The sequence below is a fragment of the Cetorhinus maximus genome, chromosome 2 (assembly GCF_964194155.1).
Source record: "Cetorhinus maximus chromosome 2, sCetMax3.hap1.1, whole genome shotgun sequence".
Taxonomy (NCBI): Eukaryota; Metazoa; Chordata; class Chondrichthyes; order Lamniformes; family Cetorhinidae; genus Cetorhinus; species Cetorhinus maximus.
Window position 1 is genome coordinate 4,336,720 of NC_135880.1, and position 140,161 is coordinate 4,476,880.

Below are 140,161 nucleotides of genomic sequence, written 5' to 3' on the forward strand. Positions count from 1 at the left end.
GTGTGTGTGTGTTTGTGTCTGTATGTGTGTGTTTGTGCCTGTATGTGTGTGTGTGTGTGGGAATGTATGTGAATTTGTGTGTGTCTGTGTGAGTGTATGTGAGAGAGTGTATGTGAGAGAGTGTGTGTGAAAGAGTGTGTGTTAGTGTCTGTGTCTGTGTGAATGTGTGTGTCTGTGTGTGTGAAAGTAGGTGTGTTTGTGTGAGTGCGCATCTGTGTGAGTCTGTGTCTGTGTGGGTGTTGTCAGGAAGATAGAACAATTCTCATAATGTTATTAGAATTTATTGTAAAATAGTGGTGTGTGTGTGTGTGTCTGTGTGTATGGGTGTGTCTGTGTGTGTGTGTGTGTATGTGTGTGTGTGCCTGTGTGTCTGTGTGTGTATGTGTGTTTGTGTCTGTATGTGTGTGTGTCTGTATGTGTGTGTGTGTGTGTGTGTGTGTTTGTGTCTGTATGTGTGTGTGTGTTTGTGTCTGTATGTGTGTGTGTGTTTGTGTCTGTATGTGTGTGTGTTTCTGTCTGTATGTGTGTGTTTCTGTCTGTATGTATGTGTGTTTGTGTCTGTGTGTGTGTGTGTGTGTGTGTCTGTGTGTGTGTTTGTGTCTGTATGTGTGTGTGTGTGTCTGTGTGTGTGTGTTTGTGTCTGTATGTGTGTGTGTGTTTGTGTCTGTGTGTGTGTGTGTCTGTATGTGTGTGTGTGGGTCTGTGTGTCTGTATGTGTGTGTTTGTGTCTGTGTGTGTGTGTTTGTGTCTGTATGTGTGTGTGTTTGTGTCTGTATGTGTGTGTGTGTGTGTGTCTGTATGTGTGTGTTTGTGTCTGTGTGTGTGTGTGTTTGTGTCTGTATGTGTGTGTGTTTGTGTCTGTATGTGTGTGTGTGTGTGTCTGTATGTGTGTGTTTGTGTCTGTGTGTGTGTGTGTTTGTGTCTGTATGTGTGTGTGTTTCTGTCTGTATGTGTGTGTGTTTGTGTCTGTATGTGTGTGTGTGTGTGTGTGTGTGTCTGTGTGTGTGTGTGTGTGTGTGTCTGTGTGTGTGTTTGTGTCTGCATGTGTGTGTGTGTGTGTCTGTGTGTGTGTGTTTGTGTCTGTATGTGTGTGTGTGTTTGTGTCTGTGTGTGTATGTGTGTGTGTCTGTATGTGTGTGTGTGGGTCTGTGTGTCTGTATGTGTGTGTTTGTGTCTGTGTGTGTGTGTGTTTGTGTCTGTATGTGTGTGTGTTTGTGTCTGTATGTGTGTGTGTGTGTCTGTATGTGTGTGTTTGTGTCTGTATGTGTGTGTGTTTGTGTCTGTATGTGTGTGTTTCTGCCTGTATGTGTGTGTGTTTTTGTCTGTATGTGTGTGTGTGTGTCTGTGTGTGTGTGTTTGTGTCTGTATGTGTGTGTGTGTCTGTGTGTGTGTGTTTGTATCTGTATGTGTGTGTGTGTGTTTGTGTCTGTATGTCTGTGTGTGTTTGTGTCTGTGTGTGTGTGTGTGTGTATGTGTGTGTGGGTCTGTGTGTCTGTATGTGTGTGTTTGTGTCTGTATGTGTGTGTGTTTGTGTCTGTGTGTGTCTGTATGTATGTGTTTGTGTATATGTGTGTGTATGTGTGTGTGTGTGTGTGTTTGTGTCTGTGTGTCTGTATGTATGTGTGTGTGTCTGTATGTATGTGTATGTGTGTCTGCATGTATGTGTGTGTGTATGTGTGTGTCTGTATGTATGTGTGTGTGTCTGTATGTATGTGTGTGTGTCCGTATGTATGTGTGTGTGTGTCTGTATGTCTGTATATCTGTGAGTGTGTGTGTCTAAATTGGATTAAAGGCAGCTGGTCTGAAGGCTTTGTTGTAAACATGGGGGAAGTTTTAGAACATAAATAAACCAGACTCGATTGTTTTCAAAGAAGGAGTGAAATGTGTCACCCAACCCAGGTGAAGTGTGGAACAGTGGGGAGGATTTTCTCCCTGTTGGGGGCATTGAGCAGGGTTGGGGGGGGCACCGGCTGGGTGCTGCCTGTGATCGGCTGGGTGCTGCCAGTTTAGGTGGGTGTGCCCATGAAGGCCCGTCCAGTGTGTCGCAGGCCCGGAAGCGCTGAGCACACCCTGTGCGGGTGAGGAGAGGGGTTGCCTAGTGACCCGACCCCAACCCTGACCCCGGCCCGGGACTGACCCGACCCCGGCCCGGGACTGACCCGACCCCGGGCTAGGCTGACCTGATGTTACAAAAGCCTCTTTCTTGAGCATCAGTGAGTACAGACCACATAAAAATAGACTGTGGAAAGGACTTGTATTTATATAGCGCCTTTCACATCCTCAGAACAGCCAGTGAAGCACTTTTGCAGTCACTATTGTTTTCTGGCTAAACACAGCAGCCATTTTTCACACAGCAAGACTCCACAAACGGAGAGTGAGATAAAGGAGCAGTCAGTCTGTTTCTGGTGTTTTGCCTGAGGGATGGGCATTGGGAGACCCAAACTCACCCCCTGGGCTGGTGCACATCATCTGAAACTGCTCATTACACCAGCAATATCGCCAAAGGCAAAGAGAACTCCAGACTCTTATTCTCACCCTACTAATTGTCTCCTTAATTCCTCTCCCCCATCCATCTACCGTCACCTCCGACCAGCCGAGGATCCCCTGGGCTCCCGACTGAAATTAAGACACGTCAACTGAATTCCACCACTAGGCCTTTCAGCCCTGAGAAACATCAGAAATAGGAGTTGGAGTAGGCCATTCAGCCCCTCAAGCCTGTTCTGTCATTTAATACAAGCATGGATGATCTCCTACCTTAAATCCACCTTCCCACCTGATCTCCATATTCCTGGATTCCCCTAGATTCCAAGGATCTATTGATCTCAACCTTGAATGTACTTGACAGGCTGAGCGTCCACGCGAGCTAATGCTTGACCTGACCCCCTGAAACTACCTTTGTACCTCCTTTATCTCGGTGTCCGAAATGGCCTGTTCCTGGGTGGGGGATGAACTGGCATCTGTGGCTCACCAGCTGAACGCACTGTTTGAGGGGACTCTCCCCTCCCTTCTCTATTTCCCCTCCTCCATTCCCCTCCCCCACCTCCACTCTCCCTCCTCTCCTCGCTCCCTCCTCCATTCTCCCTCCCTCCTCCGCTCCACAGATCAGGTAAAGCCTAGGTTTAACCTGGGGGTGGTTAAGTTAGATGCTCTCAACTCATGTGCAGTTGTAGCCCCAGGAATTGGCCTCAGTGTCACTAGCTAAGCGAGAGGAACAATCAGCCGAGGCCCCCACATCTGCTGAATATCCATTGGCTGCTGCTGGACAGGGAGGCGTTGGGGTGAGCATTGACTGTGAAGCCTCCCATGGTCAAACAGCTGCTGACCCTATCTAGGCTCAGGCTTGTGGAAGGGACAAAGAATAGGACTGATGTTGAATCATGCTGAAAAGAGAGACATGTGACTGAAGCTTTTCATCTTACACTCATCAGGACAAATGCAAGAATGCCAAATTTCAAGCAGTCCGAATATCTATACTCAGGAGTAAAGGGTGCTGATTGGTTGGCAAGTCAGCTCTGATTGGCCGAAGCCTCGCCTTGGCTCCCCAAATCCAGGGTATTTGAAAAGAGGGGCAAGTTTGGACACATTCCCTATTGTCTGCAGTCCCTGTGTATGATTACATGTCACTTTTAGCTGGTGTCGATAATCCACGATATCAGCGTGACTGGTTGTCAGAAATAACTGACATTGCCTTTAAAAAAGCAAATAGCTGACATCCCCTTTAAAGACTCTCCTTGTTGACATATTTCTGATATCAGGGTGAATATCCCATGAAGCCCTCGCTCCTGACCTTCTCCATCTGGTTCCCATCAACAAACCCAGGCCCCAGTCCAAACACATCTTCCTGGAAGTTACAGAGAGAATGTTCCTGCTCAGCATTGGCAAAGAGGCAATAACTCAAAGCCCGTTCCAGTGTCTCTGTCCCGCTCTTCGGAGCAGAACCTTCGACTGAAATTCTTCACCCCATGTGGAGATCTGCATTTCGAAATAAATCCATTACAGGCAGATTCACATCACTCGGGGAGAGTGTCCCAGACACTGAGTTACCGTCCAACTCTCTCATTATCACTGTTTCCAAACTGAGATACCCAATCCCCTCCACTCTCCCTCTGCTCCACTCTCCCTCCATTCCACTCGCCCTCTGCTCCCCTCGCCCTCCCCCTCCACTCTCCCTCCCCCTTCACTCTCCCTCCATTCCACTCGCCCTCCGCTGCACTCGCCTTCCCCCTCCACTCTCCCTCTGCTCCCCTCCCCCTCCGCTCTCCCTCTGCTACACTCACCCTCCATTCCACTCGCCCTCCCCCTCCACTCTCCCTCCCCCTCCACTCTCCCTCCATTCCACTCGCCCTCCACTCCACTCGCCTTCCCCCTCCACTCTCCCTCTGCTCCCCTCCCCTCCACTCTCCCTCTGCTCCCCTCACCCTCCACTCTCCCTCTGCTCCCCTCACCCTCCACTCTCCCTCTGCTCCCCTCCCCCTCCATTCCACTTGCCCTCCCCCTCCACTCTCCCTCTGCTCCCCTCACCCTCCACTCTCCCTCTGCTCCCCTCACCCTCCACTCTCCCTCTGCTCCCCTCACCCTCCACTCTCCCTCTGCTCCCCTCACCCTCCACTCTCCCTCTGCTCCCCTCCCCCTCCATTCCACTCGCCCTCCCCTCCACTCACCCTCCCCCTCCACTCTCCCTCTGCTCCACTCTCCCTCCCCTACACTCTCCCTCTGCTCCATTCTCCCTCTGCTCCACTCTCCCTCCATTCCACTCGCCCTCCCCACCACTCTCCCTCCGTTCCACTCACCCTTCCCTCCACTGTCCCTCTGCTCCATTCTCCCTCTGCTCCACTCTCCCTCCATTCCACTCACCCTCCCCTCCACTCTCCCTCTGCTCCACTCTTCCTCTGATCCACTCGCCCTCCCCTCCACTCTCCCTCTGCTCCACTCTCCCTCCGTTCCACTCGCCCTCCCCCTCCACTCTCCCTCTGCTCCACTCTCCCTCCGTTCCATTTGCCCTCCCCCTCCTCTCTCCCTCTGCTCCACTCTCCCTCCTTCCACTCACCCTCCCCTCCACTCTCCCTCCCTCCACTCTCACTCCCCTCCACTCTCCCTCCTTTCCACTCTCACTACACTCTCTCTCCCTCCCTCCTCTATACTCCCCTCCCTCCTCCACTCTCCATCCCCCATTCTCCCCTCCCCTCCACCCTCCCCCTCCCCTCTCCCCTCCACTACCTTCTGCCTCCTCCACCCTCACCCCTTGACTCTACCCCTCCCTTCTCTATTCTCCCTCTTCTATTCTCCTCCCCCGCCTCCACTCTCCCTCCTCCAACCTCCCTCCCACCCCCGCTCTCTCCCCTCCGTTCCTCCCCTCCCACCTCCACTCTCCCCTCCACTCCTCCACTCTCCTTCCTCCAATCTCCCCTTCCAATTACCCACTCTCTCCTTCAACCTCTCCCTCCAGCTGTACACAGGGTTCCAGTTCATGGGGGCAATCCTGGTACATTGGCACATGATGAGTGTGTTTGGCAGTCTCCGTGGTAACTGGCAGTGATGTGCTGGGATTGGTGACCGGCCTCCGTTGCAATCGCGGTGTCGGTGATGATGATGCGCAGGCCGTGCTGTGGAGCATCGAGTGCCACGTGCAGCCTCTGATGCTGATCTGTGCCTGTGGGAAGCCCAGTTGGCCTATGGAGCCGGTCAGTTTGCTGTCCCCTTGCTCTGGATTGAAGTTTGGATCTTGGAGATGAAGTGGGGCGGGAGCAGGGGGGAGGAGAGGGGGAGAGGGGGGGATGGGGGAGGAAAGGGGGAGGGGGGAGGAGAGGGGGAGGAGGAGGGGGAAGGGGGATGGGGGGAGAGGGGGAGGGGGGGAGAGGGGGGAGAGGGGGGTGGGAGAGGGGGGAGGGGGGGAGTGGGGGAGCAGAGATGCAAGGAGGAAGATTGGATTGCCAGGAAAATAGAAGCAAACCACATCAGGATGGCTCCCCAGCACATTCCCACCATCGGGCACCTTTCCCAGATGTGGCCTGGGATGTGACCGGCACCATGGAGGTGGCAAGTTCAGAGCCTAATGCGTGACGATTTTGTGGCCTCACTACCATTTTCCTGGTTATGAGTGACTCCCCTACTCCTGCTGCCGGTGGGGACCAGCGGCTCAATGGGGGCAGGGTCCCCATGACAGGCCAGAGACCATCAGGGCAGGAGGCTCCATCCCTCAATCACAGCGCCAGGGATCCACCCAGAGGCATGTCCCTCCTCCCCGAGAAGCCAAGTGACGTCTCCCCTCTGAATTCTGTATTTGCCTGTGCACCCCAGGGGCGTCTCCGTGTCGAGGCCTCAGCTATCCAGAATCACACAGTGCAGAAGAGGCCCTTCGGCCCTTCGTGTCTGCACCGACATGTGAGAAACACCTGACCTATCTGCCTAATCCCATTTACCAGCACTTGGCCCATAGCCTTGAATGTTATGATGTGCCAAGTGCTCATCCAGGTACTTTTTAAAGGATGTGAGGCAACCCGCCTCCACCACCCTCCCAGGCAGCGCATTCCAGACCGTCACCACCCTCTGGGTAAAAAAGATTTTCCTCACATCCCCCCCTAAACCTCCTGCCCCTCACCTTGAACTTGTGCCCCCTTGTGACTGACCCTTTAACTAAGGGGAACAGCTGCTCCCTATCCACCCTGTCCATGCCCCTCATAATCTTGTACACCTCGATCAGGTCACCCCTCAGTCTTCTCCAGGTGTGGCCCGCAAATCTCCCGAGCTGCCAGCCCTCTGATTGGTCCAACAGCGTTGGGACTCCTTCAGCCACCTCTGATAGGACAGGGAGAGCTGAGGCGACCAATTAGGAAGCCACCTCCAAGAAAAGTTCTTGGCTGGCCTTGCTCCTGGCACGTGTGTGGTCAAGGAAAGCCGATTACTGTCACCAATTACTTATGAGCATATTGAACTTTTTAAGGGAGATGTGTGTGTGTTTTTAAAGAAATACAAGCAAGGACACTGAGCAAGAGACGGCTGATAATGTAAAGTGACCGCTTTCTGGAAAATTCCCATGTGGATGATACTGAGAGACCTGTTCTGAGAGAACATGGAATGTCACACCTGAGAAGGTGTCGTGGCCTTCTTCAAGCAGAGACACTTTAAAGGGAGAGAGGAAAAATGCAAAAGACTGAACTTTAATCTCCTGTGGTTGCAGAGACAAAAGGCTGATTTGCACATCTCAGAAGATATCCAAAAATCCATCTCCTGTTGATTCATATCTCAGAATGTGCGAAATGGTCGGAGATCTAAAAAAAAACCAGACTCTCGGGGGCACAAAGTGTTTTTTTTTTCCCCTGCAGGAATACACAGGGTAAAGTAGGTTAAAAGGCTAGCTGTAGAGTAGTGCTGGTGCGTTAGTGCGCTGTGAGAGTGACAGCACAGGAAGACCAACTAGTCGCTCCTGCGGCTGCAGGCCAAGTCTCTCTCCCTCTCCCTGTTGCTGGGGGCAAGGCTCAGCCAAACCGCAATCATAAAGGAAACAGGACGGCTTCTTCAGCCAACTTGCAGAACCCAGTGTCTCCAAACCGACCGATAAACCGCCAAACTCAGCTCCACCGGAATCGCCCAACTTAACGGCCGCAACGTTTCACCATCTACCCCTCACGGACAAGCCAAAGACTGATTCGTATATCTTCTTCAACTTTTATTTGGACTCAACTTCTCATTTCTGACCTGTCTGTGTGTGTGTGTGTGTTGCGTTTCTATTCTATTTTTCTCGGGTTTTTAGTAACGAATAAACTCACTCTTCTTTTCTTTGACTCAAGATAACCTGGTTAAATTGGCTCCTTATAAAACATAAATATATTTGGGCTGGGAAAAGGTATCAATGGGGGGAAGGGATCCCTTTTAAATTAGCCTTGTTGTGATCAGCCGTGGGGGTTGAATGAAGAAGGGGAGCCAGTTCATTCCTCCTCACCCAGGGAGCAAAACAAAGTTGGGGTCCCCGGTCAGGAAGTTAACAATCTGGGGGGGGCCTCACCCCGGGATCAGTTGTAACAGTGCGTTCAGAACCTCGCAGCTCACAGCCATATCCGGCCTCAGTTAGGAGCGAGATGATTGTACAGCTGTGACTCAGTGGGTAACACACTCACCTCAGAGTCAGAAGGTCGTATGTTCAAATCCCACCCCAGACACTTGCGCACGAAAATCATGACTGAAATTTGAGTGCAGTGCTGAGGGAGTGCTGCACTGGCGGAGGTATTGTCTTTCAGATAAGGCATTGAACTGAGACCCCCATCTGCCCTCCCGTGTGGATGTAAGAGCTTCGGGAACACTATTTCATAGAGAAGAGTAGGGGAGTTCTGCCTGGTGTCCTGGCCAATATTTATCCATCAACTAAAATCACTTATTTGGTCGTGAAACATGGCTGCTTGTGGGATCTTGCTGTGCACAAATTGGCTGCTTTGTTTCCTACATCACAACAGTGACTACACTTCAAAACAACAACAGTTTATATTTATATAGTGTCTTTAGCACAATAAAATGTCCCAGGGCATTTCCAAAGGAATATAATAAAACAAAGTGTGACATTGAGACGCATGAGGAGACAGTAGGAAAGATGACCAAAAGCTTGGTCAAAGATCTGGGTTTTAAGGAGTGTTTGAAAGGAGCAAAGTGAGGTACGGAGGCAGAGAGGTGTGCAGAGGGAAGTTCAGAGCTTGTGGCCCATGTAACTGAAGGTACAGCCACCAATGGTGGAGTGATTAAAATCAGTGATGCACAGATGATGCACAGTGATGACACCAGAATCAGATGAGCGCTGAGATCTCAGAGGGTTGAGATCACACAGATAGGGAGGGGCGAGGCCATGGAGGGATTTGAAAACAAAGGATGAGGATTTTAAAATTAGGGCGTTGTTTGACTGGGAGCCAATGAAGGTCAGTGAGCAGAGGGGTGAGAGGGGAAACGGGACTTTCTGTGAGTTAGGACACAGGCAGCAGAGTTTTGGATGACCTCAAGTTTATGGAGGGTAGAATGTGGGAGAGGAGCCAGGAGTGTGTTGGAATAATCGAGTCCAGAGGGAACGAAGGAGCGGACGAGGGTTTCAGCAGCTGATGAGCTGAGCCAGGGGTGAACTCAGGGGATGTACCGAGTGGAAATAGGCTGCCTTAGTCATGACACGAATATGAGGTCAGAAACTAATTTTGGGATCAAATGCGACACCGAGCTAGCGAACAGCCCAGCTTAATCTCAGAAAGTGCTGGCAAAACTCAGCCGGTCTGGCTGCGTCTGTGGAGAGAGAAACAGAGTTAACGTTTCCTGTCCGAGCGTCCAAAAGGCACCCGAGGAACGTGTCACTAAGCCTGAGGGCTGTAGTTGTCTTCCCTTTCGGGGCCGTGTTTTATTTGTAGCAGCCCTGGGCTGGAAGCGCTGAGAGGCGCGGTGAAGCGGCGAGGGACAGTGTGGCGGGCAAATCGGGGCCCCCTCGCCATCGAAATGGCGTGTATCCCGGGAACGCATAACGTACGCAGCAGGATTGGGACGATACGGCGTGAGAAGCCTCCATTGTGGACGGTGGGTAAACGCTGTTGGTCCTGCCCGCTACCGCACTTAGTGCAAATCTGGGACGATTCCGCCCCCGGTCACAGTGGTGTTGGCTCATAGTTAACAGAAGCTGCCTAGGAAGAGGTTAGAGAATCACAATGATCACAGCGTCTAGGAATCATCTTTGAACAGAGTGAATCCACATGAGTTCACACTCAACATCATGTGGTCCAAACAGTGTGGAGATGGACATGCTTGGTTGAGGGGCCAGTGGGGGCAAATGGCATTTAACAAGGAAAAGTCCAAGGTACGTAGAGTAGAGAAGGAAATGTAAATTAATTAAATTCCGGATTACAGGACAGAAGCAAGAGAGGCATCTTGGCCGTTGATGGCGAGCTGCATTTCATTTGCTCACAGGATCTGGGCTTCGCTGGCTGGGCCAGCATTTATTGCCCATCCCTAATTGCCCCTTGAGAAGGCGGTGGTGAGCTGCCTTCTTGAGCCGCTGCAGTCCATGTGGTGTAGGTACACCCACAGTGCTGATAGGGAGGGGGTTCCAGGATTTTGACCCAGCGACAGTGAAGGAACAGCCGATATATTTCCAAGTCAGGATGGTGAGTGACTTGGAGGGGAACTTCCAGGTGGTGGTGTTCCCGTCTATCTGCTGCCCTTGTCCTTCTAGATGGTTGTGGTCATGAGTTCTGAAGGTGCTGTCGAAGGAGCCTCGGTGAGCTTATTGAAAGCATTTCAGAGGATAGAACATAGATTCCAGGAGGTAACTAATTGATCTGGGTGCCGGGTACGACTGTGTTGTGTAGAGTTAAGGTGACACAGCAACAAAGCGCAGGCATTAGATAAACTGAAACCAGCTTCTACAATGTGAGTTGGGTGGGGGGGGGGTCAAAGGTCGTGGGGCAGTTTCCATTGGACCAGAATACTAGGAGATATTTAAGAATGCAAGATTTTAAGGGAATGAATGTTGATTTTATGTTTGCAATCAGCACACGCTCTGGAATCAATTACATTTCTTATTTATACTTGATTTCAAATCCCCCACGGCCTTGCCCCACCATACCTCAGTAATCTCCTCCAGCCCCACAACCCTCTGAGATCTCTGTGCCCCACTAATTCCGGCCTCTGGTGCATCCCCGATTTTAATTGCCCCACCATTGGCGGCTGTGCCCTCAGCTACCTGGACCCAGGCTCTGGAAGTCCCTCCTTACGCCTCTCCACCTCTCTACTCTTGCTTTCCTCCTTTAAGACGCTCCTTAAAGCCTACCTGTGAAAAAAGACTTATAGGGACTCGAAATGTTTAACTCTGTTCTTCTCTCTCCACGGGTGCTGCCAAACCTGCTGAGTCTTCCCAGCACGTTCTGGTTTTTTTATTCCTTAACACCACCTCTTTGACCAAGCTTTTGATCATCGGACCCAATATTCCCTCCAGTGTCTCGGTATCGCTTTGTTTTATACTGCTCCTGTGAAGGACCTCGGGACATTTCATCATGTCAGAGGCGCTGTATACATATAAGTTGTTTTTTTCAGAGTTTGGTAAGCTATTTCCAACAGAGTCTGGAGTTGGACTGATGGACCAAGGAGTGTTTGACAGTGATGCACCTTCCTCAGTTTCTACAGTGAAGATTTCAGCTCATGGTACATTCCCAAACCAACCAGGTCCCCCATGGTCACAGCAAATAGTTCACAAACTATTGTGATGCTTTAGAATCTCAACCTGTAGTTTATTTTGAAGTAAAAATCGTACTTTAAACAGATAGTAGACCGTTCAGTACAAATATGCAGTACAGTAATGATAGGAAGACATGTTTTGCTATATATTTTGCTGGTGGAACAGGCTTGAGGGTGCCCAATGGTCTCCTTGTGTTTCTATGTTCCTATAACTTTGCAAGGTCTCTCATCCTGTGATATAACTGATGCACAGTTGAAATCCTCAATGCACAGGGGTCTGGGGAGTTGTCTAAGAGGGTGTACACATTTGAAAATTAATCTTCTTGCATTTCATCGCTCCCAGCATACAAAGGCTGACTCTCATCTCCTTGGACCGGAAAACAACACAATAATCCTTCGGATCTTCCCGAGGGCATTGATTGGGGAGCAGGCATGTGCATTTCGACGCTGAGGGGAAGGGAAAGGGAAGATAAAGGGGAATGAAAGATCAGTGTTAGAACGAGACAGGAACTTTGCTGCACCTCACTCCTGCTAATGTAGAAAGTTGAAAAAAGACAGCACCAACTGTACTGGACCCCCAATTGATGTATCATCTGTGGCTCGGTGGGTGGCACTCGTATCTTTGACTCAGAAGGTTGGAGGTTCAAGACCCAGCCCAGAAACCTGGATACAAAAATCTAGGCTAACATTCCAGCGCAGTATGGAGGGAGTGCTATACTGTTGGAGGTGCTTTGTTTCACATATGAAATTAAACAGTGGCTCTGTCTGCCCTCTCAGGTGGATATAAAAGATCCCATAGCACTATTTCAAAGAAGAGCAGGGGAGTTATTCCTGTTGTCCTGGCCAATATTTATCCCTCGACCAACATCACAAAAACAGATTCTCTGATCGTTATCACCTTACTGTTTGTGGGAGCTTGCTGTGCACAAATTGACAGCCGTGCTTCCTACATCACAGCAGAGACAAATGTGACAATTGCTTGGCTGGTGAATGCTTTGGGATATCCGGAGTGTTTGGGATATGCCTCCCTGGTGCCAGGGTCCGGGATGTCACTGAACGGCTGCAGGGCATTCTGAAGGGGGAGGGGGATAAGGCAGAGGTCATGGTACATGTTGGTACCAATGACATAGGTAGAAAGAGGGATGAGGTCTTGCATCAAGAATTCAGGGAGTTAGGCAGTAGACGAAAAAGCAAGACCTCTCGGGTTGTAAGCTCTGGATTACTCCCAGTGCCACGTGCTAACGAGCTCAGAAATAGGAGAATAGCACAGATGAATATGTGGTTTAAGAGTTGGTGCAGGAGGGAGGGTTTTAGATTCCTGGATCACTGGGACTGTTTCTGGGGAAGGTGGGATCTGTACAAGTGGGATGGTCTACATCTGAACCAGAGCGGGACTAACATCCTTGCGGGCGGGTTTGCTAGTGCTGTTGGGAGGAGTTTAAACTAATTCGGCAGTGGGAGGGGACACAGAATGTTAGCAGAATAGGGACACTTCGTAATACAGTAAAACAATCAAGTCAGAGGGACTACAGCTGCAATAAGTTTCAAGGGAGTAAGGCAAGGCTGAATGGCCTCTACTTTAATGCCAGGAGTATTACAGGGAAAACGGATGAGTTAAGGGTGAGGATTGACATGTGGAATTGTGATATAATAGCCATCACTGAGACGTGGTTGAGGGAGGGGCAGGATTGGCAGCTCAACATTCCGGGATATAGAATCTTCAGGTGAGACAGGGGAGTGGGTAAAAGAGGAGGGGGCATTGCATTATTAGTTAAGGAGTCAGTCACTGTAGTGAGGAGAGATGATATCTTGGAGGGGGCAACGAATGAAGCTTTGTGGGTAGAGCTTAAGAATAAAAAAGGGGCAGCCACATTATTAGGTGTTTATTATAGACCCCCAGATAGTCAGCGGGAAATTGAGGAGCAAATATGTGCACAATTTGTGGAGTTGTGTAAAAACAATAACAATAGGGTAATTATATTAGGTGATTTCAACTTTCCCAACATTAATTGGGATAGACATAGTGTTAAGGGCTTGGATGGAGTGGATTTCTTGAAATGTGTACAGGAGAACTTTTTAGGTCAATATGTAGAGGGTCCAACAAGGGACGGCGCAGTGCTGGACCTAATTCTGGGGAATGAAGCTGGACAGGTGGCTGAGGCGGTGGTGGGTGAGCATTTTAGTGATAGTGACCACAACATGGTACAGTTTAAGTTTGTTATGGACAAAGAAATCGACAAGTTGCAAAAAAATGTTTTGAATTGGGGAGAGTTGGTTTTAGTAAAATAAGGCAGGATCTGGCCAAGGTAGACTGGGAACAGTTACTTGTGGGGAAATCTACAGAGGAACAGTGGGCAGTGTTCAAAAAGGAAACGGGGAGGGTACATTCCCTCTAGGGTGATAGGAAGAAGTAACAAGCCCAGAGAACCATGGATGACCAGAGATATTCAGGTTACGATGAGAAGGAAAAGAGAGGCTTTTAGCAGGTACAAGGGAAGCAAATCAGCAGAGGCATTAGTGGAGTACAGAAAGTGCAGGGTGGAGCTTAAGAAAACAATTAGGAGAGCAAAGAGGGGATATGAGAAAGCTCTGGCTGGTAAAAGTAGGGAAAATCCCAAGATATTCTATAAGTATATCAATGGGAAGAGGATAACCAGGGAAAGAGTAGGGCCCACAAGGGACCAAGGGGGCAATCTATGGGTAGAGCCAGAGGACATCACTAGAGTGTTGAATGAATACTTCACATCCGTCTTCACCTAAGAGAATGAGGATGAAGGTATCAAACTCGGAGAGAGAGACTGCGAGGTTCTTAAGCAAATTGATATAGGGAGTGACAAGGTATTGGAGGTGTTGGCAGGCTTAAAAGTGAACAAATCTCCAGTTCTGGATGATTTGTGCGCCAAGCTGCCGAGGGAGGCAAGGAGGAGGTCGCAGGGGCTCTGACCCAAATTTTAATTCCTCTCTGGTCACAGGGGAGGTGCCAGAGGATTGGAGAACAGCTAATGTGGTTCTGCTATTTAAGAAGGGTTGTAGAGATAAGCCAGGGAACTACAGGCCAGTGAGTCTCACGTCAGTGGTAGGGAAACTATTGGAGAAAGTTCTGAAGGAGAGAATCTTTCTCCACTTGGAGAGACAAAGTTTGATCAGGGATAGTCAGCATGGCTTTGTGAGAGGGAGGTGATGCCTAACAAATTTGATTGAATTTTTTGAGGAGGTGACCAGGTGTGTAGATGAGGGTAGTATAGTTGATGTAGTTTATATGGATTTCAGCAAAGCCTTTGACAAGGTCCCACATGGGAGACTTATAAAGAAGGCAAATGCACATGGGTTACAGGGTAATTTGATAAGGTGGATTCAAAATTGGCTTAGTTGTAGGAGACAGAGGGTGATGACAGAAGGATGCTTTAGTGACTGGAAGCCAGTGTCCAGTGGCGCACCACAGGGATCTGTGCTGGGTCCCCTATTATTTGTCATTTATATAAACAACATAGATGACTATGTGGGGGGTAGGATTAGTAAGTTTGCAGATGACACAAAGATTGGCCGGGTGGTTAACAGTGAGGTTGAGTGTCTTGGGCTACAGGAATATATAGATGGGATGGTCAAATGGGCAGATAAGTGGCAGATGGAATTTAACCCTGAAAAGTGTGAGGTGATACACTTTGGAAGGAGTAATTTGACAAGGAAGTATTCAATGAACGGCATGACACTAGGAAGTTCTGAGGAACAAAGGGACCTTGGCGTGTGTGTCCATAGATCTGTGAAGGCAGAGGGGCATGTTAGTGGGGCGGTGAAAAAGGCATATGGGACACTTGCCTTTATCAATCGAGGCATAGATTACAAAAGTAGGGAGGTCATGTTGGAGTTGTATAGAACCTTGGTGAGGCCACAGCTGGAGTACTGTGTGCAGTTCTGGTCGCCACATTATAGGAAGGATGTGATTGCACTGGAGTGGGTGCAGAGGAGATTCACCAGGATGTTGCCTGGGATGAAACATTTAAGTTATGAAGAGAGGTTGGATAGACTTGGGTTGTTTTCATTGGAGCAGATAAGACTGAGGGGCAACCTGATCGACGTGTACAAGATTATGAGGGGCATGAACAGGGTGGATAGGGAGCAGCTGTTCCCCTTAGATGACATAAGTTCAAGGTGAGGGGCAGGAGGTTTAGGGGGGATGTGAGGAAAAGCCTTTTTACCCAGAGGGTGGTGACGGTCTGGAATGCATTGCCTGGGAGGGTGGTGGAGGCGGGTTGCCTCACATCCTTTAAAAAGTACCTGGATGAGCACTTGGCACGTCATAACATTCAAGGCTATGGGCCAAGTGCTGGTAAATGAGATTAGGTAGGTAGGTCAGGCGTTTCTCACATGTCAATGGGCCAAAGTGCCTCTTCTGCACTGTGATTCTGTTGTGAATTTCAATACGAGGTATTGGAATCAAAATCCAATCATGCTGTGGCCGTGATAATGCTACGGTGGGTATAGGATGAACACTCTGAATCTGTGGCCAGCGAGTGTGGAGAATCTCCAGCATGTTACAGCAAGGAATGCTCAGGAAGAGGCTGTTAAACAGGAAGGTCACTGAGGGGAGGGAGTACATGAGGCACTGTGTTACCAATAGAGCCAAGCTGCTTGAGATACTTCTGGGGGTTGGTGCAGAATGGAGTCAACACACATCTACCCTATAGACTTCACATAGAGAGGGAGGAGGGCGGAACTGAAACATCAGCACCCAGCTTGCGCATCCCCCCCGACACCCACCAGAGGGGCCACTCTCCGGTATACAGATCATCCAGGCACAAGGGAGTAGCAATCATCACCATTACCTTTACACCTCTCCCAGTCATAACATGAGTCCAGGAATGAACAGAGCTCCCTCTTGGAGCTGGAGAGGGACAGAAGAGCTCGCTCTGCTGCCCACAGCAGGTCAGACTCCTCACATTGCCCCTCCTTCACCAGTTGCAGGTCCTGCTCTTCACATCTGTTTGCTAAATAGGCACAGATCGAGGAACTTAGAAGGGTCTGAGCAGCAACATCGTATACGCACAGCTCTGCAGAATCAGCAGCACTACAAATACAACAGCAGATAGTGAGAGTGTTAGTGAGGGACAAACACAGCCTGTACACACTGACACCGACACATACACAAACACAGCTTGTACACACTGACACCGACACATACACAAACACAGCCTGTACACACTGACACTGACACATATACAGACACAGCCTGTACACACTGACACCGACACATAAACAAACACAGCCTGTACACACTGATACAGACACATATACAGACACAGCCTGTACACACTGACACCGACACATAAACAAACACAGCCTATACACACTGATACAGACACATACACAAACACAGCCTATACACACTGACACTGACACATAAACAAACACAGCCTGTACACACTGATACAGACACATATACAAACACAGCCTGTACACACTGATACAGACACATACACAAACACAGCCTGTACACACTAACACGGACACATACACAAACACAGCCTGTACACACTGACACAGACACATATACAGACACAGCCTGTACACACTGACACAGACACATATACAGACACAGCCTGTACACACTGACACCGACACATACACAAACACAGTCTGTACACACTGACACCGAAACATACACAAACACAGCCTGTACACACTGACACCGACACATATACAGACACAGCCTATACACACTGATACAGACACATACACAAACACAGCCTGTACACACTGACACAGACACATACACAAACACAGCCTGTACACACTGACACCGACACATAAACAAACACAGCCTGTACACACTGACACTGACACATATACAGACACAGCCTGTACACACTGACACAGGCACAATCACAAACACAGCCTGTACATACTGACACCGACACATATACAGACACAGCCTGTACACACTGATACAGACACATACACAAACACAGACTTACACACTGACGCCGACACATATACAGACACAGCCTGTACACACTGATACAGACACATACACAAACACAGCCTGTATACACTGACACAGACACATACACAGACACAGCCTGTATACACTGAAACTGACACTTACACAAACACAGCCTGTACACACTGACACCGACACATACACAAACACAGCCTGTACACACTAACACGGACACATACACAAACACAGCCTGTACACACTGACACAGACACGTATACAGACACAGCCTGTACACACTGACACAGACACATATGCAGACACAGCCTGTATACACTGACACCGACACATACACAAAAATAGCCTGTACACACTGACACCGACACATATACAGACACAGCCTGTACACACTGACACAGACACATACACAAACACAGACTGTACACACTGACGCCGACACATATACAGACACAGCCTGTACACACTGATACAGACACATACACAAACACAGCCTGTACACACTGACACCGACACATATAAAAACACAGCCTGTATACACTGACACAGACACATGCACAAACACAGCCTGTACACACTGACACTGACACATATACAGACACAGCCTGTATACACTGACACAGACACATACACAGACACAGCCTGTATACACTGAAACTGACACTTACACAAACACAGCCTATACACTCTGACACAGACACATATACAGACACAGCCTGTATACACTGACACAGACACTTACACAAACACAGCCTGTACACACTGACACACACGTATACAGACACAAACACAGCCTGTACAAACTGAAACAGACACATACACAAACACAGCCTGTACACACTGACACAGACACATATACAGACACAGCCTGTACACACTGACACAGACACATATACAAACACAGCCTGTACACACTGACACAGACACATATACAGACACAGCCTGTACACACTGACACAGACACATACACAAACACAGCTTGTATACACTGACACAGACACATACACAAACACAGCCTGTACACACTGACACAGACACATACGCAAACACAGCCTGTACACACTGACACAGACACATACACAAACACAGCCTGTACACACTGACACAGACACATACACAAACACAGCCTGTACAAACTGACACAGACACATACGCAAACACAGCCTATACACACTGACACAGACACATACACAAACACAGCCTGTACACACTGACACAGACACATACACAGCCTGTACACACTGACAGACACACATATACAGACACAGCCTGTACACACTGACACAGACACATACACAAACACAGCCTGTACACACTGACACAGACACATATACAGACACAGCCTGTACACACTGACACAGACACATATACAAACACAGGCTGTACACACTAACACAGACACATACACAAGCACAGCCTGTACACACTGACACAGACACATATACAGACACAGCCTGTACACACTGACACAGACACAAACACAGCCTGTACACACTGACACAGGCACAATCACAAACACAGCCTGTACACACTGACACAGACACATATACAGACACAGCCTGTATACACTGACACAGACACAAACACAGCCTGTACACACTGACACAGACACATATACAGACACAGCCTGTACACACTGACAGACACATACACAAACACAGCTTGTATACACTGACACAGACACATATACAGACACAGCCTGTACACTCTGACACAGACATATATACAAACACAGCCTGTACACACTGACAGACACATACACAAACACAGCTTGTATACACTGACACAGACACATATACAAACACAGCCTGTACACACTGACACAGACACATATACAGACACAGCCTGTACACACTGACAGACACATACACAAACACAGCTTGTATACACTGACACAGACACATATACAGACACAGCCTGTACACTCTGACACAGACATATATACAAACACAGCCTGTACACACTGACAGACACATACACAAACACAGCTTGTATACACTGACACAGACACATATACAAACACAGCCTGTACACACTGACACAGACACATATACAAACACAGCCTGTACACACTGACAGACACATACACAAACACAGCTTGTATACACTGACACAGACACATATACAAACACAGCCTGTACACACTGACACAGACACATATACAAACACAGCCTGTACACACTGACAGACACATACACAAACACAGCTTGTATACACTGACACAGACACATATACAAACACAGCCTGTACACACTGAAACAGACACATACACAAACACAGCCTGTACACACTGACACAGACACATACGCAAGCACAGCCTGTACACACTGACACAGACACATACACAAACACAGCCTGTACACACTGACACAGACACATACACAAACACAGCCTGTACACCCTGACACAGGCACATATGCAGAAACAAACACAGCCCCATACACACTGACACAGACAAAGATACAAGCACAGCCTGTACACACTGACACAGACACATATACAGACACAGCCTGTACACACTGACACAGACACATATACAAACACAGGCTGTACACACTAACACAGACACATACACAAGCACAGCCTGTACACACTGACACAGACACATATACAGACACAGCCTGTACACACTGACACAGGCACAATCACAAACACAGCCTGTACATACTGACACAGACACATATACAGACACAGCCTGTAAACACTGACACAGACACATATACAAACACAGCCTGTACACACTTACACAGACACATATACAGACACAGCCTGTATACACTGACACAGACACATATACAAACACAGCCTGTACACACTGACACAGACACAAACACAAACACAGCTTGTATACACTGACACAGACACATACACAAACACAGCCTGTACACACTGACACAGACACATACGCAAACGCAGCCTGTACACACTGACACAGACACATACGCAAACACAGCCTGTACACACTGACACAGACACATACACAAACACAGCCTGTACACACTGGCACAGACACATACACAAACACAGCCTGTACACACTGACACAGACACATACACAAACACAGCCTGTACACACTGACACAGACACATACACAAACACAGCCTGTACGCACTGACACAGGCACATATGCAGAAACAATCACAGCCCCATACACAGTGACACAGACACAGACACAGATACAGGCACAAACATAGTCCTGTACACACTGACACAGGCACATAGACAAGCACAATACAGCCCTGTACACACTGACTCAGACACAAATACAAACACAGCATTATACACACTGACACAGAAACATAAGAACATAAGAAATAGGAGCAGGAGTAGGCCATTCAGCCCCTCAGGCCTACCCCACCATTCAATAAGATTATGGCTGATCTGCCCCAGGCCTCAACTCCTCTTTTGTGCCAGCTCCTCATAGCCCTCTACTCCCCAATATTTCAAAAATCTACCTACCTCCTCTTTAAATACTTTCAGTGATCTAACCTCCACAACTCTCTGGGGTAGAGAATTCCAGACACTCACTACCCTCTGAGAGAAGAAATTCCTTCGCATCTCAGTTTTAAATGAGTTTCCCCCTTATTCTGTAACTATGTCCCCTAGTTCGAGATTCCCCCACTAATGGAAACATCTTCTCAACATCTACCCTGTCAAGCCCCCTCAGAATCTTGTACGTTTCAATAAGATCACCCCTCATTCTTCTAAACTCTAATGAATAAAGGTCTAACTTGTTTAGCCATTCTTGATAAGTCAACCCCTTCATCCCAGGGTTCAGCCTAGTGAATCTCTTTTGAACTGCCTCCAATGCCAGTATATCCTTTCTTAAATATGGGGACCAAAACTGTACACAGTGCTCCAGGTGCGGCCTCAATAACACCCTGTACAGTTGTAACAAGACTTCCCTATTTTTAAACTCCAACCCCCTAGCAATTCAGGCCAAATTCCATTTACCTTCTTAATTACTTGCTGCACCTACATGGGAACTTTGTGTGTTTCATGCACAGGAACACCCAGATCCCTCTGTGCTGCACATTTTTGGAGTGTCTCCCCATTTAAATAATAGTCTGCCTTTTGATTCTTTCTACCAAAGTGCATGACCACACACTTTCCTACATTAAACTCCATCTGCCAGGTTTTTGCCCACTCACTCAACCTGTCTATATCCCCTTGCAGATTCCTTATGTCCTCATCACATCATGCCCTCCCACCTATTTTTGTATCATCAGCAAATTTGGATACATTACACTCTGCCCCCTCCTCCAAGTCATTAATATAGATAGTAAATAATTGAGGCCCATGGACTGATCCTTGTGGCACTCCCACTAGTTACGTCTTTCCAACCTGAAAAAGACCTATTAATCCCGACTCTCTGTCTTCTGTGTGTTAACCAATCCTGCGTGCTAATACATTACCCCCAATACCACGAGCTCCTATCTTGTGCAATAATCTTTTATGTGGCACCTTATCGAATGCTTTTTGGAAATCCAAATACACGACATCTACCGGTTCCCCTTTATCAACTCTGCTTGTTATATCTTCAAAGAATTCTAGCAAATTTGTCAAACATGATTTCCCTTTCACAAACCATGTTGACTCTGTTTGATTGTGTTAAGCTTTTCTAAATGTCCTGCTATTTCTTCCTTAATAACGGACTCTAGCATTTTCCCAATGACAGATGTTAGGCTGACTGGCCGATAGTTTCCTACTTTTTGTCTCCCTCCCCTCTTGAACAGGGGCGTCACATTAGCAGTTTTCCAATCTGCTGGTACCCTCCTGGAATCCAGTGAGTTCTCCAATATTTCGACCAATGCCTCCACTATCTCTGCAGCCAATTCCTTTAAAACCCTTGGATGCAGGTCCTGGTGACTTGTCTGCCTTTAGTCCCATTAGTTTGTCAAATACTTTGTCCCTTGTCAGAGAGACTGTTACAAGATCTTTCCTCCTATTCCTCCTTGCTTATCTGATATCATTGGGATGTTTATAGTGTCCACCACCATGAAGACCAATGCTAAATATAGATTTAAATTACCTGCCATTTCCATGTTCCTCATTATAAATTCTCCAGTCGCATCCTCCAAGGGTCCCACACTCACTTTAGCTACTCTCTCTCTTTTTACATACCTATAGAAGCTCTTGCTGTTTGTTTTTATATTTCTTGCCAATTTACTTTCATAATCAATTTTGTCCCTCTTCATTAGCTTTTTAGTCTCCGCTGCTGGTTCCTAAAAAATTCCCAATCCTCCAGTCTACCACTAGTTTTCGCCGCTTTGTATGCCTTAGTTTTTGATTGGATTCTCTCCTTGACCATCTTTGTTAACCACAGGCAGTTCATCCTTCTCATTGAGTCCTTCTTTTTGACTGGGATAAATTTTTGCTGAGCGTTATGAAATATCTGCTTAAATGTCAGCCACAGCTCATCCACTGACCTTCCCCTTAGTCTATTTTCCCAGCCCGCTTTACACAACTCTTTCTTTGTACATCTGTAATTGCTCCTATTTAAGTTAAGGACACTGGTGTGAGACCTGAGTTGTACCCCCTCAAACTGAATTTGAAATTCTACCATGTTGTGATCACTACCCCCCAGAGGATCCTTAACTATGATATCTCTTATTAATCCCACCTCATCACACATTACGAGATCTAAAATAGTCTGTTCCCAGGTAGGTTCTGCAACGTATTGCTCTAAGAAACAATCCCTGATGAACTCTACAAATTCATCTCCCATGTTGCCCCTGCCAATCTGACTTGTCCAGTCAATATGCAGATTAAAATCACCCATGACAATTGTAGTGCCCTTCTTACACGCCCCCATTATTTCCCGATTTATACTTTGTCCTGCAGTGAGGCAACTCTTCGGGGGCCTATAGATGATTCCCACCCATGATTCCTTCCCCTTGCTATTCCTTATTTCCACCCAAACTGATTCTACATCATGATCTATTGCACCTATATCACTATTCACCACTGCACTGATACCTTCCTTTATTAACAAAGCTACCCCGCCTCCTTTTCCTTTTTGCCGATTTTTCTAGAACATCAAATGCCCTTGAATATTGAGTTCCCAGTCTTGGTCACCCTGCAACCACGTCTCTGTAATAGTTATCAAGTCATATTCATTTATTTCTATTTGTGCCGATAACTCATCTATCTTGTTACAAATGCTGCCTGCATTCAGATAAAGAGCCTTAAGCTTTGACTTTTTACCATTGTCACTCATTCTGATTCTAATTTGTGCTGTGCTCCACTCCTTATATTTTCTGCCCCTTCCTGTCACACTTTGATCATCGGTCCCCTCTTCACTATCCTGCACAGACACAATCACAGCCCTATACACACTGACACAGACACATATACAGACGTAAACACAGCCCTCTACACACGGACACACAACATGTACAGACACAAACAGAGCCACGTACACACTGATACAGACACATTTACAGATGCAAACACAGCCATATACACACTGACACAGACACATACACAAACACAAACACTCACACAAATGCATACACACACACACATACACACTCACATCCACAGACACACACACTCACACACATACTCACATCCACAGACACACACACACACACTCACACACATACTCACATCCACAGACACACACACTCACACACATACTCACATCCACAGACACACACACACACACACACACTCACATACAGGCACCCATACACACAAACATACACACACACATACAGACATACACACACACACTCACACACATACACACACACATACATACACACGTGTGCACACACTCACACACATATACACACACATCTACACACATACATACACACACACAGATACACATACACACAGATACTCACACACCTACACATATACTGACACTCACACACATATACACACACACATGCACACACACATACACACACACATATACACACATATGTACACACACATATACACACACTCACACACACATACACACACATTCACAGACACTCACACATACACACACACATTCACAGACACTCACACACATACACACACACACACACATACACACATATGCACACAGAGATACACACACTCACACACACACTCACACTCACTCACACACACACACACATACTCACATCCACAGACACACACACACACTCACATACCCATACACACACATATACACACGCACACAGAGACATACACACACACTCACACACATACAAATGCACACACACACAAACCCACACATATTCACACATACAAACACACACACACACGCGCACACACATATACACACACACATACACACACACAGATACATGCAAGCACAGATACTCACACACCTACACACATACTGACACTCACAGACACTCATATACACACACTCACATACACACACTCACACCGACACACACACGTACACGCACACACACAGATACACACACATATACATATGCACACAGTCACACACATACACACTCAAACACACACACACTCATGTACACATAAACACAGTCACAGACAGACACGTGTACACACATTCAGACAGCCAGCTGCACACAGAAACACACAGACACATAGGCCTGAATTTTACACTTGGCGGAGGGCGACACGATCGGCCGGCCCGAGAGCAGTTAGGAAACGGATTGCTGACCATGATTGACTGCGATTTCATGCTGACTGGCCAATTGATGGCAAGCGTAAGGCTCGTACTGAGATGCTCAGCGCTGCCAAGGTGGGGTGGGTAAGAGGGAGAGAGATGATGTCACCTTAAGGGCAGGTGAAGGCTGTGAGAGAGAGCTCCCTGCGGGTAGACAGAGAGAGAGCTCCCTGCGGGTAGACAGAGAGAGAGCTCCCTGCGGGTAGACAGAGAGAGCGCTCCCTGCGGGTAGACAGAGAGAGAGCTCCCTGCGGGTAGACAGAGAGAGAGCTCCCTGCGGGCAGACAGAGACAGAGCTCCCTGCGGGCAGACAGAGAGCGCTCCCTGCGGGTAGACAGAGAGAGCGCGCTCCCTGCGGCCAGACAGAGAGAGAGAGCTCCCTGCGGCCAGACAGAGAGAGAGAGCTCCCTGCGGCCAGACAGAGAGAGAGCGCTCCCTGTGGGAAGACAGAGAGAGAGAGCTCCCTGCGGGTAGACAGAGAGAGAGCTCCCTGCGGCCAGACAGAGAGAGAGCGCTCCCTGTGGGAAGACAGAAAGAGAGCTCCCTGCGGCCAGACAGAGAGAGAGCGCTCCCTGCGGGCAAACAGAGAGAGCGCTCCCTGCGGGCAGACAGAGAGAGAGCTCCCTGTGGGAAGACAGAAAGAGAGCTCCCTGTGGCTAGACAGAGAGAGAGAGCTCCCTGCGGGTAGACAGAGAGAGAGAGAGCTCCCTGCGGGCAGACAGAGAGAGAGAGCTCCCTGCGGGCAGACAGAGAGAGAGAGATCCCTGCGGGCAGACAGAGAGAGAGCTCCCCCTGCAGATAGACAGAGAGAGAGAGCTCCCTGTGGGCAGACAGAGAGAGAGTGCTCCCTGCGGGTAGACAGAGAGAGAGAGAGCTCCCTGTGGGCAGACAGAGAGAGAGCGCTCCCTGCGGGTAGACAGAGAGAGAGTGAGCTCCCTGTGGGCAGACAGAGAGAGAGAGCTCCCTGCGGCCAGACAGAGAGAGAGCGCTCCCTGTGGGAAGACAGAGAGAGAGAGCTCCCTGCGGGTAGACAGAGAGAGAGCTCCCTGCGGCCAGACAGAGAGAGAGCGCTCCCTGTGGGAAGACAGAAAGAGAGCTCCCTGCGGCCAGACAGAGAGAGAGCGCTCCCTGCGGGCAGACAGAGAGAGCGCTCCCTGCGGGCAGACAGAGAGAGAGCTCCCTGTGGGAAGACAGAAAGAGAGCTCCCTGTGGCTAGACAGAGAGAGAGAGCTCCCTGCGGGCAGACAGAGAGAGAGAGAGCTCCCTGCGGGCAGACAGAGAGAGAGAGCTCCCTGCGGGCAGACAGAGAGAGAGAGATCCCTGCGGGCAGACAGAGAGAGAGCTCCCCCTGCAGATAGACAGAGAGAGAGAGCTCCCTGTGGGCAGACAGAGAGAGAGTGCTCCCTGCGGGTAGACAGAGAGAGAGAGAGCTCCCTGTGGGCAGACAGAGAGAGAGCGCTCCCTGCGGGTAGACAGAGAGAGAGTGAGCTCCCTGTGGGCAGACAGAGAGAGAGAGAGATCCCTGCGGGCAGAGAGAGAGAGAGCTCCCCCTGCAGATAGACAGAGAGAGAGAGCTCCCTGTGGGCAGACAGAGAGAGAGCGCTCCCTGCGGGTAGACAGAGAGAGATCCCTGCGGGCAGACAGAGAGAGAGCTCCCCCTGCAGATAGACAGAGAGAGAGCGCTCCCTGCGGGCAGACAGAGAGAGAGCGCTCCCTGCGGGCAGACAGAGAGAGAGCACTCCCTGCAGGCAGACAGACAGAGAGACCTCCTTGCAGCAGACAGAGAGAGAGAGCGCTCCCTGCGGGCAGACAGATAGACAGCGAGAGAGCTCCCTGCGGGCAGACAGAGAGAGAGAGAGCTCATTGTGGGTAGACAGAGAGAGAGAGAGAGTTCCCTGCGGGCAGACAGACAGAGAGAGCGCTCCCTGCGGGCAGACAGAGAGAGAGAGAGCTCCCTGCGGGCAGACAGAGAGAGAGAGCTCCCTGCGGGCAGACAGAGAGAGTGCTCCCTGCAGGTAGACAGACAGAGAGAGAGCTCCCTGCGGGTAAACAGAGAGAGAGCTCCCTGCGGGTAGACAGAGAGAGCGCTCTCTGCGGGTAGACAGAGAGAGCGCTCCCTGCGGGTAGACAGAGAGAGAGAGCTCCCTGCGGGCAGACAGTGAGAGAGAGAGCTCTCTGTGGGCAGACAGAGAGAGCGCTCTCTGCGGGTAGACAGAGAGAGAGAGAGCTCCCAGTGGGCAGACAGAGAGAGCGCTCCCTGCGGGTAGACAGAGAGAGCGCTCCCTGTGGGCAGACAGACAGAGAGCTCCCTGTGGGCAGACAGACAGAGAGAGAGAGAGCTCCCTGCGGGTAGACAGAGAGAACGCTCCCTGCGGGTAGACAGAGAGAGCGCCCCCTGCGGGTAGACAGAGAGAGAGAGAGCGTGCCCTGCGGGTAGACAGAGAGAGAGAGAGCTCCCTGCGGGTAGACAGAGAGAGCGCTCCCTGCGGGTAGACAGAGAGAGCGCTCCCTGTGGGCAGACAGACAGAGAGCTCCCTGTGGGCAGACAGACAGAGAGAGAGAGAGCTCCCTGCGGGTAGACAGAGAGAGCGCTCCCTGCGGGTAGACAGAGAGAGCGCCCCCTGCGGGTAGACAGAGAGAGAGAGAGCGTGCCCTGCGGGTAGACAGAGAGAGAGAGAGCTCCCTGCGGGTAGACAGAGAGAGCCCTCCCTGCGGGTAGACAGAGAGAGCGCTCCCGGCGGGTAGACAGAGAGAGCGCTCCCGGCGGGTAGACAGAGAGAGAGAGCGCTCCCTGTGGGTAGACAGACAGAGAGAGCTCCCTGCGGGCAGAGAGAGAGAGAGAGAGCGCTCCCTGCAGGTAGACAGAGAGAGAGCGCTCCCTGCGGGTAGACAGAGAGAGAGCGCTCCCTGCGGGCAGACAGTGAGAGAGAGAGAGCTCCCTGCGGGTAGACAGAGAGAGAGAGCGTTCCCTGCGGGTAGACAGAGAGAGAGAGCGCTCCCTGCGGGTAGACAGAGAGAGAGCGCTCCCTGTGGGCAGACAGACAGAGAGCGCTCCCTGCGGGCAGACAGAGAGAGAGAGCGCTCCCTGCGGGCAGACAGAGAGAGAGAGCTCCCTGCGGGCAGACAGAGAGAGTCAGCTCCCTGTGGGCAGACAGAGAGAGAGCGCTCCCTGCGGGTAGACAGAGAGAGATAGAGCTCCCTGTGGGCAGACAGAGAGAGAGAGAGCGCTCCCTGCGGGTAGACAGAGAGAGAGAGAGCTCCCTGTGGGCAGACAGAGAGAGAGAGCGCTCCCTGCGGGCAGACAGACAGAGAGAGAGCTCCCTGCGGGCAGAAAGAGAGAGAGCTCCCTGTGGGCAGACAGAAAGAGCGCTCCCTGCGGGCAGACAGAGAGAGCGCTCCCTGTGGGCAGACTGAGAGAGAGCTCCCTGCGGGTAGACAGAGAGAGCGCTCCCTGCGGGCAGACAGAGAGAGCGCTCCCTGCGGGTAGACAGAGAGAGCGCCCCCTGCGGGTAGACAGAGAGAGAGAGCACGCCCTGCGGGTAGACAGACATAGAGCGCTCCCTGCGGGTAGACAGAGAGAGAGAGAGCTTCCTGCGGGTAGACAGAGAGAGCGCTCCCTGCGGGTAGACAGAGAGAGCGCTCCCTGCGGGTAGACAGAGAGAGCGCTCCCGGCGGGTAGACAGAGAGAGAGAGAGCTCCCTGCGGGTAGACAGAGAGAGAGAGCGCTCCCTGCGGGTAGACAGACAGAGAGAGCTCCCTGCGGGCAGAGAGAGAGAGAGAGAGCGCTCCCTGCAGGTAGACAGAGAGAGAGCGCTCCCTGCGGGTAGACAGAGAGAGAGAGCGCTCCCGGTGGGCAGACAGAGAGAGAGAGAGCTCCCTGCGGGTTGACAGAGAGAGAGAGCGCCCCCTGCGGGTAGACAGAGAGAGAGAGAGCTCCCTGCGGGCAGACAGACAGAGAGAGAGCTCCCTGTGGGCAGACAGAGAGAGAGAGAGCTCCCTGTGGGCAGACAGAGAGAGCGCTCCCTGTGGGCAGACAGAGAGAGCGCTCCCTGCGGGTAGACAGACAGAGAGAGAGCTCCCTGTGGGCAGACAGAGAGAGCGCTGCCTGTGGGCAGACAGAGAGAGCGCTCCCTGCGGGTAGACAGAGAGAGAGAGAGCTCCCTGCGGGCAGACAGAGAGAGAGAGAGCTCCCTGTGGGCAGACAGAGAGAGAGAGAGCTCCCTGCGGGCAGACAGAGAGAGAGAGAGCTCCCTGCGGGCAGACAGAGAGAGAGAGAGCTCCCTGCGGGCAGACAGACAGACAGAGAGAGAGCTCCCTGTGGGCAGACAGAGAGAGCGCTCCCTGTGGGCAGACAGAGAGAGAGCTCCCTGCGGGCAGACAGAGAGAGAGAGAGCTCCCTGTGGGCAGACAGAGAGAGAGAGCGCTCCCGGTGGGCAGACAGAGAGAGACAGCGCTCCCTGTGGGCAGACAGAGAGAGCGCTCCCTGTGCGTAGACAGAGAGAGCGCTCCCGGCGGGTAGACAGAGAGAGAGAGAGCTCCCTGCGGGTAGACAGAGAGAGAGAGAGCTCCCTGCGGGTAGACAGAGAGAGAGAGCGCTCCCTGTGGGTAGACAGACAGAGAGAGTGCTCCCGGCGGGTAGACAGAGAGAGAGAGAGCTCCCTGCGGGTAGACAGAGAGAGAGAGCGCTCCCTGTGGGTAGACAGACAGAGAGAGCTCTCCCTGCGGGTAGACAGAGAGAGAGAGCGCTCCCTGCGGGTAGACAGAGAGAGAGAGCGCTCCCTGCGGGTAGACAGAGAGAGAGAGCGCTCCCTGTGGGTAGACAGAGAGAGAAACCGCTCCCTGCGGGCAGACAGAGAGAGAGCTCCCTGCGGGTAGACAGAGAGAGAGAGCGCTCCCTGCGGGCAGACAGAGAGAGAGCTCCCTGCGGGCAGACAGAGAGAGCGCTCCCTGCGGGCAGACAGAGAGAGCGCTCCCTGTGGGCAGACAGAGAGAGAGAGCTCCCTGTGGGCAGACAGATAGAGAGAGAGCTCCCTGCGTGCAGACAGACAGAGAGAGAGCTCCCTGCGGGCAGACAGAGAGAGAGAGCTCCCTGTGGGCAGACAGATAGAGAGAGAGCTCCCTGCGTGCAGACAGAGAGAGAGAGAGCTCCCTGCGGGCAGACAGAGAGAGAGAGCTCCCTGTGGGTAGACAGAGAGAGAGAGAGTTCCCGGTGGGTAGACAGAGAGAGAGAGAGCTCCCTGCAGGTAGACAGAGAGAGAGCGCTCCCTGCGGGTAGACAGAGAGAGAGCGCTCCCTGCGGGCAGACAGTGAGAGAGAGCGTTCCCTGCGGGTAGACAGAGAGAGAGAGAGCTCCCTGTGGGCAGACAGAGAGAGAGAGCGCTCCCTGCGGGTAGACAGAGAGAGAGCGCTCCCTGCGGGCAGACAGAGAGAGAGAGAGCTCCCTGCGGGCAGACAGAGAGAGTCAGCTCCCTGTGGGCAGACAGAGAGAGAGCGCTCCCTGCGGGTAGACAGAGAGAGATAGAGCTCCCTGTGGGCAGACAGAGAAAGAGAGCGCTCCCTGCGGGTAGACAGAGAGAGAGAGAGCTCCCTGTGGGCAGACAGAGAGAGAGAGCGCTCCCTGCGGGCAGACAGACAGAGAGAGAGCTCCCTGCGGGCAGACAGAGAGAGAGAGCGCTCCCTGCGGGCAGACTGAGAGAGAGCTCCCTGCGGGCAGACTGAGAGAGAGCTCCCTGCGTGTAGACAGAGGGAGAGAGCGCTCCCTGCGGGCAGACAGAGAGAGCGCCCCCTGCGGGCAGACAGAGAGATAGCGCTCCCTGTGGGTAGACAGAGAGAGCGCTCCCTGCGGGCAGACAGAGAGAGAGAGCTCCCTGTGGGCAGACAGAGAGAGAGAGCTCCCTGTGGGCAGACAGATAGAGAGAGAGCTCCCTGCGTGCAGACAGACAGAGAGAGAGCTCCCTGCGGGCAGACAGAGAGAGAGAGCTCCCTGTGGGCAGACAGATAGAGAGAGAGCTCCCTGCGTGCAGACAGACAGAGAGAGCACTCCCTGTGGGTAGACAGAGAGAGAGAGAGTTCCCGGTGGGTAGACAGAGAGAGAGAGAGCGCTCCCTGCAGGTAGACAGAGAGAGAGCGCTCCCTGCGGGTAGACAGAGAGAGAGCGCTCCCTGCGGGCAGACAGTGAGAGAGAGAGAGCTCCCTGCGGGTAGACAGAGAGAGAGAGCGTTCCCTGCGGGTAGACAGAGAGAGAGAGAGCTCCCTGTGGGCAGACAGAGAGAGAGAGCGCTCCCTGCGGGTAGACAGAGAGAGAGCGCTCCCTGTGGGCAGACAGACAGAGAGCGCTCCCTGCGGGCAGACAGAGAGAGAGAGCGCTCCCTGCGGGCAGACAGAGAGAGAGAGCTCCCTGCGGGCAGACAGAGAGAGTCAGCTCCCTGTGGGCAGACAGAGAGAGAGCGCTCCCTGCGGGTAGACAGAGAGAGATAGAGCTCCCTGTGGGCAGACAGAGAGAGAGAGCGCTCCCTGCGGGTAGACAGAGAGAGAGAGAGCTCCCTGTGGGCAGACAGAGAGAGAGAGCGCTCCCTGCGGGCAGACAGACAGAGAGAGAGCTCCCTGCGGGCAGACAGAGAGAGAGCTCCCTGTGGGCAGACAGAAAGAGCGCTCCCTGCGGGCAGACTGAGAGAGAGCTCCCTGCGGGCAGACTGAGAGAGAGCTCCCTGTGGGCAGACAGAGAGAGCGCTCCCTGTGGGCAGACTGAGAGAGAGCTCCCTGCGGGTAGACAGAGAGAGCGCTCCCTGCGGGCAGACAGAGAGAGCGCTCCCTGCGGGTAGACAGGGAGAGCGCCCTCTGCGGGTAGACAGAGAGAGAGAGCACGCCCTGCGGGTAGACAGACATAGAGCGCTCCCTGCGGGTAGACAGAGAGAGAGAGAGCTTCCTGCGGGTAGACAGAGAGAGCGCTCCCTGCGGGTAGACAGAGAGAGCGCTCCCTGCGGGTAGACAGAGAGAGCGCTCCCGGCGGGTAGACAGACAGAGAGAGCGCTCCCTGCGGGTAGACAGAGAGAGAGTGCTCCCTGCGGGTAGACAGAAAGAGAGCACTCCCTGTGGGCAGACAGAGAGAGCGCTCCCTGCGGGTAGACAGAGAGAGCGCTCCCTGCGGGTAGACAGAGAGAGCGCTCCCGGCGGGTAGACAGACAGAGGAGAGCTCCCTGCAGGTAGACAGAGAGAGAGAGAGAGCTCCCTGCGGGTAGACAGAGAGAGAGCGCTCCCTGCGGGTAGACAGAGAGAGAGAGCACTCCCTGCGGGTAGACAGAGAGAGAGAGAGCTCCCTGTGGGCAGACAGAGAGAGAGAGCGCTCCCTGCGGGAAGACAGAGAGAGAGAGCGCTCCCTGCGGGTAGACAGAGAGAGAGAGCTCCCTGCGGGCAGACAGAGAGAGAGAGAGCTCCCTGCGGGCAGACAGAGAGAGAGAGCGCTCCCTGCGGGCAGACAGAGAGAGCGCTCCCTGCGGGCAGACAGAGAGAGAGCGCTCCCTGTGGGCAGACAGAGAGAGAGAGCTCCCTGCGGGCAGACAGAGAGAGAGAGCGCTCCCTGCAGGTAGACAGAGAGAGAGAGAGCTCCCTGTGGGCAGACAGAGAGAGCGCTCCCTGCGGGCAGACAGACAGAGAGAGAGCTCCCTGTGGGCAGACAGAGAGATAGCTCCCTGTGGGCAGACAGAGAGAGCGCTCCCTGCGGGCAGACTGAGTGAGAGCTCCTTGCGGGCAGACAGACTGAGAGAGAAAGAGCTCCCTGTGGGCAGACAGAGAGAGCGCTCCCTGCGGGTAGACAGAGAGAGCGCCCCCTGCGGGTAGACAGAGAGAGAGAGCACGCCCTGCGGGTAGACAGACAGAGAGCGCTCCCTGCGGGTAGACAGAGAGAGAGAGAGCTCCCTGCGGGTAGACAGAGAGAGCGCTCCCTGCGGGTAGACAGAGAGAGCGCTCCCTGCGGGTAGACAGAGAGAGCGCTCCCGGCGGGTAGACAGAGAGAGAGAGAGCTCCCTGCGGGTAGACAGAGAGAGAGAGAGCGCTCCCTGCGGGTAGACAGACAGAGAGAGCTCCCTGCGGGCAGAGAGAGAGAGAGAGAGAGCGCTCCCTGCAGGTAGACAGAGAGAGAGAGATAGCTCCCTGCGGGTAGACAGAGAGAGGGAGCACTCCCTGCGGGTAGACAGTGAGAGAGAGCGCTCCCTGCGGGAAGACAGAGAGAGAGAGAGCTCCCTGCGGGAAGACAGTGAGAGAAACCGCTCCCTGCGGGAAGACAGAGAGAGGGAGCTCCCTGCGGGCAGACAGACAGAGAGAGCTCCCTGCGTGTAGACAGAGAGAGAGAGCGCTCCCTGCGGGCAGACAGAGAGAGCGCCCCCTGCGGGCAGACAGAGAGATAGCGCTCCCTGTGGGTAGACAGAGAGAGCGCTCCCTGTGGGCAGACAGAGAGAGAGAGCTCCCTGTGGGCAGACAGATAGAGAGAGAGCTCCCTGCGTGCAGACAGACAGAGAGAGAGCTCCCTGCGGGCCGACAGAGAGAGAGCGCTCCCTGTGGGTAGACAGAGAGAGAGAGAGTTCCCGGTGGGTAGACAGAGAGAGAGAGCTCCCTGCGGGCAGACAGAGAGAGAGAGAGCTCCCTGTGGGTAGACAGAGAGAGAGAGAACTCCATGCAGGCAGACAGACAGAGAGAGAGCTCCCTGCGGGCAGACAGAGAGAGAGCTCCCTGCGGGCAGACAGAGAGAGAGCTCCCTGTGGGCAGACAGAGAGAGCGCTCCCTGTGGGCAGACAGATAGAGAGAGAGCTCCCTGCGTGCAGACAGAGAGAGAGAGAGCTCCCTGCGGGCAGACAGAGAGAGAGAGAGAGCTCCCTGCGGGTAGACAGAGAGAGAGCGCTCCCTGCGGGTAGACAGAGAGAGAGAGCACTCCCTGCGGGTAGACAGAGAGAGAGAGAGCTCCCTGTGGGCAGACAGAGAGAGAGAGCGCTCCCTGCGGGAAGACAGAGAGAGAGAGCGCTCCCTGCGGGTAGACAGAGAGAGAGAGCTCCCTGCGGGCAGACAGAGAGAGAGAGAGCTCCCTGCGGGCAGACAGAGAGAGAGAGCGCTCCCTGCGGGCAGACAGAGAGAGCGCTCCCTGCGGGCAGACAGAGAGAGAGCGCTCCCTGTGGGCAGACAGAGAGAGAGAGCTCCCTGCGGGCAGACAGAGAGAGAGAGCGCTCCCTGCAGGTAGACAGAGAGAGAGAGAGCTCCCTGTGGGCAGACAGAGAGAGCGCTCCCTGCGGGCAGACAGACAGAGAGAGAGCTCCCTGTGGGCAGACAGAGAGATAGCTCCCTGTGGGCAGACAGAGAGAGCGCTCCCTGCGGGCAGACTGAGTGAGAGCTCCTTGCGGGCAGACAGACTGAGAGAGAGAGAGCTCCCTGTGGGCAGACAGAGAGAGCGCTCCCTGCGGGTAGACAGAGAGAGCGCCCCCTGCGGGTAGACAGAGAGAGAGAGCACGCCCTGCGGGTAGACAGACAGAGAGCGCTCCCTGCGGGTAGACAGAGAGAGAGAGAGCTCCCTGCGGGTAGACAGAGAGAGCGCTCCCTGCGGGTAGACAGAGAGAGCGCTCCCTGCGGGTAGACAGAGAGAGCGCTCCCGGCGGGTAGACAGAGAGAGAGAGAGCTCCCTGCGGGTAGACAGAGAGAGAGAGAGCGCTCCCTGCGGGTAGACAGACAGAGAGAGCTCCCTGCGGGCAGAGAGAGAGAGAGAGAGAGCGCTCCCTGCAGGTAGACAGAGAGAGAGAGATAGCTCCCTGCGGGTAGACAGAGAGAGGGAGCACTCCCTGCGGGTAGACAGTGAGAGAGAGCGCTCCCTGCGGGAAGACAGAGAGAGAGAGAGCTCCCTGCGGGAAGACAGTGAGAGAAACCGCTCCCTGCGGGAAGACAGAGAGAGGGAGCTCCCTGCGGGCAGACAGACAGAGAGAGCTCCCTGCGTGTAGACAGAGAGAGAGAGCGCTCCCTGCGGGCAGACAGAGAGAGCGCCCCCTGCGGGCAGACAGAGAGATAGCGCTCCCTGTGGGTAGACAGAGAGAGCGCTCCCTGTGGGCAGACAGAGAGAGAGAGCTCCCTGTGGGCAGACAGATAGAGAGAGAGCTCCCTGCGTGCAGACAGACAGAGAGAGAGCTCCCTGCGGGCCGACAGAGAGAGAGCGCTCCCTGTGGGTAGACAGAGAGAGAGAGAGTTCCCGGTGGGTAGACAGAGAGAGAGAGCTCCCTGCGGGCAGACAGAGAGAGAGAGAGCTCCCTGTGGGTAGACAGAGAGAGAGAGAACTCCATGCAGGCAGACAGACAGAGAGAGAGCTCCCTGCGTGCAGACAGACAGAGAGAGAGCTCCCTGCGGGCAGACAGAGAGAGAGAGCTCCCTGTGGGCAGACAGATAGAGAGAGAGCTCCCTGCGGGCAGAGAGAGAGAGCTCCCTGCGAGCAGACAGAGAGAGAGCTCCCTGTGGGCAGACAGAGAGAGCGCTCCCTGTGGGCAGACAGAGAGAGAGAGCTCCCTGCGTGCAGACAGAGAGAGCGCTCCCTGCGGGCAGACTGAGAGAGAGCTCCCTGCGGGCAGACAGACAGAGAGAGAGCTCCCTGCGGGCAGACAGAGAGAGCGCTCCCTGCGGGCAGACAGACAGAGGGAGCGCTCCCTGCGGGTAGACAGACAGAGAGAGCGCCCCCTGCGGGTAGACAGAGAGAGAGTGAGCTCCCTGTGGGCAGACAGAGAGAGAGAGCGCTCCCTGCGGGTAGACAGACAGAGAGAGCGCTCCCGGCAGGTAGACAGAGAGAGAGAGAGCTCCCTGCGGGTAGACAGAGAGAGAGAGAGCGCTCCCTGCGGGTAGACAGACAGAGAGAGCTCCCTGCGGGCAGAGAGAGAGAGAGAGAGCGCTCCCTGCAGGTAGACAGAGAGAGAGAGATAGCTCCCTGCGGGTAGACAGAGAGAGGGAGCACTCCCTGCGGGAAGACAGAGAGAGAGAGATAGCTCCCTGCGGGTAGACAGTGAGAGAGAGCGCTCCCTGCGGGAAGACAGAGAGAGAGAGCGCTCCCTGCGGGTAGACAGTGAGAGAGAGCGCTCCCTGCGGGAAGACAGAGAGAGAGAGCGCTCCCTGCGGGTAGACAGTGAGAGAGAGCGCTCCCTGCGGGAAGACAGAGAGAGAGAGCGCTCCCTGCGGGTAGACAGTGAGAGAGAGCGCTCCCTGCGGGAAGACAGTGAGAGAGAGCGCTCCCTGCGGGAAGACAGAGAGAGAGAGCTCCCTGCGGGTAGACAGAGAGAGAGAGAGCTCCCTGCGGGTAGACAGAGAGAGAGAGCTCTCCCTGCGGGCAGACAGAGAGAGAGCTCCCTGCGGGCAGACAGAGAGAGGGAGCTCCCTGCGGGCAGACAGACAGAGAGAGCTCCCTGCGTGTAGACAGAGAGAGAGAGCGCTCCCTGCGGGCAGACAGAGAGAGGGAGCTCCCTGCGGGCAGACAGACAGAGAGAGCTCCCTGCGTGTAGACAGAGAGAGAGAGCGCTCCCTGCGGGCAGACAGAGACAGCGCCCCCTGCGGACAGACAGAGAGCGCCCCCTGCGGGTAGACAGAGAGCGCCCCCTGCGGGTAGACAGAGAGAGAGAGCGCCCCCTGCGGGTAGACAGAGAGCGCCCCCTGCGGGTAGACAGAGAGAGAGAGCGCCCCCTGTGGGTAGACAGAGAGAGAGAGCGCCCCCTGTGGGTAGACAGAGAGAGAGAGCGCCCCCTGTGGGTAGACAGAGAGAGAGAGCGCCCCCTGTGGGTAGACAGAGCGCGCCCCCTGTGGGTAGACAGAGAGCGCCCCCTGTGGGTAGACAGAGAGCGCCCCCTGTGGGTAGACAGAGAGCGCCCCCTGTGGGTAGACAGTGAGAGAGAGCGCCCCCTGTGGGTAGACAGAGAGAGAGAGCGCCCCCTGTGGGTAGACAGCGAGAGAGCGCCCCCTGCGGGTAGACAGAGAGCGCCCCCTGTGGGTAGACAGACAGAGAGAGCGCCCCCTGTGGGTAGACAGACAGAGAGAGCGCCCCCTGCGATAGACAGACAGAGAGAGCGCCCCCTGCGGGTAGACAGAGAGCGCCCCCTGTGGGTAGACAGACAGAGAGAGCGCCCCCTGTGGGTAGACAGACAGAGAGAGCGCCCCCTGTGGGTAGACAGAGAGAGAGAGCGCCCCCTGCGGGTAGACAGAGAGCGCCCCCTGCGGGTAGACAGAGAGCGCCCCCTGTGGGTAGACAGAGAGCGCCCCCTGTGGGTAGACAGAGAGCGCCCCCTGCGGGTAGACAGAGAGAGAGCGCCCCCTGTGGGTAGACAGAGAGAGCGCCCCCTGTGGGTAGACAGAGAGAGAGAGCGCCCCCTGTGGGTAGACAGAGAGAGAGAGCGCCCCCTGTGGGTAGACAGACAGAGAGAGCGCCCCCTGTGGGTCGACAGTGAGAGAGAGCGCCCTCTGTGGGTAGACAGACAGAGAGAGAGCTCCCTGTGGGTAGACAGAGTGCTGCCTCAGGAAGCTGCAGAGCTGAAAATGCCCAAATAAAGGTTTTAATTTCTGAAAAAATTGTCCATGCATCACATTCAATCACCTGAAATATATAGCTGATAAAAATGCTGTCTACAGGTGTTTATTTTTATTTTATTTCATAACGGAGATTTCATCCCACCCTTGAATGAGGTTTGATGAAAAATGTAAAGTCCGCCTGGCTAATTTGCCTGACCGGTCAGCCGGAAGGTTGGACGGACCACAAAAAGTCGGGGACAATGGTGCCGCTGTAGACACAGAAACAGATACAAACATTGGCTCACTATAAGACACACAGCTTTATTATAATACGTAATCTGCCAAGCTGTCTCAATGGGAGCGTGTTGATTCCCATTCCTATCCAGCCTCCTTTAAAACCAGACGTGGGTGAGTTGGAGGGTGTTGGGGCCAGGTTTCAGACTTTTTAACATTTTAACTTATTACCTGACATACCCACAGACACACACACCCACACACACAGACACACACACCCACACAGACACACACACACACACACACTCACACACACACACACACAGATATAGACACACACACACTGACACACACACCCACACACACAGACACACACACCCACACAGACACACACACACACTCACACACACACACACACACAGATATAGACACACACACACACACACAGACACACACACAGACACACACACACAGATATAGACACACACACACACACACAGACACACACACAGACACACACACACAGATATAGACACACACACACACTCACATACACACACACACACAGAAAATCACCCACACACACAGACACTGACACACAGACACACACACACACCCACACACACAGAAAATCACCCACACAAATGCATACTAGCTCAAACAGCCAGTCAGAGAAATGCATAATACACAAAAAAGAGACTGAGATAACAAATGCACAGGTGATAAAAAGCATTGACATAGACACACATAATAACAAGACACATAGCAAAGACACAAGCTCCCACACAAGTCAGGTCTGGCCGCTGGGAGTCAGCAGCAAGTGCCCAGACTCTAACTTACCCACAGTCCTGATCTGCTGACATGCAAACACACTGGTCTTCACTCATTTTCTTTCCTTGCTCGCAGACACCGGCCTCGATAACTAAAGAACAAAATCATTACGTGGGATTACAGAGAATCAGCTGCAGGCTGGTCGAGGCAGTAAGGGGTTAACCAAGGGGACACCGATGAGCTGGAGATAAAAGCAAAATACTGTGGGTTGCTGGAAACCTGAAACAAAAACAGAAAATGCTGGGAAAACTCAGCAGGTCCAGCAGCATCTGTAGAGAAAGAAAAACCGAGTTTCGAGTCCATATAACTCTTCTTCAGAGCTGAAGGGAAGTAGATGTGATGGATCTTATACTGTTTAAAGGTGGGGGGGGGGTTGGAGCAGGTGAAGCTGAATAGAAGGCCAGCGATAGGAAGGGGCTGAGGCGAGATTGACAAAGGGGTCAATGGTAGTGGTGAAGAACTAAAGAAGGTGCTGATAGTGGCGCAAAGATAAGAAAGCAGAATGTGCTAATAGCGGAACAATCGTCAGCACTCTGTGAAAGAACAACGTGGAACAGGTAACAGACGGCACTATCGGGGGTGTGGGGGGAAGGGGGTGGTGTTTGGGGGAAAAGGCCAGAAAAAAGGATTTAAAAAGGGGTTGAAAAAAAGGATAAACCATTGAATCAATGAATAAAAATGAAAACAAGTGAATAACAAATTAAAAATAAATTTTAAAAAGGGATTGAAACAGGGGTGAAGATGTCGGACAGAGTTCAGGGTCTGAAGTTGTTGAACTCTATATTCAGTCCGGAAGGCTGTAGAATGCCTAGTCGGAAGATGAGGTGCTGTTCCTCCAGTTTGCGTTGAGCTTCACTGGAACAATGCAGCAAGCCAAGGACAGACATGTGGGCATGAGAGCAGGGTGGAGTGTTAAAATGGCAAGCGACAGGGAGGTCTGGGTAATGCTTGCGGACAGACCGAAGGTGTTCCGCAAAGCGGTCACCCAGTCTGCGTTTGGTCTCTCCGATGGAGAGGAAACCGCATTGGGAGCAACGAATGCATTGGACCATTTTAACACACCGCACTGCTCTCATGCCCACATGTCCGTCCTTGGCCTGCTGCATTGTTCCAGTGAAGCCCAACGCAAACTGGAGGAACAGCACCTCATCTTCCGACTAGGCACTTTACAGCCTCCCGGACTCAATATTGAGTTCAACAACTTCAGACCATGAACTCTCTCCTCCATCCCCACCCCCTTTTTAATACCATTTTAAAAAATGTATTTTCATTTTTTATTCATTTATTTTAATTTTTATTAACTTATTCATTGTTTTATTCCTTATTTTTTAATCCCCTTTTAAAATCCCTTTTTCTATCCTTTTCCCCCAACCACTACCCCCAAAAGGGGGTCCATGTTGTTCTTTCATAGCATTTTCTGATTAGCTGGGAGCTGTGTGTCACTCAACAGCTCCCTGGATTTATTTCTCGATGTCTGTTCCTAGCATCAGGTTTGGGAATGAAACAAATCAAGTTAGCAGGGGATCAACCCTGGTTCAATGAAGAGTGCAGGAGGGCATGCCAGGAGCAGCACCAGGCACACCTAAAATGAGGTTTCAACCTGGTGAAGCTATAACACAGGACTACTTCTTGCCAAACAGCATAAGCAGCAAGTGATAGACAGAGCTAAGCAATTCCACAACCAACGATCAGATCTAAGCTCTGCAGTCCTGCCACATCCAGTCGTGAATGGTGGTGAACAATTAAACAACTCACTGGTGGAGGAGGCTCCACAAATATCCCCATCATCAATGATGGAGGAGCCCAGCACATCAGTGCAAAAGATAAGGCTGAAGCTTTTGCTACAATCTTCAGCCAGAAGTGCCGAGTGGATGTTCCATCCTGGCCTCCTCCGGAGGTCCCCAGCATCACAGATGCCAATTTTCAGCCAATTTGATTCACTCCACGTGATATCAAGAAACGGCTGAAGGCACTGGAGACTGCAAAGACTATGGGTCCTGAAAATATTCCGGCAATACATTCAGATTAGCCATGGTCTTATTGAATGGTGGAGCAGGCTCGAGGGGCCAAGTGGTCTACTCCTGCTCCTAATTCATATATGTTCGTATTTATGGTCATATATTCATATCTACGTAACTGAAGATCCTCAACCCTGGAACCATTCTCATGAATCTTTTCTCCATTCCCTCTCATGCCTTCAAATCCTTCCTAAAGTGCGGCACCCAGAAATATTCTAGCTGAGGCTGAATCAGTATTTTCTACAAGTTTAACATAACCCCCTTGCTCTTGTACTCTATTCCCCGATTAATAAAGCTCGGGTTATTGTGGGTAACTAAGACCTCATCCTGTATCTTTTTTTAACAAAACATATAGAGATATTCTCATTGCTATTTCTAAAAATTTAGAGGGTCCGTTTAGAGGGACCCTTCTGGAGAAGGGTCATACGGACTCGAAACATTAACTCTGTTTCTCTCTCTACAGATGCTGTCAGACCTGCTGAGTTTTTACAGCATTTTCTGTTTTTATTTCAGATTTCCAGCATCCACAGTACTTTGCTTTTATCTAAAAATTTAATACCGAACAAAGACCTAAAATGGCTGAATCTATGTCTGCCTGTGACCCCGAACAAAAGGAACAACCTGGCAGTATCGGAGAGACTTGCACATCGTTATCCCTGAAGAGACACTAACAGCACGCTGGGGGCTGCACAGACCAAATTCAAAGGGAACTTTACAAAGGCCATCTGCATCTCATAACCCAGGCTGGCCAACAGGAGTCTGCTCACCTGCTAAGACAAAGGGTCCCGCAACATTCTTTTCAATTCTTAATGGTCGAGACGTTTAACAATCCCGGGGACCCAGACAAGGGATACATGTCCTTTGTCAAAGACAGAGTAGAGAGGTGGGAGTCATGTGACATGGGGTTTCTGGCTTGTGGAACCAGTGATATTGCCTTGTTGTACTGCAAAACTCAGTCTGCTGTTTACCATCTGACTAGCAGCCTCACTGACAAGGAGCTCTGGGCTACTGGTTTTCAGCTCACCGACCTCCACGAAGGAATACCTCATTGGACTTTGATACCGGACTCTGGAACACATGTGAAACAATATCTCTTTTCTCTGTGGTCTCTGCACCTTAAGGCTTTCCTTTCCCTATCCCGCTTTTACTGCATGAAGGCAAAGGAGGTAACATTGTGACCCTGCTCCCGTGTTTTGAGTGTGTGCAGATAAACTAACCCTTTTGAGTTCATCCTACCTCGTGTCTGCAGTGTGTTTGTTAATAGAAAATTAGGTCACACCAAAACTGAGAGGTTGGGAAATATGCCACCGCTCATAAAAGGCGGAAGCAAATCAAAAATACCTTTCTGTTTAAGGATGAGCGGTGAGAGGAGAAATTAGTGCTGCTTATATTAACTGCCCTTCCTGTCCGTAACAATACTGTATGCTTTGTTAACCGTCCTGTCAACCTGACCTGCTACCTGCAATGATTTGTGCAAATATACACCCAGGTCCCTCTGATCCTGCACCCCCTTTAGTGTTGTACCCTTTATTTTATATTGTCTCACCATGTTCTTCCTGTCAAAATAAGTCACTTCACATTTCTCTCCATTAGACGGGGCAAATAAAGAGGAACTGTTTCCAGTTGCTGAAATGCCGATAACCAGAGGCACACATTGAAGATGATTGACTAAAGAACCAGATCCTACAAGAGACAAAACTTTTTCACACAGTGAGTGGTTAGGATCTGGAATGCACTGCCCGAGAGTGTCGGTGGAAGCAGATTTAATATCAGCTTTCAAAAGGGAATTGGATAAATACTTGAAGGAGAAAGAATTCCAGGGAGCAGAAAGAGTGAGGGAATGGGATTAACTGGGTTGATCTGCAAAAGAGCCAGCATGGACTCAGGGGGCTGAATGGCCTCCTGTACTGTACTATTCTATTATTCTATGACTCTTTCAATACTCAGTCACTGGGGAGACAGTGACATGGTGGCAATGTCACTGGACCAGTGGTCCAGACTAATGCTCTCAAATCCCATCAAAGCAGCTGGTGGAATTTAAATTCAATTAATAAATCTGGAATTATGTAGCTAGTCTCAGTGATGGTGACCACGAAACTATCATCGATTGTTGTAAAAACCCATCTGGTTCACTCACGCCCTTTAGGGAAGGAAATCTGCCGTCCTTACCCGGTCTGACCTACATGTGACTCCAGACCCACAGCAATGTGGTTGACTCTTAACTGCCCCCCTGAAATGGCCTAGCATGCCACTCAGTTCAAGGGCAATTAGGGATGGGCAACTAACGGTGGCTTTGCCAGTGACATCCATGTCCCATGAAAGAATAAATAAAACAAATTCTGTCCTTAAATATATATTTCTATTAATTCCCTACAACAGATGTTAGGCTAACAGGTCTATAATGTCTTGATTTTTCTCTCTTACCTTTTCTAAAAATTCAATCTAAAAGGGATAATTCCTGAATGTAGAGAACTTGAAAAGGTTATCCTGCTTTCTGTCTCCCTCATTTCCTGAATAGAGGAGTTACATTGGCTATTTTCCAATCTGATGGGATCTTTCCAGTCTCTGAATGCACAGTGGCTAAATTTGCTGATGACACAAAAGTAGGTCGGAAAGTAAGTTGTGAAGAGGACATAAGGGGTCTGCAATGGGATGTAGACTAAGTTAAGTGAGCAGGCAAAATTTTGGCAGATGGAGTATAACGTGGAAAAATATGGACTCGTCCACTTTGGCAGGAAGAATAGAAAAGCAGCCAATTATTTAAATGGAGAGAGATTGGGGAACTCGGAGGTACAGAGGGATCTGGGTGTCCTGGTACATGAATCACAAAAAGTTTGTATAAGGGTACAGCAACTGATTAGGAAGGCAAATGGAATGTTGGTATCTATTGCAAGGGGAATGGAATATAAAAGTAGGGATGTTTTGCTGCAGTTGTGCAAGGCATTGGTGCGACCACTTCTCGAGTACTGTGTACAGTTTTAGTCTCCCTTTGAAGAAAGGTGTTAGAAACAGTTCAGAGAAGGTTCACTTGACTGATACCTGGGATCGGGGTGGGGGGGTGGTGGGGGGCTATCATACGAGGAATGATTGGACAGGTTAGTCCTCTATCCATTGGAGTTTAGAAGGTTGAGAGATGATCTTGTTCAAACATATAAAGATCCTGAGGGGACTTGACAGGGTGGATGCTGAGAGGATGTTTCCCCTTGTGGGAGAGACCAGAACTAGGGGATACAGTTAAAAATAAGGAGTCTCCTATTTGAGACAGAGATGAGGAGAAATAGTTCACTCAGAAGGTCATGAGTCTATGGAACTCTCCTCCCCAGAAAGCAGTGGAGGCAAGGTTAATAAATATTTTTAAGGCAGAGATAGATAGATTCTTGACTAACAAGGGAGTCAAAGAGTATAGGGGGTAGGCAGGGAAGTGATGCTGAGGCCACAATCAGATCAGCAATGATCTTATTGAATGGTGGAGCAGGCTCAAGGGGCTGAAAGGCCTACTCCTGCTCCTTGTTCATATGTTAGTATTATGGCTAAAACCTCTATAACTTCCTCACCTATTTCCTTTAAAATCCTGGGGTGAAAACCATGTGAAAATGGGGATTTGTCAGTCTTCATTTTCTCTAAGGCTTGCTATTAACTTCAGTGATTTCCAGTCCTAGTTTGGTTACTAGTTCCTCTGCAATGTCAGGTATATTGTCCTGTTCTTCGAAGACTGACACAAAGTGAATATTATCAGCAAGTCTGACATTTTCGTACTTTCATTTGCAATTCCACCCCCCCTGTTTCTAAAGGACCCCATTACCCTTTAGTAATTTTTATTTTGTCTGCACTGGGGTATTATTTTTGGCTGCAGTAGAGTGCTTCAGTTGGAATTTGGTGACTGAGGGAGTTCAGGGAGGAGGTGCTCCTTTCCTTTTCTACATTTCCTCAAGGAAGAGCGGTGGCCTTGGCAAGTAAGGCCTGGTGAGTAAATTAGAAAAGTGTAATTTTTTAAAGAAGTTGCTATACTTGGATTTAACTGAGAAGCGCCAGGAATAGGGGGAATTTAGAGCCAATATATTAAAGTAATATAAAGAATCCAAAGTAGAATAAAGTTAACGTAAGGGAAGTAGAGTTAAGACATGGCAGGGCAGCTCAGCTGAGTGGGATGCGTATCCTGTAATATGTGTGAAGTCATGGACGCTCCCGGTGTCCTAGACGACCACATGTGCAGGAAGTGCTGCCACCTGCAGGAACCTGAGCTCCGGGTTTCAGAGCTCGGGCGGGGGCTGGAGTCACTGTGACACATCCGGGAGGCTGAGAGCTACGTGGATAGCACGTTCAGAGAGGTGGTCACACCGCAGCTTAAGGGCCTGGAGACAGAGAGGGAATGGGTGACCACCAGGCAGTCCAAGAGAAGTAGGCAGATAGTGCAGTGGGGTCCCCTGGGGTCCCACTCACAAACCGGTTTTCCATTTTGGAAGCTGCTGAGGGCTCTGGTTCCCCAGCGGAGTGCAGGCAGAGCCAAGTTTGTGGCACCACAAGCGGCTCAGCTGTACAGAAGGGGAGGAAGAAGAAAGGAAGAGCTATAGTGACAGGGGATTCATTGGTTAGGGGAACAGACAGGTGCTTCTGTGGCCGTAGCCATGACTCCAGGATAATATGTTGCCCCCCCTGGTGCCGGGGTCAAGGATGCCACAGAACAGCAGCAGGACATTCTTCTGGGAGAGGGTGAACAGCCAGAGGTCGTGGTCCACATTGGTACCAATGACTTAGGTAGGAAGGGGGATGTGGTCCTGGAATCAGAATTTAGGGAACTGGGTAGAAAATTAATAAGCAGGACCTCAAATGTAGTAATCTCTGGATTACTCCCAGTGCCACGTTCCAGTGAGTACAGAAATAGGAGGATAAGGCAGATGAATGTGTGGCTGGAAAGATGGTGCAGGAGGGAGGGCTTTAGATTCCTGGGACATTGGGACTGGCTCTGGGGGAAGATGGCAGGGGTGGTGGTATTGGTTAAGGAGAGCATTGCAGTGCTGGAGAAAGAGGATGTCCCAGAGGGTTCAAGGACAGAATCAATTTGGCTCGAGCTAAGGAACAAAAAGGTTACGATTACATTGCTCGATGTAGTCTATAGACCGCCAAATAGTGAGAAGGATGTAGAAGAACAAATCTGCAGGGGAATTACAGAGAGATGCAGCATTATAGAGTAGTTATAATGGGGGGTCTTTAATTACCTGAATGTAGACTGGGACAGTGGTAGTGTAAAGGGTGGAGAGGGGCAAGAGTTCCTAGATTGTGTTCAGGAGAATTTTCTACAGCAGTATGTGTCCAATCCAACAAGAAAAGATGCACTGTTGGACCTGGTTCTTGGAAATGAGCTGGGCCAAGTAGATCTTGTGTTAGTGGGGGAACATTTAGAAGACAGTGATCATTGTGTTGTATGTTTTAGGTGATGATAGAAAAGGACGATAGGCAATCCAGGGTAAGAGTAATTAACTGGACAAGAGCCGACTTCAATGGGGCAGGAACGGAGCTGGGTCAGATAGACTGGAACGAAAGATTGGAGGGAAAAACTGTAGCTGAACAATGGGCTACCTTCAAAAAAATGGGAAAGGTAGCACAAACAAATCCAGATCTCCCTGGATGAAAAAGGAGACTGAAATTAAGATAAAGAAGAAAAAGTGCGCTTATGACAGGTGTCAGGTAGAAAATACAATTGAGAACCAAGGGGAATACAGAAGGTTCAGAGGGGAGGTGAAAAAATATATTAGAGAAATGAAGAGGAATTGTGAGAAAAGACTGGCAGCCAATATTAAGGGGAATCCCAAAGTCAATGGGCATATAAATAGCATTAGGGTGGTAAAAGGAGGAGTAGGGCAGGTTTGGGACCTAAAGGGAATTTACACATGGACAAAGGGGCTGTGGCTGAGGTATTAAATGAATACTTTGCATCCGTCTTTACCAAGGAGGTAGATGCTACCCAGGACATGGTGACTAGCAAGGAAACTCTGTCACTAGAAGGATTCAAAATTGATCAGGAGAAAGTGTTGAATAGACTGTCGGTACTTAAAGTTGACAAGGCATCGGGACTGGATGAGATACATCCAAGGATATTGAAGGAAGTGAGAGTAGAAATTGCAGGGGCACTGGCCATAATCTTTCAGTCTTCCCCAGACTCAGGGGTGGTGCCTGAGGACTGGAGAATTGCAAACATTATGCCCTTGTTCAAAAATGGTTGTAAGGATCAGCCCAGCAATTACTGACCAGTCAGTTTAACTTCAGTGGTGGGCAAGATTCTAGAAACAATTATTAGGGATAGAATTAATAGTCACATGGAAAAATATGGGTTGATAAGGAAGAGCCAGCATGGATTTCTAAAGGGAAATTGTGTTTAACTAACTTGCTGGAGTTTTTGAAGAGGTAACAGAAAAGGTCAATGAGGGTAATGCTGTTGATGTGGTGTACATGGACTTTCAAAAGGCATTGGACACAGTGCCACACAACAGACTTGTGAGAAAAGTTATTGCTCATGGAATAAAAGGGCAGTAGCAACATGGATACAAAATTGGCTGACAAAAAGCAAGCAGAGAGTAATGGTCAATGGATATTTTTCGGGCCGGAGAAGGTTTGTAGAGGAGTTCCACAGGGGTTGGTATTGGGACCTTTGCTTTTCCTGATATATATCAATGATCTAGATCTTGGTGTGCAGGGGACAATTTCAAAGTTTGCAGATGATATGAAGCTTGGGAGAATTGTAAACTGTGAGGAGGACAGTGTGGAACTTCAAAAAGATATTGACACATTGGTGGAGTGGGCAGATAGGTGACAGATGAAGTTCAATGCTGAGAAGTGTGAGGTGATACAGTTTGGTAGGAAGAACATGGACAGACAATATAAAATAAGGGGTGAAATTTTGAATGGGGTACAGGAGCAGAAAGACCTGGGTGTATATGTTCATAGATCATTGAAGCTGACAGGGCAGGAGGAGAGAGCAGTTAATAAAGGAAATAGTATCCTGAGCTTTATTTAGAGAGGCATAGAGTACATGATGTACATGATGAGTCAGGGAGGTTATGCTGAATTTATATAAGACACTGGTTAGACCTCAGCTGGAATATTGTGTACAGTTCTGGATGCCACATTATAGGAAGGATGTGAACACATTGGAGAGAGTGCAGAAGAGGTTTACAAGAATGGTTCCAGGGATGAGAAACTTCAGCTATGAGGATAGATTGGAGAGGTTGGGACTGTTCTCCTTGGAGAGGAGAAAGCTGAGAGGAGATTTGATAGAGATGTTCAAAATCATGAGGGGGCTGGACAGAGTAGATAGGGAGAAACTGTTCCCGCTCGTAAAAGGATCAAAAACAAGAGGACACAGATTTAAAGTGATTTGCAAAAGAAACAAATGTGACAGGTGAAAAAAACGTTTTCACACAGCGAGTGGTTGGGGTCTGGAATGCACAGTCTGGAAGTGTGGTGGAGGCAGGTTCAATCGAGGCATTCAAGAGGGCATTAGGTGATTACTTGAATAGAAACAATGTGCAAAGCTATGGGGAAAAGGCAGGGCAATGGCACTAGGTCAGAATGCTCATTTGGAGAGCTAGTGCAGACACGATGGGCCAAATGGCCTCCTTCTGTGCTGTTAAAATTCCATGATTCTGTGATTGAGTTTTTTGAAGAGCTAACAGAGAGGGTTGATGAGGGTAATGCTGTTGATGTGGTGTACAGGCTTCCAAAAGACATTTGATAAAGTGCTGCACAACAGATTTGTGAGAAAAGTTGAAGCCCATGGGATTAAAGGGATACTACCAGCAGGGATACGCAGTTGGCTGAGCGACAGGAAACAGAGAGTGGTGGTGAGCAGTTGTTTCTTGGACTGGAGGAAGGTTTGTAGTGGGGCTCTCTCCAGGGCTTGGTGCTTGGACTCCTGTACTTCCTGTTTTTCTGATCTACACTTGAGGCTACCTGTTTACCCTCTAGAATGGATGTTCTTATATAAATACTGTCTGGTCAACCAAGCTGATCCATCAGTGCTCCAGAATATTCATCTATCCTCACAGCTCCAGGCGTTCACCCTATCCCTCCTCTCCTGGTTGCTCACAGTCCCAGCTGTGCAGAAAGCTGTGTGTCCCATGCACTGAGTGTCTCGTATCGCTCTGTATTCCTGTAGGATCAGTTTCTCACCCTCTATTCCATTTGTCCTTCTGCCGGGCGGCCATCCCGTCTGTGAATTGAGGGAGAGGTCCTCACATCTGCACTCTCACCCCTGGTTTGTTGACATGAATCAATGGCTGATTAATTAAGCCCTTGGTTGGCCTACACACACAGACGGCGATAGAAGAGAGTGTAACAATGCATAGAAACAGGATGACTGGGGCTAAACTATGGTCACATTCAAAGGCCTACTCCTGCTCCTAAGTCCTGTGTTCCTATGTAGCACCGGGATTTAGTCTAGCTGTTCACCTTATTGGAGCGCTTCCCCCTAACAAATAGGCCACTTGTGTTTTAAAAAGGAGCGGGTTTCCTGATGTTGGTCCCACCGACTGGGCTCCGTGCTGAGGTTAACAGGGGGGGAGAATCCAGGGGAACGCAGGCCCCGTTGCAGGCTCTTACCAGGCTTGCAGTGGATTTCCTGGGGAAGGTGGGGTTCCCAGGTGAGGCCGGGTCCACACTCGTATTGGGCCGGTCCCACCGGTGCCATCCTGGGCGGGCATTTCACGTGAACGGACTCGCCAATGTCATACTCCATCTTGATTGGTTGTAGTGTTGCTGGGCTGGAGGCAGCTGGTTGGGTGCAGACCTTCCCTACAACACAAAGAGAAGGCATTAACTATTCATGCGGTTAAAGTGCGCTGGGACGAGGGAGAGCAGGGGGAGGGGGCCGTTTGGGAACTTCTTCACACAAAAGGGGAATGGGAGTCTGGAACTCTATCCTCAAAAAAGCCTGGGGGTCGGTGGGGAGTATTGAAAATTTAAAAACTGAGATTGCCATTTCTGCAAAATATCGTGGAGTATCGAGCAAAGGTGCATCCGTTACAGTTCAGCCAGGAATGGTCCAACATTCTAAAGGAGGTGTTCCTCTTCCTATTCTATCTGGTGCCAGCCCAGAATTTGCCAGGTTTTACTGAATTAAATTGTCAGCCAAAAAACTGGTGGGATTTGAACTGAAAAGCTCTTAATTACTAGGCTAGTACCATAGCCACTTGGCCTCAGGACCGCTGAGGCAGTCTCTTGGGGTCCGATGGAGGGTCAGTGAGACTGTGGGGCTGGCGCGAGGTTGCTCCCGGGATTAGAGGGTGGAGAAGCTGAGGGCCAGCTGGAGAAGGACCGGGTCAGTTTTCTGCAGCCCAGTACTGGCGAGTGACAGGCCAGTTCAGCACAGGATCATCAGGGCGACCTCCGCTCAGCGGCTGACTGGAGATTGGGATCATAGCCCAATCAGAGGCATGGGGCAACCATCGCGGAGATTCAACAGATCTGCCTGTCATGGTGTCAGCTGCAGCTCAGTGTGTGAACACTCTCATCTCTGGGTCCCCAGTTCTGGTCCCACTCCTGAGATTTGAGCACATAACCCAGGTTGACACTCCCAGTGCAGTACTGAAGGAGTGCTGCACTGTCTGAGACCATGTTTTTCAGATGAGATCTTAAACTGAAACCCCATTTACCCTCTAAGGTAAATGTAAACATTTCCTTAGCATTGTTTCGAAGAAGGGCAGGGGAGTTCTCCATGGTGTCCTAGCCAATACTTATCCTTCAACCAACATCTCTAAAACAGATTACACTTACCATTTATATCTCTATCGCAGCTTTAAAATAGCAAAACAGCCCTTCATAGGTGCATTGTAAAACTAACTATGACACCGAGCCACATAAGAAGATTGTGAAGGGCTAAGACCTCACACTGTATATTCATTTTATAAAATATATATAGGTATGATTATTGCTATCTTTAAAAATTTCAAACTGGACAAGGACCTAAAATGGCTGAATCTATGTCTGTTTGTGACCTCGCACAAAAGAAGCAACCTGGCAGTATCGGGTAAACTCGCATATTGTTATCCTGAAAGAGCCACTAATGACCCCGCTGTGGGCTGCACAGACCAAATTCAAAGGGAATTTTACAAAGGCCATCTGCATCTCATAACCCAGGCTGGCCAACAGGAGTCTGCTCACCTGCTAAGACAAAGGGCCCCACAACATTCCTTTCAATTCTTAATGGTCGAGATATTTAACAATCTCGGGGACCCAGATGAGGGATACACGTCCTTTGTCAGAGACAGTGTGGAGGGTGGGAGTCATGTAACTTGGGTCTCAGGCTTGTGGAACCAGTATTATTGCCTTACCGAACTGCAAAACTCAGTCTGCTGTTTACCATCTAACTAGCAGCCTCACAGGCAAGGAGCTTTGGTCCAGGTTGGACACCTGAGCCCATCTACAATGCTTCTGCTGGAAACTCTGTGTCATTGCCTACAAGACTGAATCATCTCTGCGTGCCTATCTCAATGTGTGAAGTTAACATCACCTGCACCTTAAATCTTTCTTTTCTCTTCCCTCTTTTACTGTATGAATGCAAAGAAATTTGTCTGTTGTGACCCTGCTCCCATGTTTTGAGTGTGTGCAAATAAACTAACCCTTTGAGTTCATCGTATCCCAGGTTTGCTGTGGGGTTGTAAATAGAAACTTGGGTCACACCAAAACCAAGGGGTTGGGAAATATGCCACCGCTTATAAAGGGGGAAGCAAATCACAACACCTTTCTGCTTAGGGATGGCTGGAGGGAAGGGAAATCAGTGCTGTTTAAATTATCCCCCCTCCTGTCCATAACAAGCTATTAGGTCGGATGTCCTAAAGCTTGGTTCAAAGAGGCAAATTTTAAGTATCTTAAAGAAGGAGAGTGAGGTGGAGAGGTGGAGAGGTGGAGAGGTGGAGGGAGGGAATTCCAGAGGTTGGGGCCCAACTACTGAAAGCAGAGCCAGCAACAGTGAAGCAATTAAAATCGGGAATGGACAAGCTAAGAGAACCAGATGAGTGCAGATATCTTAGAGGGTTTGGAGGCTACATGACAAAGATAGGGAGGGATGAGACCATGGAGCCAGCATTTATTGCCCATCCTTAGTTGCCATTGAGAAGATGGTGGTGAGCTGCCTTCTTGAACCGCTGCAGTCCATGTATCGGTAGGAGTGACCATCGCACAGTCGTTGTGGAAACTTCACATTGAGGATACCCTCCATCGTGTTGTGTGGCACTACCACCGTGCTAAATGGGTTAGGTTTTGAACAGATCTAGCAACTCAAGACTGGGCATCCATGAGGCGCTGTGGGCCATCAGCAGCAGCAGATTTGTACTCGAACACAATCTGTAACCTCATGGCCCGGCATAACCCCCACTCTACCTTTACCATCAAGTCAGGGGATCAACCCTAGTTCAATGGGTTCAATGCCAGGAGCAGCACCAAGCATACCTAAAAATGAGGTGTCAACCTAGTGAAGTTACAACACAGGACTACTTGTGTGCCAAACAGCATAAGCAGCAAGTGATAGACAGAGCTAAGCAATTCCGCAACCAACGGATCAGATCTAAGCTCTGCAGCCCTGCCACATCCAGTCATGATAAACAACTCACTGGAGGAGGAGTCTCCACAAATATCCCCATCCTCAATGATGGGGGAGCCCAGCACATCAGTGCAAAAGATAAGGCTGAACCATTTGCAACAATCTTCAGCCAGAAGTGCCAAGTGGATGATCCATCTCAGCCACCTCTGGAGGTCCCCAGTATCACAGATGCCAGTCTTCAGCCAATTCGATTCACTCCACGTGATATCACGAAATGGCTGAAGGCACTGGACACGGCAAAGGCTATGGGCCCTGACAATATTCTGACAATAGTACTGAAGACTTGTGCTCCAGAACTTGCCCACGCCCCTAGCCAAGCTGTCCCAGTACATTTACAACACTAGCATCTACCCAGCTATGTGGAAAATTGCCCGGTATGTCCTGTACACAAAAGGCAGGACAAATCCAACCCAGCAAATTAACACCTCATCTCTCTAATCTCCATCATCATTAAAGTAATGGAAGGGGTCATCAACAGTGCTATCAAGCAGCACTTGCTTAGCAATAGCCTGCTCACTGATGCCCAGTTTAGGTTCTGCCAGGGCCACTCAGCTTCTGACCTCATTATATCCTTGGTTCAATCATGGGCCAAAGAGCTGAACTCCCAAGGTCAGGTGAGAGTGACTGCCCTTGACATCAAGGCCATATTTGACCAAGTGCAGCATCAAGGAGCCCTAGCAAAACTGGAGTCAATGGGAATCAGTGGGGAAACTCTCCACTAGTTGGAGTCATACCTAGCACAAAGGAAGATGGTTGTGGTTGTTGGAGGTCAGTCAGCTCAGCTCCAGGACATCACTGCAGGAGTTCCTCAGGGTAGTGACCTCGGCCCAACCATCTTCAGCTGCTTCATCAATGACCTTCCTTCCATCATAAGGTTAGAAGTGGGGATGTTCGCTGATGATTGCACAATGTTCAGCACCATTCGAGACTCCTCAGATACTGAAGCAGTCCATGTCCAAATGCAGCAAGACCTGGACAATATCCAGACTTGGGCTGACAAGTGGCAAGTAACATTCATGCCACACAAGTGTCAGGCAATGACCATCTCAAACAAGAGAGAATCCAAACATCGCCCCTTGATGTTCAATGGCATTACCATCACTGAATCCCCCACTATCACACACCATGGGGGTTACCATTGACCAGAATCTGAACTGAACTAGCCATATAAATACTGTGGCTACAAGAGCAGGTCAGAGACTAGGAATCCTGCGATGAGTAACTCACCTCCCGACTCCCCAGAGCCTGTCCACCATCTACAAGGCACAAGTCAGGAGTGTGATGGAATACTCTCCACTTGCCTGGATGAGTGCAGCTCCAACACTCAAGATGCTTGACACCATCCAGAGCAAAGCAGCCCGCATGATTGGCACCACATCCACAAACATTCACTCCCTTCACCACCACCGACGCACAGTGGCAGCAGTGTGTACCATCTACAAGATGCACTGCAAAAATTTACCAAGGCTCCTTCGACAGCACCTTCCAAGCCCACGACCACTACCACCTAGAAGGGCAAGGGCAGCACATAATCACCTGGGGGACATGACCACCTGGAAGTTCCCCTCCAAGTCACTCACCATCCTGACTTGGAAATATATCCCCGTTCCTTCACTGTCGCTGGGTTGAAATCCTGGACCTCCCTCCCTAACAGCACTGTGGGTGTACCTACACCACAGGGACTGCAGCGGTTCAAGAAGGCAGCTCACCACCACCTTCTCAAGGGCAAGTAGGGATGGGCAATAAATGCTGGCCCAGCCAGCGAAGCCCACATCCTGTGAATGAATAAATAAAAAGGAAAGAAGTCGCTATAAGAGGAACCTCACGTTGACATTCCACGTCTTCCTTGTGCCAGGTACCATCAGGAAGGCAGCGATAGAACTGATATCCACTCAGCTCATAACCTGAGAAGCAGATAATCTCAAGCATTTCTGCCACCTGGTAATGTTGTTTGGATACCTGTAACAGAGACAGTGTGTTAGTCTGCATTGCCCATCCATTATACACATCACAGCAACACGACAGTTATCAGACGGGGAATTAATTGTCTCTTGTTTGCATCCTGGTACTGGCATAATGCTTTACTGGAATTGTTAATTAATCACAATGATCTCTTTCTCAATCTCTCTCTCTCTCTCTCCCTCGGACCCCAAGGAAAATCGCAGTGACTGGAGAGTGTTGGTGTAAAGAAATTAATAAATTTGATGCAAAATTTAAGATGTAGCAATTAGCATTTTTGGGAAAAAACAACTAGGAAAAACAGCTTGGTGTTAAAAATTTTGGCTACAGGGTTTGAATTGTTGCCGGGATGTTAAGTCCAGGAGCAAACAAAGAGTCCTTGAATTGTCTATATATCTGTGGAAGGCAGTCAACTAGAAATGCAGGAGGCCTTTTTGTCTGAAAACCTTTTTAAAGTTTGATAAGGAGTATTTTTTCTCAAAAGACAAAGGGCAATAGAAGCCTTTTCTAAGCTCAGCGAGCTTAGTTTTAAAATAGACACAGGGCTGGGAAACACAGGCCAGTCAGCATTCAGCCATCTTGAGACACAAGAGGGCTGAGTTCCTTCCCAGAGACACTTCAAAAACTCACCCGCCTTTTCAGAGCCACTTCATCCAATTCAGGGTCACAGGGAGTCAGAGCCCATCCCGACAGGAGATGGGCCCTACACGAGGTACACCCAGGACAAGACACCAGCCCCTCACCGGGCACACACACACACTCACACAGGGAAATAAGTTACTGCAGCCAAACCACCGAACCAGCACATCTTTGGGCCGTGGGAGGAAACCAGAGCCCTGCACAGACGCAGGGAGAACGTGCAAACTCCACACAGACAGACACCCAAGATCAGAACTGAACGCAGGTCCCTGAAGCGGTGAGGCAGCAGAATTAACCACTGTGCCACCGTGCTGCCCACTGCAAAAGCTAATATAACCACGCTGGATTCTGAGAGTATAACTTTCTTTCATATACTGTTTGAAGATCTGAACTTTGCTGATAAGGTGGAAATCAAAATCACCTGTAATCTTTAGTTACTACCTATAACCTCAAGTATAAGCTGTAAGTTATGACTGGCATTAATTATAATTGAAGCATCCAAGAGATGTCGTCTAAAGTATCCATGATCTCGATAATCCACACACAAGCACCTTAGTCTAGAAGTCACGGTTAGATTTCTAAGAGCTGGCATTGGTAACCTTTCAAAGAGGCTGGTCCACTATGGTAGGCCTCAATGTACGCCCCATCCTAAGATAACCTTGTTACCTTGGAGACTCCTGGAAGAGGGCATTTTTATTGGAGGGACCCAGGCTAAGACTGAGGGCAGAATGGTCCAGGATTTCAACTAAGTGCTGAAGTGGGAATGAGAAAAGGACGTTTCACCTGCCGGCATCAATGGTGGATTTTCACACCCGATTATCCCCTTCCCGCCTCATAAATTACGCAGTCACGGGAAACACGCTGCATCACTGGTGGCCGGCCTCTGATTGGCTCGCCGCACTGTGACTTCACTCCGGGCACCATATTTAAACGGCAGCCGTGCGCACACTTCTCAATGGTTCCAACCCAGTGAAGACTCCGGTGCTCCGGTGAAGACATGGCCCCAAAAGCTGAGACCAGCGCAGACCCCGATTCAGTGACACGGTCCTGGGACACCTTCTGGATGCCGTGGAGGCCAGACAGGAATCAGGCGTTCTCAGAGGCTGTGTGGAGATCTATGGAGTGTCCTCACTGCATGTCATCATCATCCTCCTGCAATCGAGTGACTATCAGGGCCTCCGCTGCGTCTCGATGACAGGAGCCTGAGCACTGAGGGTGCGTGTGCTGCCATCAGCCACACAGGAGTCAATTGTTCACAGGTGCAAGGTGAGGATGTCAGGGCAGCCCTCAATGCATTTTGTCATCATCCTCCATGAATCTTGTGGCTATGAGGGCCTCCTGAGCGTGCCTGCCTCATCCAGCCATTGCAATGACCTCATCGTTGATGTTCTCACCTTTGAGGACCTCATCACCCTCATCCCCTTCGATATCCGCCTCATCAGAGGATAGGTGCAGCTCCTCCAACTCATCCTCAGTCAGGTCCTCCATTGCATTGCCAGGTTGTGCGGCATGCAGCACAGCTACAGTGATGTGTGAAACCCTCTGGGGACCGTACTGCAGTGCTCCACCAGACCTGTGAGGCACCGGACCTCATTTCCAATATGCCTATTGTTTGCTCCACCAAAGTCCGGTTTGCAGCATGAGCCCCATTATCCCATCGCTCTGCTGCAGTCTGAGGCCGCCGCACGGGTGTCATCAGCCACGGCCTCTGCGGGTGGCCCTTGTCCCCGAGGAGACAGCCCTGCAGCCTCTGTGGACCCTGGAAAACACCAGGGATCTGAGACCAACTGAGAGTGTAGGAGTTGTGGACACTCACTGGGAACCGTGCGCAGACCTGCAGGATGTGTTTGTGGTGCTCACACACCAGCTGCACATTCAGCTAATGGAAGCCCTTGTGGTTGATGTAGTCGACCGCTTGTTGCCCCGGAGATCTGAGCGCCACATGAGTGCAGTCGATCGCACCCTTCACCTGTGGGAATCCCAAGATCAGGGCGAATCCAATCGCTCTTTCATCCTGGCTTTTCCTGATCCCACTTGAAATGCATAAAGTTTTTGGAAAGGTGGCATCCATGACCTCCTGGATATGCTTGTGTGTGGGGGCTTGTGATAACCCACACAGGTCACCTGTGGAGCCCTGAAAGGAGCCACTGGCGTAGAAATTGAGCACCACGGTCACTTTCACAGCCACTGGCAGTGGATGCCCCCCATGTCCCCTTGGCACCAAATCCTGCAGCAGGTGGCAGATGTGACCAACCAGTTCCCTAGACATGCGCTGTCTTCAGTGACACTGGTTCTTGGACATCTGCAGGAATGACAGGCGCTGTCTGTAGACCCTGGGTCTAGCGAGGAGACTACGAGCGAGGATTCACTGTGGATCTTCAGCTGCGTGTGCAGAAGGCCCTGTCACCCCTTCACCTTGAGGGAGGTGCTGCTCCCTTTGCTGAGTCAGGAGCCTCTGTCACTCACTTCTCCTTCTTCTCTGCTCCCTGTAAACCATGAGGAATCCCACTAAATCACCAGGGTCCATGATCCTGATATTCTCCTCCTGCAGGATCAAAGGGAGAGTTGTGTGGCTTTGCATTTGTTTCCTAAGGACGTCTCTTGGTGAAGTCTCAAGGCCCCTTCATGCATCCCGGAGAGTGTTGGCCACCACTTGGATGGCCAGTGTGCCGTGTGCTGATTGGCTGTCTTAAACCCCGCCCACCTCCGCCCCACTCCACCTGACCGATTGGCAGCAGCTTTGCCCATTGGACTGCAGGCTGTGCCCTCAGCTCAGGCACAGGCATTCTCCTAACCCACACTGCAAGGCTGCCCTGTTAGCTTGAACCATGATGGGCACCGGTCCAAACATTAATAAAGACATTGCAAGGAGCTCTGAGCGTCTCCGCCAGTGTCGGCTCCATCACCAGCTTTCACAGGGGGGATTCTACAACGTGCCCAGTTGGCCAATTGCTTTGCTGCTCCCAAAAACACTGGTTAATTTGCAGCCTGCGCCCGAGGGGTGAAAGTTCCGGAACGTTGGGTGGCACTTTCAGGCTTTTACGTTGCTGGAGTGGACAGAAAAGCTTCAGAGGCTCGGACTCCAGACCTGTCAGTGGAGCTGCTGCTGAACTGTCTCAGCTGAGGGAGAATGCTCACTTTTAACAAGATTTTCCAAATGTGTGGCCCCTTCTCACACCCCCCCCACCCCCAGCATGTGCTTGTGTACTTCCCTCAGTCTGTGCTGCCTTCCCCCCCTCCCCCCGGCCTCACCCCCGCACGGGAGCCCTTACCCCCGGCACCGCACCGAAATCCAGCCGGGAAAAAGCGACTTGCCTGTGCCCCGCCCCCCCGAATGCCTCTTCCTTCCTGGCGAGCGCTGTGTAAGGCTGTGTGCACTCAGCTCCGAGTTCCCCTCGAAGGTTCAGGCCTTTCAAAGGCAGTTGGAGATCATGGCATTCTGAAGTCGTGCTGACGAGGGTGGTAAAGGTGACGGGGTGGGGGGGGGGGGATGATTCCGGCGTGAGGGCACAATGATGAGATTCAAGTGCATTAAAATGAAATCGCGAGGCTGGACGGCGGGAAACTCGGCCGCCATGGTACAATTGCCGGCTGGTTTCACAACGGCGCAAAACCAACTTTTGGCCTTCTTGTCATATTGTCCATTCATGCCCTCTCACTCACTCACATACCCACTCACGCCAATGGGAGCCGTCAATTCCGGCCTAAGTTCCTTTAATGCTTGGAACTCTCTTTTAGTAGAAACTGTACATTTGCAATAAGTTGGAGGGAATTGGCTTACCTTGCCCGGGGGAGGGGGGTGGGGGCTGAGTGTTAAAGACACTAGAACCATTAACATTGGGAACTCCTGAGATTCTAGACAATGAGAATGAATTTGTTAATGTCATTCTTTCACAGGGTGGTTGTCACTGTCCAGGCCGGCAGTTATTGAACATGACCAGTTGCCCTGAGTAGGGGACAATGAGCCGTGGGGTTCAGCTGAGGGCTTGTCAGGTCAAGAGACAAATCTGTGGGACTGGCGTCACACAGAGAGGCCGAGACCGGGTTAGAGCGGCAGCTCTCCTTCCTTAAAGGATATCAGTGAACTGGTTGGATTTTAATAAGAATCCGGCAGCTCCACGCTCACTTTTACACAGGCCAGTTTTTCATTTCCTGATCTTTCTAAAGTAAATTTTAATTCTCAGAGTGTTCCAAGGTAGACTTCAACTCAGATCTGGATTAAAGCCAGGCCTCTGGTTATCATTCCAGTATCATAATCACCTCACCACCATAGTCACCGCACCACCATGGTCACAGCGCCACTATAGTCACCGAACCACCATAGTCACTGCACCACCATAGTCACCGCACCACCAGAGTCACCTCACCACCATAGTCACCGCACCACTAGAGTCACCACACCACCATAGTCACCGCACCACTAGAGTCACCACACCACCATAATCACCGCACCACTATAGTCACCACACCACCATAGTCACCGCGCCACCACAGTCACCTCACCACCATAGTCACCGCACCACCATAGTCACCTCACCACCATAGTCACCTCACCACCATAGTCACCGCACCACTAGAGTCACCACACCACCATAATCACCGCACCACTATAGTCACCGCACCACCATAATCACCTCACTATCATAGTCACCGCACCGCCATAGTCACTGCACCACCAAAGTCACCACACCACCATAGTCACAGAACCACCATAGTCACAGCACCACCATGGACACCACACCACCATGGACACCGCACCACCATAGTCACTACACCACAATAGTCACTGCACCACCATAGTCACCGCACTACCATAGTCACCTCAACACCATGGTCACCGCACCACCATAGTCACTGCTCCATCATAGTCACTGTTCTACCATAGTCACCTCACCACCATAGTCAACTCACCAATTTAGTCACCTCACCACCACAGTCACCTCTCCAACATAGTCACCTCACCACCACAGTCACCTCACCAACATAGTCACCTCACCAACATAGTCACCTCACCACCATAGTCACCTCACCAACATAGTCACCGCCCCACCATAATCAGCTCACCAACATAGTCACCACGCCATCATGGTCACTTCACCACCATGGTCGCTTCACCACCATAATCACCTCACCACCATAGTCACCGCACCATCAGAGTCACTGCGCCACCATAGTCACTGCGCCACCATAGTCACTGCACCACCATACTCACCTCACCACCATAGTCACCTCACCACCATAGTCACCGCACCCCCTTAATCACCTCACCAGCATAATCACCTCACCACCACAGTCACCGCACCACCATAATCACCTCACCACCATAGTCACCTCACCACCATAATCACCTCACCACCATAATCACCGCACCACCATAGTCACCTCACCACCATAATCACCTCACCACCATAGTCACCTCACCACCATGGTCACCGCACCCCCATAATCACCTCACCACCATAATCACCTCACCACCATAGTCACTGCACCACCATAGTCATCTCACCACCATAATCACCGCACCACCATAGTCAGCTCACCACCATAGTCACCGCACCACCATAGTCACCGCACCACCATAGTCACCGCACCACCATAGTCACCGCACCACCATAGTCATCTCACCACCATAATCACCGCACCACCATAGTCAGCTCACCACCATAGTCACCGCACCACCATAGTCACCTCACCACCATAGTCACCGCACCACCACGGTCACAGTTATATAGGGTTCTAAGCAGTGGGAGAGAATGGGTAAGGGTTTAAAGGGAATTAAATATCAGTCATATTACCACAATTTTCTTCCTATTCTTATTATAACACCCTTTGTTCCATCATCAGCTGACACACTTTCCTCTGAATCAGGAGGTTCTGGTTCAAGTCCCACTCCAAGGGTAGAGCCCAAAAATGCCGGCTGACACTCCCAGTGCAGTTCTGAGGGACGGCTGCATTGTCTTTTGGATGAGATGCTAAACTGCTTGCTCAGATGGGTGTAAAAGATCCCGTGACACTGTTGTTTTCTTTAATTGGTTCATGGGATGTGGGCGTCGCTGGCTGGGCCAGCATTCATTGCCCATCCTTAATTGCCCCTGAGAACTGAGTGTCTTGCTAGGCCATTTCAGGGGCATTTAAGAATCAGCCACATGGCTATGGGTCTGGAGTCACATGTAGACCAGACCAGGTAAGGAGAGCAGATTTCCTTCCCTAAAGGACATTAGTGAACCAGATGGGTTTTTACGACAATCGACAATGGTTTGATGGTCATCATTAGACTTTTAATTCCAGATTTTTATTGAATTCAAATTCCACCATCTGCCATGGCGAGATTCGAACCGGGGTCCCCAGAGCATTACCCTGGGTCTCTGGTGACAATACCACTGCAGGAAGAAGGGCAGGGGAGATCCCCCCGCCGGTGTCCTGGCCAATATTTATCCCTCAATCAACATCACAAAAAACAGATTATCAGATCATTATCACATTGCTGTTTGTGGGATCTTGCTGTGCACACATTGGGCTGCTGTGTTTTCCCGCATTCCAACAGTGACCACACTTCATAAAGTGCTTCGTTGCTGTAAAAGCTTTGAGACCTTTGGTGGTTGTGAAAGGCACTATATAAATGCAATTCTTGCCTTGTATTTAATATCTCCTGGCCTCCAGCTGACCACAGGCTTTCCCTGTCCTGCTTTGACCCACCCTTCACCCTTTCATTCCCTTCAGACCCTCTCCACATTTCAAAACTCTTCCAGTTCTGAGCGAAGATCATCAGCCTGAAGCAATGGCTGGAACTTTATGGCACACCACCTCCCCTCCACATCCCACCCCCACCCCCACCCTTACCCAAACCCCCTGCACCCTCCCGCTCCATATCCACCCCCCCACAAGTGGGCTGGCAGCTGGGGGGGTGGTAAAATTGGGCATTGTGTGGGTGCCACCAGCCCATCGCCAGTGGGGTGTTTCCACAGTGTGAAACCCGGCGGCCTTGTTTGCAGGCTGAGATGTGGGTCACTTTTCTGGGCACATTGTAGCCAATGGAGGCCCCTCCCCATGATATTCCCCACTCTCCGGCACCCTGACATGTTAGCCGTCTGCCCCCTGAACCTGGTACTCTGCCACTCCTCCCCCCACCCCAGGCTGGCCCCAGTGGGAGACCCCAACTTACCTTGTTACCTGACTCCTTCGACGATTGTTGCTGGGGCCATAGAAACATGGAAACTAGGAGCAGGAGTAGGCCATTCGGCCCTTCGAGCCTGCTCCGCCATTCATTATGATCATGGCTGCTCATCCAACTCAACCTGTCTACCTGTTTCTATCTGTCTGTCTACAGCTCTACCTGTCCCACCCTCCCTTAAACCAGCTTATATTTCACCTCTTTTCTATTTTGCCTTAGTTCTGTTGAAGGGTCATTTGGACTCGAAACGTTAACTGTGTTCCTCTCCGCAGATGCTGTCAGACTTGCTGAATTTTTCCAGGTATTTTTATTTTTGTTCTAGATTTCCAGCATCCGTAGTATTTTGCTTTCATCCAATTCAATAGCCTGCTCCCGCTTTCTCCCCATATCCTTTGATCCCTTTCACCCCAAGAGCTATATCTAACTCCTTCTTGAAAACAGACAATGTTTTGGTTCAACTACTTTCTGTGGTAACGAATTCCACAGGCTCACCACTCTCTGGGTGAAGAAATTTCCCCTCATCTCAGTCCTAAATGGTCTACCCCGTATCCTCAGACTGTGACCCCTGGTTCTGGACTCCCCCACCATCAGGAACATCCTTCCTGCATCTACTGCCTGCAGTCCTGGCAGTGGCCACCGGAGCGGCGCTGCGACTGGAGAGCTGTCAACCATTCAATTGGCTGGCAACGCTTGGGTGGTGGGGCTTGCTCCTAGATAGGGGTGGTGTCTCCCCACCCCGACACTGTCAAATCAGCTCAGAGCGACCTAGCCAAGCAGAGGCGGGGCTCACTCCACCGGGAGACGGGGTTACCGTCTCCAGTAAAGTTCCATAGAACCATAGAACACTACAGCACAGAAAACAGGCCAATCGGCCGTTCTAGTCTGTGCCGAAATATTATTCCGCTAGTCCCATTGACCTGCACCTAGTCCATAACCCTCCAGACCTCTCCCAACCATGTATCTATCTAATTTATTCTTAAAACTTAAGAGTGCGCCCGCATTTACCATGTCAGATGGTAGCTTGTTCCACACTCTCACCACTCTCTGAGTGAAGAAGTTCCCCCTAATGTTCCCCCTAAACCTTTCCCCTTTCACCTTTCACCCTAAAGCCATGTCCTCTCGTGTTTATTTCTCCTAATCTAAGTGGAAAGAGCCTACTCGCATTTACTCTGTCTATACCCCTCATAATTTTGTAAACTTCTATCAAATCTCCCCTCATTCTTCTACACTCCAAGGAATAAAGTCCTAACCTGTTTAATCTTTCCCTGTAACTCAACTCCTTAAGACCCGGCAACATCCTAGTAAATCTTCTCTGCACTCTCTCAATCTTACTGATATCCTTCCTGTAGTTAGGCGACCAGAACTGCACACAATACTCCAAAATTGGCCTCACCAATGTCTTATACAACCTCACCATAACATCCCAACTCCTATACTCAATACTTTGATTTATGAAGGCCAGTATGCCAAAAGCTTTCTTTACAACCTTGTCTACCTGTGACGCCACTTTCAGGGAATTATGTATCTGAACTCCCAGATCCCTTTGTTCCTCCGCACTCCTCAGTGCCCTTCCAGCTGGGAGAAGCGGTGGTGTAGTGGTATTGTCACTGGGCTAATAATCCAGGTGCCCAAGCTAATTGCTCCAGGAACCTGGGATCAAATCCCAACATAGCAAACAGTAGAATTTGAATTCAATCACTAAAAATCTGGAATTAAAGCTCTAATAGAATCAGAGAAATTTTACAGCACAGAAAGAGGCCACTTGGCCCATCATGTCTGTACCGGTCAAAAAACGACCCACTCAGCCTTTCCTTTCCAACGTTTGGTCCAGAGCCCCTGCAGTTTACGGAACTTGAGTTGCTTACACCTCTTAAATGAGTTGAAGGTTTCTGCCTCTACTGCCCTTCCAGATCCCCACCACCCTCTGGGTGAAAAATAACGACCATGAAACCGTTGCCGATTGTCACAAAAACCCATCTGGTTCACTAATGCCCCCTTAGGGAAGGAAATCTACTGTCCTTACCCGGTCTGGCCTACATATGACCTCAGGCCCACAGCAATGATGTTGACTCTTAACTGCCCTCTGAAATGGTCTAGCAAGCCACTCAGTTGTATCAAACCACTACAAAGTCAATAAAAAGGAATGAAACCGGATGGACCACCCGGCATCAACCTAGGCACTGGAAACAACAACAGCAATCTCAGCCCTGTCGACCCTGCAAAGTCCTCCTCACTAACATCTGGGAGCTAGTGCCAAAATTGGGAGAGCTGTCTCACAGACTAGTCAAGCAACAGCCTGACATAGTCATCCTCACAGAATCATACCTTACAGATAATGTCCCAGACACCACCATCACCATCACCATCCCTGGGTATGTCCTGTCCCACCAGCAGGACAGAGCCAGCAGAGGTGGAGGCACAGTGGTATACAGTTGGGAGGGAGTTGCCCTGGGAGTCCTCAACATCAACTCCAGATCCCATGAAGTCTCATGGCATCAGGTCAAACATGGACAAGGAAACCTCCTGCTGATTACCACGTACCGCACTCCCTCAGCTGATGAATCTTTAAAAATTAATTCATGGGATGTGGGTGTCGCAGGCTAGGCCAGCATTTATTACATATGGTCCTCCCTCAGCTGATGAATCTGTGCTCCTCCATGTTAAATACCACTTGGAGGAAGCACTGAGGGCGGCAAGGGTGCAGAATGTACTCTGGGTGGGGGACTTCAATGTCCATCACCAAGAGTGGCTCAGTAGCACCACTACTGACCGAGCTGACCAAGTCCTAAAGGACATAGCTGCTGGACTGGGTCTGCGGCAGGTGGTGAGGGAACCAACAAGAGGGAAAAACACTTCACCTCATCCTCACCAACCTGCCTGCCACAGATGCATCTGTCCATGACAGTATCAGTAGAAGTGACCACTGCGCAGTCGTCATGGAGATGAAGTCCCACCTTCACATTGAGGATACCCTCCATCGTGTTGTGTGGCACTACCACCATGCTAAATGGGATAGATTTCAAACAGATCTAGCAGCTCAAGACCGGGCATCCATGAGGTGCTGTGCGCCATCAGCAGCAGCAGAATTGTACTCGAACACAATCTGTAACCTCATGGCCTGGCATATCCCCCATTCTGTCATTACCATCAAGCCAGGGGATCGACCCTGGTTCAATGAAGAGCGCATGAGGGCATGCCAGGAGCAGAACCAGACATACCTAAAAATGAGGTGACAGCCTGGTGAAGCTATAACACAGGACTACTTGGTGCCAAACAGCATAGGCAGCAAGTGATAGACAGAGCTAAGCGATCCCACAACCAACAGATCAGATCTAAGCTCTGCAGTCCTGCCACATCCAGTCTTGAATGGTGGTGGACAATTAAACAACTCATTGGGGGAGGAGGCTCCACAAATATCCCCATCCTCAATGATGGAGGAACCCAGCACATCAGTGCAAAAGATAAGGCTGAAGCATTCGCAACAATCTTCAGCCAGAAGTGCCGAGTGGATGATCCATCTCAGCCTCCTCCAGAGGTCCCCAGCATCACAGACGCCAGTCTTCAGCCAATTCAATTCACTCCACATGATATCAAGAAACGACTGAAGGCACTGGATACTGGAAAGGCTATGGGCCCTGACAATATTCCGGTAATAGTACTGAAGACTTGTGCTGCAGAACTTGCCGCACCCCTAGCCAAGCTGTTCCAGTACAGCTACAACACTGGCATCTACCCGAATATGTGGAAAATTGCCCAGGTATGTCCTGTACACAAAAAGCAGGATAAATCCAACCCGACCCATTACCAACCCATCAGTCTACTCTCGTTTATCAGTAAAGCAATGGAAGGGGTCATCAACAGTGCTATCAAATGGCACTTGCTTAGCAATAACCTGCTCACTGGCACCCAGTTTGGGTTCTGCCAGGGCCACTCAGCTCCTGACCTCATTACAGCCTTGGTTCAAACATGAACTAAAGAACTGAACTCCCGAGGTGAGGTGAGAGTGCAAGCCCTTGACATCAAGGCAACATTTGACCAAGTGTGTCATCAAGGACCCAGGGAAAATCTGGAGTCAATGAGAATCAGGGGGCCAACACTTCACTGGTTGGAGTCATACCTAGCACAAAGGAAGATGGTTGTGTTTGTTGGAGGTCAGTCATCTCAGTTCCAGGACATCACTGCAGGAGTTCCTCAGGATAGTGTCCTAGGCCCAAACATCTTCAGCTGCTTCATCAATGACCTTCCTTCCATCATAAGGTCAAAAGTGGGGATATTCGCTGATGATTGCACAATGTTCAGCACCATTTGCGACTCCTCAGATACTGAAGCAGTCCATGTCCAAATGCAGCAAGACCTGGAAAATATCCAGGCTTGGGCTGACAAATGGCAAGTAATGTTTGCGCCACACAAGTGCCAGGCTATGACCATCTCCAACGGGAGAGAATCTTATCATCGCCCCTTGACGTTCAATGGCATTACCATCACTGAATCCCCCACTATCAACATCCTGGGCGTTACCATTGACCAGAAACTGAACTAGACTAGCTATATAAACACTGTGGTTACAATAGCAGGTCAGGGGCTAGGAATTTTGTGATGAGTAACTCATCTCCTGACTTCCCAAAGTCTGTCCACCATCTACAAGGCACAAGTCAGGAGTGTGATGGGATACTCCCCACTTGCCTGGATGAGTGCAGCTCCCACAACACTCAAGAAGCTTGACACTGTCCAGAGCAAAGCAGCCCACTTGATTGGCACCACATCCACAAACATTCACTCCCTCCACCACCGACACACAGTAGCAGCAGTGTGTACCATCTACAAGATGCACTGCAGGAATTCACCAAGGCTCCTTAGACAGCACCTTCCAAACCCATGAACATTATCATCTAGAAGGACAAGGACATCAGATAGATGGAAACACCACCACCTGGAAGTTCCCCTCCAAGTCACTCAGCATTCTGACTTGAAATGATATTGCCCTTCCTTTATTGTTACTGTGTCAAAATCCTCTTTAACAGCACTGTGGGTGTACCTACACCACATTTTTTTGTATTCTTCCATGGGATGTGGGAGCAATTGTTGTCCATCCCTAATTGCCCTTGAACTGAGTGGCTTGCTGGGCCATTTCAGGGGGCAGTTAAGAATCGTCCACATTGCTGTGGGTCTGGAGTCACATGTAGGCCAGACCAGGTAAGGACGGCAGATTTCCTTCCCTGAAGGACATTAGTGAGCCAGATGGTTTGTACAGCAATCAGTGATAGTTTCATGATATTGATTACTGATGTTGCTTTCATTTCCAGATGTTTTATTGAATTACACCAGCTGTGTAGTGGGATTTGAGCCCATGACTTGGGATCATTAGCATGGGCCTCTGGATTACTAGTCCAATGACATAACCACTCTGCTCTCATCTCCACATGGCCTTCAGCGGGTCAAGAATTGTCTCACCACCACCTTCTCAAGGGCATTCAGGGATGGGGAACAAATGCTGGTCTTACCAGGGATGCTCGCATCCCATGAAAGAATCCAATGAAAGTAAAGTAAACTCTGTGGTATGTTGACTGAGGGAGAAGTGATATGAATGCATTCAGAGAGACTTACTTACCCTCAGGAAGCCATTGACAGGCGCCTCTGGTTTGGGACAGTAAATGGAGCCATCAGAGGGGTCAGGACTCACGGGATCCTCAATCTCTCTCCTCTCCTCATGCTCATTAATACACAGAGTGCTTCTGCAGAAAGAGCAGGGAAAGGACCAGGTCAGTTCAATCTACCATTGACCATGTCAATCAGTGAGAAGCCAACTAACTCCCTAATCGCAGCTCTGAAGAAGAGTCATACTCAACTTTAAATGTCAACTCTGTTTCTCTCTCTATAGTAGTTGCCTTACCTGCTGAGTATTTCCAGCATTTTCTGCATCTATCTCATCCCAGCTCAGCTGTTTAGGACCAAACCTATCTCGTTTAGACTTGCTTCAGTTACAGTGAGTGATTACAAGCTCAGGACACAGACTCCTCTCCCACTCTGTGTACACACACTCGGGATTAATACTCTTCTCCCAAACCGTGTTCACACACTCGGGATTAATACTCTTCTCCCAAACCGTGTTCACACACTTGGGTTTAATACTCTTCTCCTACTCTGTGTTCACACACTCCGGATTAATACTCCACTCCTATTCTATGTACATACACTCCTGATTAATACTCCCACTCTGCGTACACACACATGAGATTAATACTCATTTCCCACTTTGTGTACACACACTCGGGACTAATACTTCCCTCCCATTATGTGTACATACACTCGGGATTAATACTCTTCTCCCACACTGTGCACATACACTCGGGATTAATACTCTTCTCCCACAATGTGTTCACACACTCGGGAGTAATAATCTTCTCCCACACCATGTTAACACACTCGCAATTAATACTCTTCTTCCACACCATGTTCACACACTCGGGATTAATACTCTTCTCTCACTCTGTGTTCACACACTCGGGATTAAAACTCAGCTCCCACTCTGTGTACACACACTTGTGATTAATATTCCTTTCCCACTCTGTGAACACACATTCAGGATTAATACTCCGCTCCTACTCTGTGTACACATATTCCGGATTAATACTCCCACTCTGCATACACACACTTGAGATTAATAATCCTTTCCCACTCTGTGTACACACATTTGGGATTAATACTCCTCTCCCACTATGTGTACATACACTCGGGATTAAAACTCTTCTTCCACACCATGTTCACACACTCGGGATTAATACTCTTCTCCCAAACTATGTTCACACACCCAGGTTTAATACTGTTCTCCCATATGTGTTCACACACTTGGGATTAATACTCTTCTCCCACTCTTTGTTCACACACTTGGAATTAATACTCTTCTCCCACACTGTGTACACACACTCAGGATTAATACTGTTCTCCCATACCGTGTTCACACACTCAAGATTAATACTCTTCTCCCACTTTGTGTTCACAGATTTGGGATTAATACTCTTCTCCCATTCTGTGTACACACACTCTGGATTAATACGGCTCTCCCATACCATTTACACACACTCGGGATTAATAGCCCCACCATGTTTACACACATTTGGGATTAATATTCCTCTCCCACACCGTGTACACACACTCAGGACTAATACCCTTCTCGCATGCTGTGTACACACACTTGGGATTAATAAAATTCACTCACACCGTATATACACACACTATGGATTAATATTCCCACTCTGTCTACACGCATTCAGGATTAATACACCTTTCCCACAGCGTGTACACACACTCGGGATCAATGCTCCTCTCCCACTCTGCACACACACGCTATGAATTAACAGTCTTCTCCCACTTTGTGTATACACACTCGGGATTAAAACTCCTCTCCCACTCTGTGTACACACACTTAACCCAATTGCGTGCTCTGGCTGATCTGACTGTGGTCTCAGCTCCACTTTCCTGTCTGCCCCCCCATAACCCTTGATTCCTTTGTCTATCAAAAATCTATCTAATGCAGCCTTGAACAGAATCAAAGGCCCAGCCTCCACTACTTTTAGGGGAAGAAAATTCCACACAGCAACGACCTTTGGGAGAAAATGGTTCTCCTCATCTCTGTCTTAAAAGGGATGCCTCTTATTTTTAAACAAGGTCCCCTGGTTTTAGTTTCTCCCACGAGTGGAAACATCTTCCCAGTATCCACCCTGTCGAGTCCCCTCAGGGTCTTTCATGTTTCAATAAGATCACCTCTCATTCTTATAAACTCCAATGGGTATAGGCCCAACCTGCTCAACCTTTCTTCATAAGACAACCCCTTCATTCCAGGAATGAGTTGAGTGAACCTCCTCTGAACTGCTTCTAAAGCAATTATATCTTTTTTTTAAATAACGAGACCAAAACTCTACACAGTATTCCATAATTATGGCCTCAAGTGCATTCCCAAATCATAATTGCTTCACCATTGGTGGCCATGCCTTCAGTTGCCTGGGCCCCAAGCTCTGGAATTCCCTCCCCAAACCTCTCTGACTCTTTGACTTGCTTTCCTCTTTTTAAGACGCTCCTTAAAACCTATCTCTCTGACCAAGCTTTTGGTCATCTGACTTGGTATCTCCTCATGTGGCTTGGTGTCACACTTCGTTTGATAACACATGCCATGAGATGTATGAAATTTTGTTTGACAATGCTCCTGTGAAGTGCCTTGGGACATTTTACTATGTTAAAGGTGTTATAGATATAAGTTGACAAGAGCCCGGGTCCTGATGGACTTCATCCTAGGGTCTTAAAAGAAGTGTCCAGTGAGATAGTTGATGCATTGGTTTTAATTTTCCAAAACTCTCTAGATTCGGGGAAGGTCCGAATAGATTGGAAGATAGCAAATGTAACTCCATTATTCAAAAAGGGAGGGAGACAGAAAGCGGGAAACTACAGTCCAGTTAGTTTAACATCTGTCGTAGGGAAAATGTTAGAAGCTATTATTAAAGAAGTTATAGCAGGGCATTTGGATGAGCTCAAGGTCATCAGGCACAGTCAACATGGTTTTGTGAAAGGGGAATCACATTTAACCAACTTATTAGAGTTCTTTGAGGAAGTAACATGTGTTGTGGATAAAGGGGAACCAGTGGATGTAATGTACTTGTATTTCCACAAGGCATTTGATAAGGTGCCACATCAAAGGTTATTGTGGAAAATAAAAGCTCATGGTGTAGGGGGTAATATACTGACATGGATAGAAGATTGGCTAGCTAACAGGAAGCAGAGAGTAGTTATATAAATGACTTGGGTGAAAGGACGGATGGGATGTTTGCCAAATTTGAAAATGACACAAAGATAGGTAGGAAAGTAAGTTGTGAACAGGACATAAAAAGACTACAAAAAGATATAGATAGGTTAAGTGAGTGGGCAAAGATCTGGCAAATGGATTATAATGTGGGAAAATGTGAAATTGTCCATTTTGGCAGAAAGAGTAAAAGAGAAGCATATTATCCAAATGGTGAGAGATTGCAGAGCTCTGGGGTGCAGAGGGATCTGGGTGTCCTAGCGCATGAATCACAAAAGGCTAGAATGCAGGTACAGCAAGTAATTAGGAAAACTAATAGAATGATATAATTTATTGCGAGGGGAATTAAATACAAAAGTAGAGAGGTTATGCTTCAGTTATACAGAGCACTAGTGAGACCACATCTGGAGCACTGTATACAGAATTGGTCTCCTTATTTAAGGAAAGATATAAATACGTTAGAAGCAGTTCAGAGAAGGTTTACCAGACTAATACCAGGAATGGGTGGGTTGGCTTATGAGGAAAGGTTGGACAGGTTAGGCTTGTATCCACTGGAGTTTAGAAGAGTAAGAGGCGACTTGATTGAAACCTTTAAGATCCTGAGGGGTCTTGACAGGGTGGATGTGGAGAGGATGTTTCCTCTTGTGGGAGAATCTAGAACTAGGGGTCACTGTTTAAAAATAAGGGGTCGCCAATTTAAAACAGAGATGACGTGAATTTTTTTCATTTAGAGGGTTGTGAGTCTTTGGAACTCTTCCCGAAAAGGTGGTGGAAGCAGAGTCTTTGAATATTTTTAAGGCAGAGGTGGATAGATTCTTGGTAAGCAAGGGGGTGATAGGTTATCGGGGGTAGGCAGGATGCAGATTTCAGGTTACTATCAGATCAGCCATGATCTTATTAAATGGCGGAGCAGGCTCGAGGGGCCGAATGGCCTAATCCTGCTCCGTGTTCGTATGTTTGTACTGTTGTTTGCCACTGACCCTGTCTCACCTCTAGTCTCCACACTCGGTGGGTGACAGGCCTGTAAACAGGAAGGTGGATCACAGGCCTCATATGTACCTTTGTCTTTCTCCCTATTTGTTTAAGCCACTACCCTCGGAGTTCCCCATGAAACAACTCCTCTTCTGGATGGAAACCTCCATCACCCTCCCTCAGTCCAGACCAGCAATGTCCCAGGATCTCAGCCTGCAATTCCCCTGCCCTGTCCCCCGCTCTCTAACTCTCCACATTCCAGAGGCTTGGGACCGGAATTTTACAGACTCATCTTTCTGACTCAGTGCTAGGACCAAATTCAGGCCACCAGCTTGACCCTACCGAGTAGTGGGTCTTCCAGTGAATTTTGTGGGAGCCAGCCCCAGGAACTGGCGGGGGTGGGCAGGTGAGAGGAGTCAGATACCTGAATGAAGGACAATGACCCAACGGGAAGCCAGCAGCCCTGCACAGGGGCAGGACTGTGCCGTGTGGGTGCCAAAGTTAAGGAAGCACAAAGAGGAGGAAGGTGGGGTGCCAGGAGATTAAGGGCAGCGATCTCGACTCACCGACGTGGCAGTGTAAGGTCCTGGTGGAAGCCGTGAGGACATGGAGGCTGGTGCTCTTTCCAGAGGAAGGCAGGAGGAAGAGGGCCAGCCTCAGGGTGTGTGGAGCACGTGTCCCTGGGTAAGGCACAGCCTGAAAGGTCAACACAGCCACAGTTCTCAAGGTTCCTCAATGGGGTGACATCAATCCTCTTGCTGCCAGCTGTACAAGGTACTTACTTCAAGTATCTGCTCCCATTGGTGCTACCCTAACACTATGTTATTCCCATTGGTTGCTGGGTTCCCCCTTTAGATGGTGGCAGATTGAAACATCACTGACTGCCCACTGGACCCTCACCTTCCTTGTCTTGCTGTGGTGCTGACAAATCGAGAAAGAGCCACCGCGCCCATAGAATGTCTCCTTTTTGGCATTTTAATTGTTCTGATTGGCTGTGCGTTTTACCCAGGGGGAAAGAGGTGGGCATGAAGTCCAGTTGATGGGTTCACTGCTTTCCCAGCATTTCCATCTCCAAACCCGCCTCCAAATGGTCGAGGAAAACCCCTCTCCCACCCAAGCTGTCATCTACTTGCTGCTTCCTGAGGTAACTTCTTCAACCTCCGGCCTGCCCTGCTTTCCTGTGCCCATGATCCTTGACCCTTCACCTAGGGGATGTCCGTACCCATCACCAAACAGGGAGATGACGCAGTGTTTCTCCTCCTGTGCTGGGCCTTCACACAGCTTGCCTCCATCACGCGGAGCGGGATTGTTGCAGTGCCGAGTCCTTCTCCTACGATGGGAAGCGTCACAGGAAGTCCAGGCTGACCAGCAGCTCCAAGAACCATCCTGTAGGGCTTGAGGGAGGATACAAATACAGAGATAGTCAGGGACAACGAGAACAATTTAACATGCAGGTGCAGCAGGTAGTTAGGAAAGTAAATGCTAATTAACCTTATTACAAAGAGATTGAGGTTTGTGAGTAAAAGGGCCCCAAAATTTGGCTCTGTGGTGCTGCTGGAGCTGGCCTCTTGAGCATCTCCAATTTGAATCTCTTACACTACATCTAAGAAGCTGGGAGCGCTCTCTCTGGCCTGTTGCTCCCTTCTGGGTGCATCTCCTTCCAGCCAATTGCAGCGCAGACACTCAGCAGATTCCTTTCAGTCAGTGCAAACCCCCCCCACCCCCCTTTAAGAGGGACAGACTGCCTTTAAGAGCCGGAGGTGAGGCTGAAGCAGGCTCCGGCCTCACATGCTGGGCCTCCTGTTGAGGGTGAAGCCAGATAAACAACGCGGGTCACACTCAGCTGAACGCTAACAATCAGGAAAATGAGGAGGGCAGCATGAATTTTGTGCGCTGACAGTGTCATTGGGACTGGGACACAGCGCAGTTGTGAATCGCGATCCCTGCACCTGAAAACAGGAGCAAACTCATTTCTAATTTCTGCAGCTTAAAACTTACTGTGACCCCACCTGGAGTGTCACGGTGTGCATTTGATAAAGTCCCTCATAAGAGACTGTTAGCTGAAGTTGAAGCTCATGGAACTGAAAACAAATGATTGGCCCGGCTAGGAAACTGGCTGAGCGGCAGGAGGCAGAGAGTAGGGATGATGCACAGGTACACTCATTGACAGTGTCCCACAATGACCTGTGTAGCAGCCTCAACGATTAACTGGACTCAGGTGATGATATAGAAAGCCACGTATCCAAGTCTGCCAATGACACAGATAGGCAGCTTTATAAATAGTGTAGCGTAGATAGAAGCATAAGACTTTGAAGAGATATGAATAGATTAACTGAACCCATGTCCCGAGAGCGTTAACCTGGGCCTCTGGGGTTACTAGTCCGGCGACATTACCACTTCGCCACTATCTCCCCACTTACTGAGGAAGGGACATGTTTACATTGGAAACAGTTCGGAAAAGGTTCACTAGGTTCATTCCTGGGATGAAGGGTTGTCTTGTGCAGAAAGGCTGAACAGGTTGGGCTTATACTCATTGGCACTTAGAAGAATGAGAGGTGACCTTACTGAAACAAATATGATTCTGAGAGGGCTTGAAAGGGTAGATGCTGTGAGGATGTTTCCCCCCATGGGGAATCTAGTACTAGGGGGCGCAGTTTCAGAATAATAGGTCTCCCATTTAAGACGAATGAGGAGAAATTTCTTCTCTCAGAGGGTTGTCAGTCTTTGGAATTTTCCTTCCCAGAGAGCAGTGGAGGCTGGGTCATTGAAAATATTCAAGGCTGTGTTAGACAGAATTTTGACTGACAAGGGAGCTAAGGGTTATGGGGGACAGACAGGGAAGTGGGGTTAAGGCCACAATCAGATCAGCCATGATCATATTGACTGTTGGACTAGGCATGAGGGCCTGAATGGCCTATTCCTGCTCCTATTACTTGTGTTCTTCTGTTAAAATGTTTGTGGAATTCTGGCCTTTCTATCTCGAGAACTAAAATACAAGGGGGTAGAAGTCAGGCTTCAGCTGTACAAAGCCCTGGTTAGACCACACCTGGAGTTACTTTGAACTAGGACTGGGTCCCACACCTTAGGATATATTGTCTTGGAGTGCAGCATAGATTTACCAGAATGATACCTGGGCTCCAGGGGTCAACTTACAAGGAGAGACTACACAAACTAGGGTTGTATTCCTGGAATTTAAAGGTTAAGGGGAGATTTGATTGAGGCGTTTTTTTCTTTATTCTTTCATGGGATGTGAGCATCACTGGCAAGGCCAGCATTTGTTGTCCATCCCTAATTACCCTCGTGTCTTGCTGGGCCATTTCAGAGGGAAGTTAGGAGTCAACCACATTGTTGTGGGTTTGGAGTCACATGTAGGCCAGACCAGGTAAGGACGGCAGATTTCCTTCCCTAAAGGACATTAGTGAACCAGATGGGCTTTTTTATGACAATCAGCAACAGGTCATATTACTGGGACTAACTTTATTACAGAATTTAAATTCTACCAGCTGCTGTTGTGGGATTTGAACCCATGTCCCCAGAGCATTAGACTGGGCCTCTGGATTACTCGTCCAGTGACATTACCACAAAACTACCATGCCCCCTTGCTATCAGCACTGTGGGCGTATCTACACCACAGGGACTGCAGCGGTTCAAGAAGGCAGCTCACCACCACCTTCTCAAGGGGCAATTAGGGATGGGCAATAAATGCTGGCCCAGCCAGCGACACCCACATCCTGTAAAATGAATAAAAAAACAGAAGTTTTCAAGATATTTAGGGGAACAAATAGGGTAGATAGAGAGAAACCTTTTTCAACTGGTTGGAGACTCTAGGACCAGAGGGCATTATCTAAACACTGGAGCTGGGCCTTTAGGAATGAAATTCAGAAACACTTCTACATACAAAGGATGGTAGAAACTATCTTCTGCAGACAGCAATTGATGGTAGATCAATCGTTAGCTTTAAGTCTGGGATTGATAGGTTTTGTTCACCATAAGTATTAAGGGATATGGGGCAAGGGCACGTATATGGATTTAGGCCTCAGATCAATTATAACCTCACTGAATGATAGAACAGGCTGGGGCTAAATAACCTACTCCTGCTCCAAAATTTGTGTGTGTTCAAGTTTTGGTCTCCTTACCGAAGGAAACACTTACTTGCCTCTATCTACGCTACACTATTTACAAAGCTGCCTATCTGTGTCATTGGCAGACTTGGATATGTGACTTTCTATACCATCACCTGAGGACAGTTAATAGCTGAGGCTGCCACACAGATGAAGGGAATGCAACAAAGGTTCACCAGACTGATTCCTGGGGTGAGAGGGTTGTCCTATGAAGAGAGATCGAGCAGATTTTGTCTGTATCCCCCCTAGAGTTTAGAAGAATGAGAGGTGATCTCATTGAGACCTAGAAGATTCTGAAGGGGATTGACAGAGTAGACACCGAGCGATTGTTTCCGCTGGTTGGGGAATACAGAACCCAGGGGGCACAGTCTCAGGATAAGGGGCCAATCATTTAGGACCGAGATGTGGAGAAATTACTTCACTCAAAGGGTCAATTTTTTTTGGAATTCTCTACCCCAGAGGGTTGTGGATGACCAGCCATTGATTATATTCAAGTTCGGAGTTAACAGATTTTTGGGCTCCAGAAGACTTAGGGGATGTGAGGATAGTGTGGGAAGGTGGAGTTGAGGTAGGAGATCAGCCATGGTGATATTGAATGGCGGCGGATCTGCAGGTGTGAGGGGCCGAATGGCCTCCTCCTGGTCCTTTTCCTAATGTCCATTCTGAATCAGGGAGGCATGCAACAGTGGATGAGTCTTTGAAACAGATCTGAGGAATTTCCCCTGCCCTGAAACTAGCTGTGTTGCCATGGTAACCTATGGGTAGGAGAGGGAGGTATTAGCGCAGCATTAAATATTCACTTGAATATTTACTTGAGTGATAGTCTGGTGTCCGACGCTCACAGCTGTCTCCATAGGTCCCGGCCTTGCAGATACACATACAGCTGTTTTCGACCATGACGGTTTTGCCATTATTTGGGCATGGAGAACATCGACATGCGTCAAAGTTTTCCATGTACTCCATCATGGCTTGTTCCAGGTGGCGGCGCTTGGTGACAGCACAAGGTATCCCCTTCATCAATCCCAGAATGGGCCGGAGCTGCAGGATCAAATCACTGAGGTGAGCTGAGAACGGCTGAGACTGAGAGGGTGGGATAAACTGACTGGGAAAGAGTGAGAGAGAGTGAGATAGACTGAGAGGCTGAGAGAGGCAGAGAGAGTGAGACTGAAAAAGAGAGTGAGAGAGACATCGAGAGAATAAGATTGAGAGAAACTGAAAGAGAGTGAGAGAGACTGAGACAGAATGAGAGATTGTGGGAGTGCCTGGGAGTGAGTGAGGGAGTCTGAAACAGAGTGAGTGAGAAAGAATGAGAGTTAGAGGGACTGAGAGTGAGAAGGAATGAGAGAGGGACTGAGAGAGTGAGACTGAGAGAGAGACAGACTGAGAGAGATTGAGGCTGGGAGGGGGAAAGAGACTGAGAGAATGAGAGCAAATGTGGGAGGGTGAGACTGAGAGAGTTTGAGATACTAGAAGAGAGTGAGAGACTAAGAGAGAGCGAGTGAGAAAGAGTGAGTGACAGAGAGACTAAAGGAGACTGTGAGAGACTGAGAGAACTACCAGATCACGGAAGCCAATCTGTTTAAGTGGATTCCAGTCCAGTTATTGTAGCACAGGGTAGCACCAACAAAGATCGAGCTGGCTGAGTCCTAAATGGCATAGCAGCTAGACTGGGTGTGCGGCAAGTGCTGAGGGAACCAACAAGAGGGAAAAACAAAACAAAATTAAAAATACCTGGAAAAACTCAGCAGGTCTGACAGCATCTGCAGAGAGGAAAACAGTTAAATTTTCAAGTCCGTATGACTCTTCAACAGAACATACTTGACCAGCCTCACCAATCTGTCTGCCGCAGATGCTTCTGTCCATGACAGTATCGGTAGGAGTGACCACTGCACAGACCTTGTGGAGACGAAGTCCCGCCTTCACATTGAGGATACCCTCCATTGTGTTGTGTGGCACTACCAACGTGCTAAATGGGATAGATTTCAAACAGATCTAGCAACTCAAGTCTGGGCATCCATGAGGCGCTGTGGGCCATCAGCAGCAGCAGAATTGTACTCGAACACAATCTGTAACCTCATGGCCTGGCATATCCCCCACTCTACCATTACCATCAAGCCAGGGGATCAACCCTGGTTCAATGAAGAGTGCAGGAGGGCATGCCAGGAGCAGCACCAAGCATACCTAAAAATGAGGTGCCAACCTGGTGAAGCTATAACACAGGACTACTTGCATGCCAAACAGCATAAGCAGCAAGTGATAGACAGAGCTAAGCGTTTCCACAGCCAATGGATCAGATCTAGGCTCTGCAGTCCTGTCACATCCAGTCGTGAATGGTGGTGGACAATTAAACAACTCACTGGAGGATGTTGCTTCACAGATATCCCCATCCTCAATGATGGAGGAGCCCAGCACATCAGTGCAAAAGATAAGGCTCAAGCATTCACAATAATCTTCAGCCAGAAGTGTCGAGTGGATGTTCCATCTCAACCTCCTCCGGGGGTCCCCAGTATCACAGATGCCGGTCTTCAGCCAATTCGATTCACTCTACGTGATATCAAGAAACGGCTGAAGGCACTGGATAGTGCAAAGGCTATGGGTCCTAACAATATTCCAGCAATAGTACTGAAGACTTGTGCTCCAGAACTTGCTGTGCTCCTAGCCAAGCTGTTCCAGTACAGCTACAACACTGGCATCTACCAGGCTAAGTGGAAAATGGCCCAGATGTGCGCTATACACAAAAAGCAGGACAAATCCAACCCAGCCAATTACCGCCCCATCAGTCTGCTCTCGATCATCAGTAAAGTAATGGAAGGGGTCATCAACAGTGCTATCAAGAGGCCTTGGTTTAAACATGGACAAAAGAGCTGAGGTGAGAGTGACTGTCCTTGACATTAAGGCTGCATTTGACCGAGTGTGGCATCAAGGAGCCCTAGCAAAACTGGGGTCAATGGGAATCAGGGGGAAAACTCTCCACTGGTTGGGGTCATACCTAGCACAAAGGAAGATGGTTGTGGTTGGAGGTCAATCGTCTCAGTTCCAGGACATCACTGCAGGAGTTCCTCAGGGTAGTGTCCTCGGCCCAACCATCTTCAGCTGCTTCATTAATGACCTTCCATCATAAGGTCAGAAGTGGGGATGTTCACTGATGATTGCACAATGTTCAGCACCATTCGAGACTCCTCAGATACTGAAGCAGTCCATGTCCAAATGCAGCAAGACCTGGACAATATCCAGGCTTGGGCTGACAAGTGGCAAGTAACATTCACGCCACACAAGTGTCAGGCAATGACCAACTCCAACAAAAGAGAATCCAACCATCGCCCCTTGATGTTCAATGGCATTATCATCACTGAATCCCCCACTATCAACATCCTGGGGGTTACCATTGGCCAGAAACTACACTGGACTAGCCATATAAATATGTGGCTATAAGAGCAGATAGGATATCTGGAGAGGATAGGAATCCTGTGGCAAGTAATTCACTTGCTGATTCCCCAAAGCCTGTCCACCATCTACAAGGCACAAGTCAGGAGTGTGATGGAATACTTCCCACTTGCCTGGATGAGTGCAGCTCCAACAACACTCAAGAAGCTGGACACCATCTAGGACAAAGCAGCCGCTTGATTGGCACCACATCCACAAACATTCACTCCCTCCACCACCGACGCACAGTAGCAGCAGTGTGTACCATCTACAAGATGCACTGCAGGAATTTACCAAGGCTCCTTAGACAGCACCTTCCAAACCCACGAGCACTACCATCTAGAAGGACAAGGGCAGCAGATAGATGGGAACACCACCACCTGGAAGTTCCCCTCCAAGCCACTCACCATCCTGACTTGGAAATATATCGCCGTTCCTTCACTGTCGCTGGGTCAAAATCCTGGAACCCCCTCCCTAACAGCACTGTGGGTGTACCTACACCACGTGGACTGCAGCGATTCAAGAAGGCAGCTCACCATCACCTTCTCAAGGGCAATTAAGGGGCAACTAGGGATGGGCAATAAATACTGGCCCAGCCAGCGATGCCCACAATGAATGCATAAAGAAAAGGGAAGGTTGTCTCTGGGTAATTTATTGCCAATTCCTTGCCCTCTGAGAGGGCTGGTTGTTTCTCTCTAGTGACTTGCTCGGCCATTGCAGAGGTTTTTAAACGCGAAGCAGGTGGTTTTGGACTGGAGGCACATAGAGGCCAGAATGGGTAAGGATAGCAAATTCTCTTCACTGAAGAACATTAGTGACCCAGCGGAGTTTGTAGGACATGCCGGCTGCCCTCACATCACCAGTTTTAAGGAACTCAGTTATGTAAGTTGCTACCGTGAAATTTAAATTCAAAACGTCTGCTGGGCTATCTCAGTCTGTCCCTCCCAAGAGCGTTCAGTCCCCACCCCACCCCACCCCGCCCCACCCCACCCACAGAGATCTGGACAGGAATATGGAAAGGATTTAAATTTAATGCAAACAATATCACAGTCCCAGGTGAATGGTGGAAGAGGTAAAGAGGTTAAATGTCACAGTCCCAGGTGAATGGCGGTAGGGGTCAGGAGGTCGAAGGTGACAGTCCCAGGTGAATATTCGAGGGGCAGGGACAGGAGTCGGAGTAGTCAGGATGGTATTTACTCACCTTGAAGTCCACCACTGTTGGATTGTCCCGGACTGACTCCACCCATTGCTTGTATTGCCCTGTGGGGAAGGTTTTGCCCTTCTGCCAGGCGAGGGCTGCAGCATACTCTGCCCGGCCTCCTCGTACCATGGATACTGACTTCTCTGCAGCTTCGAGAATCGAACCTGAGCACAAGACAAATCACAGGCCTGAGTGTCTGCAGGCCCACTGTTGGGTGCACCTCTGCCCCAATATTGGGTATACTTCAGGCCTAATAATGGGTGTACTGCAGGTGCAATATGGGGTGTACTTCAAGCCCAATATCAATGTGGGATGTACTTCAGGCCCAATATTGGATATACCTCAGGCCCAATATCCTAAGGCCTAACATTGGGTGTGTTTTAGGCCCAGCATTGATGTAGTTCAGGCCTAGTAAGATGTAGTTAAGGCTCAATATCGGGTGTGCTTCAGGCCCAAAATTGGATGTATTTCATGTTCAATATTGGGTGTACTGCAGGTCTAATATTGGGTGTACTTCAGGCCCAATATCGGCATACTTCAGGCCCAATATTGGCGTACTTCAAGCCTAATATCGGGTGTATTTCAAGCTCACTATTCAGTGGCCAGAAACTCATTGTCTGTTCTCATCTACTCCCACCCACCCTGCCAGGGAGAGTTAGGGATGAAGCCATGGGAGGAGAAGGAGACCACCTATTGGTGCTTGCCCAGCCCACCTTGAGTGAGCAGGTATGTGTCATGCAAAAAGAGGGAAAGGGTATTGATGGTGAGTCTCCCTTTCCCCACCCAGAGCCCAGTCACCGGGACCGCCATTGGCTGCCAAGGGTCCAGTTGTAGCCCATGGGGTTGACCCCTGACACTGTGACCTTTGATGAGGTTGAAAGTTATGGTCTGGGGCTGACCTGTTGTGACCACTTCCTATCCCCATACACATCCAGCCCCTGCTTTGGATTTCCAGTGTATCACAGTCACATATGATGGGTGGAGATGAGGGTGAATACTAGAGAGGCTGGGACTGTACGTTCTCAATCCCAAACACTCCCAAGAAGGGAGCTCACCACCACCACCTCAAGGGCAATTAGGGATGGACAACAAATGCTGGCCCAGCCAGCGACACCCACATCCCGTGAATGAATATATTCAGGGAACAAGACAGAGTAGACACAGAGGATAACCCTGGGGAGCAAATTCCTTTTTGTTCCTTCACTGCAAACAAGAAACAATTGCATTTTTATAGCACCTTTCACACCGCCAGGATGTTCTTCAGAGTCAATGAAGTAATTTTGAAATTCAGTCACTGAATTGGTAGGAAATGCAACAGCAAGCGTGCACAGCAAGCTCCCACAAAACGTAATGTGGTGATGAGATGATTATCTGTATTAGTGAGGCTGGTTGAGGGATAAATATTGGTCAGGGCACAGAATATAATTCCCCAGCTAGACTTCAAAGAGTGTCATGGGGTCTTTTGCCCCCACCTGAGAGGGCAGGGGTGGTCTAAGTTTAATGTTTCATGCAACAGATAGAATATCTGACAGTGCAGCACTCCCTCAGTACTGACCCTCCGACAGTGCTGCACTCTCTCAGTATTGACCCTCTGACAGTGCAGCACTCCCTCAGTACTGACCCTCTGACAGTGCAGCACTCCCTCAGTACTGGCCCTCTGACAATGCAGCACTCCTTCAGTACTGACCCTCCGACAGTGCAGCACTCCCTCAGTACTGACCCTCTGATAGTGCAGCACTCCCTCAGTACTGACCCTCTGACAATGCAGCACTCCTTCAGTACTGGCCCTTTGACTGTGCAGCACTACCTCAGTACTGGCCCTCTGACAATGCAGCACTCCCTCAGTACTGGCCCTCTGACAATGCAGCACTCCCTCAGTACTAACCCTCTGACAGAACAGCACTCCCTCAGTACTGACCCTCTGACTGTGCAGCACTCCCTCAGTACTCACCCTCTGACAGTGCAGCACTCCCTCAGTACTGACCCTCCGACAGTGCAGCACTCCCTCAGTACTAACCTTCTGACAGTGCAGCACTCCCTCAGTACTAACCCTCTGACAGTGCAGCTCTCCCTCAGTACTGACCCTCTGACAGTGCAGCACTCCCTCAGTACTGACCCTCCGACAGTGCAGCACTCCCTCAGTACTAACCCTCCGACAGTGCAGCACTCCCTCAGTACTGACCCTCTGACAGTGCAGCACTCCCTCAGTACTGACCCTCTGACTGTGCTGCACTCCCTCAGTACTGACTCTCTGACTGTGCTGCACTCCCTCAGTACTAACCCTCTGACAGTGCAGCACTCCCTCAGTACTGACCCTCTGACAGTGCAGCACTCCCTCAGTACTGACCCTCTGACAGTGCAGCACTCCCTCAGTACTGACCCTCTGACAGTGCAGCACTCCCTCAGTACTGACCCTCTGACAGTGCAGCACTCCCTCAGTACTAACCCTCCGACAGTGCAGCACTCCCTCAGTACTGACCCTCTGACAGTGCAGCACTCCCTCAGTACTGACCCTCTGACTGTGCTGCACTCCCTCAGTACTGACCCTCTGACAGTGCAGCACTCCCTCAGTACTGACCCTCTGACTGTGCTGCACTCCCTCAGTACTGACTCTCTGACTGTGCTGCACTCCCACGATATTGCACTGGGATTGACAATTTAGATTTGGTGCTCAACTCTCAGAGTGGGCTTGAACCCATGACCTGCTGAGTCAGAGGAAAGAGTGCTATGGCTGACGTATGACATTTTTCTCCTTACCTTTTGTGTTGACGGTCATGCTGTTGTGTGTACATTTTCTCTTTCTTTTCCTGACCTTGATAAAGAGCACACGTACTGTCGTCTCAGTTATCACACACTCCGACATTTCTGTTTGGGTCAGACCTGTGGAGAGGTGAGGTCAACATAAAATATGGCAGATTCTGAACTATGAGGTACAGCCTGGTGACCTCCAATAAAGCAGGTCAGAGTCAGAATGTGAGAGGGCCAGAAGGAGGGAGACAGGAAGAGAGGGTAAGATTGGGGAAGGAAGGGGAGAAACACTGGGGGGGTGTGGAAGTTGGGGAAGGAGGAGAGACAAGAAGAGCGGAGAAGAAATGGAGAATGGAGCAAGAGAGACAGAGAGAAGGGGAGAGGTGGTCTGTGGAAATAGGAGCAGGAGCAGACTACACGGCCCATCGAGCCTGCTCCGCCATTCAACCTGATCATGGCTGATCTTGGGCTTCAACTCCATTTTCCCACCCGTTCCCCATATCCCTTAATTTCCTGAGAGACCAAAAATCTGTCTGTCCCGGCCTTAAATATATTCACCGATGGAGCATCCACAACCCTCTGGGGTAGAGAATTCCAGAGATTCCCAACCCTTTGAGTGAAGAAATTTCTCCTCATCTCAGTCCTAAATGATCGGACCAATTCGGTTCACTCTTAACTGCCCTCTGAAAAGGCACTCAGTTCAGGATAGGCAACGAATGCTGGCCTTGCCAGTAAAGCCCACATCCAATGCAGGGGATAAAACAAGGGGTCTGGGCTGCCTCCTCGAACAAAGTATCCAGGGTAGGTTCCCCCTCTCCCTGATGTTCTATTTATTCTTTCACAGGATCTAGGTGTCATTGGCTGGGCCAGCATTTATCACCCATCCCTAATTGCCCTTGAGAAGTTGGTAGTGAGCCAGACTGGTTCAAGAAGGCACCGACTCAAGGGCAATTAGGGATGGGCAATAAATGTTGGCCTAGCCAGCGAAGCCCGCATCCCGTGAATGAATAAAAAGCCCTTTCTCCCACCCTGTCTCTGCTGCCCATACCCAGTATCCCACTCCTGTCTCCACTTTCCTCACCCTACATCCCACAAACTCTGCCGCTCCCCAGTCTCCACTCCCCGCCCCAGCACCATCCCCCCACCCTGCCCAGCTGATTCCTGAGGTTGTGTACCGGAACTCTGTATTTCATTCCTGTCATACTGATACAGGACATCATAAACACCACCCGTCTTCCCAGAGGCGAAGTAATGAGTTCCGAAATCCTGGAATATCCGGCTGTACATAGCATAATTGTACTCCAACGGCAGGCTGCTCACAGCTTCCAGGAAGGTCTCGGAGGCATGAAGGTCTGTTTCCTTCATCCTGAACTCTGACACTGCAATTGTTTTGTGCACTCGGACAAACGCTGAATCCTGAACAGAACCAAAAAAAGAGCCATCAGCTGCGGAACCCACAAAACATGCAAGGCCCATCAATGCCCACCATAGCTCTCACATACCGAGTAAAGCTCCCTCTACACTGTCTCCATCAATCACTCCCAGGACAGGTACAGCACGGGGTTAGATACAGAATAAAGCTCCCTCTACACTGTCCCCATCAAACACTCCCAGGACAGGTACAGCACGGGGTTAGATACAGAATAAAGCTCCCTCTACACTGTCCCCATCAAACACTCCCAGGACAGGTACAGCACGGGGTTAGATACAGAATAAAGCTCCCTCTACACTGTCCCCATCAAACACTCCCAGGACAGGTACAGCACGGGGTTAGATACAGAGTAAAGCTCCCTCTACACTGTCCCCATCAAACACTCCAAGGACAGGTACAGCACGGGGTTAGATACAGGGTAAAGCTCCCTCTACACTGTCCCCATCAAACACTCCCAGGACAGGTACAGCACGGGGTTAGATACAGGGTAAAGCTCCCTCTACACTGTCCCCATCAAACACTCCCAGGACAGGTACAGCACGGGGTTAGATACAGAATAAAGCTCCCTCTACACCGTCCCCATCAAACACTCCCAGGACAGGTTTGGAACGGGGTTAGATACAGGGTAAAGCTCCCTCTACACTGTCCCCATCAAACACTCCCAGGACAGGTACAGCACGGGGTTAGATACAGACTAAAGCTCCCTCTACACCGTCCCCATCAAACACTCCCAGGACAGGTACAGCACGGGGTTAGATACAGAGTAAAACTCCCTCTACACTGTCCCCATCAAACACTCCCAGGACAGGTACAGCACGGGGTTAGATACAGAGTAAAACTCCCTCTACACCGTCCCCATCAAACACTCCCAGGACAGGCACAGCACGGGGTTAGATACAGAGTAAAACTCCCTCTACACTGTCCCCATCAAACACTCCCAGGACAGGTACAGCACGGGGTTAGATACAGAATAGATTCTGTTCTCTGGTTGGGCGATTTTCTCTGGTTGTATTCCCACGATACCTTCTGTGTTGATGCCTTGATCACCTCCCTGAAACTGGATGTCCGTGTAGATTTTTTTGATTTTTTGCGTCCAAAGAGGATTGGGATGTTAAAGGAATTCGTGTGATCACTGTAATGTTTTGATGAGGTTGAGACCTTTGATTCATAGTCTGAGGCATCAGGATAGAAATTCTCAGTGACATCGTCTTCCAAATTTGTCACCTGAGTGGAAAAGAAATCCCACAGTTAGGATTTATCCCAAATTACTGGGGACTGGGAGACTCCAATTCCAATCCTCAGTTAGGATTGATCCCAAATTAATGGAGAGGGAGGGAGACTCCAATTCCAATCCCTCAGTCAGTAGCTATCCCAGATTAATGGAGAGCGGGAGACTCAAACTCCAATCTCTTGGTTAGGATTGATCCCAAATTAATGGAGAGGGAGGGAGAATTCAATTCCAATCCCTCGGATAGGATTTATCCCAAATTAATGGAGAGTGGAGACTCCAATTCCAATCCCTCGATCAGGATCTTTCCCGGTTTAATGGACACTGGGAGGCTCCAGTTCCAATTCCTTGGTCAGGGTTTATCCCAATTTAGTGGGGAGTGGGAGACTCCAGTTCCAATCCCTCAGTCAGGATCTATCCCGGTTTAATGGAGGCACCATTCCTGGGGTTTTGTACCTCTAAGGTGATGTTCTCCAGGTTGCTGGAGACCCTGTAGAGTTTGAAACCTTTTGATATGGTAATGCAGTCTCTACCATAGTGTGTGTTGTTGAGGACTTCACCTCCCATCTCACCCGCCAACACATTGTACCTGCAGAGTAGAGAGACATGGCTGATTACTGCATTGCTGCTTACCTGGAGGTTTGATATCAAGGCTTATGTCAGTTATGTTAATGCACACTGTTCCAGTTCTGGATACAGTTATCAGCTCTGATGAATTGTCATTAACCTGAAACATTGGGCAGAATTTATCCCAGGAGGCAGTGGTCTCACCCACTGCTGGGCAGCCAGCAAGACCCCAGTGTCTCTTCCGTAAGGGAAGTCCCCCCCATATGAAGTATCTAACTGGCATTTACATTGTAGAGCAATGGGTTAATGGTCGTTTTAATGAGACCATGATGATATCAATGATGTATGAGTGACATCAGGAGTCAGGTGACCTGGAGGCTCCGAGAGAGCTCCGCCCAGAATAGTCGGTGACCCCGAGCTCCTTGTAAATACTTCTAAATAAATGGTTTCAAGTTAAACTATACTGATTATCTCAAGTCTGTTGTAGGGAAGCAGAGCCTCTTCAAGGTAATAGTGAGACGAGAGGACACGGTAATAGTAAAACCCCCATAAAGTTCAGCAACAACACGAAACCTAAATAACCAGCGGCGAGCCTCCTCCAGAATCAAGGGCCCAAAGGGTGGAAACCTGTATATTGACAGCCGAAGCATTCTGGCCACTGTCGCATTGTCAATAAACAGCGGCTAACTTCCTCACTCAGCACGAAATCCTGAGGTCGCTCACTGTCCGGGTCACCATTCTTTCTCTTTATTCATTCACGGGATGTGGGCATCACTGGCAAGGCCAGCATTTGTTGCCCGTCCCTAAATGCCCTTGAACTGAGTGGCTGGCTAGAACAGTTCGGAGGGCAGTTAAGGGTCAACCCCATGGCTGTGGGTCTGGAGTCACATGTAGGCCAGACCAGGTAAGGACAGCAGATTCCCTTTCCCCAAAAAGGCATTTGTGGATTTTTGCAACAATCCTAGACATGAATCAACGATAGTTTGATGGTCACCATTCCAATTCCAGCAGCTGCTGTGGTGAGATTTGAACCCCTGTCCCCAGTGGCATCCAGTGGTATCATCACTACGCCACCATCTTCCCTTTTCACTCCCCAGGGACTGACTGGACACTGGCCCAGGGTCCATCCATCAGCGGCCTGCCATTCCTCCATCCCTCACTCCTCAGCTACACCCTATTCTTCACCCACACGCTCACTCTCCCCCACACCCCCCCATCCACCCCTCCCCACACCACCCACTCCCCACACCCACCCCTCCCCTTCACCCAAATCCTCCACTCCCCCACACTCTGACTCTCCTCCACACCCAACCCCTCTCCCACACCACTTACTCCCCACGCCCACAATACCCACTCCCCGCACCCACCCCTTTCCCCACCAACAACCACACCTTCACTCTCCCCACACCCACCTTATCATCAACTCCTCTCCCATTCCCTCTCCCCATCCGCCACACCTGACCCCATGCCAACCCCTCCCCCTCACCACTAGCCTCACATCATTCCCCCTCCCAACTCCGCCAACAACATCGACTTGCACTCAACCCCTGCCCTAAATCCACGCCACCCCCCACATCTACCTCCTCCCCTTGCCCATGCACAGATCCCACCCCCTCACCCCGTCCCCTACAACCCTCCCCCTCAACCCTTCACCCACACCACCTCATCCTTCGCCATCCCCCTTTTCCCTCCCCCTCCTACTTCCCCAACCACAGTCCCTCCATCCTCTCTTTCTCTCTCCCTCTTTCTCTCCCTCATTCATGCCAAAATCCTGTTGAACCCAGCTTGAAGCCTGGGCAGATTCTCCCACTGTTCCACCCCACGCAGGGGGACACAATCTCCATGCTGTGAAGTAAAACTGATGTTCCCCCTCAAATCCCCACTGTTTGGAGGATTCCCATTACTGCTACAGCCCAAGGTGGCGGCACCTGGCACCACCCATGCCAGCCACCATCAACACCCCGCATCCCACTGACTTCCCCTGAGCCTAAACTCCCCAATCTGATAAACCATATCGACCTTGACCTCGGCCCACTCCTATCCTGACCCACTCCCACTCCCAACCAGGCCCATGCCCCCTTGACCATTGACCAATTCCTGCCCTTAACTCCCTGACCCACTTCTCCCAACCTCTGACCCAAGCCCCCAATGCCTCACACACAACCCCTTAACCCTTGACCCACTCCCACACCCAATCCCTGACTCACGCCCACCCTCGACTCCTGACCCATGCCCATCCTTGACCCCTGAACCATTCTCACACCCAGTCCCTGGCCCATGTCCAACCTCAATCCCAGATCCATGCCCACCCTTGACCCCTGAACCACTTTCACACCCAATCTCTGACCCATGCCAATTCCGACCCCTGATTCTTTCCTACCCACTGCCGATGAGCTGGGCTCCAGGGAGGGGTTCAATCTCGCGGGGGCATGGCGGATCCTTCTTCTTACATCCTTCCTCATCCGAACCATCTCCACAATCGTGCTCCCCATTACATTCCAGATCTCGGGCGATACAGCGTCCTGAAATACAGTGGGGGATGGGAGAAGGAGGAGGGATTGGAGGGGGTTGGGGACGGGCAGAGGGTGGTGGAGAGGGGAGGGGATAAGGAGGGGGGTGGAGGAGGGCAGGGAAGAAGGAGGAGGGTGGGTGTATGTAGAGGGTGGGGTGGAATGGTGGTAGGGGAGAAAGGGTTGGGTGAAGGGGAAGGGAGGATGGTAGGGGCAGGAGAGGGTGGAGATCGGAGAGGGAGATGGAGGGTGGAGGATGGGGAGTGTGGGCAGATGGGGTGGAGGGAGAGTAGAGGGAAGAGGGGAAGACCAGAGGGTGGAAGGTAGAGGAGGAAGGGTTAGAGGACAGGTAGAAGGGAGAGGGGAGAGGAAGAAGGATTGGAGAAGGGAGGAGGGGACAGTATGAAAGCGCTTGACTCTGGAAAGTGTAGCTAACAGGCTGATTTAGCTGCTCCCAGTAAGAGATGTACTGGGGTGAAGGTTTAGGGAATAATCAAACAGGGTCACTGCCCCCAACCAGAATCACAGAATCAGAGAATTCTTACAGCACAGAAGGTCCATCATGCCTGCACTAGCCCTCCAAATGAGCAATTCACTTAGTGCCACTCCCCTGCCTTCTCCCTGTAACCCTGCACATTCTTCCTTTACAGATAACTGTCTAATTCCCTTCTGAATGCTTCAAGTGAACCTGCCTCCACCACACTCTCAGGCAGCGCATTCCATGTCCCAAAAGAGCTGAACACCAGAGGTGAGGTGAGAGTGACTGCCCTTGACATCAAGGTATCATTTGATCAAGTGCGGCATCAAGGACCCCTAGCAAAACTGGAGTCAATGGGAATCAGGGGGAAGACTCTCTGCTGGTTGGAGTCATACCTAGCACAAAGGAAGATGGCTGTGGTCGTTGGAGGTCAGTCATCTCAGCTCCAGGACATCACTGCAGGAGTTCCTCAGGGTAGTGTCCTCAGCCCAACCATCTTCAGCTGCTTCATCAATGACCTTCCTTCCATCATAAGGTCAGAAGTGGGGATGTTCGCTGATGATTGCACAATGTTCAGCACCATTCTCTACAAGGCACAAGTCAGGGGTGTGGTGGAACACTCTCCATTTGCCTGGATGAGTGCAGCTCCAACAGAAATCAAGAAGCTGAGCACCATCCAGGACAAAGCAGCCACTTGATTGGCATCACATCCACAAACATTCACTCCCTTCACCACCAACGCACAGTAGCAGCAGTGTGTACCATCTACAAGGTGCACTGCAGGAATTCACCAAGGCTCCTTCCACAGCACCTTCCAGATCCCAACCACTCGCTGCGTGAAAATGATTTTCCTCATTGCTTTTGCTTCTTTTGCCAATTACTGTAAATCCATGCCCACTGGTTCGCGATCCTGGGCACAATCTATGCAGCAAAATGGGTGAGATCAGGACTGGTGTAATCTGCCATGGCAGAATTGTCTGCAGAGAGCCTGCCTAGGCTCAGATATGAGGGGTAGCGGGTGAGGAGTTGTTGGATCTTCACAAAGGGTAAGGGAGTGAGTGTGGGTGTGTCTGGGACTGTCAGGAGCTCCGGTAGTGACATCAGTCTGCCATTCCAGCTCTTTGGGCATAAGGTTTTCATAACTTTCACTGCACAGCTTCAGTGATCACCTCTGCAGATCACTCGCAACTGAATATGCCCAAGGGAGCCCCAGCTCCCTCCACCAGTGATATTTAAAGGGCCATCCTTCCAGTTTGCACAGGGGCTGCTTTCCGAATCACTCCCGCTGTGGAGTGTTTATTGATGTGAGCCGGTGCATCCATCCCAATGGTGCAGAGGGCTTGGTCACTCAACTCTCCAAGAGGTACAGGGGCTGTGGCTGCACTGCCTCTGGGTCTGCACCATAACTGGTGAGGGGCTGCAGACAGGGGCTTGGTAAATCCCATGCAGTGGGAGGGGGAGCTGGAGTAAGGATCTCCACAGAAGACCCTACCCACCCACCATGGGTTTGCACTTTGTACCTCCCGCTGGAGAAATGCCAGAGGCAGCGACAGCGTTTCATTGGCCGTACACTCAGTCGCATTGAACTTCCATGTCAGGGGATCACTCTTCATGGGTGTGATGGACATATTCAACATCTCCTGAGGCAACTGCTGTAATTAGAGCCCAATGGCAGTAGCAGACTCCCTGAAGGATAGCAGAAACACTTGAGGAATGTCCTTAAAGCATCCCTGAGGAGGTCAAACATCCCCATGGGAGATAAAAGCAAAATACTGCAGATGCTGGAAATCTGAAACAAAAACAGAAAATGCTGGAAAAACTCAGCAGGTCTGTCAGCCTCTGTGGAGAGAGAAACAAAGTTAACATCTCAAGTCCTTATGACCCTTCTTCAGAGCTGAAGAGAAGTGGAAATGTGATGAAATTTATACTGTTTAAGAGGGGTGGGGCCAGTGGAGCTGGATAGAAGACCAACAATCGGTGGGGACAAAGGAGGGATTGACAAAGATGTCATGAACTAAAGGAAAGAAAGGATAGAAAATTGGATAAAAAAGGGGATAAAACCACAGATAAATGAATAAAAATAAAGATAAAATTAAGTGGATAAAAAATAAAAATGAATGTAGAAGAAAGGGGATTAAAAAAAGGGGTGGGGATGGAGGAGAGAGTTCATGGTCTGAAGTTGTTGAACTCAATATTCAGCCCGGAAGGCTGTAAAGTGCCTAGTCGGAAGATGAGGTGCTGTTCCTCCAGTTTGCGTTGAGCTTCACTGGAACAATGCAGCAGGCCAAGGACGGACATGTGGGCATGAGAGCAGGGTGGAGTGTTAAAATGGCAAGTGACAGGGAGGTCTGGGTAATGCTTGCGGACAGATTGAAGGTGTTCTGCAAAGCGGTCACCCAGTCTGCGTTTGGTCTCTCCAATGTAGAGGAAACCGCATTGGGAGCAGCGAATGCAGTAGACTAAATTGAGGGAAGTGCAAGTGAAATGCTGCTTCACTTGAAAGGAGTGTTTGGACCCTTGGATGGTGAGGGGGGAAGAGGTAAAGGGGCAGGTGTTGCATCTTCTGCGGTTGCATGGGAAGGTGCCGTGGGAAGGGAATGAGGTGTTGGGGGTGATGGAGGAGTGGACCAGGGTGTCCCGGAGGGAACGGTCCCTATGGAATATTGACAGGTGGGGGTGAAGGGAAGATGTGTTTGGTGGTGGCATCATGCTGAGGTTGGCGGAAATGGCAGAGGATGATTCTTTGAATGCAGAGGCTGGTGGGGTGATAAGTGAGGACAAGGGGGATCCTATCATGGTTCTGGGAGGGAGAGGAAGGTGTGAGGGCAGAGGCGCAGGAGATGGGCCGGACACGGTTGAGGGACCTGTCAACCACAGTGGGGGGGGAGCTTGGTTAAGGGAGAAGGAAGACATGTCAGAGTGCCAGTTTGGAAAGCGGCATCATCAGAACAGATGCGACGGAGGCGAAGGAACTGAGAGAACTGAGAAAACTCCCCATGGGAGACCCTGGCTTGTGTCCAGCCAAAATGGTGAAGGTCCATTTGGGGAGACACATCGAGAGACTTTATTGGGAATGTGCAGAGGTGAAGTCAAGGCTTTGGAGGGAGCCCTCAAAGCTCCACAGGACCCAACTACCCAATCCTACAAACACAACCTGTTCCACACATGACAGAGACTGCAGATCACGCATTGGACTTATCACCATCTCAGAGCACATTGAATCGGAGTGGAAGCAAGTCATCCTCAATCCAGAGGGCCTGCCTAAGAAGACGAGTCTGTCAACCAGCCAGCTGCTGCCTATACTCAGTTGGCACAGTCCAAAGGTGGAGCTGCAAGGCCATCAGTGGTCCTCCAGCAACTAGAGGCACAAGGACAGGCAAAGGCAACCACAAGACTGGCACTAAAGCATGCGCAAGGGTGAATCTGGTGGTCAGGATTGTGAACAACATATCCTGTTCCAAGGAGATGGTTTTGAGTTTTTTATTATTCAGTCATATGAACATTCGATTTTTAAAAATTCCTTAATGGAATGTGGGTGTCGCTGGCTGGGCCAGCATTTATTACCCATCCCTAGTTTCCCTTGAGAAGGTGGTGATGAACTGACTTCTTGAACCGCTGCAGTCCATGTGGTGTAGGTACACCCACGGTGCTGTAAGGGAGGGAGTTCCAGGATTTTGACCCAGTGACAGTGAAGGAACGGCGATATATTTCCAAGTCAGGATGGTGAGAGGCTTGGAGGGGAACTTCCAGGTGGTGGTGTTCCCATCTGTCTGCTGCCCTTGTCCTTCTAGACGGTAGTGGTCGTGGGTTTGGAAGGTGCTGTCTAAGGAGCCTTGGTGAATTCCTGCAGTGCATCTTGTAGATGGTACACACTGCTGCTACTGTGCGTCGGTGGTGGAGGGAATGAATGTTTGTGGATGGGGAGTCAATCAAGCGGGGCTGCTTTGCCCTGGGTGCTTCTTGAGTGTTGTGGGAGTTCACTCATCCAGGCAAGTGGGGAGTATTCCATCACACTCCTAACTTGTGCCTTGTAGATGGTGGACAGGCTTTGGGGAGTCAGGAGATGAGTTACTCATCACAGGATTCCCAGCCTCTGACCTGTTCTTGTAGCCACAGTATTTATATGGCTAGTCCAGTTCAGTTTCTGGTAAATGGTAACCCCCAGGATGTTGATAGTGGGGGATTCAGCAATGGTAATGCCAGAGATAGATAGATTCTTGATAAACAAGTGGGTGAAAGGTTATCAGGGGAGGGCAGGAATATGGAGTTGAGGTTTACAATCAGATCAGCTGTGATGTTATTGAATGGCGGAGCAGGCTCGAGGGGCTGATTGGCCTACTCCTGCTCCTAATAAATATCCTCAGATACTGAAGCAGTCCATGTCCAAATGCAGCAAAACCTGGACGATATCCAGGCTTGGGCTGACAAGTGGCAAGTAATATTCGCGCCACACAAGTGCCAGGCAATGACCATCTCCAACATGAGAGAATCCAACCATCTCTCTTTGATGTTCAATGGCATTACCATCACTGAATCCCCCACTATCAACATCCTGGGGGTTACCATTGACCAGAAACTGAACTAGACTAGCCATATAAATACTGTGGCTACAAGAGCAGGTCAGAGAACAGAGGCAGTATGTTCTGTGCCTGCTGGCCTGGGGAGTGCTCGGCGGCGTGAGTGGACAATATGTCGTGAAACCAGTCTGCAATCGTCCGCCATTGGACATTGGGGACCTCATTGTAATACATCTGTATATCATTATAAGGCCTGCGCACTGGAGTCATCCCTCCTCGCTGGAGTCATCCCTCCTCGCTGGAGTCATCCCTCCTCGCTGGAGTCATCCCTCCTCGCTGGAGTCATCCCTCCTCGCTGGAGTCATCCCTCCTCGCTGGAGTCATCCCTCCTCGCTGGAGTCATCCCTCCTCGCTGGAGTCATCCCTCCTCGCTGGAGTCATCCCTCCTCGCTGGATTATCTGAGCATGGCGGCGTGATTAAACACCGACGTGTTTCATAACAGCCGTGCACCTGGCGGGCTGCACGTTGAGGGAGTTTGGAGATGAGCGCACAGTGACATTGTGCAGCGCTCACAAGGGTCCCTTATTGAACTTCAAGGTTGAGATGACTTGGGTGGGGTGGGTAAGGGCTGACCTGTGGTTGAGGAGGCTTGTGGTGGGTGTGGGGGAGGGTGGGTGGTGAAGAGCTGCCCTTCAGTTGAAGGTAGTGCACAAGCACTTATGGTGTGGGTGAGGGAAGCAGCCACACATCAGGGACACCTTGTATAAAGTGACCGTTCCTCTGCAGCTGAGACAGTTCAGGCGCAGCCACATTGATATGATTGGAGTTGGGCCTCCAGCTTTTCTGCCCACTCAAGCAGCACAGAGGCATGAAAGTGCCACCAAGTGCTCCAGAGCTTTTCACTCCTCAGGCACAGACTGTAAACTAATGAGTGTTTTAGTGAACTGCAGAACAGTTGGATGACTGCACACGTTGTACAATCTCCTTGCTAAATCTGGCCATGGCGCAGTCACTGGTGGAGGTGCTCACAGCCCCTTGCAATGTCACCATCCCGGTTTGGACCAGTCTCTCCCATGGTTCAAGCTAACAGGGCAGCCTTGCAGTGTGGGTTAGGAGAATGCCTGTGCCTGAGCTGAGAGCACAGCCTGCAGTCCAATGAGCAAAGCTGCTGCCAATCGGTCAGGTGGAGTGGGGCAGAGGTGGGTGGGGTTTCAGGCAGCCATGCAGCGCAGTAAACTCTGGCCATCCAAGTGGTGACCAGCACTCTCCAGGATGCATTCATGGGCCTTCAGACTTAACCAAGAGAGGTTCTTAGTGCACCCAAGCTAACCCACGTGTCTCTCTCTTTCATCCTGCAGGAGGAGAACAAGCAGGGTGATGGAGTCTGGTGAACTAGCTGTGTGTCTTATAGTGTACAGAGAGTGGAGGTGATGGAGAAGACAGTGAGTGAGGTGCCTGGCTGAGCAGAGGGAGGAGCAGCAACCTCAGGAAGAAGGGGTGACTGGGGCTCCCACACAGTGCCCAAGAGACACAACGGCCTGGTCGGTGCCCAGCTAGACCCCGGGTCTTTAGGCACCACCTTTCATTCCTGCAGATGACTAAGAACCAGTGTCTCTGAAGACTGCGCATGTCTAGGGAACTGGTCGGTCACAACTGCCGCCTGCTGCAGGATTTGGTGCCAAGGGGACATGGGGGGCATCCACTGCCAGTGGCTGTGAAAGTGACCGTGGAGCTAAATTTCCACACCAGTGGCTCCTTTCAGGGCTCCACAGGTGGCCTCTGTGGGATCTCACAAGCCTCCACCCACAAATACATCCATGAGGTCACGGATGCCATCTTTGCGAGGGCACACAACTCTGTGCATTTCACCCTGGACCAGGACAGTCAGGATACAAGAGCGATTGGATTTGCCCAGATCTCGGGATTCCCACAGGTGCAGGGGGCCACCGACTACACTCATGTGGCGCTCAGGTCTCCGTGGCAACAAGCGGTCAACTATGTCAACCACAAGGGCTTCCATTCGCTGAATGTGCAGCTGGTGTGTGAGCACCACAAACACATCCTGCAGGTCTGCGCACGGTTCCCAGGGAGTGTGCACGACTCCTACATCCTCAGTTGGTCTCAGATCCCAGACGTATTCCAGGGTTCACAGAGGCTGCAGGGTTGGCTCCTCAGGGACAAGGGCTACCCACAGAGGCCGTGGCTGATGACACCCGTGGGGTGGCCTCAGACTGCAGCAGAGCGATGGGATAATGAGGCTCATGCAGCATCTCACAGCTTGGTGGAACAGACCATCGGGATGCTGAAGATGAGGTTCCGGTGCCTGGACCGGTCTGGTGGAGCCTGCAATACAGTCCACAGAGGGTATCACACATCATCGTCGTCTGCTGCACCCTTTACAACCTGGCGCTGCAACGGGGAGAGGAGCTGTCTGAGGAGGAGATGGAGGAGCTGGAGGTCTCCTCCAATGAGGAGGATGCTGATGGGGATGAGGGTGAAGAGGTCCTCAAAGACGAGGATGCCAATGATGAGGCCCTCGCACCGGCCAGATGAGGCAGGTGCGCTCAGGAGGCCCTCATAGCTGCTAGATTTGTGGAGGATGATGATGACAACATGCAGTGAGGTGTCCCTGTAGATCCACACATTGCATCTGTGAACGTTTGACTCCAGTCTGTCTGATGGCAATGCACATACTCTCTGTGATAATCTTCGTGGCATGGAGATACAGCAGAGGCCTTAATAGTCACTCGATTCCAGGAGGATGATGATGACATGCAGTGAGGACACTCTATAGATCTTCACATAGCCTTTGAGAATGTCTGACTCCTGTCTGGCTGAGGGCAGCTTGCTTGTGCTCTGTGATCAGGGTCATATCATAGAGACGCAGCCATGAAACTTTAAATACACCTAATCCTTTGTCAGCCTTCAGCACCTCAGCCCTTCAGGAGCACAGCATCACTGGTCACAGATGCTGATGAGATGGGGACCAGCCCCACCTTAAAGGTGCTGAGAGCACACAGAGAGTATGAGAGAACTCTGTGGCGCCTGCCCACTACATTCTGGCAGCAATGACCAGCACCATCGAGGTGCAGGCATCAGTAATGTGTCCAGGGAGTGTGAGGCTGGACCATCACTGTGGTCTGAAGGCTGCACAGACACAGGGAAGGGGCCCTGGACTGAGACATCTCCCTTTATCCTGTGCAGAAAGGTTTCACATCTGAGTGACACGAACACTGCTCATCAGAACAAGGAGCTATAGGCAGGGAGACATTCTTGGGGGTTTATTGACAATAGTGAACATTATGTACAAGTGATTAACCCCTGTGCCCAGGCTGTGAAACTACATCTTCTTAACTTTCCTAACCCTGCCACTACGTCTTGGTGCTCCCCGGACATCCACAGCAGAGGTGGAGGCAGCCTGCTGACTGCTACGCCCTGTCTGTGATGACCTTGACGGGCATCCTCTGGAGGGTCCAGGCCTGCTTTCGGGGTCCTGCTGTGTGGCACTGACACCCTCCTCGGCTTGTGGAGCTGGAGTTGTTGAGGTCTCAGGAAGAGGGGATTCGGATGGGCCGGACACTCCCCGAATCACCTGGGTGGAGGGCCCCGGGGTGTGCACCTGCTGACCCTCCTCCCTATGGGTGCCCGAGGGCCCCTGGCTGACTCCATGAGGAGAAACGGTAGCTGGACTGAGATTGAGCTGTCCCACACCTCTCTCTCGTGGAGGCCAACTATGGCATCAGTGATGGAGTTAAGCCCGCGCAGCAGTGCAGCAGTGATGTCCTGGACCAAGGTCTCAATGGCGGCCGCCATCCTGCCAGTGTTGACCTTGGTGCGTTGCAATGCCGGCGCTATGATCCCAGCCTGAAGGCGGACGGACTCCTCCATCGTGCCTTCCAATTTGAGGAGTGCAGCGGACATCCCTTCCTGATGTTCCCGAGCTTGTCTTTGCAGCTCCAGCAACTGTGACATGACCGAGTCCAGGGGCTCCTCATCTGACTCAGACTCAGCAAATTTCTGGCCTCCAGCAGCTCCTCCGAGTGGCAGAGACCAGATTGTGATCCTGAGGCTGCTCTAACACTAGGTCCCACCAAGGTGAGTGTCTCTGCGCTGGTGGAGGGTGTGGGTGGGCGCTGCAAGGAGTCTTCAATGAAGGTGCCTTCAGATTCCTTTTCAGAGGTTTCTTCGGAGCTCAAGTGAGGATCTGGGTCATGGACTCTGTCGGCTGTTTCTCAGATGTGCCTGGGAAGCAAGGGGAGATAATGAGTGCATGGCAGTGGCCTGTGAAAGAGGGCACATCACTCACAGCCTGGTTCTCTGATGGATGTTGCACTGCTGCATCCTCACTTGGTAGAGCAGCGCCGACCTCACCATCAGCACAGGACCAGTCCCGGTCATCGCCGACCAGCTAGATGGCTCTGGTTTCAAAGTCTGTGAGGACCTTGATTTCGGGCATTCCTCACCGGTCTGTGACCTCTCCCTCTTGTTTTGTGCCAGCTTGTGCTGCATGGATAGAGATGGAGAGAGTGTAAGCAGGATGCCTGCTAGGCCAGATGATAAGTATGCCTGGCATGTGTGGGTGGTGAGTGGTGTCATGGACGGGGTGAGGACAATGACGGTGAGTGTGAGAGAGAGTGAATGGTGATGTCCCTTGAACTGGCAGTGAGTGCGGGCCCTGTGGGTGTGTGATGGGTTTGAGAGTGTGTGAGTTGAGAGTGTGAGAAGAGTGACTTACCCTGGTGGAACGGAGGAGATCATTCATCCTCTTGCGGCACTGGGTGGCTGTCCTCATTTGCAGGGCATTGGCACTGACCACCACTGCCACCATCTCCCACGCTGGATTGGTGATGTTGCTGCCCATCCTGCAACCGGAACTTGAGGTAGAGGACATCACGGCGAGCCCTCACGCCATCCAAAAGACGCTCAAGGGACACAGCATTAAACCAGAAAAAAAACCCATTTATGCCAACTCTCTGCTTCCTGTTAGTTAGCCAATCTTCTGTCCATGCCAATATGTTACCCCCTACACCATGAGCTTTTATTTTCCGCAATAACCTTTGATGTGGCATTTTATCCAATGCCTTCTAGAAATCTAAGTACAGTACATCCACCGGTTCACATATGCAAGGTTATTGAACTTCTTGTGGCATGCTGTCACGTCCTTACATTGACCTCCTTGCCCCTCTCTGAGAGTGGGCATTGGTGGTCTCCTCCCCTCTTGTAGAAACGTGACTCGCTCCTCTTTGACTGAGGTTTCCAGCACTGTGTTCATGAAGCTTGGAGCTCTCTCTCTACCCTTTCACTCCATTTGCTTTATTTCTAAATGACTGCAGCTGCTGGCACTACAGGCACACAGCAGCAGCTTCCCTTCAGTCAGTGCGACTCCCTCTTAAGAGGGACAGGTTGCCTTTAAGAGCTGAATGTGAGGCCGGCCTCATATGCTGGGCCTCCCTGTAGCGGGTGAAGCCAGCCAGCAGTACAGGTCAGACCCGGCTGAACACTACAATCCCTTATTCAACGGAAGATGTAAATGTGTTAGAAGCAGTTTAGACAAGATTTATTAGACTAATACCAGGAATGGGTGGGTTGTCTTATGAGGAAAGGCTGGACAGGTTAGGCTTGTATCCACTGGAGTTTAGAAGGGTCAGAGGAGACTTGATTGAAACCTTTAAGATCCTGAGGGGACTTGACAGGGCGGATGTGGAGAGGATGTTTCCTCTTGTGGGAGAATCTAGAACCAGGGGTCACTGTTTAAATATAAGGGGCCGCCCATTTAAGATAAAGATGGGGAGACATTTTTTCTCTCAGAGGGCTGTGAGTCTTTGGAACTCTCTTCCTGAAAAGGTGGTGGGACCAGGGTCTTTGACATTTTTAAGGCAGAGGTGGGTAGATTCTAGATTAACAAGGGGGTGAAAGGTTATCGGGGGTAGGCAGGAATGTGGGCCTGTGGTTACATCCATGATCTTATTGAATGGCGGAGCAGACTCGAGGGCCTGAGTGGCCGAATCCTGCTCCTAATTCGTGTGTCCGTATGTTTGTAAGATGAGGAGGTAGCACCAAGTTTAAGTGTTCTTTAACGGAACAAGTAATGGGTAAATGGCGGATCACAAGCTGCATGTCTGAGAAATGGTGCAGAACAATCTTTAGCCCTCGTACCAGAGAGACTTCAAACTTGCTGATACCTTGTAGATAGAATAAACTTCTGAGTTTACAACCAACAAACTGTATTAATTGCTGACTTAAAAAAATGGAATCTAAAGTTTTATTAATAAAGCTAAAGAGTACAAAAGCCAGTGAATTATATTAATCTTTATGAAACTCTGGTTAGGCCTCAGCATGAGGATTGTGTTCAATTATGGTCACACAATTCTGGAAGGATGTCAAGGCCTTGGAGAGGGCATGGAAGAGATTTACTAGAATTTTTTTCTCATTCATTCACAGGATGTGGGCTTCGCTGGCTGGGCCAGCATTTATTGCCCATCCCTAGTTGCCCTTGAGAAGGTGGTGGTGAGCTGCCTTCTTGAATCGCTGCAGTCCATGTGGTGTAGGTACACCCACAGTGCTGTTAGGGAGGGAGTTCCAGGATTTTGACCCAGTGACAGTGAAGGAATGGAGATATATTTCCAAGTCAGGATGGTGAGTAACTTAGAAGGGAACTTCTAGGTGGTGGTGTTCCCATTTATCTGCTGCCCTTGTCATTCTAGAGGGTAGGGGCTGTGGGTTTGGAAGGTGCTGTCTAAGGAGCCTTGGTGAATTCCTGCAGTGCATCTTGTAGACGGTACACACTGCTGCTACTGTGCGTCAGTGGTGGAGAGAGTGAATGTTTGTGGATGTGGTGCCAATCAAGCGGCTGCTTTGTCCTGGATGGTGTCAAGCTTCTTGAGTGTTGTGGGAGCTGCACTCATCCAGGCAAGTGAGGAGGATTCCATCACACTCCTGACTTGTGCCTTGTAGATGATGGACATGATTTGGGGAGTCAGGAGGTGAGTTACTCGCCTCGTGATTCCTAGCCTCTGACCTGCTCTTGTAACCACAGTATTTATATGGTTAGTCCAGTTCAGTTTCTGGTCAATAGTAACCCCCAGGATGTTGATAGTAGGGGATTCAGTGATGGTAATGCCATTGAACATCAAGGGGCGATGGTTGGATTCTCTCTTGTTGGAGAGGTCACTGCCTGACACTTGTGTGGCGTGAATGTTACTTGCCACTAGTCAGCCCAAGTCTGGATATTGTCCAGGCCTTGCTGAATTTGGACATGGACTGCTTCAGTATCTGAAGAGTAATGAATGGTGCTGAACATTGTATAATCATCAGCGAACATCCCCACTTCTGACCTTATGATGGAAGGAAGGTCATTGATGAAGCAGCTGAAGATGGTTGGGCCGAGGACATTACCCTGAGGAACTCCTGCAGTGATGTCCTGGAGCTGAGACGATTGACTTCCAACCACAACCATCTTCCTTTGTGCTAGGTATGACTCCAACCAGTGGAGAGTTTTCCCCCTGATTCCCATTGACCCCAGTTTTGCTAGGGCTCCTTGATGCCACACTCGGTCAAATGCAGCCTTGATGTCAAGGGCAGCCAATCTCACCTCACATCGGGAGTTCAGCTCTTTCATCCGTGTTTGAACCAAGGATGTAATGAGGTCAGGAGCTGAGTGGACCTGGCAGAACCCAAACTGGGCATCAGTGAGCAGGTTATTGCTAAGCAAGTGCCGCTTGATAGCACTGTTGATGACCCCTTCCATTACTTTTCTGATGATCGAGAGTAGACTGATGGGGCAGTAATTGGCCAGGTTGGATTTGTCCTGCTTTTTGTTCACAGGACATACCTGGGCAATTTTCCACATAGCTGGGTAGATGCCAGTGTTGTAGCTGTACAGGAACAGCTTGGCTAGGGGCGCGGCAAGTTCTGGAGCACAAGTCTTCAGTACTATTGCCGGAATATTATCAGGACCCATAGCCTTTGCACTATCCAGTGCCTTCAGCCGTTTCCTGATATCATGTGGACTGAATCGAATTGGCTGAAGACTAGCATCTGTGATGCTGGGGACCTCCGGAGGAGGCTGAGATGGATCATCCACTCGACACTCCTGGCTAAAGATTATAGCAAATGCTTCAGCCTTATCTTTTGCACTGATGTGCTGGGCTCCTCCATCATTGAGGATGGGGATATTTCTGGAGAACCCTCCTCCAGTGAGCTGTTGAATTGTCCACCACCTTTCATGACTGGATGTGACAGGACTGCAGAGTTTAGATCTGATCCATTGGTTGGGGGATCGCTTAGCCCTGTCTATCACTTGCTGCTTATGCTGTTTGGCACGCAAGTAGTCCTGTGTTATAGCTTCACCAGGTTCACACCCTTTTTTAGGTATGCCGAGTGCTGCTCCTGGCATGCCCTCCTGCACTCTTCATTGAACCAGGGTTGATCCTTTGGCTTGATGGTTAATTAGATAACTGGCTTAAACAGGTTTTCAGAGGCTAGATTCAGAGAGCATAAAGACAGGCCATCTTAAAGTGCTGACTTTGTCTGCACTGGAGTGCTTCTTTGGGCTGTAGTAGAGTGCTTAAGTTAGAGTTTGGTGACTGAGGGAGTTTGGTGAGGAGGGAACAGGGTGATCCTTTGAGTACCGTGAATACGGTCGGGTAAGTATTTACTACTTTTACCACTTATAGTTTTTAAAGTCTTATTTTGTGGTTCATCGTTTGTAAGGGCTATATTCTGTAACAATGAGGAGCAGGGAAGAAGGGCCCAAGAGTAATTGATACTATTTGATATTAAGTATCTTCCAAAAGGTTTAATTTAATTTGAAGGGGTAATTCATGGCAGGAGAGCTCAAAGCCATGGTGTGCGCCTCCTGCTCTTTGTGGGAAGCTGGGAGCATTTCCAGTGCCCAGGGCCAGCATGTGTGTGGGAAGTGTCTCCAGCTGCAGGTCCTGGAAGCCCGGGTTTTGGAGCTAGAGTGGCGGCTGGGGACACTGTGGAGCATCCACAAGGTGGAGAGTATCATGGATAGCACGTATAGAGAGGTGGTCACACCGCAGGCTAAGAGTCCACAGGCAAGAAGGGAATGGGTGACCACCAGGCAGAGCAAGAGGACCAGGCAGGCAGTACAGGAATCTCCTGTGGATATTGCCCTGCAAAACAGATATCCCGCTTTGGATACTGTTGGGGGGAATGGCCTCACAGGGGAAAGCAGCAACAGCCAAATTCGTTGTACCACGGTTGGCTCTGCTGCACAGGGGAGGAGTAAAAAGTGTGGGAATGCAATAGTTATAGGGGATCCAATTGTAAGGGGAATAGATGGGCATTTCTGTGGCTGCAAACGAGACTCCAGGATGGTATGTTGCCTCCCTGGTGCTAGGGTCAAGGATGTCTCAGAGCGGCTAGAGGACATTCTGAAGGGAAAGGGTGAACAGCCAGTGGTCATGGTACACATTGGTACAAACAACATGGGTAAAAAAAGGGATGAGGTCCTAAAAGCAGAATATAGGGAGTTAGGAAGTAAGTTGAAAAGTAGGACCTCAAAGGTAGTGATCTCAGGATTACTACAAGTGCCACGTGCTAGTCAGAGTAGAAATAGCAGGATATATCGGATGAATACGTGGCTGAAGAGATGGTGTGAGGGGGAGGGTTTCAGATTCCTGGGACATTGGGACTGGTTCTGGGGGAGGTGGGACCAGTAGAAACTGGACGGGTTACATCTGGGCAGGACCGGGACTGATGTCCTAGGGGGAATATTTGCTAGAGTGGTTGGGGAGGGTTTAAACTAAAATGGGAGGGGGATGGAAACCTATGCAAGGAGTCAGAGGAGGGGGAATCAAGGACAAGAACAAAAGACAGAAAGGGGAATGAGAAAAGTGATAGTCAGAGAAATCAAGGGCAAGAATCAAACAGGGCCTCAGTGAAAAATAGTGGGAATGGGACAAGTAATGTTAAAAAGACAAGCCTTAAGGCTTTGTGCTTTAACACGAGGAGCTTTCGCAATAAAGTGGATGAATTAACTGTGCAAATAGATGTAAACAGGTATGATATAGTCGGGATTACGGAGACAAGGTTGCAGGGTGACCAGGGATGGGAACTGAACATCCAGGGGTATTCAGTATTTAGGAAGGACAGACAAAAAGGTAAAGGTGGTGGAGTTGCATTGCTGGTTAAAGAGGAAATTAACATTATAGAAAGGAAAGACGCTCTGACGATGTGGAATCTGTATGGGTAGAGCTGAGAAACACTAAGGGGCAAAAAACGTTAGTGGGGGTTGTATATAGACCCCCAAACTGTAGTGGTGATGTTGGGAATGGCATCAAACAGGAAATGAGAGACAGATGCAATAATGGAACATCTTTAATTATGGGTGACTTTAATCTGCATATAGATTGGGCAAATCAAATTAGTAACAATACTGTAGAGGAGGAATTCCTGGAGTGTATATGGGATGTTTTTCTGGACCAATACATTGAAGAACCAACTTGAGAACAGGCCATCCTAGACTGGGTATTGTGTAATAAGAAAGGAATAATTGGCAATCTAGTTGTGCAAAGCCCCTTGGGTATGAGCGACCATAATATGATAGAATTCTTCATCAAGATGGAGAGTGACGTAGTTGATTCTGAGACTAGGGTCCTGAATCTTAATAAAGGAAACTACGATGGTATGAGGCGTGAGTTGGCTATGATGGATTGGGAAACGTTACTTAAAGGGATGATGGTGGATAGGCAATGGCAAACATTCAAAGAGCGCATGGGTGAACTGCAACAATTGTTTATTCCTGTCTGGCGCAAAAGTAAAACAGGAAAGGTGGCCAAACCATGGCTTACAAGGGAAATTAGAGATAGTATTAGATCCAAGGAAGAGGCATACAAATTGGCCAGAAAAAACAACAGACCTGAGGATTGGGAGCAGTTTAGAATTCAGCAAAGGAGGACCAAGGGATTGATTAAGAAGGGGAAAATAGAGTACGAGAGTAATCTTGCAGGGACCATAAAAACTGACTGTAAAAGTTTCTATAGGTATGTGAAGAGAAAAAGATTGGTGAAGACAAATGTAGGTCCCTCACAGTCAGCAACAGGGGAATTTATAATGGGGAACAAAGAAATGGCTGACCAACTAAATACATACTTTGGTAAAAGCAAAAAACTGCAGATTCTGGAAATCCAAAACAAAAACAAAAACAAAAATACCTGGAAAAACTCAGCAGGTCTGGCAGTATCTGCGGAGAGGGACACAGTTAACGTTTTGAGTCTGAATGACCCTTCAGCAACCTTCTGTTGAAGGGTCATTAGTACGTACTTTGGTTCTGTCTTCACAAAGGAGGACACAAATAACATACCAGAAATGTTGGGGAACACAGGGTTTAGTGAGAGGGAGGAACTGAAAGAAATCAATATTAATAGGGAAATGGTGTTGGAGAAATTGATGGGATTGAAGGCCGATAAGTCCCCGGGGCCTGATAATCTACATCCCAGAGTACTTAAGGAAGTGGCCCTAGAAATAGCGGATGCATTGGTGGTCATCTTCTGAGGTTCTATAGACTCTGGAACAGTTCCAACAGATTGGAGAGTAGCTAATGTAACCCAACTATTTAAAAAGGGAGGTAGAGAGAAAACAGGGAATTATAGACCAGTCAGCCTGACGTCGGTAGTGGGGAAAATTCTAGAGTCCATTATAAAAGAGTTAATAGCTGAGCACGTGGAAAACAGTGGCAGAATCGGACAGAGTCAGCATGGATTTACAAAAGGGAAATCGTGCTTGACAAATCTACTGGAATTTTTCGAGGATGTAACTAGTAGAGTTGATGAGGATGTGGTTTATTTGGACTTTCAGAAGGTTTTCGACAAAGTCCCACATAAGAGATTAGCGTGTAAAATTAAAGCGCATGGGATTGGGGGTTGTGTATTGAGATGGATAGAAAACTGGTTGGCAGACAGGAAACAAAGAGTAGGAATAAAAGGGTCTTTTTCCAAATGGCAGGCAGTAACTAGTGGAGTACCACAGGGATTGGTGCTGGGACCCCAGCTATTCACAGTGTATATTAATGATTTAGATGAGGGAGCTAAATGTAATATCTCCAAATTTGCAGATGACATAAAGCTGGGTGGGATGGTGAGCTGTGAGGAGGATGCAGAGATGCTTCAGTGTGATTTGGACAAGCTGAGTGAGTGGGCAAATGCATGGCAGATGCAGTATAATGTGGATAAATGTGAGGTTATCCACTTTGGTAACAAAAACAGGAAGGCAGATTATTATCTGAATGGCTATAAATTGAGAGAGGGGAATGTGCAACGAGACCTGGGTGTCCTCGTACACCAGCTGCTGAAGGTAAGCATGCAGGTGCAGCAGGCGGTAAAGAAGGCAAATGGTACGTTGGCCTTCATAGCCAGAGGGTTCAAGTACAGGAGCAGGGATGTCTTGCTGCAATTGTACAGGGTCTTGGTGAGACCACACCTGGAATATTGTGTGCAGTTTTGGTCTCCCTATCTGAGGAAGGATGTACTTGCTATAGAGGGAGTGCAGCAAAGGTTTACCAGACTGATTCCTGGGATGGCGGGACTGACATATGAGGAAAGATTGAGTCGGTTAGGATTATATTCATTGGAGTTCAGAAGAATGAGGGAGGATCTCATAGAAACCTATAAAATTCTAACAGGACTAGACAGGGTAAATGCAGGAAGGATGTTCCCGATGGTGGGGGAGTCCAGAACCAGGGTTCACAGTCTGAGGATATGGGGTAGACCATTTAGGACTGAGATGAGAAATTTCTTCACCCAGAGAGTGGTGAGCCTGTGGAATTCACTACCACAGAAAGTAGTTGAGACCAAAATATTGTATGTTTTCAAGAAGGAGTTAGATATAGCTCTTGGGGTGAAAGGGATCAAAGGATATGGGGAGAAAGCGGGAGCAGGCTATTGAGTTGGATGATCAGCCATGATCATAATGAATGGTGCAGGCTCGAAGGGCCGAATGGCCTACTCCTGCTCCTAGTTTCTATGTTTCTATGTTTCTATGGTAATGGTACAGTGGGGTATATGCCGGGCCATGAGTTTAGATTGTGTTTGAGTACAATTCTGCTTCTGTTGATGGCCCACAGCGCCTCATGGATGCCCACTCTTGAATTGCTAGATGTGTTCAAAATTTAGCACGATAGTAGTGCCACATAACACGATGGAGGATATCCTCAATGTGAAGGCAGCACTTCATCTCCACATTGACTGTGTGGTGGTCACTCCTACCAATACTGTCATGGACAGATGCATCTGCTGCAGGCAGGATGGTGATGCTGAGGTCAAGTATGTTTTTCCCTCTTGTTGGTTCCTCACCTCAGACCCAGTCTAGCAGATATGTCCCTTAGGGGTCCTGAATGGGGGTTACTATTGACTAGAAACTGAACTGGACTAGCCATATAAATACTGTGGCTACAAGAGCAGGTCAGAGCCTAGGAATCTTGTGATGAGTAACTCACCTCCTGACTCCCCAAAGCCTGTCCACCATCTTACAAGGCACAAGTCAGTGACAGTAAAGGAACGGCGATATATTTCCTAGTCTGGATGGGGAGTGGCTTGGAGGAGAACTTTCAGGCAGTGGTGTTCCCATCTATCTGTTGCCCTTGTCCTATGAGACTCTCCACTTGTCTGGATGAGTGCAGCTCCCACAGCACTCAAGAAGCTTGACACCATCCAGGATAAAGCAGCCCCGCTTGATTGGCACCACATCCACAAACATTCACTCCCTCCACCACCGACGCACAGTAGCAGCAGTGTGTACCATCTACAAGATGCACTGCAGGAATTCACCAAGGCTCCTTCGACAGCACCTTCCAAACCCACGAGCACTACCATCTAGAAGGACAAGGGCAGCAGATAGATGGGAACACCACCACCTGGAAGTTCCCCTCCAAGTTACTCACCATCCTGACTTGGAAATATATCGGCCGTTCCTTCACTGTCACTGGGTCAAAATCCTGGAACTCCCTCCCTAACAGCACTGTGGGTGTACCTACACCACATGGACTGCAGCGGTTCAAGAAGACGGCTCACCACCACCTTCTCAAGGGCAACTAGGGATGGGCAATAAATGTTGGCCCAGCCAGTGAAGCCCACACCCCATGAATGAATAAAGAAAGAAATGGTAGACATGCAGGATTAACTGGGTAACTCTTTCAAAGAGCCTGCATGGAGAGAATAGGCCAATGGCTGCTTTCTGTGCTGTGTGAAATGCTGCTGAATGAGGATATTTTTACCATTCTGACAGCGGAACATATTGACGCAGTCTCCTTGCTGGATGTTGCAGAGTTTGTTGGGTAGGCACGGCCTGTCACCGGTCATCTCTGTTTCCTCACATCGGCCTCCGAACTGAGCTGGCTTCAGCAGAGCCCTGTAACGAAGCTAAAGATCCCAGGGGAAGCACAGTTACTGAGGAGTCAGTAGAATCATTACAGCACAGACGGAGGCCATTTGGCCCCTCAACTCCATGCAATTCACAGGAGGCAAACCCATAGAGGGACCTTTCAGTCCTTTCAGTCCTTCAATTCACTCAGGTACAGATACTGCTGGATCCGGCCAGCTACCCGCTTGTACAGACATTACAACTGCTCCTGTCCCATTGAGATTGTAAAAGGTTTTGTCTCACAGATGCTGGAAGAGTGGGCTGATAACCACTCAGCGGGGCCAACAGGGCATCTGGGACCTCAGAAAACAAAGTGACAGTCTATCTACTTAAGTGTAATGTCAGTAAGGACTCAGAGGGACCACAGCTACCCACCAGTCAGAACAGCAAGGGTTCAAATCCTACATCAGAACTTGAGCACTTAATACAGACTGACATTCCCAGAGCAGTACTGAGGGAGTGCTGCACTGTCAGGAGGTCAGTACTGAGGGAGTGCTGCACTGTCAGAGGGTCAGTACTGAGGGAGTGCTGCACTGTCAGAGGGTCAGTACTGAGAGAGGGCTGCACTGTTGCTGGGTCAATACTGTGGGAGTGCTGTACTGTTGGAGGGTCAGTACTGAGGGAGTGAAGCACTATCAGAGGGTCAGTGCTGAAGGGGTGCTGCACTGTCAGAGGGTCAGTACTGAGGGAGTGCAGCACTGTCAGAGGGTCAGTACTGAGGGAGTGCTGTACTGTCAGAGGGTCAGTCCTGAGGTAGTACTGTACTGTCGGAGGGTCAGTACTGAGGGAGTGCTGCACTGTCAGAGGGCCAGTACTGAGGGAGTGCTGCACTGTCGGAGGGTCAGTAGTGAGGGAGTGCTGCACTGTCAGAGGGTCAGTACTGAGGGAGTGCTGCACTGTTGGAGGGTCAGTACTGAGGGAGTGCTGCACTGTCGGTGGGTCAATACTGTGGGAGTGCTGTACTGTTGGAGGGTCAGTACTGAGGGGGTGAAGCATTATCAGAGGGTCAGTGCTAAGGGGGTGCTGCACTGTCAGAGGGTCAGTACTGAGGGAGTGCTGCACTGTCAGAGGGTCAGTACTGAGGGAGTGCTGCACTGTCAGAGGGTCAGTACTGAGGGAGTGCTGCACTGTCAGAGGGTCAGTACTGAGGGAGTGCTGCACTGTAGGGTCAGTCCTGAGGTAGTACTGTACTGTTGGAGGGTCAGTACTGAGGGAGTGCTGCACTGTCGGAGGGTCAGTACTGAGGGAGTGCTGCACTGTCAGAGGGTCAGTACTGAGGGAGTGCTGCACTGTTGGAGGGTCAGTACTGAGGGAGTGCTGCACTGTCGGTGGGTCAATACTGTGGGAGTGCTGTACTGTTGGAGGGTCAGTACTGAAGGGGTGAAGCACTATCAGAGGGTCAGTGCTGAGGGGGTGCTGCACTGTCAGAGGGTCAGTACTGAGGGAGTGCTGCACTGTCAGAGGGTCAGTATTGAGGGAGTGCTGCACTGTCAGAGGGTCAGTACTGAGGGAGTGCTGCACTGTCAGAGGGTCAGTACTGAGGGAGCGCTGCACTGTCAGAGGGTCAGTATTGAGGGAGTGCTGCACTGTCAGAGGGTCAGTACTGAGGGAGTGCTGCACTGTCAGAGGGTCAGTACTGAGGGAATGCTGCACTGTCGGAGGGTCAGTACTGAGGGAGTGCTGCACTGTCAGAGGGTCAGTATTGCCCTGCAGCCTTCGCACATGGAGTCCAGCAATGCCAGAGGGGGTTATGGAGCTCCAATACCAGGAAACCCCTTAAGCTCCTGGCACGGGAGAGGCTGCGAGAGATGGTATAGTAGGGCAGGGGGAGGCAGTGGCAATTTCTGGGGGGTTCCACTCCTGGGGTATGACCTGCACTTCAGAAGGTTTTAATTCCTGAGCTTTGAGTTCCTATTGGCTCCCTTATCAAGACAGTGACTAGAATTGAATTGGGTTTTATATCAAGCACTATTCTACTACTGGCAGTATCGCAGATTCTCTCTCTCCTGTCCTCAGTGTCACTGGATCCTGCTATCAAGGAAACCCCAGTCCTTGACCAGTCCAGACTTACAGAGAACCATTGTCGCCTCTCACCCCTCCCTCTCCCCAAACCTCTCCTACCCCTCACCCCAGCCCCCAACCCCTCCTGCCCCTCACCCCAGCCCCCAACCCCTCCTGCCCCTCATCGCAGCCCCCAACCCCTCCTGCCCCTCACCCCAGCCCCCAATCTCTCCTGCCCCTCACCCCAGCCCCCAACCGCTCCTACCCCTCACCGCAGCCCCCACCCCTCCTGCCCCTCACCCCAGCCCCCAACCTCTCCTGCCCCTCACCCCAGCCCCCAATCTCTCCTGCCCCTCACCCCAGCCCCCAACCCCTCCTGCCCCTCACCCCAGCCCCCAACCTCTCCTGCCCCTCACCCCAGCCCCCAATCTCTCCTGCCCCTCACCCCAGCCCCCAATCTCTCCTGCCCCTCACCCCAGCCCCCAACCCCTCCTACCCCTCACCCCAGCCCCCAACCCCTCCTGCCCCTCACCCCAGCCCCCAACCCCTCCTGCCCCTCCCTCTCCCCCAACCTCTCCTGCCCCTCACCCCAGCCCCCAACCTCTCCTGCCCCTCACCCCAGCCCCCAACCTCTCCTGCCCCTCACCCCAGCCCCAACCCCTCCTGCCCCTCACCCCAGCCCCCAACCCCTCCTGCCCCTCACCCCAGCCCCCAACCCCTCCTGGCTCTCACCCCAGCCCCCAACCCCTCCTGCCCCTCACCCCAGCCCCCAACCCCTCCTGCCCCTCCCTCTCCCCCAACCTCTCCTGCCCCTCACCCCAGCCCCCAATCTCTCCTGCCCCTCACCCCAGCCCCCAAACCCTCCTGCCCCTCACCTCAGCCCCCAACCTCTCCTGCCCCTCACCCCAGCCCCCAACCTCTCCTGCCCCTCACCCCAGCCCCCAACCTCTCCTGCCCCTCACCCCAGCCCCCAATCTCTCCTGCCCCTCACCCCAGCCCCCAATCTCTCCTGCCCCTCACCCCAGCCCCCAACCCCTCCTGCCCCTCACCCTAGCCCCCAACCCCTCCTGCCCCTCACCCCAGCCCCCAAACCTCTCCTGCCCCTCACCCCAGCCCCAACCCCTCCTGCCCCTCACCCAGCCCCCAACCTCTCCTGCCCCTCACCCCAGCCCCCAACCCCTCCTGCCTCCTTACCGCTCCACCCTGCCTCCTCTACTCGAACCCCCCTCCTCTCGCTCAACTCCCCCTCTCACTGCCTCTCCCTTCCACACACCCATGCAGTCCTCCACACCTCTTCTCTTTCTCTGCCCCTCCCTTACCCTTCTCCCCAATTCTCCCCTCCCCTCCCTATGTCCCTAAGTTCCTTCTACTCTAGGCCATCCCTCTCATCCACCTCCCCCTCTAATCTCGCTGCGTCTAGCCCCCACCCTCTCTCTCCACTGCCTCTCTCCTTTCCCTCTCCTCTCCCCCCACGCTGATAAAAGAGGAAAACAGGGTTCCGAAAAGTCTGGGTGTACCTGTTTCTTGACACAGGGGTCACATGTTGACCAGCTTGACCAGTCGCCGATCTGACAGGGGGTGCTGCACCCCTGGGTGTTACACTCCTCCTGTTGCACACGGGGAATGCAGATGGTTTCGCAGTTAAACTTGTGGTAATATTCGTCCATATTAAACTTCCTGAGCGAAACAAGGTGAGAGACTGGGCTATTAATCAGATTACTGCGGCTCTCCCACCCCTTCCTTCCACATTCACCCCTCACAGCAACTGTCCCCATTCTCCCCCTGCACTTCCGCATCACCTCCCCTCCCAACTCTCCCTCCAAGTCTGCGCCACCCCCTCCAAAATCACACTGTCCCCAACCCCCAGAACCCCCACACTCAGCTACCACAGCCCTCACCTCCCACCCCTCCTCTCACAACACTCTGCCCACCCCTCTCAACCCCTACCTCACCCTTACTCAACCCCACACCAACCGTCCCCATCTTCTCTCACCCCTCCCTCCCCTCCCATCTCCCTCCTACACCCCCCCTTTCCTTCCTTCCCCTCCCACATCACTCTCTCTCACCCCTCTTACCCGTCCCCACTGCACTCTAACACTCTCCCTATCCAAGATGGAGAGTTTTCCAAACTGATGCCAAATTCTGATTGGGCACTAACCTGTACCGACTGGTTTGACCCCCTCCGCAGGTCAGGGAACAGGTTGACCATTGAGACCATGGATACCTCTCACAGAAACAGGCCAGGCTCATGGTAATGGTCAGGCTGAGGAGATACAGAGTAAGGACATGTCGATGGGGGCCCATCGTCTGCTGGTGGGAGCTGGAGACAGGCTGACTTCCTCCAGGAAATTCTGAAATACAAACAGGCAGAGATTAAACACAGAGCATCGCATCAGAGGGTTAAAGGGGAGAACCCACTGTGCAATAATCTCAGCGCTGAGTCAGGAAATCGAGAGGTCGATTCACAATCCAGGGCACCGAGCACAGAAACGCAGCTGACAATGCGGCGCAGTACTGAGGGAGTGCTGCACTGTCAGAGGGTCAGTACTGAGGGAGTGCTGCATTGTCAGAGGGTCAGTACTGAGGGAGTGCTGCACTGTCAGAGGGTCAGTACTGAGGAAGTGCTGCCCTGTCAGAGGGTCAGTACTGAGGGAGTGCTGCACTGTCAGAGGGTCAGTACTGAGGGAGTGCCGCACTGTAAGAGGGTGAGTACTGAGGGAGTGCTGCAATGTCAGAGGGTCAGTACTGAGGGAGTGCTGCACAATCAGAGGGTCAGTACTGAGGGAGTGCTGCAATGTCGGAGGGTCAGTACTGAGGGAGTGCTGCACTGTCAGAGGGTGAGTACTGAGGGAGTGCTGCACTGTCAGAGGGTCAGTACTGAGGGAGTGCTGCACTGTCAGAGGGTCAGTACTGAGGGAGTGCTGCACTGTCGGAGGGTCAGTACTGAGGGAGTGCTGCACAATCAGAGGGTCAGTACTGAGGGAGTGCTGCACTGTCAGAGGGTCAGTACTGAGGGAGTGCTGCACTGTCAGAGGGTGAGTACTGAGGGAGTGCTGCACTGTCAGAGGGTCAGTACTGAGGGAGTGCTGCACTGTCAGAGGGTCAGTACTGAGGGAGTGCTGCACTGTCGGAGGGTCAGTACTGAGGGAGTGCTGCACTGTCGGAGGGTCAGTACTGAGGGAGTGCTGCACAATCAGAGGGTCAGTACTGAGGGAGTGCTGCACTGTCAGAGGGTCAGTACTGAGGGAGTGCTGTACTGTCAGAGGGTGAGTACTGAGGGAGTGCTGCACTGTCAGAGGGTCAGTACTGAGGGAGTGCTGCACTGTCAGAGGGTCAGTACTGAGGGAGTGCTGCACTGTCGGAGGGTCAGTACTGAGGGAGTGCTGCACTGTCAGAGGGTCAGTACTGAGGGAGTGCTGCACTGTCAGAGGGTCAGTACTGAGGGAGTGCTGCACTGTCGGAGGGTCAGTACTGAGGGAGTGCTGCACTGTCGGAGGGTCAGTACTGAGGGAGTGCTGCACAATCAGAGGGTCAGTACTGAGGGAGTGCTGCACTGTCAGAGGGTCAGTACTGAGGGAGTGCTGTACTGTCAGAGGGTGAGTACTGAGGGAGTGCTGCACTGTCAGAGGGTCAGTACTGAGGGAGTGCTGCACTGTCAGAGGGTCAGTACTGAGGGAGTGCTGCACTGTCGGAGGGTCAGTACTGAGGGTGTGCTGCACTGTTAGAGGGTCAGTACTGAGGGAGTGCTGCACTGTCAGAGGGTCAGTACTGAGGGAGGGCTGCACTGTCAGAGGGTCAGTACTGAGGGAGTGCTGCACTGTCAGAGGGTCAGTACTGAGGGAGTGCTGCACTGTCAGAGGGTCAGTACTGAGGGAGTGCTGCACTGTCAGAGGGTCAGTACTGAGGGAGTGCTGCACTGTCAGAGGGTCAGAACTGAGGGAGTGCTGCACTGCTGGAGGATCAGTACTGAGGGATTGCAGAACTGTTGGAGGGTCAGTCCTGAGGGAGTGCTGTAGTGACAAAGGGCCAGTACTGAGGGAGTGGTGCACTGTTCAAGGATTGGTACTGAGGGAGTGCTGCACTGTCAGAGGGTCAGTACTGAGGGAGTGCTGCAATGTCAGAGAGTCAGTACTGAAGGAGTGCTGCACTGCCGGAGGGTCAGTACTGAGGGAGTGCTGCACTGTCCGAGGGTCAGTACTGAGGGAGTGCTGCACTGTCAGAGATTCAGTACTGTGGGAGTGCTGCACTGTCAGAGGGTCAGTACTGAGGGAGTGCTGCACTGTCGGAGGGTCAGTACTGAGGGTGTGCTGCACTGTCGGAGGGTCAGTACTGAGGGAGTGCTGCACTGTCGGAGGGTCAGTACTGAGGGTTTGGTGCACTGTTAGAGGGTCATTACTGAGGGAGTGCTGCACTGTCAGAGGGTCAGTACTGAGGGATTGCTGCACTGTCAGAGGGTCAGTACTGAGGGAGTGCTGCACTGTCAGAGGGTCAGTACTGAGGGAGTGCTGCACTGTCAGACGGTCAGTACTGAGGGAGTGCTGCACTGTCAGACGGTCAGTACTGAGGGAGTGCTGCACTGTCAGAGGGTCAGAACTGAGGGTGTGCAGCACTGTCGGGGGATCAGAAATCAGGGAGTGCTGCACTGCTGGAGGATCAGTACTGAGGGAGTGCAGAACTGTCGGAAGCTCAGACCTGAGGGAGTGCTGTAGTGACAAAGGGCCAGTACTGAGGGAGTGGTGCACTGTTGAAGTATTGGTACTGAGGGAGTGCTGCACTGTCAGAGGGTCAGTACTTAGGGAATGCTGCACTGTCTAAGGTTCAGTGCAGAGGAGGTGCTGCACTGTCAGGTGGGCCATACTAAGGGAGTGCTGTACTGTCGGAGGGTGAGAACTGAGGGAGTGCTGCAGTGACTGAGGGCCAGTACTGAGGGAGTGCTGCAATATTGAAGGGTTAGTACTGAGGGAGTGCTCCATTGTCAGACGGTCAGCACTGACCGAGTGCTGCACTGTCAGAGGGACAGTGCAGAGGGGCTGCCGCACTGTAAGATGGACGGTACTGAGGGGGTGCTGCACAGTCAGAGGGTCAGTAATGAGAGAGTGCTGCACTGTCAGAGGGTCAGTACTGAGGGAGTGCTGCACTGTCCGAGGGTCAGTACTGAGGGAGTGCTGCACTGTCAGAGGGTCAGTACTGAAGGAGTGCTGCACTGTCAGAGGGTCAGTACTGAGGGAGTGCTGCACTGTCCGAGGGTCAGTACTGAGGGAGTGCTGCACTGTCAGAGGGTCAGTACTGAGGGAGTGCTGCACTGTCAGAGGGTCAGTACTGAGGGAGTGCTGCACTGTCAGAGGGTCAGTACTGAGGGAGTGCTGCATTGTCAGAGGGTCAGTACTGAGAGAGTGCTGCACTGTCAGAGGGTCAGTACTGAGGGAGTTCAGCACTGTCAGAGGGTCAGTACTGAGGGATTGCTGCAGCAACTGAGGGCCAGTACTGAGGGAGTGCTGCACTGTTGGAGGGTTAGTGCTGAGGGTTTGCCACACTGTCAGAGAGTCACTACTGTGGGAGTGCAGCACTGTTGCAAGGTCAGTACGGAGGAAGTGCAGCACCGTTGGAGTGTCAGTACTGAGGGAGTGGTGTACTGTCGAGGGTCAGTACAGCGGAGTGCTCCACTGTTGGTGGGACATTATTGAGGGAGCACTGCACAGTCAGAGGGTCAGTACTGAGGGAGGGCTACACTGTCAGAGGGTCAGTACTGAGGGAGTGCTGCACTGTCGGAGGGTCAGTACTGAGGGAGTGCTGCACTGTCAGAGGGTCAGTACTGAGGGAGTGCTGCACTGTCAGAGGGTCAGTACTGAGGGAGTGCTGCACTGTAGGAGGGTCACTACTGAGGAAGTGCTGCACTGTTGGAGGATCGCTATTGAGGGAGTGCACCATTGTGAGAGGTTCAGACATGAGGGAGAGCTGCATTGTTAAAAGGGTCAGTACAAAGGGTGTGCTGCACTGTTGGAGGGTCAGTATTGAGGGAGTGCTGCACTGTCAGAGGGTCAGTACTGAGGGAGTGCTGCACTGTTGGAGGGTCAGTATTGAGGGAGTGCAGCACTGTCACAAGGTCTGTACTGAGGCAGTGCTGCAGTGTCAGAGGGTCAGTAGTGAGCGAGTGCTGCAGTGTCAGAAGGTCATTACTGAGAGAGTGCTGCACTGTCAGAGGGTCAGTACTGAGGCACTGCTGCAGTGTCAGAGGGTCAGTACTGAGGGAGTGCTGCACTGTTGGAGGGTCAGTACTGAGGGAGTGCTGCACTGTCAGAGGGTCAGTACTGAGGGAGTGCTGCAGTGTCAGAGGGTCAGTACTGAGGGAGTGCTGCACTGTCAGAGGGTCAGTACTGAACAAGTGCTGCACTGTCAGAGGGTCAGTACTGAGGGAGTGCTGCACTGTCAGAGGGTCAGTACTGAGGGAGTGCTGCACTGTCAGAGGGTCAGTACTGAGGGAGTGCTGCACTGTCAGAGGGTCAGTACTGAGGGAGTGCTGCACTGTCAGAGGGTCAGTACTGAGGGAGTGCTGCACTGTCAGAGGGTCAGTACTGAGAGAGTGCTGCACCGTAAGAGGATCCAAATTGAGCGAGTGCCCGAATGTCAGAACGTTATATCGCCGTTCTTTCACTGTCGCTGGGTCAAAATCTGGGAACTCCCTTCCTAACAGCACTGTGGGTGTACCCACACATAAGAACATAAGAAATAGGAGCAGGAGTAGACCATTCAGCTCCTCGAGCCTGCTCTGCTATTCAATAAAGTCATGGCTGATCTCATGTTTCGATATCCACATTCCCATCTACCCCCGGTAACCTTTGATTCCCTTGCCTAACAAGAATCTATCTACCTCTGCCTTAAAAATATTCAATGACCCCACCTCCACCACCTTCTGAGGCAGAGAGTTCCAAAGTTGCACAACCCTCAGAGAAAAAAAATTCTCCTCATCTCTGTCCTGAAAGAGCGACCCCTAATTTTAAAACAGTGACCCCTAGTTCTGGACTCACCCACAGGTGGAAATATCATTTCCACATCCACCTTGTCAAGGCTGTTCAGGATCTTGTATACTTCAATCAAATCACCCCTCACTCTTCTAAACTCCAGTGGAAACAAGCCCAGTCTGTCCAACATTTCATCATAAGACAGCCCACTCGTTCCAGTTTTCAATCTAGTAAACCTCCTCTGAACTGCCTCCAATGCATTTACATCCTTCCTTAAATAAGGAGACCAAAACTGCACACAGTATTCGAGGTGTGGTCTCACCAAAGCCCTGTATAACTGAAGCATAACATCTTTATTTTTCTATTATATTTTATATTGCCAGCCCGCAGCTCTATCAATTTGCTCTGTATCGCTTCCCTAGTGATTTCAATTTCACCAAGTTCCTCTCCCTTTCACCTCATGATTTGCAGCTATTACTGGAATGTTTTTTGTATCCTCTAGAGTGCAAAATATTTGTTCACTTCTGCCATTTCCTTATTATCTACCATTAACTCCCCACTGTCACTCTCTGGAGGATCAACACTTGCTTTACTTACTCTTTTCCTTTTTAACTACCCATAGAAACTCTTGCTATCCATTTTTACATTTCTAGCTAGCTTCCTCTCATACTCTAATTTCTTTCTCCTGATTAACCTTTTAGTAATTCTCTGCAGTTCTTTATATTCTGTACAATCATCTGTCCTGCCACTCATCTTTGTGGAATTGTATGCGTGTTCCTTAAGTTTGATGTTTTCCTTAACATCTTTAGTTAACCACGGATGGTGGGTCCTTCCCTTAGAATTTTTCTTTATAGTAGGAATGTACTTATTCTGAATACTCTGAAATATCCCCTTAAATGTCTGCCACTGCTACTCTATTGATCTATCCTCTAGCCTAGTTTCCCTGTTCACTTCAGCTAGCTCAGCTTTCATCCCCACATAGTTGCCCTTATTTAAGTTTAAGATACTAGTCTTAGACCCACTCTTCTCCCTTTCAAACTGGATGTAAAATTCAATCGTATTATGGGCGCTGCTACCTAGGGGTGCCTTCACTCTGAGGTCGTTAATTAATCCTGTCACATTACACAATACCAAGTCTAATATAACCTGCTCTCTGGTTGGTTCCGAACCTGCTGCTCTATGAAACTACCTCGAAAGCATTTCATGAACTCCTCATCCAGGCTACTACTGCCAATCTGATTTTTCCAGTTTATACGTAGATTGAAATCACCCATGATTATTGCAGTCCCTTCATCACAAGCAGCCAATATTTTCTCTTGAGTACTTTGTCCTACTTTGTGGTTACTGTTAGGGGGCCTGTAGACCACTCCCACTAATGACTGTTTTCCCCTACTATTCCTCATCTCCACCCAAACCGATTCTACATCCTGATCTCCTGAACCAAGGTCATCTCTAACTATTGCACCAATGCCCTCCTTGATTAACACTGCTACCCCTCCACCTTTACCTAGCTTCCTATTCTTCTTGAATGTCATGTACCCTTCAATATTAAGGACCCAATCTTTGTCGTCTTGCAGCCATGTCTCCTTAATTGCTATCAGATCATATTTATTTACTTCGATGTGGGCCATAAAGTAATTTACTTTGTTGTGAATGCTATGTGCATTCAGATAGAGAGCCTTCAGTTTTGTCTTTTTGTTACCTTTGTAACATCTAGTCTTGACTGTTGATGTATTCTTGTGTTTTTTCTCTCTGTCCCTTCCTGCCATCCTCTGACCCTCATTTCTCATATTACTATTTTGCTCTCCTGTCTTGACTCTACCCCTTGAATTGCTACCTCTACCCAAGCTTGATCCCTCACCCCTCTTGTTTAGTTTAAAGCCCTCTCTACTTCCCTAGTTATGCGATTTGCAAGGACACTCATCCCAGCACGGTTCAGGTGTAAACTGTCCCAACAGTACAGCCCCCACTTTCCCCAGTACTGATGCCAGTGCCCCACAAACTGGAGCCTACTTTTCCCACACCAGTCTTTGAGCCACGCATTCGTCTCTCTAATCTTATTTACCCTATGCCAATTTGCACGTGGCTCAGGTAATAATCCGGAGATTATTACCTTTGAGGTTCTGCTTCTTAATTTGGTACCTGGCTCCTCATACTGACTTTGAAGAACTTCTTTCTTAGTTCTACCTATGTCATTGGTACCTACATGAACCACGACAACTGGATCCTCTCCCTCCCACTGCAAGTTCCTCTCTAGCCCTGAGCAGATGTCCTGAACCCTGGCACTGGGCAGGCAACATAGCCATCTGGACTCTCGCTCTTTGCTGGAGAGAACAGTGTCAATCCCCCTCACTATACTATCCCCTACTACCACCACATTCCTTTTTGCTCCCCCTGCTTGAACGGCTTCCTGTACCACAGTGCCATGGCCAGCCAGCTCATCCACCTTGCAGGCTTCGCTTTCATCCTGTGAGCACCTCAAACCTGTTTGACAATTGCAAAGCCTGAGGCTCCTCCCCTACTGTCTGCTCGGTCCCATTACCTGCCTCACTGACAGTCACATCCTCCTGTCCCTCCCTGCTGACCAAAACAGACGACCTTCTTCGAAGAGGTGCGACTGTTTTCTGGTACGAAGTATCCAGGTATTCCTATCCCTCCCTTATGCTGCGCAGTGTCTGCAATTCGGCTTCCAGATCAATAATCCTGATCCGGAATTCCTCAAACTGCTTACACTTCCTGCAGACGTGTTTGTCATGGATCACCTTGGCATCCAAAAGCCCCCACATCCCACAGCTGCAACATGACACCGGTCCCACCATTCTAACTTATGTTATTTAGTTAATTTACTTGAATTACTTTCTTCCAATGTACGCTACAATTTACTGTCTGCATTGAATGCTAGTACCACTGACAACTAAAGGTTATATGCTTCTTAACTATAAGGTATGTACATCGGCTACAGCAGTTCAAGAAGGCAGCTCACCGTGACCTTCTCAAGGACAACTAGGAATGGGCAATAAATGCTGGTCCAGCCGTGAATGAATTAAAAAAAAATTCTGAGGGAGTGCTGCATTGTCGGAGGGTCAGTACTGAGGGAGTGCTGCACTGTTGGAGGGTCAGTACTGAGGGAGTGCTGCACTGTCAGAGGGTCAGTACTGAAGGAGTGCTGCACTGTCGGAGGGTCAGTACTGAGGGAGTGCAGCACTGTCAGAGGGTCAGTGCTGAGGGAGTGCTGCACTGTCAGAGGGTCAGTACTGAGGGAGTGCTGCACTGTCAGAGGGTCAGTACTGAGGGAGTGCTGCACTGTCAGAGGGTCAGTACTGAGGGAGTGCTGCACTGTCAAGAGGGTCAGTACTGAGGGAGTTCAGCACTGTCAGAGGGTCAGTGCTGCACTGTCTGAGGCGATCTCTTTCCGATGAGATGTTAAACTGAAGCCCTATGGTCTTTAAGGTTGTTGTAAATAGTCCCAAGTCACCAGTTCAAAGAAGCACAGTGGCATTCTCCCCATGAGCTCATCAAAATCTATCCTTCAATCAACCTCACAAAGCCAGGTTATCCGCAGATTATCACATTCCTGCTTGTGGGAGCTTGCTGTGCGCAAATTAGCTACCGTGTTTCCCACATTACAAGCGACTACCCTTCAAAAACTAACCTATTGACTCCAAGCGCTTTTAGATGTCCTGAAGCAGGTAGTATAATAAAGGCTAGACTTTCTTTCACTTTACAATCAAAACAATACAAGACGCGAGACATTGAAAGAGTTTCGTGATCGAATTAACAGGAAAGTATTTTAAGAAATAGATGAATGATGATGTTTAAACGCGAGAGCTGTACTTACCCGAATCATCCAGACACCAAATCCCTCAGAAGGAAGCTGTGTTCACCCAGCCAGCCTCTGTTGTTTATTTGGAACACGGATTTATTTTCTTCAAGACCAAAGCAAGCAGCAGGGGAAAAAAAAAAGCAAGAATAAGGCGGGGAGAGGAATCAGAACGATGCGTGTGAGAGGATGGACAAGGGGCACATCGGAACAGGGGAGACAAACAACAGCAGAATAAAGTTCGGAAATAGGTAGGAAATAGGACAAAGGGAATCCTGAAATGTGTACAAAAGATCTTTCTTGATCGGTAGTGTTTGCAATCAGGGAGTAAGCAGCGCTGGATCGAGTCGTAGGGAATGAAATCGGGAGGGGGGGGTTCCCACGGACACACACTGAGACAAACACCCACTGCGGCCGCAGGACCATCAACTCGGTGAAAGACGCTCTTTGGTCTGCCCGAAACCGGCTGGTCTTCCAGTGCAGAGAGTCGTCACGACCGAGTGTTGCAGACTGGCACATTCCGAGGTCCGGGACTACGTGCTGACCAAATCCTGGGGCAGCCAGCGCAAAGGGGAAAGGTCGCTGTCCAAGAGCTTTCAGCCATAGTGCACCGGGATTGGGGGTTTTGGGGGGGGGGGGTGGAAATTGTGACGAGCCCCTTGGGCTTTATGCCTGTAAATATCAAGAGTATTGCAATTGTATTGAGGCACTCCAGAGTGGAACCTACTGTCTGGAGAAAAGTTGCATTTCATTGCACTTTCTGCAATATCCAATTTGAAATGTTTTGGAATGTACTTTTATAAATTGTAAAGTATATAGGGAAAAAAAATGAAGTGAGGCATTGGAACGTGTTTCAGCAGGGGGAGCATTTGGGGAATAGTGATCATTTCATTAGGTTTAGACTATTAATGGAAAAGGGCTAGCTACAAACAAAGGTAAAAATATTAAACAAGAGGAGAACTAATTTCAGTAAATGGGCCTAGCCCAGGTTGATTGGAATCAAAAATCATTCGGCAAAACAATGGGAGACCTTCAGAGAGCAGATGGTTCTGGTACAGAATGAACATAACCCCATGATGGGGAAAGGAAAGACATCCAAAGCTAGAGCTGTCTGGATGATTTAAGATTTATAGATTAAAATGAGATAGCAAAAGAAGTCTTATGACAGTTGATGATATAGAAACTACGGAGGAGACTTTCCAAAGGAACTAAGAGGGGCTTTAAGAATAGATTCATGGCTAACATAAAAGGAAACCCAAAAACTTTTTATAAAGATATAAATAGTAAAAGGGTAGTCAAAGGATGGGTGGGGTCACATAGGAGAATTTCCTGTGCATGCAGAGGACATGGCCAAGGTACTAACTGAGCACTTTGTATGCCTTCCCTAGAGAAGTGGATGCTGCCAATGTAACAATAAAGGAAAAGACAGTGATGCTAATGGAGAGAATAAAAATAGGTAATGAGGAGGTAACTAAAAGTCCTCAAAAATAGAAAAGTGACGTGGTCTGGACGGGGTGCGTCTGAGGGAGCTGAGGGTAGGGAGGATGGATATTGTGGGGGCCTAACCACAATTTTCCAATCCTCCTTCAGTGCGGGACTGGTGCCAGAGGACCGGGGAATGGGGGCAGAGAGGGGGACCGGGGAATGGGGGCAGAGAGGGGGACTGGGGAATGGGGCAGAGAGAGGGGGACTGGGGAATGGGGCGGAGAGGGGGACTGGGGAATGGGGCGGAGAGGGGGACTGGGGAATGGGGCAGAGAGGGGGACTGGGGAATGGGGCAGAGAGGGGGACTGGGGAATGGGGCAGAGAGGGGGACTGGGGAATGGGGCGGAGAGGGGGACTGGGGAATGGGGCAGAGAGAGGGGGACTGGGGAATGGGGCGGAGAGGGGGACTGGGGAATGGGGCAGAGAGGGGGACTGGGGAATGGGGGCAGAGAGGGGGACTGGGGAATGGGGGGGGACTGGGGAATGGGGGGGGGAGGGGGACTGGGGACTGGGGGCAGAGAGGGGGACTGGGGAATGGGGGCAGAGAGGGGGACTGGGGAATGGGGGGGGAGGGGGACTGGGGACTGGGGGCAGAGAGGGGGACTGGGGACTGGGGGCAGAGAGGGGGACTGGGGAATGGGGGTAGAGAGGGGGACTGGGGAATGGGGGCAGAGAGGGGGACTGGGGAATGGGGCAGAGAGGGGGACTGGGGACTGGGGGTAGAGAGGGGGACTGGGGAATGGGGGCAGAGAGGGGGTCTGGGGAATGGGGGCAGAGAGGGGGTCTGGGGAATGGGGACAGAGAGGGGGACTGGGGGTAGAGAGGGGGAGTGGGGAATGGGGGCAGAGAGGGGGACTGGGGAATGGGGGCAGAGAGGGGGACTGGGGAATGGGGGCAGAGAGGGGGGCTGGGGAATGGGGACAGAGAGGGGGACTGGGGACTGGGGGCAGAGAGGGGGACTGGGGAATGGGGCAGAGAGGGGGACTGGGGAATGGGGACAGAGAGGGGGACTGGGGACTGGGGGCAGAGAGGGGGACTGGGGAATGGGGGCAGAGAGGGGGACTGGGGAATGGGGGGGACTGGGGAATGGGGGTGGAGGGGGACTGGGGACTGGGGGCAGAGAGGGGGACTGGGGAATGGGGCAGAGAGGGGGACTGGGGAATGGGGCAGAGAGGGGGACTGGGGAATGGGGGCAGAGAGGGGGAGTGGGGAATGGGGGTAGAGAGAGGGACTGGGGAATGGGGGTAGAGAGGGGGACTGGGGGCAGAGAGGGGGACTGGGGGCAGAGAGGGGGAGTGGGGAATGGGGGTAGAGAGAGGGACTGGGGAATGGGGGTAGAGAGGGGGACTGGGGAATGGGGCAGAGAGAGGGGGACTGGGGAATGGGGCAGAGAGGGGGACTGGGGAATGGGGGCAGAGAGGGGGACTGAGGACTGGGGGCAGAGAGGGGGACTGGGGAATGGGGGTAGAGAGGGGGACTGGGGAATGGGGCAGAGAGGGGGACTGGGGAATGGGGGCAGAGAGGGGGACTGGGGAATGGGGGCAGAGAGGGGGAGTGGGGAATGGGGGTAGAGAGGGGGAGTGGGGAATGGGGGTAGAGAGGGGGACTGGGGAATGGGGCAGAGAGATGAGGTGAGTGTGACTGTCCTTGACATCAGGCAGCATTTGACCGAGTGTGGCATCAAGGAGCCCTAGCAAAACTGGAGTCAATGGGAATCAGGGGGAAAACTCTCCTCTGGTTGGAGTCATACCTAGCACAAAGGAAGATGGTTGTGGTTGTTGGAGGTCAGTCAGCTCAGCTCCAGGAAATCACTGCAGGAGTTCCTCAGCATTTGATTCCATCTATACTTAGCGTTCGCTTCCTTATGATTTAAGATTTTGCATTGCTTCTTACTCAGAGACGTTAGTTCTGGAATATTCCCTGCCCCTCTTCTGCTGGCTCCTGTTAATGTTCAGGATTATTAATCTAATAATAATCTGCTCATCACAGGTCAACATGGCTGAATATGGAGAATATTTTACTTAAACAATCTCTTCAACTGCTCTTAACATAGTGGCAATGGAAGTGGAATGTGAGACTCTCTCACCTTTCAGAAGGCTTTTGATAAAGTTCCACATGAAAGGCTGCAGGTAAACTCCAAGTTGAGAGAATTCAGGTTACATTATAGGAATGAAGGTCAAATGTGAGATGCAGCAAGCACTAAATCCAGGAGTTCTTGAGGAGTGAGGGAGAATTATTGAGATCAATGGACCTGTGCTCATTGCTGGGTCCATGGACTGTTTCTAATCTATGTAAATGGGTATAATAGAGTAGGTCTTACTGGACCCGTAATCCAGAGGCCTGGACAAATGATCCTGAAATATTGTTTCAAACCTCCCAACGACAGCTTGGAATTTATATTCAGTTAATTAAATAATCTGGAATTAAAAACTAGTCTCAGTAAATGGTGATGGTGCTTCGAATTCTTGTGGTGACCATGAAACTACCGTCTGTCTCACTAATGTCCTTCAAGGGAGGATATCTGCCCAGTCTGGGGCTCAGGGTCGGTGGGGGGGTGGTGGGGGGGCGTCAGGGCCTCAGGGTGTTCAGGGTCTGTGGGGGGTCAGGGTTTTGGAGCGGGTCAGGGTTTTGGAGGGGGTCCAGGTCTGGGGGGGGTCAGGGATTTGGAGGGCGTCTGGGGGGGTCAGGATTTTGGAGGGGGGGTCAGGGTTTTGAGGGGGTCAGGGTTTTGGAGGAGATCAGGATTTTGAGGGGGTCAGAGTTTTGGGGGGTTGGTCAGGGTTTTGGGGGGTTGGTCAGGGTTTTGGAGGGGGGGTCAGGGTTTTGAGGGGGTCAGGGTTTTGGAGGAGATCAGGATTTTGAGGGGGTCGGAGTTTTGGGGGGTTGGTCAGGGTTTTGGGGGGTTGGTCAGGGTTTTGGAGGGGGGGTCAGGGTTTTGAGGGGGTCAGGGTTTTGGAGGAGATCAGGATTTTGAGGGGGTCGGAGTTTTGGGGGGTTGGTCAGGGTTTTGGGGGGTTGGTCAGGGTTTTGGAGGGGGTCCGGGTTTTGGAGGGGGTGGTGTGAGTGGGCGAGGAGGGGGTCCGGGTCTGGGGGATTGGTCAGGGTTTTGGAGGGGGTTGGGGTCTGTGGAGGGTCAGGGTTTTGGGGGGGGGGGGCAGGGTTTTGGGGGGGTCGGCGTCCGTGGGGGGTCAGGGTTTTGGAGGGGGTTCGGGTCTGTGGAGGGAGTCAGGGTTTTGGAGGGGGTCGGGTCTGTGGAGGGTCAGGGTTTTGGAGGGGATCAGGGATTTGGAGGGAGTCAGGGTTTTGGAGGGGGACTGGGTTTTGGAGGGGGTCCGGGTCTGTGTGTTGGAGGGGGTCCGGGTCTGTGGAGGGTCTGGGAGTCGGAGGGGGTCCGGGTCTGTGGAGGGTCTGGGTGTCGGAGGGGGTGGTGTGAGTGGGTGAGGAGGGACGGTGAGCCAGGGAGGGGTGAGAGTGGGAGGGTGAGGGGGGTGTTTAGGAATCCAGCGATTGTTGAAGTGCCAACACTGCCAGTTTTGACTGTGTTGAAGGCAGGGACGGGGTTTGGTAAATACAGAGTGGATCCTCTCCTCTGGGAGGAACATTCCAGCGTTTGGGCTGAGATGAAGAATCTGGGCACCCTTGACTTGGTGAGGATTACGATAAGTCACAGCTGCCGTTCATTTCTATCTCTTTCCCATGGGGTCAGGGTTAGGGGTGTGTGTGTGTGTGTGTGTGTGGTGGTGCGGGGGCGTGGGGAGGTGGGGGCTGTGGCTGGGGGGGTGTTCACACTGCTTCCCGTAAATCAGAGGGGGGAGTGAATGCACTTTAACCCCTGTCTGTTGGCTCTGGTACAAATCTGCTCTTGGCTGTGTTTGTCCGACCAATACTCAGCTCAGCTTCACTGCCCTGAGACCAGGAGGACCGGCTCTTATCCCGTTGAGAAGCTCAGATACACACCCGATAGGACAGGGGCAACACAGGGGACATGGAAAACCAGGCACCGGAGACTCAGAGATTGGGTTGTAAAAGCCGTCAGATTGTGGGCAAGATATTAGGATGTGTCCTAAAGAATTCAGATAACAACATCTCTGGAGCTGGAGAACGGAACGAACATAGTCTATTTGGATTCCTAAGGTCATGTTTAACTACCCTTTATGGAATTCACTGAAGAAATAACAGAAAAGGGTAGACACGGGCAATGTAGTGGATTTCAGAGAGTGAGCACAGGCTCAATGGGCTGAATGGCCTCCTTGCGCTCAGGCCTTTCCTCATTTGCCGACTGCTGGAAATTGCCAGTAATTTCTGCCCGGCTCCACCAGGGGGGGCACCACCACAAGCTGTTACCATTAATGTGTGCTTGTGCCACCATGTGGCCATTGTTGAGTACTACAGCTATTCCCAGCCCCAATCCTGTATTCCCAGCCCCAATCCTGTATTCCCAGGCCCAATCCCACATTCCCAGCCCCAATCCCACATTCACAGCTCCAATCCTGTATTCACAGCCCCAATCCCACATTCACAGTCCCAATCCCACATTCACAGTCCCAATTCCACATTCCCAGCTCCAATCCCACAATCCCAGCCCCAATCCCACATTCCCTGCCCCAACCCCACATCCACAGCTCCAATCCCTTATTCCCAGCCCCAATCCCACATTCCCAGCCCCAATCCTGTACTCACAGCACCAATCCCACATTCCCATATTCCAAGACCCTTTCCTGTATTCCGAGTCCTGGCGCTGTACTCTCAAATTTCCAGCCTAATTTCCCCACTTCCAGCCCAGCAGACTAAGCATGTGGGATTGCTCGTGGGTACAATTGGGTTTGTTGAGTGATCGGGGAGCTCCGGGATCCCCCTGTGCAGATAGGACAAATCAAGGCGATTGGCCTTCCTCTCCTGCACCGACTTTCAGATGTTTGGGAACACAGTAATCCCGCTGGATAGATCGTGTTTAGTCAGTTGTGACCTCCACGGATCCTGGTCTGTTACTGTAAGCGGGGTGGGGGGGGTTGGTGGTGGGGTGGGAGGGGGGTAGTGGCACTGACTAGTGCTATCTATACATTGGGGGAAAACCCAGTTGCAGGTTAATATTTGAGAGGGACAGTTCCTGGGGGGTGTCTCTGATGGTGTTTGCACTCCTGCTCCTATCAGTCTCTTGGTGCATCTGACAGAAGCCTTCGCTCCAGGAGTACAGTGACACTGTTCCCCAATCCTCTCCCAAGGTCTCACTGCATCCCACCCAGGCTCCAGCATGTCCTCTGCTCCTCCCTGTCCTGACAGATCGATACAGTTGAGGAGACACATCCTTCTGGAGGTCCAGTTTCACATTTCACATCCGGTGGCGAGAAAGGCGGTCCAACATCAGCATCCTCTCTGCCAAGTCAACATGCCCAGCGTCGAGGCGCTAATCACTGAGACCAACTCCGCTGGGCAGGGCAGGCCGTTTGTATGCCTGACACCACAGACTCCCGGAGCTCTGCTTGGAACTTGATTGCAGCAGGAGTCTCCCAGGAGGGCAGCGGAAAAGCTTTAGGGATGTCCTCAACGCATCCCTGAAGAGATCAAACGCCCCACCCACTCATAGCAACATAGAAAGTAGGAGCCGGAGTAGGCCATTCGGCCCTTCCAGCCTGCTCCGCCATTCATTATGACCATGGCTGATCATCCAACTCAATAGCCTGCTCCTGCTTTCTCCTCATATCCCTTGATCCCCTTCACCCCAAGAGCTATATCTAACTCCTTCCTGGCTGGTGACTGACAAAACTGGAGAAGGCTCATTCGGGAAGACACTGAACACATCGAGGGACTTCATCAGGAACGTGCAGAGATGAAGTCTCTCTCACCATCTAGGTCAGTGATGGGCAACCTAGGCTAGTCAGGGCCGCATGAGTAACTCTCCTTCATCTCAGTGGACAGCGAGACAGAAATCAGGGATGTGCACTAACCATGTCCCCATAAATAAAATTAATTACATTTAATATAAGCCAAATATTTCATAATGGGTTATAGAAAACGCTTAATTATTCACTCTTGATCATCAGTAAAGTAATGGAAGGGGTCATCAACAGTGCTATCAAACGGCACTTACTTAGCAATAACCTGCTCACTGATGCCCAGTTTGGGTTCCGCCAGGGACACTCAGCTCCTGACCTCATTACAGCCTTGGTTCAAACATGGACAAAAGAGCTGAACTCCCGAGGTGAGGTGAGAGTGACTGCCCTTGACATCAAGGCAGCATTTGACTGAGTGTGGCATCAAGGAGCCCTAGCAAAACTGGAGCCAATGGGAATTGGGGGAAAACTCTCCACTGGTTGGAGTCATACCTAGCACAAAGGAAGATGGTTGTGGTTGTTGGAGGTCAGTCAGCTCAGCTCCAGGACATCACTGCAGGAGTTCCTCAGGGTAGTGCCCTACGCCCAACCATCTTCAGCTGCTTCATCAATGACCTTCCTTCCATCAAGAAGTCAGAAGTGGGGATGTTCGCTGATGATTGCACAATGTTCAGCACCATTTGTGACTCCTCAGATACTGAAGTAGTCCATGTCCAAATGCAGCAAGACCTGGACAATATCCAGGCTTGGGCTGACAAGTGGCAAGTAACATTCGCGCCACGTAAGTGCCAGGCAATAACCATCCCCAAGAAGATAGAATCTAACCATCACCCCTTGATGTTCAATGGCATTACCATCACTGAATCCTCCACTATCAACATCCTGGGGGTTACCATTGACCAGAAACTGAACTGGACTAGCCATATAAATACCGTGGCTACAAGAGCAGGTCAGAGGCTGGGAATCGTGTGACGGGTAACACTCTGCATTTGCCTGGATGAGTGCCGCTCCCACAACACTCAAGAAGCTTGACACTGTGCAGGACAAAGTAAGCCCCTTGATTGGCACCACATCCACATTCACTCCCTCCACCACCGATGCACAGTAGCAGCAGTGTGTACCATCTACAAGATGCACTGCAGGAATTCACCAAGGCTCCTTAGACAGCACCTTCTAAACCCATGACCACTGCCATCTGGAAGGACAAGGACAGCAGATAGATGGGAACACACCCCCTGGAATTTTCCCTCCAAGCTACTCACCATCCTGACTTGGAAATATATCCCCGTTCCTTCACTGTCGCTGGGTCAAAATCCTGGAACTCCCTTCCTAACAGCACTGTGGGTGTACCTACACCACATGGACTACAGCGGTTCAAGAAGGCAGCTCACCACCACCTTCTCAAGGGCAACTAGGGATGGGCAATAAATGCTGGCCCAGCCAGCGAAGCCCACATCCCATGAATGAATTAAAAAAAGGCGTTTTGTAATATCTCCTAACATTGTATTTTTTGGAACTGATATCACCTTGTTGCTCCCCCTCTGTTCAATATCAAAATAATCCTGCTCCCAACTCCGTGCTCCTCATCGATTTCCCTCTTTTTGGCTACTTTTCCTTCCTCTGTACTTGTTGATTTTGCCCTTGATTCCCCTTCTTTATCGCGCCACTTCAACACAAAGCGATTCATTATATAATTAGGGGCAAATTAAATTAACGGCTAAAGAAATATAAAAAAGTCCAACCTTCCCACGTCCAGCAGTGTTGTAGCCGAGGCAGTCTCCTGGGTCAGGGTCATTTTGCCAACTGGGCTTGTGTGCCTAGAATTTGCAGGGCATGCCGATTGTACCGTGGCAGCGCTTTGATTGGACACAGAGGGAGCGCACGACTCTCACGGACAATGTTGTGTGCAATCTGCACGCCCCTCACTTCGCATAACCACGCTTTGCATATGTATCACTTTAGCAATACCGGTATGAAAAAAACTACGTGGACGGAAACCAGCAGGATCTGGCGGCCCAGCGCATGGGCAACGGTCAACAAAACGTCTTGTGGGCTGCACTCAGAACCCTCATGGCCTGCATGCGGCCCACAGGTCACAGGTTGCCACCACTGATCTAGAGGGACAAGGGCAGCAGATGGATGGGAACCCCACCACCTGGAAGTTCCCCTCCGAGTCACTCACCGTCCTGATTTGGAAATATATCGCCGTTCCTTCACTGTCGCTGGGTCAAAATACTGGAACTCCCTCCCTAACAGCACCGTGGGTGTACCTACACCACAGGGACTGCAGCGGTTCAAGGAGGCAGCTCACCACCACCTTCTCAAGGGCAACTAGGGATGGGAAGTAAATGCTGGCCCAGCCAGCAAAGCCCATATTCCATGGAAGAATAAAAATAGTCAAGGCGTTGGAGGGAGCGCACAAACATCCAAATGCCCCATCTACCCAACCCTTCAAGCACCATCTGCCCCACACGTGGCAGAGCCTACAGACCATGTATTGGTCTTATCAGCCATCTCTCGAACTGGAGTGGAAGCAAGTCATCCTCAATCCTGAGGTACTGCCTAAGACTTTTGACGTTTGCAACCTCTGATACATCTCTCTCCTGAGATTGACTTTCCTTTAATATTATTTTATCTCAGCCATTGGATATGTTACAATCCTCACCCCAAACCAATACATCATCCTCTTCTATCATTCTGAGTGTTCAATCCTCTCCCTCTCGCTTTCTCTCTGACATTCCCGGGACCCCTTTGCTTGCTGAATTTGCTCATGCAGAGGTATGGGGATTAAGAAGCTTTGTTTCGGCATTACCTATCAGTGTGTTAACTGTGCCTAAGACAGTAGCACTCTCACCTTTCAGTCAGGAGGTTGTGTGTTCAAGTCGCACTCCAAGACTTTAGCACAAAAATTGAGGCTGATACTTCAGTGCAGGACTAAAGGGATGCTGCACTGTTGGAGGTGCCACCTTTCGAATGAGAGGTTAAATTGAGGTCCTGGTTGCCCACAGGTCAGGGGTATTGATTTGGGGTGAAAGTGGATACATGGAGTTGAGATAGAAATCAGCCATGGTCTAGTTGAAAGGTGAAACAGGGCCTCCTCTTGTTTCTATGAAGGTCAGACGGACTCAATGGTGAACTGAAATAGAAAGAAGGGAGGCTCCTTTTCCTGGGAGCTTTGCCACCAGACCCTGACTCCATCCCCTGACCCCACACCTGCAGACCTCAAACCCCTCACAGACCCTGATCCCCTCCAGATCCTGAACCCCCTGACCCTGACCCCTCCCATGTAGACCTTGACCACCCCACCCCGGCCTTGAAGCCCCAGACACTGACCACCCCAGACTCTGAAGCACCCAGACCCTGACCTCTCCCCCTGAGTCTGAGCCCCTCAGACTCTAACCCCTTCCAGAATCTGATGCCCCTCCACAGACCCTGACCCCCACAGATCCTGACCCCCACAGACCCTGACCTCCACAGACCCTGACCTCCACAGACCAAAACCCCCGCAGACTCTGAACTCACCTCAGACCCTGACCTTCATGGACCCTGACTGCCCGCAGACCCTGACCGCTCGCCCAGACCCTGAACCCCTCAGACCCTGACCACTCGCCCAGACCCTGAACCCTTCAGACATACAAACATATGAACAAGAAGCAGGAGAAGGCCATTCAGCCCCTTGAGCTGCTCCACCATTTAATAAGATCATGGCTGATCTGATAGCAACCTGAAATCTGCATCCTGCCTACTCCCGATAACCTATCATCCTCTTGCTTACCAAGAATCTATCCACCTCTGCCTTAAAAATATTCAAAGACTCTGCTTCCACCACATTTTCAGGAGGAGAGTTCTAAAGACTCACGACCTCTGAGAGAAAACATCTTGCCTCATCTCTATTTTAAATGGGCGACCCCTTATTTTTAAACAGTGGCCCCTAGTTCTAGATTCTCCCACAAGAGGAAACATCCTTTCCACATCCACCCTGTCAAGTACCCTCAGGATCTTATATGTTTCAATCAAGTCGCCTCTTACTCTTCTAAACTCCAGTGGATACAAGCCTAACCTGTCCAACCTTTCCTCATAAGACAACCTGCCCATTCCAGGTATTAGTCTGGTAAACCTTCTCTGAACTGCTTCCAATGCATTTACATCTTTCCTTAAATAAGGTGACCAATACTGTACATAGAACTCCAGATATGGTGCTCTGTATAACTGAAGCATAACTTCCCTACGTTTATATTCAATTCCTTTCACAATAAATGATAACATTATATTAGCTTTCCTAATTACTTCTTGTACCCGCATACTAACCTTTTGTGATTCATGCACTAGGACCTCAGAGCTCTGCAATCTCTCACCATTTGGATATTATGCTTCTTTTATTCTTCTTGTAAAAATGGACAATTTCACATTTTCCCACACTATAATCCATTTACCAGATCTTTGCCTGCTTACTTAACCTATCTATATCTTTTTGTAGCCTCCTTATGTCCACTTCACAACTTATTTTCCTACCTATCTTTGTGTCATAGCAAATTTCCCATCCATCCCTTCATCCAAGTCATTTATATAAATTGTAAAGAGTTGAGGTCCCAGCACTGATCCCTGTGGCACACCACTTGTTACATCTTACCAATCTGAAAAAGACTCATTTATGCCCACTGTCTGCTTCCTGCTAGCCAGCCTATCTTCTATCCATGTCAATATGTTACCCCCTACACCATGAGCTTTTATTTTCCGCAATAACCTTTGATGTGGCACCTTATCAAATGCCTTCTGGAAATCTAAGTACAGTACATCCACCGGTTCCCCTTTATTCACAGCACATGTTACTTCCTCAGTTGGTTAAACATGATTTCCCTTTCACAAAACTATGCTGACTCTGCCTGATTGCCTTGAATTTTTATAAGTGCCCTGCCATAACATCTTTAACAATAGACACCAGGGAGGTGGTAGCATATTCAGAGACCCAGGGTAATGCTCGGTAGACCTGGGTTCAAATCCCGCCATGGCAGATGGTGGAATTTGAATTCAATAAATATCTGGAATTAAAAGTCTAATGATGACCACGGAACCATTGTCGATTGTCATAAAGTCTTTTAGAGAAAGAAATCTGCTGATCTCTAGACCCACAGCAATGTGGCTGACTCTTTTTAAAAATAAATGCTCTCTGAACAAGGGATAGGCAATAAATGCAGGCCTAGCCAGCGATGCCCACACCCCTCGAACAAATTTTTAAAAATGGCTTCTAACATTTTCCCTACAACAGATGTTAAACTAACTGGCCTGTAGTTTCCTGCTTTCTATCTCCCTCCCTTTTTGAATAATGAAGTTACATTTGCTATCTTCCAATCTAATGGGACCTTTCCTGGATCTAGGGAGTTTTGGAAAATTAAAACCAACGCATCAACTATCTCACTAGACACTTCTTTTAAGGCCCTAGGATGAAGTCCATTAGGACCCGGGCACCTGTCAGCCCACAGCTCCAACAATTTACTCAGTACCACTTCTCTGGCGTTTGCAATTTTCCTGAGTTCCTCCCTCCCTTCCATTTCCTGGTTTATAGCTGCTTCCGGGATGTTCCTTGTATCCTCTATAGTGAAAACTGACGCAAAATACTTGTTCAATTCATCTGCCATTTCCTTGTTTTCCATTATCAATTCTCTGGACTCACTTTCTATAGGACCAATGCTCACTTTGTTAACTCATTTCTTTTTTATATATTTATAGAAACTCTGTCATCTGTTTATATATTTCTGACTAGTATTCTCTTGTACTCTAATTTTTCCCTCCTGATTAATCTTTGTCATTTTTTGTTGTTCCTTATATTCTGCCCAATCTTCTGACCTGCCAGCTGTCTTTGCATAATTATATACCTTTTCCTTAAGTTTGATACTATCTTTAACCTTTTTAGTTAACTTGGGGTGTCTGGTGTGTCTGGTAATCTGGTGTGTCTGTCCCTTGGACTTTTTCTTACTCATTGGAATGTATCTATTGTCAGGACTCGCTGGGGATAGAGCGCTGTAATATCCAGTCCCACTGCTCCCTGAGCCCCGACAAATGTGAAACGTTTGACCAAACCACCAAATTGCCCCAGATTCTACCTAACTGTTTAATTTAGGTTAACAGAATACGAACTCCAGGTTCGTAAACTTAATAAGTAAATAATTGTTTATTGAACAAACTGTTGTTAACCAGCGGCAAAAGAGATATGAACTGCTAATTTCTAACACTATAACTTAAACGTTACCCCCTTCTTAAATTTCTATACACACACATACAAGACACACAATACACACAAAAACATGGATTTTAAGGGTGGGATAAAACAGCTCAATAGCACCAATTCTGGAGTACAGGATTCGATGGGTTGATTTTGATCCACGTCTTCCAAATTCCTTTCAGTTCTTGTTGATGGCATGAGGTGGTCTTCCAGCACTTTCAGTATTTAACTCACTGGTTGAGCCCTCGTTTTTCAACGTCTAGCAGTGATTTTCCCCTTTGCCTTTTGACAGGGGCTTTCAGAGGGACAGCAGGTTATAGAGATACGAGAAGATAAAAACCAGCTAGCTATTATTGTGGAATCTTCCACACACAGGAGAAAGAGGTTTTTGATCTTGTTCCTTTTAGGCTAGGAGCTATTCAGCTCACAAAAACCTGGTCACCTGGTCAAGAGCCTCTTAAAACGTTGTTGTCAGGCATCTCCCTTGGTCCAGGACTCCTTTCCGGCACCATCCTTTCTTTAATGGGACGCTCTGTTCAAGACTACAACATTGTATATATCTCTCATCCTGTTCCAGTGGACATGTCCCTCAAACTGCAGTCATTGCAATCCCAATCCACAGTCCAACAGAAAATAAAAAGATGTGTTCTTTACAACAGTCCAACAGAAATCAAAAGATATGTTCCTTACACTATTCTGTGCATTCTTAAATATCCCTTTAAATGTTTGCCACTGCATCTCTATTGACCTATCCCTTATCTTAATTTGCCAATTTGCTTCAGCCAGCTCAGCTTTCATGCCCTCATAATTGCCCTTATTTAATTTTTCTAAATAGTCTCGGACCCACTTCTCTCTCCCTCAAACTGAATGTAAAATTCAAGCATATTATGGTCGCTGCTACCTAGGGGTGCCTTCACTATGAGGTTATAAAGAGGGCTTGACAGGATAGGTGCTGAGAGGTTGTTTCCCCTTGTGGGAGAGTCTAAGATCAGAAGGCATAATCTCAGAGTAAGGAGTCGCCCATTTAAAACAGAGATGAGGAGGAATTTCTTCTCTCAGAGGGTAGTGAATCTGTGGAATTCTTTACCGCAGAGAGCTGTAGAGGCTGGGTCATTAAGTATATTCAAGGCTGAGATAGACAGATTTTTAATCAGTAAGGGAATCAAGGGTTATGGGGGGAAAAGGCAGGAAAGTGGAGTTGAGGATTATCAGATCATCCATGATCTCATTGAATGGCAGAGCAGACTTGATGGGCTGAATGGCCTACTTCTGCTCCTACATCATGTGGTCAATTAATCCCGTCTCACTGCACAATACCAGCTCTAGAATAGCCTGCTCTCTGGTTGGTTGCAGAACATGCTGTTCTAAGAAACTATCCCGGAGACTTTCTATGAACTCCTCATGTAGGATACCTTTGCCCATCTGACTTTTCCAGTCTATGTGTAGATTAAAATCTCCCATGATTATTGACATGATTCTGATTCTCCCTTTATGCTCCATTCTACCATGCGGTTACTATTAGGGGGCCTGTACACAACTCCCACAAGTGACTTTTTGCCTTTACCATTTCTCATTTCTACCCAAACCATTTCCACATCCAGGTTTCTTGAACTTAGGTCATCCCTCTCTATTGTGCTAATACCATCATTAATTAACAGAGCCACCCCACCACCTTTTCCTTGCTTCCTGCCTTTTCTAAATGCCCTTTAATATTCAGTTGCCAATCCATGTCCTCCAGCAGCCATATCTCCGTAATGGCTGTCAAATCGTACTTAATTATTTCTATGTACGCTTTCAGTTCATCTGTTTTGTTTGGAATGTTTCATGCATTCAGATACAGAGCCTTTAGTTTTGTCCTTTTATTCGTTTTATAACCTCTAGTCTCATCTGTTGATTTACTGTTGGATTTGTACTCTCTGTCCCTTCAGGTCATGGTCTGTTTTTCACTTCCTGTAATAATATCTTTCTCTTTTGCTTTGTCTCTACTATTTGATTTACCACATCTTCCCAAATTTGTATCCATTTAAAACCCTCTCTACTTTCCTCTGGTCCTAGCACGGTTCAGGTAATGTCTGTCCCATTGGTACAGGTCCCACTTCCCCCAGTATTGGTGCCAGTGCCCCACGAGCGGAACCCACTTCTCCCACACCCAGTCTTTGAGCCACGCATTCATCTCCCTGATCTGATTTGTCCTATGCCAGTTTGCACGTGGCTGAGATCATAATCCAGAGGTTATGACTTTTGAGGTTCTGCTTCTTAATTTTGTGCCAAGCTCCTCATACTGACTATGCAGAACCTCCTTCTTTGTCCTGCCTACGTCGTCAGTACCAACATGGACCACCATGTCAGGGTCCTCCCCCTCCCACTGCACGTTCCTCTCCAGCTCTGAGCATTTGTCCCAAACCCTGACACAGGGCAGGCAACATAGCTGTCTGGACTCTCACTCTTTGCTGCAGAGAATGGTGTCAATCCCTCTGACTATGCTGTTCCCTTACTACCACTACATTGCTTGTAACTCCCCCCGGTTTGAATGGCTTCCTGTACCACGAAGCCATGGTCAGTTTTCTCATTCACCCTGCAGCCCCCATTCTCATCCAAACAAACTGAGAGAACCTCAAACCTGTCGGACAATTGCAGAGGCTCACACCCCTGCACTCCTGCCCTCTGAGTCCCCCCTTACCTGGCTCACTTGCAGTCACACCTTCCTGTCCCTGACCACTGACCAAATCAGTGCCACTGCCTCCAGGTAACTTTCCTCCCAGTGTCTGCAGCTTGGCTTCCAGTTCAATAACTCGGCGCCTAAGTTCCTGAAGCCACAAACACTTACTGCAGACGTGTTTGTCCTGGGTCGCACCAGTATCCGGGAGCCTACACTTCCTGTATTCCCCCCCTCCCTCCCTCCCTCCCACCCTCAATCCCCCCTCCCTCCCACCCACCCTCAATCCCCCCCTCCCTCCCACCCACCCTCAATCCCCCCCTCCCTCCCACCCACCCTCAATCCCCCCCTCCCTCCCTCCCACCCTCAATCCCCCCCTCCCTCCCACCCTCAATCCCACATCCTGCAATCGCAGCACATCACCTGCCCTGCCATCTCCAATATGTGTCAACTAATTAACTGCTAATTAATTAATTATAATTAATAAAGCTTACACCTCCCCATAGATTTTGGCATTGCCAGTACATTTTATAATACTGATAAAACAATATAGTACTTACAATACTGACAAAAATAAAAATACCAGTTAGTGGTTTACCTGCTCCTTCAGCTGCACCAAAATGGAAATCAAATATTGTGGAGGCTGAAAAAGAGTAGGGAAAAACCCCTCTCCTCCCCTGCCCCTCACCAAACTCCCCACTCAGCACACTTTACTTCTTGCACTAAACCTTACCTAAAGCACCACTTTTCCCCTATGCACCGAATTCACACTTTGAACCAAATATACTCACACTCACTCGGTGTCTGTCTCACTCAGGCCACAGTCTCCCCTCTGTGACCGTGTGCCTCTTACTGACCACCACCCCCACCCCCCGATATCCTGACCTTCCTGGACCGTGACCCCCCCCAGACCCTGACCCTCCCCCAGAACTTGAACCCTCCAGGCCCTGACACCCCTCAGATCCTCACCCCCCCATCTGCCGAGGCCATGACCCCCCCACAGACCCTAACCCCACGACCCTGACCTCCCCGACATTGACCCCCTGACCCTGACTCCCCCCCACAGACCCTGACCCCCCGACCCTGACCTCCCCGAAAGACATTGACCCCCTGACCCCCCCACAGACCCTTATCCCCCGACCCTGACCTCCCCGACAGACATTGACCCCGACCCTGACTCCCCCAGATCCTAACCCCCTGACCCTGACCTCCCCGACATTGACCCCCTGACACTGACCCCCCCACTGACCCTAACACCCCGACCCTGACCTCTCCAACAGACATTGACCCCGACCCTGACTCCCCCCAGACCCTAACCCCCTGACCCTGACCACCCCACAGACCCTAACACCCCGACCCTGACCTCTCCGACAGACATTGAACCCGACCCTGACACCCCCAGACCCTAACCCCCTGACCTCCCCGACATTGACCCCCTGACCCTGACCCCCCCACAGACCATAACCCCCCGACCCTGACCTCCCCGACCGACATTGACCTCCTGACACCCCCCCACAGACCCTTATACCCCGACCCTGACCTCCTACAGACATTGACCCCCTGACCCCCCCACAGACCCTAACCCCCTGACCCTGACCTCCCGACAGACATTGACCCCCTGACCCTGACACCCCCACAGACCCTAACCCCCCTGACCCTGACCTCCCCGACAGACATTGACCCCCTGACCCTGACCCCCCCACAGACCCTAACCCCCCAAAACTGACCTCCCCGAAAGACATTGACCCCCTGACCCTGTCACCCCCACAGACCCTAACCCCTGACCCTGACCTCCCCAACAGACACTGACCCCCTGACCCTGACCCGCCCCACAGACCCTAACCCCCTGACCCTGACCTCCCCGACAGACATTGACCCCCTGACCCTGACCCCCCCACAGACCCTAACCCCCTGACCCTGACCACCCCCCCAGGCCCCGACCAGCTCCAGATCCCCCTCAGATCCTGATCCCACCCAAGACCCTATCACAGACCTAGACCTTGACCCCCTGACCCTGACCCCCCTCAGACCCTATCACAGACCTTGACCCAGGCCCCAAAGCCTGACACCCCCTGAACCTGACCCCCTCCCGCAGGCCTTGAACCCTCCCAGACCCTGACCCCCAATCCGCCCACCCAAGGCCTGACCCTCACTGTGGACGCTGAAACCCACAGACCCGCCCCTTGGGGGTTTGATTGACCCCCTGAGTGTCAGACCGGGAGACTCCGCTCCCCGCCCATCTACCCCTGAGTGACAGACTGGGAGACCCCGCCTCCCTGAATGAATTACAGGAGGCCCGCTCCCTGAGTGACAGAGCGGGAGACCCCGCCCCTGAATGACGATACAGGAGACCCCGCTCCCTGAGCGACAGACCGGGAGACCCCGCCCCGGGTGACAGACATGGAGACCCCGCCCCTGAATGACGGTCCAGGAGACCCCGCTCCCTGAGTGACAGACCGGGAGACCCCGCCCCTGAATGACGGTACAGGAGAACCCGCCTCCCTGAGTGACAGACCGGGAGGCCCCGCCCGAGCGACAGACATGGAGACCCCGCCCCCTGAGTGACAGAACAGGAGACCCCGCCCCTGAGTGACAGATATGAGGACTCCGCTCCCTGAGTGACAGTCCGGGAGGCCCAGCCGCTAAGTGTCAGAATGGGAGACCCCGCCCCCTGAATGACAGCACGGAGACTCCGCCCTCTGAGTGACAGGCCGCGAGACCCCGCCCCTGAGTGACAGCCCGGGAGACCCCGACCCCTGAATGACGGTGCAGGAGACCCCGCCCCCTAAGTGACAGTCCGGAGACCCCGCCCTCTGAATGACGGAAAAGGAGACCCCGCCCCGCGGCGGGTACGGAGAACCCGCCCTCTGAGTGACAGTAGGGGAGACCCCGCCCCCTGAGTGACAGTTCGGGAGACCCCGCCCCACGGCGGGTACGGGAGAACCCGCCCTCTGAGTGACAGTAGGGGAGACCCCGCCCCCTGAGTGACAGTTCGGGAGACCCCGCCCCACGGCGGGTACGGGAGACCCCGCCCCCTGAGTGACAGTTCGGGAGACCCCGCCCTGCGGCGGG

At 50.5% G+C, this 140,161-nt stretch overlaps 1 protein-coding gene across 1 annotated transcript; it reads right to left on the reverse strand.

The window, feature by feature from the left end:
* Positions 1-11,219: 11,219 nt before the first annotated feature.
* On the reverse strand, positions 11,220-121,017 carry LOC144691779 (complement component C6-like). Its single transcript, XM_078560242.1, has 18 exons — positions 120,916-121,017; positions 112,277-112,469; positions 111,636-111,795; positions 107,972-108,116; positions 88,610-88,751; positions 86,119-86,251; positions 85,458-85,658; positions 84,178-84,418; positions 83,012-83,134; positions 80,255-80,418; positions 76,443-76,668; positions 72,732-72,903; positions 67,355-67,478; positions 53,804-53,936; positions 48,980-49,171; positions 38,376-38,457; positions 16,014-16,255; positions 11,220-11,637 (listed from the first exon to the last, which is right to left on the reverse strand). The coding sequence occupies exons 2-18, from the start codon at positions 112,420-112,422 to the stop codon at positions 11,480-11,482; spliced, it is 2,784 nt and encodes a 927-aa protein (XP_078416368.1). The 5' UTR covers positions 112,423-112,469; positions 120,916-121,017; the 3' UTR covers positions 11,220-11,479.
* Positions 121,018-140,161: the final 19,144 nt, after the last annotated feature.

Bases quoted from the DNA above. Each gene is read 5' to 3' on its own strand.
- LOC144691779 (XM_078560242.1), bottom strand. From the start codon at position 112,422: ATGGGCCCCCATCGACATGTCCTTACTCTGTATCTCCTCAGCCTGACC. The intron at 80,419-83,011 runs GTAAGGAGAAAA...TCTTGTGCTCAG, and splicing joins CATGACCGTCAACACAAAAG to GTTCGATTCTCGAAGCTGCA. The intron at 11,638-16,013 runs GTAATGGTGATG...CCTTCCCCTCAG, and splicing joins TGACTGGGAGAGGTGTAAAG to CGTCGAAATGCACATGCCTG.